This window comes from Artemia franciscana, chromosome 5, assembly GCF_032884065.1.
Source record: "Artemia franciscana chromosome 5, ASM3288406v1, whole genome shotgun sequence".
Classification (NCBI taxonomy): Eukaryota; Metazoa; Arthropoda; class Branchiopoda; order Anostraca; family Artemiidae; genus Artemia; species Artemia franciscana.
The window spans coordinates 6,364,250-6,508,428 of NC_088867.1; the positions used below are offsets into that span (position 1 = coordinate 6,364,250).

At 36.5% G+C, this 144,179-nt stretch overlaps 4 protein-coding genes and 1 non-coding gene across 6 annotated transcripts; 2 read left to right on the top strand and 3 right to left on the bottom strand.

The window, feature by feature from the left end:
* Positions 1–240: 240 nt before the first annotated feature.
* On the bottom strand, positions 241–48,690 carry LOC136026817 (uncharacterized). Its single transcript, XM_065703519.1, has 8 exons — positions 48,661–48,690; positions 41,642–41,800; positions 40,035–40,427; positions 29,790–30,016; positions 28,079–28,182; positions 25,020–25,435; positions 14,758–14,984; positions 241–5,050 (listed from the first exon to the last, which is right to left on the bottom strand). The coding sequence occupies exons 1-8, from the start codon at positions 48,688–48,690 to the stop codon at positions 2,635–2,637; spliced, it is 3,972 nt and encodes a 1,323-aa protein (XP_065559591.1). The 3' UTR covers positions 241–2,634.
* Positions 48,691–56,270: 7,580 nt separating this feature from the next.
* LOC136026928 (uncharacterized) lies at positions 56,271–101,189 on the bottom strand. Its single transcript, XM_065703774.1, has 4 exons — positions 101,069–101,189; positions 83,681–84,230; positions 70,108–70,334; positions 56,271–60,969 (listed from the first exon to the last, which is right to left on the bottom strand). The coding sequence occupies exons 1-4, from the start codon at positions 101,098–101,100 to the stop codon at positions 58,122–58,124; spliced, it is 3,657 nt and encodes a 1,218-aa protein (XP_065559846.1). The 5' UTR covers positions 101,101–101,189; the 3' UTR covers positions 56,271–58,121.
* Positions 101,190–111,487: 10,298 nt separating this feature from the next.
* On the top strand, positions 111,488–111,560 carry Trnak-uuu (transfer RNA lysine (anticodon UUU)). The gene has a single exon. It is a non-coding gene; the product is annotated as a tRNA-Lys (tRNA).
* Positions 111,561–113,314: 1,754 nt separating this feature from the next.
* On the bottom strand, positions 113,315–113,713 carry LOC136026818 (histone H1-delta-like). Its single transcript, XM_065703520.1, has one exon. The coding sequence runs from the start codon at positions 113,711–113,713 to the stop codon at positions 113,315–113,317; it is 399 nt and encodes a 132-aa protein (XP_065559592.1).
* An 18,312-nt stretch (positions 113,714–132,025) lies between these two features.
* On the top strand, positions 132,026–139,805 carry LOC136026757 (uncharacterized). Of its 2 annotated transcripts, none has more exons than XM_065703469.1 (2): positions 132,026–132,098; positions 138,971–139,805. In XM_065703469.1, the coding sequence occupies exon 2, from the start codon at positions 138,974–138,976 to the stop codon at positions 139,670–139,672; it is 699 nt and encodes a 232-aa protein (XP_065559541.1). In that variant the 5' UTR covers positions 132,026–132,098; positions 138,971–138,973; the 3' UTR covers positions 139,673–139,805. The 2 variants fall into 2 exon arrangements, with proteins under 2 accessions (XP_065559541.1, XP_065559540.1); XM_065703468.1 differs by lacking the exon at positions 132,026–132,098 and adding an exon at positions 135,616–135,671.
* The last annotated feature ends 4,374 nt before the right edge of the window (positions 139,806–144,179 follow it).

Below are 144,179 nucleotides of genomic sequence, written 5' to 3' on the forward strand. Positions count from 1 at the left end.
AAATTTAAAGAAAATTTTTTTGGATACAGTCTTAAGTTGTCTGAAAGCTCGTTTCCATTTTTAGTCTTAAGCTTAAGTTTTTTTTTTATTCTGTATTGGATAATCAGATTATTTGGCTTTTATAAGCTATACTATGAGCCATTTTCTCACGGAAAAAGCCTTCCACCCTTTAACTGTCAGTACAATATATAGATCCTAATAACGAAAAGACTCATACCCTCCAGAATAAGAGCTTAAAACTTTAAAACTTGAACATTTTTTATTTCATCAAAGAATCACATCACAGATCGCTATTTAACACTCAGCGATACCTATTAATCTAAAAAAAGGTACGGACCACTTGCAGCTTAAAAAAATCAAACAAATTCACTAAACACAAATTTTGACTCAAAGATGGCCCCAAAGTTCCAGAAATACTGTTCTGAGTGGGGAGGATATAGGCAGAGGCGTAGGTGGGTTTTCTAGTGCTTGGAGACGATTTCAGTCAGAGGCGTCCCCCCAGTTTATCGTCCATGAAATAAATATAAATAGAATCCCAACAGGAGTTGCACCTGGGGACTGTGCTCCCTAGTACCCATCCTCCGCAGCTGGCTATGCCACTGCCATAGGACCATGCCTTTTATGGCTAAATTTTCATTCACAATGACTAGAAACAAATGATTGTCATTAGACGGTATAAATTAACACTTTGAAGCAGAAATTCTCCACGTAAATTATCAGCTCTTTACCCCCCCCCCTTTTTTAAAGACCAAACAACTTCTATTTGGAATTGATAAAAACAATTACACTGAAACTATAGGGCTCCAATTCGTTTTAAAGTTTATATTCAGGTTACCGATAATTTTTAAAGAAAGCGAAACCTCAATAAGGAATATTCTAAACTAGAAAAATGCTCCCTCTCCAAAAAGAAATAAAACAAACAAAGCCACGAATAATAAATTGACACGCTTCATCTTAGATAATGGCTTCAATATGGTGCGAATAATCATCTGGACTGGCCTAAACTCTAAATTCAGTTTATTGAATAAAATTTCCACTAAATCCACGGTCAAATTCGCAGAAAATAAAATTATATTTTGTAGCGATAATTCAGATAATCACGAAAATACACTAAAAAAAATTCTTAAAAAAAATATCACACCTTAAAAATTAATTCTTGAGCATTCTTACTTTAAATTTCCATTAATTTCTTTAGAACATCACATAACTAAAAATAACGAAACCAAATTTCGCTGTCCAGAGATTTATTCAACTTTAATGAAAATACATATTACCGTGAACAGCGAAATCTAGTAGATGTTGACATTTCAGCGATGAAAATCCTACATATGGGTATTTAACAAAAGGGTTGCACATACATCAAGCGACAATGTGTTTGTTGATCAGTCAGCTTTGTCAGTCTTATGCAAGGTTTGAGGGTGACAGGGTAGGTTATAAATCTCAGCAATGGGTTGGAAATTAGGTTAGAATCTCAGAAATATAAATCTTAGGTGTATATCTGAAATATCTGTTAAATATGTTAATTCAGACTTTCGCCTGTAGATTGCGACATGCATCAGGTTTCAGTCTTTCACCGTAAGGTGAAAAACACATTAGGGCAAAGTAACACAACGAAAAATAAGATACAGTAGAAATAGATGGCGGTATATAGTAACAGGCGCAACAACAATTTTTTTTGTCACCTCATTTTTGTCAATTTTTTTCTCTCATTTTTATCTCACCATTTGGAGTTACTACTAATTAGTTTTAGGGAATAATATACGCCAAACAAAGTCTGATTCTGAAAAAGGTTTTCCGTGGGTCAAATTGGTTTCTCAAAAGTCAGAAGATAATCAAATTTCCTTAAATTGTAGCTATGTTACTTAACTAAATTGCTTAAATATGTTACTTAAACATAATATATAGCATTTTTTTGCAGTTTTAATTTACAATAATCCCCATTACCAAGAAAACGTTATTTTAGTAAGCTATTCCCTTCTTGTACCCATTGCAATTCCAGGTCTTTTCAAGTTATGCAAACAGCAACAAGAATTGACTAAAAGTAAAAAAGTTGAAGACAAGTCGATCCAACTGAAAAAGTGACATAAAAATGAAAATTCACTGATTTGAAGAAACAACTGCCTCAATGCCTCCCTGACATATACATATAAATTCACTGATTTGAAGAATTAACTGCCTCTATGCCTCCCTGACATATACATATAAATTCACTGACTGGAAGAATTAACTACCTCAATGTCTCCCTGGTCCTCAACAACCGACAAATAAGCGGTTTCTTCCTCTATGTTCACCGTTTCTAGGACAGTCTCTTGCATGGGCACTAGTTCAGTAGATGAGTTTTGTATCATTTGATTCTCTACATTCTCATGTCTGTTATTTTCCTCGTCTTCAAGAGGGCAGCCATCAGAGGCACATGGTTCATATCCAACTAGGTTATTTTGCATACGTTGAATGTGATTATGACATAGATGAGAGTTTTCGGTAATGGTTTCACTCACTGAAACAGTCTTTAGAATCATTTTTTCAGTAACTAAATTCCCCCAGCCACTGGGATTTGTAGTATCAATTATAGTTGAAGCACTACTTTGAGTGGATCCAACGTTGCCACTTGAATGCTCGACAACACTTAAAATTTTAGGAAACAATAGAGTCCACATTCACACTGCCTCGGTTTGTGTCTATTTTCACGACAATTTTCTCAGATATAAAACTAATAACTTCGGAAGCAGGTACAGAGTCGTCATAAGGCACTAAAGGCCAGCTGGTCAGATTTACTCGGGCTGGTTTGGGGGGAGGAGGAGATAATTTAGCTTTCGGCTTCTGTAAGTCAGGGGGCGGCACACAAAAAAACTTTTCAGGTTGGCTCACCTCATTGGCAGTCTCATACAGAGATCCATTACTAGATGACTCTTTGCTATTTTTTCCCCAAGTCGGTCTTTGCGGAACTACGCCTGGCTCGTAAAAACTGACACACCGCTTTTTTTCTTCAATAGTAAAAGGTGAGCTTGTTTCTACAATATTTCCCCTTGAAAACTCATAACTTCCAACCAAAGGATCTCTTCTGTTTTTAGATGGGGCTCGACCAAAATCGTGAATAGCATCGACTCTCTGAGGAGTTGATACCATCAGCGGTTGAGACAATTTATATGATCCGCTAGAATTGTCATCAGAATCTGTCTGTAAGTAACGCTTTACCTCATCGCTTGAATTTCCTTGGAAAACATCAGTCTGGGTGCCTTTACTGCAAAAATTCTCAGTTTGAGTACAAACAGCACTTGAATTAGCCCTTGAAAGAATACAGCGCCGTTCAGATCTATCAAATTCTTTTTCTTTTTCTATTACGTGTCTGGGCTGGGCAACAACAGACTTGATATCAGATGGAATGTGTGTGTATCGATTCTCATCTTTTGATGGTACTCTATGCCCATCCTGGTTTACTGGTGGAACATAAACTGTCGGAGAGCTGAAGTGACTTGCTGGTTTTCGGAGCTCTTGGGTAATTTTTGGCATCGGAGGGGGAGGTGGGATAACTTTTGATGATTCATTTTTCGAGAGACATTTTTCGCCCTTTTGAACCTTGGCGCAAATTGGCTCAGGTCGTCTGTCCACTGTATCTAGCGATTGCTGGATAGAATAGTAGACGGTATTATTTTTGCTCACGTCTGCCGATTTTAGTTCAGTAGATAACGTCCTCTTTGTAAGTTTTAATATGCCGGCTTTGCTTGAGTTCAATATATTACCCCATGATGAGCCAGACGAATCGTTAACCGATCTGTGTTTTGGCTGCTGTGGGAAAAAGGACACTTTAACTGCCGAATCGAAAGAGCTTGTCTCGTTTTTCTTCGATCGTGACGGAAGTGAAAACCGCCTAGAAAAACTTCTGCTTTGGATGGGACTGCTCGAAACACTTTGATAAACTGTATTATCCCTTGAACTTGTTGGCTTAACAGAATCTCTTTTCGTACTAAATCTTCGGACGAGAGTTTCTACCTTTTGCTGTACATAAGGTTTGAAAGACGACGAGCTTACTGATTCAGCGCATTCATCTGTTACTTCCGGAGTGCCAAAAACACCAGAATCTCTAGCAATCACAAACCTCTCTTGACTTGAACCCGATATTTCTGAGTCCGAATCACTCTCGTTACGTGTGGGCTGTCTAAAAGATATCTTACTGACAGAATGTGACTGGTCAAGACTCGGTCTGATACCTTTTCCTGTTTTAGAAATCGCTATAATTTGCTGCTCGAGCATAAATTCAATTTCCGAAGAGTCACAGCGCATGCGCGGCTGTACATCCAGCCCAGCTCTTAACAGCCTTCGAATAAGAGTGGGAAACTGTCCAACATTGATGACAGGATTCTTTTCATTGTATTTTTCAGATTCTTCCCTTTTTTGACTTATCAATTCAAGCACATGTTTAAAATCTCTCTCCTCCCATGGCAGTTCTCCTGTAAAAACTTCTACTACAACCATACACAGAGAAAAATTATCCGACTCAACCGTAGGCACTTGTCTTTCCATTACTTCCGGGGACATCCATCTCCAATAAATATTCTTAAATACGTCCCAAGGGCGCTGAACATAAACACATTTGTTTAACTCGCCTCGGGCGCGGATGGCAAACTCGAAATTGCCCAGTTTTGCCCGAGTAGGGCTAACAATATGAACTGAATGAGAGGATATTGCTAAATGTAAAAAGCCCATATTATGGACTAATTTCAGGGCAGTGGCAATTTGGCAAAGAAAAGTCAGCTTTTTTTTAAGGCCAAATTCTTGTATAGGCAACTCGTGCATACATCTATGTAATGAGCCAAATTGGACTCTTTCATAAACCAAAGATATTTGATGGTTTTCCTGGGTCGGTATGACCCCAAGTAGATGCAGAATACCTGGTGCACGCAACACCCGTAGGTTTTCCAGTTCGTCCATCAATAGATTCTGAAAAGTGCTGCTCGGCGAACCACGTTTTAAGTCAGCAGCGATGAGTCTTCTAATGGTAACAATTATCCCTTTCCAACTTCGGGGGTAATACTCCGTAACTGTTCCACATCTAGAAGAAAAAAAGGATCATGAACTCTTTCGTTTTCGTGGAAAGGAAAGCCTTAAAAAAGTGTTTTTTGTTGCTTATCTTTGAAAAGAATTAACTCGACTCTTGATTGTAGAGACGGATAAATCGCGGCGAAGCTAAACTGTGGAAAACGATGCCAAAGAGCATCAGAGAATCTTAGGGTTACGGAGGGATTGTAATCTCGATTACAAACAATCTTTGTTTTAATAAAATATTAAATACTGAACGAACAACTAATGCTTTTTATGGCACTGGGTATTAACCATACCCAGGTACCTATATACCAATATGATAACCATACCTATATGAAATATAGCGATCGCAAATTCTGTCGGTCTGTCTGTAGGTCCTGGTTTTGCTAATTTAGGCACTTCCAGGTAAACTAGAACGATGAAATTTGGCAGGCGTATCAGGGACCGGACCAGATAAAATTAGAAATATTTTGTTTCTTGACTCGACTATCCGGGGGGGGGGAGTTGGGGTCCCGTTAATTCTGAAAAACTAGAAAATGAAGTACCGTATTTTTTACTTATAAACTGGTGATGGGATCTTAATTAAATTTGATGTTTGGAAGGATATCGTGTCTCCTAGCTCTTATTTTAAATCCCGACCAGATCAAGTTACATTGGGAGGGGTTGGAGGGGGGAACCTAAAATCTTGGAAAACGCTTAGAGTGGAGGGATCAGGATGAAACTTGGTGGTGAAAATAATCGTAAGTCCTAGATATGTGATTGACATAACCGGAACAGATCCACTCTCTTTGGGGAAGTTGGGGGGGGGGGGGTTAATTCTGAAAAATTAGAAAAAGTAAGGTATTTTTGACATACGAAGGAGTGATCGGGTCTTAATAAAATTTGATGTTTGGAAGGATATCGTGTCTCAGAGCTCTTATTTTAAATCCTGACCAGATCTGGTGACATTGGGGAGAGCTGGGGGTGGACCTAAAATCTTGGAAAACGCTTGGAGTGGAGGGATCGGGATGAAACTTGGTGGTGAAAATAATCATAAGTCCTAAATATGTGATTGACATAACCGAAACAGAACCGCTTTTTACGGGAGATTTGGGGGAGGAGGGTTAATTCTGAAAAATTAAAAAAGAGGTATTTTTAACTTACGAAGGAGTGATCGGATCTTACTGAAATTTGATGTTTAGAAGGATGTTGTGTCTCAGAGCTCTTATGTTAAATCCCGACCGGATCCAGTGACATTGGGGGGAGTTTGGGGAAGACCCAAAATCTTGGATAACGCTTAGAGTGGAGGGATCGGGATGAAACTTGATGGGAAATATAATCATAAGTCCTCGATACATGATTGACATAACCGGAACGGATCCACTCTCTTTGGGGGGGTGGGGGGGTGGGGGGGGGGGGGGTAGTGCTGAAAAATTAGAAAAATGAGGTATTTTTAAATTACGAAGGAGTGATCGGATCTTAATGAAATATGATGTTTGGAAGGATATCATGTCCCAGAGCTCTTATTTTAAATCCCGACCAGATCCAGTGAAGGGGAATTTGGGGGGCGGAACCTAAAATCTTGGAAAACGCTTAGAGTGGAGAGATCGGATGAAACTTGGTGGGAAAAATAAGCGCAAGTAGTAGATATGGAATTGACATAACCGGAACAGATCTGCTCTCTTTGGGGGAGTTGGAAGGAGGGTTAATTCTAAGAAATTAGAAAAAATGAGGTATTTTTTAACTTACGAAAGATTGATCGTATCTTAATGAAATTTCATATTTAGAAGAACCTCGAAACTCAGATCTCTTATTTTGAATCCCAACCGGATCCAGTGTCATTAGGGGGGAGGGGCCGGAAATCTTGGAAAACGCTTAAAGTGGAGAGATCAGGATGAAACTTGGTGGAATGAATAAGCACAAATCCAAGATAGGTAACTGACATAACCAGACCAGATCCACTCTCTTTGGTGGAGTTGAGGGGGGGGGGAATTCGGAAAAGTTAGAAAATGAGGTATTTGTAACTTAAGAACAGGTGATCAGATCTTAATGAAATTTGATATCTAGAAGGATATTGTACTTTAGAACTCTCATTTTAAATTCCGACCAGATCCGGTGACATTGAAGGGAGTTGGAGGGGGAAACCGGAATTCTTGGAAAACGTGAAAATCGAGGTATCTTACGAATGGGTGATCGGATCTTAATGAAACTTGACATATAGAAGAATCTTATGTTTCAGATGCTCCATTTTCAATTCAAATTGGATCCGGGGACATAGAGGGTGGGAGGGGGAAAACAGAAATCTTGGCAACCGGAAATCTTGGAAAACGCTAAGAGTGGAGAGATTGGGATGAAACTTGATGGAAAGAATAAGCACAAGTTATAGATACGAGATTGACATAATTGGCACGGATCCGTTCTCTTTGAGGGAGCTTGGGGTTGTTAATTTGGAAAAATTAGAAAAATTGAGGTATTTTTAACTTAAGAACGGGTGACCGGATCTTAATGAAATTTGATATTTAGAAGGAACTCATGTCTCAGAGCATTTGTTTCAAATCCTGACACGATCTGTTGACATTGGAGGGAGTTGGAGGGGGAAACCGGAAATCTTGGAAAACGCTTATAAATGTCGTAGATATGTGATTGACGTAACCGGGATCCGCTCTCTTTGGGGGAGTTAGGAGGTGGGGCTCAATGCTTTGGCGAGTTTGGTGCGTCTGGACGTGCTAGGACGATGAAAATTGGTAGGCGTGTCAAGGAGCTGCACAAATTGAATGATAAAGCTGTTTTCCCCGATTCGGCCATCTGGGGGACTGAAGGGAGAGGAAAAATTAGAAAAATTGAGGTATTTTTAACTTACGAGTGGGTGATCGGATCTTAATAAATTTTGATATTTAGAAGGACCTTGTGACTCAGAGCTCTTATTTTAAATACCGACCAGCATTAAGCCTCTGACTTTCCTTTTAAAGCAATCGATTCTTAGAATTTTGCCAGAAATCATACCATATGGGCTCTTGGCTCTTCCGACCTCGTCATGAGTGCCATATGAGCTCTTAGCTCTTGTTATTAAAACAAACTGGTTATTGAAAAGAGCCTTAGGGCCAATCACACGTTCTTAGCTTTTCTTGTAACTTATAAACAAATTTAAGTGTTTACGAAGATCTTCGCTTTGTACCAGATGGCAATCACAAAATACTAATAAATTGATCATCTGGAAATTTGGGACTATAAAGTAATTATAAGAAAATGTGGATAAACCATGAAACAAAATGTGTGCTACCCCATTGTTGGCTGCCTGCCATTAGATTTTTACCCTTAATAAGGAAAATATATCTTCTAATTTTGCCTGAGTGACCCCTTTCCAGCTTTTCACAAACATTTTTCACATGATTTGCTTGGAGCAAAAAAAAAAATCAAATTTTTGATAGTATTGAATTGTAAGTAAATAACGTTCCTTGTCAACAACAAAAGCGTAAGAGCCTAACTAATCATAATATTTAAGCAAAAAATCAGCTTTTTATGCTGATCCTAAATATACATTTGTTTATAAGTAATTAATGCAGTTATTAGTACACAAGAAAATTCGTATAATTATATAAAACATACGGAAAACAACTTAATAAGGGGTAATTCCGGTAAAAATATGCCGTCAAGTTTTGCTTACATTTTTCACTTTGAAAAAGATTCAATTTTTTACAGGTATGAAGTATAAAGGCGTCAAATATATCTGTCTTTGGTATTCAAAATTAGATTAAAAATACTGAATTAACAGATTTTATTTGATTTGCTTGATTTTAGTTTCAACGTTTGACTTTTACAAAACTGCTTTGATATTACGTTACCTTTTATCAACAATTGAGTTTAAAGGCATTAATTATTTTGATGTTTGATAGCCAAGTTCAAAACTGTCGATATTGTTAAAAAATAATTGTCCGACGCTTCGGCACTGCTCAACAGAACTTAATGCTGAAAGTTTATATCTTAGTTTTTGTAAGTTTTGTAAGGCTATGGTTTTGTGTATTTTTGTAATTAATTACTTTTTTCATTTTTATGTACTTTTACTTTAATTGACCCACTTTTTCATCGCCATTAGAAAAATGTTTGTCTCTAGGCTTCATTAAATAAAAAAAAAAAAAAAAAAAATTCAACTGGAAGCAAGGGCTAACATTAAAACTTAAAACGGACAGAAATTATTACGTGTATGAAAGCGGTTGCTCCCTCCTCAAAAACTCACTCTTCACGCTACAGTTTTTCGGTACTATAAAAAAAAGTTATAAAAAAACTATAAAAAAAAATTAAACAATGGGTAAATTTTACGGCTTTCCCCAGAGGCTGTAGGGGGGGGGGGTCATTTTATCTCTAAAGCCATAGTTATTGGGCTTTCCAACGATGTTGAAGGAAAGAGCCATTTCAAAATTTTGATCGGACGATTTTAGGAAGAAAGTGGCGTGGGAGGGGGCCTAGTTGCCCTCCAACTTCTTTGGTCACTTGAAAAGGGCACTAGTAATTTTCATTTCCGTTAGAATAAGCATTCTCTCGACGTTTTAGGACCGCTGGGTCAAAACGATCAGCCCTAAAAAGAAAAAAAAAGAATCTAATAAACATGCATCCATTATCTTTCTTCTGGCAAAAATTTCAAATTTCAACATGTTTGCAGATACGAGCTTGAAACCTCTACAGTAGAGTTCTTTGATAGACTGAATCCGATGGTGTGATTTCATTAAAATTCTATGATTTCGAGGTCTTTTTCCCTTTTTTCGAAAATCAGACAAATTTTCTCAGGCTCGTAGCTTTTGATAGGTAAACTAAGATTAATGAGACTTCTATATTTAGAATCAGCATATTCTGCCAATTATTTTGATATATCTATGTCTGTTGATATATAAGTTTGTCAATTAAAATGTTCTTTTTTGGAATCTACCCTTCCTTTGATACGTAATTACAATCACCAAACGTAGCCTAATGTCATTACAAATAAAGCGAATCAACTTGGTTGAATCCAGTGCTGCCAACGGGTGGCATTACTTCTTTTGCAACCGAGAAGCCTAAACTATAGTTATTGATACTTATAAATCAAATAGCTTCACAGAATTTTAAATTGATTGCAAATTCGTCCTCTTTAGGATAAAGTCGTAGTTTGGTGCCCTAAAATAGCAGAAAACAAGACTTCCCCCTGACCTAATATGAATGGTCCTCAAAATAATTGGAGGGCATCTGGGCCTCCTCCCCCTCCCTTTTTCTCAAAACTAGCCAAATAAGTAAATATGCAAATTTCGCTTTAATTATTCATCTGCGGAGAGCCGAAACCAAAACATGGATTAACTAAAAAACGTTCAGAAATTACATAAAAAAATCAAGTTTTTTTTTAACTGAAAGTAAGGAGCGACATTAAAACTTAAAACGAACAGAAATTACCACGTATATGAAAGGGGCTACTCCCTCTTCAACTCCATGCTCTTTACGCTAAAGTTTTTACTGTTTTAAAAAGTAGAGTTGAGAGAAAGAGTCAAACTTTAGCGCAAAGAGCAAGGCGTTGAACAGGGAGCAGCCTCTTTCATATACGGGGTAATTTCTGTTCGTTTTAAGTTTTAATGTCGCTCCTTACTTTCAGTTTTAAAAAAAACTTGATTTTTTATTTAATTATATATAAGCAACATAGTCTACTATGTTATTAACACCTGTAACATAATTTCTCGAGAATCGAATACAAATTATTCTTTAGGCTGATCACTTGAATTCTTGCGCCATGTCTCGGTAGTTAAACCTAATTCAAAGTTATTAATTCAAACGTCGCATTACAAAAAATCAATAATGCTTCTGCTGACAACAAAATTTGCATATTCAACGGACAAATCTTCAAAGTGGCAGTTGCCAAGCGCCTTTTCTGGTTATCCACAAAAATCAGATCATTCTGGAACGGCGAAATAAAACAAGAAAACAAGAAAACAAGATTGCTATTCGTTACATGAAAATCAAAACGATGAATCGGAAAATGATTATTGACTTTGCAAAGAATCAGATTTAAGTACCTTACCGGGTATTTTCACTAATTGACAAGAAGATAGGCTATTTAAGAAAATGCAATAAACAGTACCCAACTACCCATGAAATAGAATTAAATACGCTGATGAAATACCCACATAAGGAAGTGGGGGGATACACAAATGCAATTCTGGCCTCCATCCTTTCAATTCCATCCTTTTAATTTCAACAGATTTATTAGAACTTTAACCCTCAGCAGATTTTATATTAAATCTACGACCATTTCCACAACCTACTTACGGCGTATAATCACTAAGGTTCCCTTTAAATTGCTGGCATTTCTTTGTTTGCAAGTTTATCGGCGTAAAATCTTTTGCGCCCCCTGTTAAAACAATCCAGGATCCGCCCCTGGGGGCGTGTTTCCCTTTAGATTTTAAAATAAAGTTTTTTGAGGATGACTTTTATTGAAAGATGTCTTTTTAAAGAAAAGACAAATTTGCACCTCCCTACAGATTGGAAAGTACATTTTGCCAACCCCCCATCCCTAAATTATCGTGAATTGTTTCCATTGGATGCTACCAACGAACAGTTAATTTTAATCAATAGTTGAATTTGACGGTTCTAAATATAAACTTTTTAATTGTAAGTTAATTTTATGAGTTTTACAGCGTTTAGTCTTATCTATTAATCAAGGTTGTCAACTGGACACATTTTATGTCCAAAGGACACATTCTCATGTGCCGGGACACAATGGCAAAAATATGGTAAGAAGTGACACATTTTGTGAACCTATGACATAAAACAAAATATTTCCCAACTGAATATATATCTTATCTAAAAAAATGTCACTTATCACCAAAATAGTGCTTTTTATCGTTTTTTACTAGCATCCAAGTTTTGCCAGAGATGTCGTAAGTAAAGGATTTTCACCAAAGTAAGAGATTTAAATGTTTATATGAGCTTTGTGCTTTCAAACTATTTTTCATGAATGTCTTTTATGGATTTTTTTTTTCGTTTTCATTATATTTGATGCTAACTGGTTGCTTTGAAAAAGATTTTATAAGCGTCTTTTGGTTATAATACAACAGGTAAAAAATATAGCCTCTAGTTTTTGATATTTCAAGATGGACACATATTTGGATGGTGAGGGGACACAATCACGAACCAAAAAGTTGGGAACCCCGACGATATTTGCATAGCCGAAACATTAGTACATTTTTTATATTACGCCAGAAGGTTGTATCTGACATTTTCACCCTTCTGATACAATTGAGAGAAATCACTTGCTATGTTGTTCTCAAAGGGAGAATTAGCCGGCGATTTAAATTAGGATCAAAGATTGATCAAGCAAATATTATCCCGTAAACCACCCCTCTGAGCAGGCTTAGCAATTAGTTTTGGCAGTTAACTTAGAAAGTATGAACAATACTAGATACAACCTTTACACATGACAGAGAGGATATATTAGTTTTCTTGTCACCGTCTTGAAAAAGTCCTCATTTATTAAAATGGTTTTGTAGGAGGGAAGGAATCAGAAGTCTTTGTCGCTACTTAAAGTACCAAGGACATCAAAACAAAAACATTTTTCACCCCTCGATCCAGCTTGGATCTATTCCAGAAAACCGACATTTCTGGTCAAGATCAATTACCAACTTCATAATGTATTTTGCTGTAACAATTTCTGCAGCATTGCCAGGTCTCATTACTCACTTTACAGGATTAGTATATTTCCAAAGTTATTTTTCTCGCAGGTGCTAACGCATTTAGTTCAAGTTCAAGTTCTTTTTATTTTCATAAAATAACAATAACAAAAACAATACCCCAAGGGGCTCAATGGCCCGTTATTTGGGGAACGGCATACAATAAATAAAGAATCATAAAAACTTGTCATAAACATACTAAACAACATTTAAATATAAATATGTATCATGTACCATTTAGGTAGGATGTACCATTGGAAGACGCTTTGATCATTGAGATGAATGACTTGAAGAAAACCCGATAAATATTATGAAAACCACTTTGGGACAATCATCAACACTTACTTTCCTCCTTAAAGGCACTTCGCTTCAATTTCTCCCCGCCCTCCCGAATGGAGGAGAATGCATCCGGCTTGAATGCTGCCATTATATTCCACAATAGTCCTACTCTTAAAATAATAGCGTTAAAATAATAAGTAAGAAAAGAATAGCGCTATTGTAGATTATAACGGGAATATGCAAGGCAGGCTACATATAACTCCAATATAGAAAAGTAGGAGGTAAATTGAAACTTTAGAAAGGAGATTTTAGTATTTATGACTCTTTTTAAAGGTTTTTTTTCAGGGATTCCTTGAAATTGCCCTATCTCCTTACGTATTAGCCAGTTTTCGTTCCTTATTTTAGCCTTTATACTGGCTTTTAAGAGCTTTGTGGTTACAATTTTGTTGTACGTTTTGCTCCGTAGTTCTTTTGTTGTTGAATAAGTTGAGTCGAAATCGGCACCCACCAATTCAAGTACTAGCACTTGAAGAAGGATAAACAGGCAAAATATTATGAAGGGACACAATTTCTATGCAAACACGGAGGGGGGGATGATGCTGAGAAAAATGGGTTTTTGGTCCTTATATCTACAGTTTCAAGACTTTACACCATTTTCCACAGGAGGTCCTAGCTGAATTACCCTCTACTGAACTGGTATTTTAAGAGTAGAATAGCCATGCATCATGTACATACACAGTGAATACATTCAGAGACCACAGTAACAATATATGACATAGAATAGCACAACAGAAGAGAAATATTTAATAAACCAAAAACCAAACAAGGATGTTTTTTGGCCAGTGAATAAAACAAAACAATAGGGAAAAGATATTTAATTTTAAAAGTTTTTTTTGGGGGGGGGATAAGTTTTATCGAAAAATGTCTTTTTAGGTATTTTTATTGAAGAAACGTCAAATCTGAAGCTCCCCGCATATTGAAAAATAACCTTTACCAACCCCCAACCCTACATTCTCGTGAATTGTTTCACGTTAACCAAACTGGACACTAGTTAACTAAAGAAAAATTAGTTTTTAATCAATAGTTAAATTTAACTGTTATAGATGTAAACTTTTTTTAAGTTACTTTTATGATGGTAGTCAAGGTCGCCAACTGGACACTTTTTTGTCAAAATGCACATTCTCATGTGCCGGGACACAATAATATAAAACGGCAAAAAAGTGACATATTGTAAATTTCTTGTCATAAAACAAAACAGGTTCCAACTGGAAATATATTCTATTAAAAAATGTCACTTTTAACCAAAGTAGCTTTTTTACCATCCAGCTTTTGCCAGAGATGTAAGTAAAAGATTTTCCCCAAAGCAGGGGATTTACATGTTTATATGGGTTTCGTGCTACCACCCGAAGTCATTTTGTATGAATTTTTTATATGGATTTTTTTCGTTTTCATTATATTTCATGGTAACTGGCCGCTTTGAAAGAGGTTTACAAAGCGTGTTTTGGTCAATAATATAACAGGTACAAAAAATAGCCTCTAGTTTCTGAGATTTCAAGATGGACACAATTTTAGATGCGAAAGGGGCACATTCAGGGGCCAAAAAGTTGGTTACCCCGATAATAGCTGTATAGCCGAAATATAAGTACATTTAGCAATTAGCAATTAGGCTTAACAATTAGTTTTGACAATTAACTTGGAAAGTATTAAAAATGTCAGACAACAGCGCTGTAAAGCAGGTCAAGAATTAGAAAGGAAAGGACAAAACCAAAGTTCTAACCTATAGGGAAGAGCTTTCTTGGCAGCCACTCTATAAATGTCCTTGTTCGATTCTAGGTCGTTTTTGCTAATGATGTCTGTATACTCATTTTCTTGGATCCTCCTAACTGGGATGCAGCCCATGGTTGCAGTTGAGCCAAAAAGGATATTGCCGAATCCAGTGGCTTGTACATGGCCCAAAGGTCCAGGGATATTTCCTTCCTGTTGGACGTATGGCAGACGTAAAATCTGAAAAAAATTCGATGAAGATCAGATGAAAGAAGATGAAGTAATACTAGAGATAAACAGAGTGTTTACATGTAGAAAATATTGTAACTAAAAAAGTCTTCTTTTTTTGTTCAAGTTTCATGCAAAATGAAAAATAATAATAATAAAAATCGGGTTTTGTGTTCTTCTTACTGGCTCCAAATGCGAACATTTGCTTCTCCTTCTGATAAACCCTCAATATGAATATTTAACAAAACTCGTCACAAAAATTAGCCAATCAAATTAAAGCACACTTTTTAACATGGAAGTATAATGCCTTAAACTCTCTTTTTCACTTTAGACACACCATAAAACCACTTATAAGAGGAAATTTTGATAGAACAAATTTAGAAAAGGCTAGGCTTAAAACTAACAAAATAAATCCAATTTTTTTCCCACAGATATGAAAACCACATATATGAAGCTAGTTAGATTAAGCTAGTTATTAATGGGTAATATATTTGGTAACAAAATACTAACAAATACTCTATCTGTCTCAACCATGTCATTTTACTATCAAAAATTAGGCCTAGGTAGCAAGAGTCATCCAGCCTAATAGCCTGACTTGCAACATTTACTTGTGGTACTGCAGAATTATTATTTTTTGAGAATAGCATACCAACTGTTTTCTCAGATGATAATGTCATATTATTCTCGCTTCACCATTGTTGAACATTATTTAATGCTTTTTGTATCCATGACTGTAAAAGAAGAGGTGTTTTCCCAGTTGTTACCAGGGCAATGTCATCAGCAGGCATTGCAGCCAACGACAGTGGACATGTCCAAGTCACTGCAATAAATTACAATCAAAATAGGACTTAAAATTCCCCCTTGGGGTAGGACCACATCATTTTTAACCTGAAAATTTGTACTATACCCACCAGTGCTGCAACAAGTACTCCAAATTTTTACTTAAGTATCAAGTATTAAGTACTCATTTTTTTTTACATAAATATCAAGTAATAAGTACTTTCCAAATTCTTACTTAAGTATCAAATATCAAGTACTTGCCAAAATTGTACTTAAGTATTACTTCAAGTACTACTTCAAGTATTTATTCTATGTGTATATATTTATTATATGTGTATATAGTCGTTACGCGCCATATTAGTTACGTGCCATTGTAGTAGTGTCCCTGTGTCCCACCTGTGAATATAGGTAGATATATATATGTTACCAAGATTACCAAGGTTACCAAGATATATGTTACCTACAAACCAAGATTAGAATATTGGAAGCTACAGTGATGACAGTGGTCAAATATGGCTCTGAAGCATGGACACTCCGAAAAGCAGATGAAAATTTACTAGATGTTTTCCAGAGAAATTGCCTACGGATTGTTCTGGGTACCCGGCTGACTGACCGTATTTCAAACAGTAGGTTGTACGAAAAGTGTGGTTCAATCCCGCTTTCTGGGGCTATAATGAAAGAAAGGTTGAGATGGCTAGGCCACGTTCTACGGATGAAGGATGACAGATTACCGAAGATTGTCCTTTTTGGCCAACCGTCTGGGGCTACACGGAAAGCAGGTCGTCCTTGTCTGGGTTGGGAGGATGTCATAAATAAGGATTTAAAGGAAATGGGAACTTCCTGGGAGGGTGTAAAGAGGGAGGCTTTAAATAGATTAGGTTGGAGGAGGAGCGTGCGTAGCTGTGTTGGCCTCAGGCGGCTTGGTGCTGCAGTGAGTTATTAGTAGTAGTAGTAGTAGTAGTATATATGTTTTTAACTACGCAAAACTTGCAAATATACAACATTCTTCGCTGTCCCATTGTCGGTACATATAAAAAGATTGTCGGGTTTACTGACTCTTGAACATGCAATATATAATTGTCCATGGGAAAAACAATCCGTATTCAGATCTATACCTCATTATTCTAATGATTGCCCTTGAGCTTTGTTGATGGTGATTGCTAATCAAACATTCCCTGTGTACCCGTCGTCATTTATATATCCCCCTGTGTCCCCCGGCGTCCCCGTTGTTGTTGTGTCCCTGTGTCCCGTTCGTCAGCATACCAACTGTTTTCTCAGATGATAATGTCATATTATTCTCGCTTCACCATTGTTGAACATTATTTAATGCTTTTTGTATCCATGACTGTAAAAGAAGAGGTGTTTTCCCAGTTGCTACCAGGGCAATGTCATCAGCAGGCATTGCAGCCAAGGACAGTGGACATGTCCAAGTCACTGCAATAAATTACAATCAAAATAGGACTTAAAATTCCCCCTTGGGGTAGGACCACATCATTTTTAACCTGAAAATTTGTACTATTCCCACTAACAACTACCCTAACCTCACGATTTCTCAAAAACCTAGAAATCAAATTTATGCAATTGGCAGCTATGCCTAGTTCCCCTGTTTTCTTTGAAAATTTATCCAGGTCAACTCGGTCAAATGCAGACTTCATGTGGAGGAACACTACAAATATATCCTTCTTGCATCAGAAGCCCTGTTTTATTTGGTCCTCAAGTCTAACTAAGCAGTCAGTTGTGCTCCGATTTGGGAGGAAACAAAACTATTCTTTCTGTGCAATTTTTATTATAAGCCCAAGGATTCTGTTTTTAACCAGATGTTCCATAAGTTTACAGAGGCAAGATGTTGGTGAAATGGGCCTGTATGAATCTGAATTAGAGGGATACTTTCCTGTTTTAGGTATTGGTATTATGGATGTCTTTCTCCATTCTTTGGGATTGTAACCTTCTTTGATGGACTTATTAAACAGAATCAGAAGAATATTTTTGGCTTCCTCTGGTAAATTTTTAAGCATTAAGTTATGTATTTGATCAGGGCCATGTGCTCCTGGCCTTATTTTCTTTATACCAGTTTCTATTTCTTCAATAGTGAACGGTTCCATTTGGAGTTGGTTATTATTATCTGTAGTTATATCAGTTGGTGCTTGATACTGATACTCTTGGTCATTTTTTATAAAATTATCTAGGAGGATTTTCATTTTATCTTCTGGAGCTGTGAACTCCATGCCATCCTTTTTGAGGAGAATAGGAACTTTTGGGGTATTTTTTGTTTTCTTTCCCATTTAATCTGTTTCTCTTTGCTATTCGTTAATCTACTTTTTCCTGTCTTTCATCGTGTTTTTTAAAAGATTATTGATGCAGTACAAGTGAAAAGTTTGGGAAAAAACTAATATATTCAAAAAATATGTTAGAGCAAAACTACAAAAAGCTTCAAGGGTTGAGATTTACATAATAAACATCTTTTCTGCAAAATCATTAAAACTATTGATTCTTTTTTAAGCTTTAATCACTACATCTCTACCTAAGATTTAATTAGTAATCCCAGCCAATTTGTCTTAAATAGATATTTATTAGTAGTAGCTTATTTTCAAACACAGAAGTCGTGACACAGACAATGCCATACCACTTCTTTGCCCCTTTATCTATTAGTAACTACCCCATAACCAAATTAGCAAATAGAGGGGGATGCAGGTTTCCCAGAAAAACTACGACCCCACTGTATCTGTGTTTGTGTTTTTGACCAATCCTTAGGAAAATGCTCTGGTCCCTGGGACTGTACCACTGTACAAAGTTGTACACTGTACACTGTACACCAATGTACAAGTTGATAACCGATATTTTGCTAGCTTCCTTGAAGTCTATTCCATCGATCTAAATTTCCGGTTGTTGAGCCTGAGACAAGGAACTATGCAATATAGGGAACTGGCTTATATTCCTTACCCTTAAAACACCTTGGGACGTTTGCCCTTTGCTTACATTCCTCAAACAATTAAAATTAGAAAAGTAAATACAAATGAATGTGAAATCCGAAAAAAAACGTACAGAGCTATACAAGTGGCAGACATTAATGTTAGGAACGGACGTCGACAACAACTTCTATGGACGGGGAATAATATTTAAAAGCCACACAGGGATGTCAGTTTACGAAAATGTTTGGGGAGGGTAATTTGGATTTTTTCAATAGAAACACAAATAAAATTATTTTACAATCCTATCGGAGAGGGCGGAAAATAAATTGAGGGTAAGGTCACCCCCCTTGCCACTGCCAATAGAGACACATTAAGAAAAAACATAATAAAGGGCAGATTTTGTCAAAAATATGGAAAACCCACAACATTCCGAAGATTTCGGACACGTATCTACAACCACCTTCCCCCTCCCTGTATGTATTAGGATAATAGTTTTACTCATACAGAGTTGAAAAAAAGCAAAAGCATGTTTGAAACTTTGCTGAGTTTCGTTAAATAATCGACAACATCGTTAGTTTTTTCTCTCTGAAACCTGCATGAGTTTCTACTTCCACTCTTATCAGGAATACATTCGCCGAAGCTGGAAATAATTTTAAAACATAACAATCATGATTGATTGGTTTTAAAAATGCGATTTCTCACCCCTTCGGCCGAATTAACAAGTCGACTCAATTTAGCCGTGTAATATATGATTCGATGAAGCCTGTCTCATTTAATAATCTACCTGATAAAATATGAATAGGTGTCGAAATACATAATGAAGTTGGAAAGTATCTAGTCAAATTTCAAAACACGGGCGTCATTTTGTACCTTAAAGACCTTTTGCTAGGGGCTGTAGGAGGGTCAGGATATCCCCAAAGGCACAGTTATTCGGCCTTTCCACTATGCTGAACAAAACGGCTGTCTCAAAATTTTGATCAGATGAATTTGAGAAACAAGGGTGTGGGAGGGGGCCTAGTTGTCCTCAAATTTTTGGTCACTTAAAAAGGGCACTAGAAGTTCTGATTTCCGTTCGAGTAAGCCCTTTCACGATATTCTAGGACAACTGGGTCGGTAAGATCACCCCTGGGAAAAAAACAATAAAAAAACAACAATAAATAAACACGCATTCGTGATCGTCCTTTTGGCAAAAAATATAAAATCCCACATTTTTTTTCAGATAGGCGTTTGAAACCTCTATATTTGAAATCAGCATAAAACTCCTATTCTTTTGATATAGCCTCTCTATTGATATCAAAATTCAGTTTTTTTAGAGTTTCGATTACTATTGAGTAGTCACTCCTTATTTACAGTTCGTTCCCACAAACTGTTAGATACGGTCACACTACATTTCCCACCCAAATTCAAGAAGGGCAAAGCTTCTTTGTTTCTACTAGTATCTTATGATGATGAGAAAATATTGTGTCCATGCCTTTTTAATTTTCCACCAAGTTGGGACAATGGCTATCGAAACTAACAATGGTTGACATTTGAGATTTGCCCCTTGAGCTGACCTTAAAGACGTTTTCTGGACTGGTGATCAAGTGGAAACGGTCTTTAGATGAGTTTGATTTTGATGAACATATTAAAAAGTGCTTCTTCTAAGATCCATGAAAAACAAATTTGTGACGCAAATTATTCAATTAACTAGAGACAGTCACATGAGCTCAAAATGTTTGAAATGGGGAGGGAGGAGGGTAACCTAAAACAGAATCACATTATTAATGTGCATTACAGGAAACCTTGGGAATATCGCAAATATCATGAGATTTTAGGGTTCTTAGGCCCTTGCGTACGTTTTAACTAGCATTCCATCCTTTAGAATATCGTCCTATTACAATACTGTTATCAACGGATCACAATATTCAAACCCCATGGTAATTTCTGTGCATGGTTACAATCCAAATGCTACAATCCCTATGTCCCGCTAACCTATATGCAACTACAACCTATAGCCTTATGTCAGGAAAAATATGATATATTTAAGGCTATGAAATCTGAGCCAATGACAGCATCGCGGTTTTAATGTGGTCACGCTGCGGCCAGATTTTTTTTTCAAAACCATGTCTCAGAGGTGGTCGGCGTTTACCCCTACCCCCTCCCGCGGAAAATAACACCCAGTGGAAAATGCCCTCCCCCATGGAAAATAAGGCTTTCCAAATTTGACAATTTTATTGGAGTTTTTTTCCGTAGGGGAAGGAACTTTGGTACTTGTGTAGGCTATTATATTGTGTAGGCTAAAACTCGAGAACAATCTGGTTTCTTCATTAGTTTCTTTCAGCTTATTACAAGACAAGACAAAGACAAGTGACAGAATAGATGAAAATATATGATTTGGTCTATATATTTGCACATAAGGGGGGGGGCTTGAGTATTTGAACAGTTTGAGACAGAAAACAATTCTTACTTCATAATATGAAGAATAATTGTACCTAATATGTTTTAGATACAGACCCTATACTTTACCCACCCTCCTAATGTGGAAATGTATAAACCAACTTTGTTTCTAAACTAACGAAGGTTCTCGAATTTCACATAGCGTAAACTTGAGTGAGCGGCGTATAATACACAAGTAACGGAATTTTTCATGGAGAGAGAGCCAGGTTTCCCGGTATTATTTACAGATGATCAGAAATTAAATTTAAAAAAAAAGTTTTTTTTCAACTGACAGTAAAGAGCAGCATCAAAAATGAAAAAAGAACAGATATTATTATATATATGAAGAGAGTTGCCCCTTTCACAAGATCTTGCTCTTTACGCTAAAGTTTTGACTTTTTCCCCAATTCTTTAAGAACGATTCCTGAAACACATTGGCCGTTTAATTAGAACAATAAGCTTTGTTTTAAAATTCTATAAAAGGGACACAATAGGGGCAGGGTGAATACCAATGGAACAAAAAAACGTCGGTATGCTTGAAAATCATGGTTTAAACTTGAAACTGGATTTAACTTGAGAGGCACTCACGAGGATCTAGCCTTGACACCGTATCAACTGAAGTGACTTAACAAAAAAAAATTATATCGCTAATGATTTTCCGGATTCGACCGATAAGAACAGGTATTAAAAATTCTTGGAAGTCCGAACAGAAAATCAGAATAATGACAGCAGTAAACAACGATTTATCGAATATAAAGCAGAATTATTTAGCACACATACAGGTAACTAGAAGGGTGGAGAGTATGATTTTTCTCTAATTTGTCTTTTTTCACATGATTCACGTTTTTGTGGCTTTAAAGTATCCCAAGAATGTTACGATGTTAAAAAATGACTATCGCATCGACATTTTGACTGACGAATTCAGACGGTTTGAACTGGATTTATTAGGAGTTTCAGAAACTCATATCCCAGGGGTAGGAAGCATGAAATTAGGTGACATAGAATTTGTTTATTCAGGAAGGAAGGATCGGGTACATAGACAGGGAGTAGGGCTCATGATGAATAAGGAAGCTGCTAAGTCTTGTTTAGGCTGGGAAGGTATTAATAATAGAATACTAATTGCTCATTTTATGACTAAAAAGTTTAGGGTATCAGTTATAGTAGTATATGCCCCCATTGAACCAACTGATGGAGATACTAGTGACTCAGATGAGTTTTACTTACAGTTACAGGAGCAAATAGACAGGGTACCAGGTAGAAATATGGTGTTTTTTCTAGGAGATTTTAATGCCCAGGTTGGTAGAAATAGAAATAGATGGTATCCTAGCCTAGGTAATTTTGGTGTAGGAAAAGAAAACAGTAATGGCTATAGGCTTTTGCAATTTTGTAGGTATAACAACCTAGTTATAACCAATACGGTGTTTGGTCACAAAATGGCCCATAAGTTGACATGGTATTCACGTGATGGTAAGACAGCAAACCTTATTGATTATATTATTGTAAACAGAAGACTAGCAGGATCAATACAGGATACTAGGGTGTATAGGAGTGCCGTTATTGATGTTAAAAGTAAAGATCACCATCTAGTAGTGTCTAAGGTTAATTTAAAGCTGAAATTTCGGAAGAGTAACTCCCTCCCGGAAAGTTATGATGTTGGTAGACTTCAGGATAAAAATTTGAGAAAAAAATTCCAGGAGCAGTTGAGTACTAAACTTGAGGGTTTAAAATTTGACAATGTGGAAGATGGATGGAATAATTTCAGAAAAACAATTTGTGAAGTTGCTGATAATGTCCTAGGGAAGAGTGCTAAGACAGCAACTAGGAATATTAGTGAAAAAGCTTTAGGTTTAATAGAGAGTAGAAGGGGTTTGTATAAGAATTATCTGAGCGATAGGTCGTATGAAAACAAAAGGAATGTAAAGAAAGTGGAGAAAGCATTAAAATATGAACTAAGGAGATGTGAAATGGAGGCGATGGATAAAATTGCTGAGGATCTGGAAGATGCGGCTAGACGGCATAATAGTAAAATATTATACTGGCATGTTAATAAATTGAAAGGGAGTAGCCGATCCGGACTAGTACCAGTTAAAGATAGAAATGGGGCCACAATTAGTGATAAGGAAAAAGTTAAAGAAAGATGGGTGGAACATTTTGAGAATGTGCTAAACCGAGATACAGTTGCAGGAAAAGATATAGATGAAAATGAAAAAGTTTGTGATACCTTGGATGTGAAGGAAGATTTGTTTAGTGAGGAAGAATTAGCGACAGTACTAGAAGGATTAAAAAATAATAAGGCCCCAGGTGCTGATAGTATGATTAATGAGTTCCTTAAATATGGTGGCTCTGAGGTTAGGAATAAGCTACTGAAGATTATGAACATGATTTTTGAAAAAGAGGAAGTACCCAATGATTTTAGGAAAACCTTAATTAAACCACTGTATAAGAAAGGTGACAAGAGTGAATGTCGTAATTATCGAGGCATTAGTCTGGTCTCTGTAGGTAGCAAATTACTGAGTAATATGATACTTTTTAGACTGAGACATGCTGTAGACAAAGTTTTAAGGGAAGAACAATGCGGTTTTAGAAAAGGTAGAGGATGTGTCGACCATGTTTTCACTCTTAGGTTAATAATTGAGAAGTCCCTTCGTTGTCAAACACCTTTGGTCCTTAGTTTTATCGATTATGAGCAAGCTTTCGATTCTGTTGACAGAACAGCGTTAACAAAGGTCTTATCGTTATATGGTATACCAGAAAAATACATTAAGGTGATTTGCGCTATGTACGAGAATAATACTGCTGCGGTTAAGGTAGGAAATGAGGTTAGCAACTGGTTTTGTATTAAATCAGGAGTTAAGCAAGGTTGTGTTCTATCCCCCTTTATATGGATCATTTTGATGGACTTCGTCTAAAGGAGCACAGTAAAGGCAATTGGAGACCATGGAATCAAATGGGGAGGAAGAACGCTCCTGGACTTAGATTATGCTGATGATTTAAGCATATTAGATGAAAGTGTGAGCAAAATGAATGAATTTTTAGAGGTTTTACGAGTTCAGGGTGCTAAAATAGGCTTGAAAATTAATGTTAAGAAGACTAAGTCACTAAGGCTAGGAATAAGTGAAGATGAACAGGTGACCTTAGGTAACGAAAAGATTGATCAGGTTGGGAGCTTCAGTTACCTTGGTAGTATTATTAGTAAAGATGGTGGGAGCAGTGAAGATGTCAAAAGTAGAATAGCTAAAGCTCAGGGTGTTTTTTCACAGTTAAAAAAAGTTTGGAAGAATAGAAAGATAAGCCTACAAACCAAGATTAGAATATTGGAAGCTACAGTGATGACAGTGGTCAAATATGGCTCTGAAGCATGGACACTCCGAAAAGCAGATGAAAATTTACTAGATGTTTTCCAGAGAAATTGCCTACGGATTGTTCTGGGTACCCGGCTGACTGACCGTATTTCAAACAGTAGGTTGTACGAAAAGTGTGGTTCAATCCCGCTTTCTGGGGCTATAATGAAAGAAAGGTTGAGATGGCTAGGCCACGTTCTACGGATGAAGGATGACAGATTACCGAAGATTGTCCTTTTTGGCCAACCGTCTGGGGCTACACGGAAAGCAGGTCGTCCTTGTCTGGTTGGGAGGATGTCATAAATAAGGATTTAAAGGAAATGGGAACTTCCTGGGAGGGTGTAAAGAGGGAGGCTTTAAATAGATTAGGTTGGAGGAGGAGCGTGCGTAGCTGTGTTGGCCTCAGGCGGCTTGGTGCTGCAGTGAGTAATTAGTAGTAGTAGTAATGAAGTAAATTTCAGCTTATAAGTAGGAGGTGCTGATTGGGCATCTGTCAACTAAATTTTGAATTAATGCTTTTTTGGTGTTTTTGTAAAAAAAAAAAAAAAAAAATGGAAGAAACAAATCTGGTGGCCACATCTATAAACTAAAAAACAACTTACTTGTGCCATAGATCTCAGGGTCATCGATTTGGGCTTTTTGAAGGCATCAACTGCCTTTGACGATTCCATGGATGTTTCTAGTGGATAAATGGATCTAGTGGATAATTCCCTGTATGATTCAATCACAGCAAGGATTTCCATACGCTGAGCTGGTCTACTGAGGTACCCAACAGCCCAATCACGAGGAGTTCTTCCAAACTCATCCCTTCGCCTTAGATCACCACCAGCTTCCACAAGATACGTGAGCACACGAGGGGAGCCACCGAAACATGCTCCGTGCACTGGGGTGTATCTATAGAACTGTCCACAGCCTTTATTAGGGTCTGCACCAAGCTGTAGTAATTTTATCAGTGTCTTTTCACTGCCCGAGAAAGCAGCTACAAATAGTGCAGTCTGGTTAAGCTTATTTATTATATCTATTATATTATTATAATATTATTTATTATTATTTATTATTATATCTATTTATTATATCTTCAACTCCATGCTCTTTACGCTAAAGTTTTTACTGTTTTAAAAAGTAGAGTTGAGAGAAAGAGTCAAACTTTAGCGCAAAGAGCAAGGCGTTGAACAGGGAGCAGCCTCTTTCATATACGGGGTAATTTCTGTTCGTTTTAAGTTTTAATGTCGCTCCTTACTTTCAGTTTTAAAAAAAACTTGATTTTTTATTTAATTATATATAAGCAACATAGTCTACTATGTTATTAACACCTGTAACATAATTTCTCGAGAATCGAATACAAATTATTCTTTAGGCTGATCACTTGAATTCTTGCGCCATGTCTCGGTAGTTAAACCTAATTCAAAGTTATTAATTCAAACGTCGCATTACAAAAAATCAATAATGCTTCTGCTGACAACAAAATTTGCATATTCAACGGACAAATCTTCAAAGTGGCAGTTGCCAAGCGCCTTTTCTGGTTATCCACAAAAATCAGATCATTCTGGAACGGCGAAATAAAACAAGAAAACAAGAAAACAAGATTGCTATTCGTTACATGAAAATCAAAACGATGAATCGGAAAATGATTATTGACTTTGCAAAGAATCAGATTTAAGTACCTTACCGGGTATTTTCACTAATTGACAAGAAGATAGGCTATTTAAGAAAATGCAATAAACAGTACCCAACTACCCATGAAATAGAATTAAATACGCTGATGAAATACCCACATAAGGAAGTGGGGGGATACACAAATGCAATTCTGGCCTCCATCCTTTCAATTCCATCCTTTTAATTTCAACAGATTTATTAGAACTTTAACCCTCAGCAGATTTTATATTAAATCTACGACCATTTCCACAACCTACTTACGGCGTATAATCACTAAGATTCCCTTTAAATTGCTGGCATTTCTTTGTTTGCAAGTTTATCGGCGTAAAATCTTTTGCGCCCCCTGTTAAAACAATCCAGGATCCGCCCCTGGGGGCGTGTTTCCCTTTAGATTTTAAAATAAAGTTTTTTGAGGATGACTTTTATTGAAAGATGTCTTTTTAAAGAAAAGACAAATTTGCACCTCCCTACAGATTGGAAAGTACATTTTGCCAACCCCCCATCCCTAAATTATCGTGAATTGTTTCCATTGGATGCTACCAACGAACAGTTAATTTTAATCAATAGTTGAATTTGACGGTTCTAAATATAAACTTTTTAATTGTAAGTTAATTTTATGAGTTTTACAGCGTTTAGTCTTATCTATTAATCAAGGTTGTCAACTGGACACATTTTATGTCCAAAGGACACATTCTCATGTGCCGGGACACAATGGCAAAAATATGGTAAGAAGTGACACATTTTGTGAACCTATGACATAAAACAAAATATTTCCCAACTGAATATATATCTTACTAAAAAAATGTCACTTATCACCAAAATAGTGCTTTTTATCGTTTTTTACTAGCATCCAAGTTTTGCCAGAGATGTCGTAAGTAAAGGATTTTCACCAAAGTAAGAGATTTAAATGTTTATATGAGCTTTGTGCTTTCAAACTATTTTTCATGAATGTCTTTTATGGATTTTTTTTTTCGTTTTCATTATATTTGATGCTAACTGGTTGCTTTGAAAAAGATTTTATAAGCGTCTTTTGGTTATAATACAACAGGTAAAAAATATAGCCTCTAGTTTTTGATATTTCAAGATGGACACATATTTGGATGGTGAGGGGACACAATCACGAACCAAAAAGTTGGGAACCCCGACGATATTTGCATAGCCGAAACATTAGTACATTTTTTATGTTACGCCAGAAGGTTGTATCTGACATTTTCACCCTTCTGATACAATTAAGAGAAATCACTTGCTATGTTGTTCTCAAAGGGAGAATTAGCCGGCGATTTAAATTAGGATCAAAGATTGATCAAGCAAATATTATCCCGTAAGCCACCCCTCTGAGCAGGCTTAGCAATTAGTTTTGGCAGTTAACTTAGAAAGTATGAAAAATACTAGATACAACCTTTACACATGACAGAGAGGATATATTAGTTTTCTTGTCACCGTCTTGAAAAAGTCCTCATTCATTAAAATGGTTTTGTAGGAGGGAAGGAATCAGAAGTCTTTGTCGCTACTTAAGGTACCAAGGACATCAAAACAAAAACATTTTTCACCCCTCGATCCAGCTTGGATCTATTCCAGAAAACCGACATTTCTGGTCAAGATCAATTACCAACTTCATAATGTATTTTGCTGTAACAATTTCTGCAGCATTGCCAGGTCTCATTACTCACTTTACAGGATTAGTATATTTCCAAAGTTATTTTTCTCGCAGGTGCTAACGCATTTAGTTCAAGTTCAAGTTCTTTTTATTTTCATAAAATAACAATAACAAAAACAATACCCCAAGGGGCTCAATGGCCCGTTATTTGGGGAACGGCATACAATAAATAAAGAATCATAAAAACTTGTCATAAACATACTAAACAACATTTAAATATAAATATGTATCATGTACCATTTAGGTAGGATGTACCATTGGAAGACGCTTTGATCATTGAGATGAATGACTTGAAGAAAACCCGATAAATATTATGAAAACCACTTTGGGACAATCATCAACACTTACTTTCCTCCTTAAAGGCACTTCGCTTCAATTTCTCCCCGCCCTCCCGAATGGAGGAGAATGCATCCGGCTTGAATGCTGCCATTATATTCCACAATAGTCCTACTCTTAAAATAATAGCGTTAAAATAATAAGTAAGAAAAGAATAGCGCTTTTGTAGATTATAACGGGAATATGCAAGGCAGGCTACATATTACTCCAATATAGAAAAGTAGGAGGTAAATTGAAACTTTAGAAAGGAGATTTTAGTATTTATGACTCTTTTTAAAGGTTTTTTTTCAGGGATTCCTTGAAATTGCCCTATCTCCTTACGTATTAGCCAGTTTTCGTTCCTTATTTTAGCCTTTATACTGGCTTTTAAGAGCTTTGTGGTTACAATTTTGTTGTACGTTTTGCTCCGTAGTTCTTTTGTTGTTGAATAAGTTGAGTCGAAATCGGCACCCACCAATTCAAGTACTAGCACTTGAAGAAGGATAAACAGGCAAAATATTATGGAGGGACACAATTTTTATGCAAACACGGAGGGGGAAATGATGCTGATAAAAATGGGTTTTTGGTCCTTATATCTACAGTTTCAAGACTTTACACCATTTTCCACAGGAGGTCCTAGCTGAATTACCCTCTACTGAACTGGTGTTTTAAGAGTAGAATAGCCACGCATCATGTACATACACAGTGAATACATTCAGAGACCCCAGTAACAATATATGACATAGAATAGCACAACAGAAGAGAAATATTTAATAAACCAAAAACCAAACAAGGATGTTTTTTGGCCAGTGAATAAAACAAAACAATAGGGAAAAGATATTTAATTTTAAAAGTTTTTTTTGGGGGGGGGATAAGTTTTATCGAAAAATGTCTTTTTAGGTATTTTTATTGAAGAAACGTCAAATCTGAAGCTCCCCGCATATTGAAAAATAACCTTTACCAACCCCCAACCCTACATTCTCGTGAATTGTTTCACGTTAACCAAACTGGACACTAGTTAACTAAAGAAAAATTAGTTTTTAATCAATAGTTAAATTTAACTGTTATAGATGTAAACTTTTTTTAAGTTACTTTTATGATGGTAGTCAAGGTCGCCAACTGGACACTTTTTTGTCAAAATGCACATTCTCATGTGCCGGGACACAATAATATAAAACGGCAAAAAAGTGACATATTGTAAATTTCTTGTCATAAAACAAAACAGGTTCCAACTGGAAATATATTCTATTAAAAAATGTCACTTTTAACCAAAGTAGCTTTTTTACCATCCAGCTTTTGCCAGAGATGTAAGTAAAAGATTTTCCCCAAAGCAGGGGATTTACATGTTTATATGGGTTTCGTGCTACCACCCGAAGTCATTTTGTATGAATTTTTATATGGATTTTTTTCGTTTTCATTATATTTCATGGTAACTGGCCGCTTTGAAAGAGGTTTACAAAGCGTGTTTTGGTCAATAATATAACAGGTACAAAATAATAGCCTCTAGTTTCTGAGATTTCAAGATGAGCACGATTTTGGATGCGAAAAGGGCACATTCAGGGGCCAAAAAGCTGGTTACCCCGATAATAGCTGTATAGCCGAAATATAAGTACATTTAGCAATTAGCAATTAGGCTTAGCAATTAGTTTTGACAATTAACTTGGAAAGTATTAAAAATGTCAGACAACAGCGCTGTAAAGCAGGTCAAGAATTAGAAAGGAAAGGACAAAACCAAAGTTCTAACCTATAGGGAAGAGCTTTCTTGGCAGCCACTCTATAAATGTCCTTGTTCGATTCTAGGTCGTTTTTGCTAATGATGTCTGTATACTCATTTTCTTGGATCCTCCTAACTGGGATGCAGCCCATGGTTGCAGTTGAGCCAAAAAGGATATTGCCGAATCCAGTGGCTTGTACATGGCCCAAAGGTCCAGGGATATTTCCTTCCTGTTGGACGTATGGCAGACGTAAAATCTGAAAAAAATTCGATGAAGATCAGATGAAAGAAGATGAAGTAATACTAGAGATAAACAGAGTGTTTACATGTAGAAAATATTGTAACTGAAAAAGTCTTCTTTTTTTGTCCAAGTTTCATGCAAAATGAAAAAAAATAATAATAAACATCGGGTTTTGTGTTCTTCTTACTGGCTCCAAATGCGAACATTTGCTTCTCCTTCTGATAAACCCTCAATATGAATATTTAACAAAACTCGTCACAAAAATTAGCCAATCGAATTAAAGCACACTTTTTAACATGGAAGTATAATGCCTTAAACTCTCTTTTTCGCTTTAGACACACCATAAAACCACTTATAAGAGGAAATTTTGATAGAACAAATTTAGAAAAGGCTAGGCTTATAACTAAACAAAATAAATCCAATTTTTTTCCCACAGATATGAAAACCACATATATGAAGCTAGTTAGATTAAGCTAGTTATTAATGGGTAATATATTTGGTAACAAAATACTAACAAATACTCTATCTGTCTCAACCATGTCATTTTACTATCAAAAATTAGGCCTAGGTAGCAAGAGTCATCCAGCCTAATAGCCTGACTTGCAACATTTACTTGTGGTACTGCAGAATTATTATTTTTTGAGAATAGCATACCAACTGTTTTCTCAGATGATAATGTCATATTATTCTCGCTTCACCATTGTTGAACATTATTTAATGCTTTTTGTATCCATGACTGTAAAAGAAGAGGTGTTTTCCCAGTTGTTACCAGGGCAATGTCATCAGCAGGCATTGCAGCCAACGACAGTGGACATGTCCAAGTCACTGCAATAAATTACAATCAAAATAGGACTTAAAATTCCCCCTTGGGGTAGGACCACATCATTTTTAACCTGAAAATTTGTACTATACCCACCAGTGCTGCAACAAGTACTCCAAATTTTTACTTAAGTATCAAGTATTAAGTACTCATTTTTTTTTACATAAATATCAAGTAATAAGTACTTTCCAAATTCTTACTTAAGTATCAAATATCAAGTACTTGCCAAAATTGTACTTAAGTATTACTTCAAGTACTACTTCAAGTATTTATTCTATGTGTATATATTTATTATATGTGTATATAGTCGTTACGCGCCATATTAGTTACGTGCCATTGTAGTAGTGTCCCTGTGTCCCACCTGTGAATATAGGTAGATATATATATGTTACCAAGATTACCAAGGTTACCAAGATATATGTTACCTACAAACCAAGATTAGAATATTGGAAGCTACAGTGATGACAGTGGTCAAATATGGCTCTGAAGCATGGACACTCCGAAAAGCAGATGAAAATTTACTAGATGTTTTCCAGAGAAATTGCCTACGGATTGTTCTGGGTACCCGGCTGACTGACCGTATTTCAAACAGTAGGTTGTACGAAAAGTGTGGTTCAATCCCGCTTTCTGGGGCTATAATGAAAGAAAGGTTGAGATGGCTAGGCCACGTTCTACGGATGAAGGATGACAGATTACCGAAGATTGTCCTTTTTGGCCAACCGTCTGGGGCTACACGGAAAGCAGGTCGTCCTTGTCTGGGTTGGGAGGATGTCATAAATAAGGATTTAAAGGAAATGGGAACTTCCTGGGAGGGTGTAAAGAGGGAGGCTTTAAATAGATTAGGTTGGAGGAGGAGCGTGCGTAGCTGTGTTGGCCTCAGGCGGCTTGGTGCTGCAGTGAGTTATTAGTAGTAGTAGTAGTAGTAGTATATATGTTTTTAACTACGCAAAACTTGCAAATATACAACATTCTTCGCTGTCCCATTGTCGGTACATATAAAAAGATTGTCGGGTTTACTGACTCTTGAACATGCAATATATAATTGTCCATGGGAAAAACAATCCGTATTCAGATCTATACCTCATTATTCTAATGATTGCCCTTGAGCTTTGTTGATGGTGATTGCTAATCAAACATTCCCTGTGTACCCGTCGTCATTTATATATCCCCCTGTGTCCCCCGGCGTCCCCGTTGTTGTTGTGTCCCTGTGTCCCGTTCGTCAGCATACCAACTGTTTTCTCAGATGATAATGTCATATTATTCTCGCTTCACCATTGTTGAACATTATTTAATGCTTTTTGTATCCATGACTGTAAAAGAAGAGGTGTTTTCCCAGTTGTTACCAGGGCAATGTCATCAGCAGGCATTGCAGCCAACGACAGTGGACATGTCCAAGTCACTGCAATAAATTACAATCAAAATAGGACTTAAAATTCCCCCTTGGGGTAGGACCACATCATTTTTAACCTGAAAATTTGTACTATTCCCACTAACAACTACCCTAACCTCACGATTTCTCAAAAACCTAGAAATCAAATTTATGCAATTGGCAGCTATGCCTAGTTCCCCTGTTTTCTTTGAAAATTTATCCAGGTCAACTCGGTCAAATGCAGACTTCATGTGGAGGAACACTACAAATATATCCTTCTTGCATCAGAAGCCCTGTTTTATTTGGTCCTCAAGTCTAACTAAGCAGTCAGTTGTGCTCCGATTTGGGAGGAAACAAAACTATTCTTTCTGTGCAATTTTTATTTTAAGCCCAAGGATTCTGTTTTTAACCAGATGTTCCATAAGTTTACAGAGGCAAGATGTTAGTGAAATGGGCCTGTATGAATCTGAATTAGAGGGATACTTTCCTGTTTTAGGTATTGGTATTATGGATGTCTTTCTCCATTCTTTGGGATTGTAACCTTCTTTGATGGACTTATTAAACAGAATCAGAAGAATATTTTTGGCTTCCTCTGGTAAATTTTTAAGCATTAAGTTATGTATTTGATCAGGGCCATGTGCTCCTGGCCTTATTTTCTTTATACCAGTTTCTATTTCTTCAATAGTGAACGGTTCCATTTGGAGTTGGTTATTATTATCTGTAGTTATATTAGTTGGTGCTTGATACTGATACTCTTGGTCATTTTTTATAAAATTACCTAGGAGGATTTTCATTTTATCTTCTGGAGCTGTGAACTCCATGCCATCCTTTTTGAGGAGAATAGGAACTTTTGGGGTATTTTTTGTTTTCTTTCCCATTTAATCTGTTTCTCTTTGCTATTCGTTAATCTACTTTTTCCTGTCTTTCATCGTGTTTTTTAAAAGATTATTGATGCAGTACAAGTGAAAAGTTTGGGAAAAAACTAATATATTCAAAAAATATGTTAGAGCAAAACTACAAAAAGCTTCAAGGGTTGAGATTTACATAATAAACATCTTTTCTGCAAAATCATTAAAACTATTGATTCTTTTTTAAGCTTTAATCACTACATCTCTACCTAAGATTTAATTAGTAATCCCAGCCAATTTGTCTTAAATAGATATTTATTAGTAGTAGCTTATTTTCAAACACAGAAGTCGTGACACAGACAATGCCATACCACTTCTTTGCCCCTTTATCTATTAGTAACTACCCCATAACCAAATTAGCAAATAGAGGGGGATGCAGGTTTCCCAGAAAAACTACGACCCCACTGTATCTGTGTTTGTGTTTTTGACCAATCCTTAGGAAAATGCTCTGGTCCCTGGGACTGTACCACTGTACAAAGTTGTACACTGTACACTGTACACCAATGTACAAGTTGATAACCGATATTTTGCTAGCTTCCTTGAAGTCTATTCCATCGATCTAAATTTCCGGTTGTTGAGCCTGAGACAAGGAACTATGCAATATAGGGAACTGGCTTATATTCCTTACCCTTAAAACACCTTGGGACGTTTGCCCTTTGCTTACATTCCTCAAACAATTAAAATTAGAAAAGTAAATACAAATGAATGTGAAATCCGAAAAAAAACGTACAGAGCTATACAAGTGGCAGACATTAATGTTAGGAACGGACGTCGACAACAACTTCTATGGATGGGGAATAACATTTAAAAGCCACACAGGGATGTCAGTTTACGAAAATGTTTGGGGAGGGTAATTTGGATTTTTTCAATAGAAACACAAATAAAATTATTTTACAATCCTATCGGAGAGGGCGGAAAATAAATTGAGGGTAAGGTCACCCCCCTTGCCACTGCCAATAGAGACACATTAAGAAAAAACATAATAAAGGGCAGATTTTGTCAAAAATATGGAAAACCCACAACATTCCGAAGATTTCGGACACGTATCTACAACCACCTTCCCCCTCCCTGTATGTATTAGGATAATAGTTTTACTCATACAGAGTTGAAAAAAAGCAAAAGCATGTTTGAAACTTTGCTGAGTTTCGTTAAATAATCGACAACATCGTTAGTTTTTTCTCTCTGAAACCTGCATGAGTTTCTACTTCCACTCTTATCAGGAATACATTCGCCGAAGCTGGAAATAATTTTAAAACATAACAATCATGATTGATTGGTTTTAAAAATGCGATTTCTCACCCCTTCGGCCGAATTAACAAGTCGACTCAATTTAGCCGTGTAATATATGATTCGATGAAGCCTGTCTCATTTAATAATCTACCTGATAAAATATGAATAGGTGTCGAAATACATAATGAAGTTGGAAAGTATCTAGTCAAATTTCAAAACACGGGCGTCATTTTGTACCTTAAAGACCTTTTGCTAGGGGCTGTAGGAGGGTCAGGATATCCCCAAAGGCACAGTTATTCGGCCTTTCCACTATGCTGAACAAAACGGCTGTCTCAAAATTTTGATCAGATGAATTTGAGAAACAAGGGTGTGGGAGGGGGCCTAGTTGTCCTCAAATTTTTGGTCACTTAAAAAGGGCACTAGAAGTTCTGATTTCCGTTCGAGTAAGCCCTTTCACGATATTCTAGGACAACTGGGCCGGTAAGATCACCCCTGGGAAAAAACAATAAAAAAACAACAACAAATAAACACGCATTCGTGATCGTCCTTTTGGCAAAAAATATAAAATCCCACATTTTTTTTCAGATAGGCGTTTGAAACCTCTATATTTGAAATCAGCATAAAACTCCTATTCTTTTGATATAGCCTCTCTATTGATATCAAAATTCAGTTTTTTTAGAGTTTCGATTACTATTGAGTAGTCACTCCTTATTTACAGTTCGTTCCCACAAACTGTTAGATACGGTCACACTACATTTCCCACCCAAATTCAAGAAGGGCAAAGCTTCTTTGTTTCTACTAGTATCTTATGATGATGAGAAAATATTGTGTCCATGCCTTTTTAATTTTCCACCAAGTTGGGACAATGGCTATCGAAACTAACAATGGTTGACATTTGAGATTTGCCCCTTGAGCTGACCTTAAAGACGTTTTCTGGACTGGTGATCAAGTGGAAACGGTCTTTAGATGAGTTTGATTTTGATGAACATATTAAAAAGTGCTTCTTCTAAGATCCATGAAAAACAAATTTGTGACGCAAATTATTCAATTAACTAGAGACAGTCACATGAGCTCAAAATGTTTGAAATGGGGAGGGAGGAGGGTAACCTAAAACAGAATCACATTATTAATGTGCATTACAGGAAACCTTGGGAATATCGCAAATATCATGAGATTTTAGGGTTCTTAGGCCCTTGCGTACGTTTTAACTAGCATTCCATCCTTTAGAATATCGTCCTATTACAATACTGTTATCAACGGATCACAATATTCAAACCCCATGGTAATTTCTGTGCATGGTTACAATCCAAATGCTACAATCCCTATGTCCCGCTAACCTATATGCAACTACAACCTATAGCCTTATGTCAGGAAAAATATGATATATTTAAGGCTATGAAATCTGAGCCAATGACAGCATCGCGGTTTTAATGTGGTCACGCTGCGGCCAGATTTTTTTTTTTTTCAAAACCATGTCTCAGAGGTGGTCGGCGTTTACCCCTACCCCCTCCCGCGGAAAATAACACCCAGTGGAAAATGCCCTCCCCCATGGAAAATAAGGCTTTCCAAATTTGACAATTTTATTGGAGTTTTTTTCCGTAGGGGAAGGAACTTTGGTACTTGTGTAGGCTATTATATTGTGTAGGCTAAAACTCGAGAACAATCTGGTTTCTTCATTAGTTTCTTTCAGCTTATTACAAGACAAGACAAAGACAAGTGACAGAATAGATGAAAATATATGATTTGGTCTATATATTTGCACATAAGGGGGGGGGCTTGAGTATTTGAACAGTTTGAGACAGAAAACAATTCTTACTTCATAATATGAAGAATAATTGTACCTAATATGTTTTAGATACAGACCCTATACTTTACCCACCCTCCTAATGTGGAAATGTATAAACCAACTTTGTTTCTAAACTAACGAAGGTTCTCGAATTTCACATAGCGTAAACTTGAGTGAGCGGCGTATAATACACAAGTACCGGAATTTTTCATGGAGAGAGAGCCGGGTTTCCCGGTATTATTTACAGATGATCAGAAATTAAATTTAAAAAGAAGTTTTTTCAACTGACAGTAAAGAGCAGCATCAAAAATGAAAAAAGAACAGATATTATTATATATATGAAGAGAGTTGCCCCTTTCACAAGATCTTGCTCTTTACGCTAAAGTTTTGACTTTTTCCCCAATTCTTTAAGAACGATTCCTGAAACACATTGGCCGTTTAATTAGAACAATAAGCTTTGTTTTAAAATTCTATAAAAGGGACACAATAGGGGCAGGGTGAATACCAATGGAACAAAAAAACGTCGGTATGCTTGAAAATCATGGTTTAAACTTGAAACTGGATTTAACTTGAGAGGCACTCACGAGGATCTAGCCTTGACACCGTATCAACTGAAGTGACTTAACAAAAAAAAAATTATATCGCTAATGATTTTCCGGATTCGACCGATAAGAACAGGTATTAAAAATTCTTGGAAGTCCGAACAGAAAATCAGAATAATGACAGCAGTAAACAACGATTTATCGAATATAAAGCAGAATTATTTAGCACACATACAGGTAACTAGAAGGGTGGAGAGTATGATTTTTCTCTAATTTGTCTTTTTTCACATGATTCACGTTTTTGTGGCTTTAAAGTATCCCAAGAATGTTACGATGTTAAAAAATGACTATCGCATCGACATTTTGACTGACGAATTCAGACGGTTTGAACTGGATTTATTAGGAGTTTCAGAAACTCATATCCCAGGGGTAGGAAGCATGAAATTAGGTGACATAGAATTTGTTTATTCAGGAAGGAAGGATCGGGTACATAGACAGGGAGTAGGGCTCATGATGAATAAGGAAGCTGCTAAGTCTTGTTTAGGCTGGGAAGAATACTAATTGCTCATTTTATGACTAAAAAGTTTAGGGTATCAGTTATAGTAGTATATGCCCCCATTGAACCAACTGATGGAGATACTAGTGACTCAGATGAGTTTTACTTACAGTTACAGGAGCAAATAGACAGGGTACCAGGTAGAAATATGGTGTTTTTTCTAGGAGATTTTAATGCCCAGGTTGGTAGAAATAGAAATAGATGGTATCCTAGCCTAGGTAATTTTGGTGTAGGAAAAGAAAACAGTAATGGCTATAGGCTTTTGCAATTTTGTAGGTATAACAACCTAGTTATAACCAATACGGTGTTTGGTCACAAAATGGCCCATAAGTTGACATGGTATTCACGTGATGGTAAGACAGCAAACCTTATTGATTATATTATTGTAAACAGAAGACTAGCAGGATCAATACAGGATACTAGGGTGTATAGGAGTGCCGTTATTGATGTTAAAAGTAAAGATCACCATCTAGTAGTGTCTAAGGTTAATTTAAAGCTGAAATTTCGGAAGAGTAACTCCCTCCCGGAAAGTTATGATGTTGGTAGACTTCAGGATAAAAATTTGAGAAAAAAATTCCAGGAGCAGTTGAGTACTAAACTTGAGGGTTTAAAATTTGACAATGTGGAAGATGGATGGAATAATTTCAGAAAAACAATTTGTGAAGTTGCTGATAATGTCCTAGGGAAGAGTGCTAAGACAGCAACTAGGAATATTAGTGAAAAAGCTTTAGGTTTAATAGAGAGTAGAAGGGGTTTGTATAAGAATTATCTGAGCGATAGGTCGTATGAAAACAAAAGGAATGTAAAGAAAGTGGAGAAAGCATTAAAATATGAACTAAGGAGATGTGAAATGGAGGCGATGGATAAAATTGCTGAGGATCTGGAAGATGCGGCTAGACGGCATAATAGTAAAATATTATACTGGCATGTTAATAAATTGAAAGGGAGTAGCCGATCCGGACTAGTACCAGTTAAAGATAGAAATGGGGCCACAATTAGTGATAAGGAAAAAGTTAAAGAAAGATGGGTGGAACATTTTGAGAATGTGCTAAACCGAGATACAGTTGCAGGAAAAGATATAGATGAAAATGAAAAAGTTTGTGATACCTTGGATGTGAAGGAAGATTTGTTTAGTGAGGAAGAATTAGCGACAGTACTAGAAGGATTAAAAAATAATAAGGCCCCAGGTGCTGATAGTATGATTAATGAGTTCCTTAAATATGGTGGCTCTGAGGTTAGGAATAAGCTACTGAAGATTATGAACATGATTTTTGAAAAAGAGGAAGTACCCAATGATTTTAGGAAAACCTTAATTAAACCACTGTATAAGAAAGGTGACAAGAGTGAATGTCGTAATTATCGAGGCATTAGTCTGGTCTCTGTAGGTAGCAAATTACTGAGTAATATGATACTTTTTAGACTGAGACATGCTGTAGACAAAGTTTTAAGGGAAGAACAATGCGGTTTTAGAAAAGGTAGAGGATGTGTCGACCATGTTTTCACTCTTAGGTTAATAATTGAGAAGTCCCTTCGTTGTCAAACACCTTTGGTCCTTAGTTTTATCGATTATGAGCAAGCTTTCGATTCTGTTGACAGAACAGCGTTAACAAAGGTCTTATCGTTATATGGTATACCAGAAAAATACATTAAGGTGATTTGCGCTATGTACGAGAATAATACTGCTGCGGTTAAGGTAGGAAATGAGGTTAGCAACTGGTTTTGTATTAAATCAGGAGTTAAGCAAGGTTGTGTTCTATCCCCCTTTATATGGATCATTTTGATGGACTTCGTCTAAAGGAGCACAGTAAAGGCAATTGGAGACCATGGAATCAAATGGGGAGGAAGAACGCTCCTGGACTTAGATTATGCTGATGATTTAAGCATATTAGATGAAAGTGTGAGCAAAATGAATGAATTTTTAGAGGTTTTACGAGTTCAGGGTGCTAAAATAGGCTTGAAAATTAATGTTAAGAAGACTAAGTCACTAAGGCTAGGAATAAGTGAAGATGAACAGGTGACCTTAGGTAACGAAAAGATTGATCAGGTTGGGAGCTTCAGTTACCTTGGTAGTATTATTAGTAAAGATGGTGGGAGCAGTGAAGATGTCAAAAGTAGAATAGCTAAGCTCAGGGTGTTTTTTCACAGTTAAAAAAAGTTTGGAAGAATAGAAAGATAAGCCTGCAAACCAAGATTAGAATATTGGAAGCTACAGTGATGACAGTGGTCAAATATGGCTCTGAAGCATGGACACTCCGAAAAGCAGATGAAAATTTACTAGATGTTTTCCAGAGAAATTGCCTACGGATTGTTCTGGGTACCCGGCTGACTGACCGTATTTCAAACAGTAGGTTGTACGAAAAGTGTGGTTCAATCCCGCTTTCTGGGGCTATAATGAAAGAAAGGTTGAGATGGCTGGGCCACGTTCTACGGATGAAGGATGACAGATTACCGAAGATTGTCCTTTTTGGCCAACCGTCTGGGGCTACACGGAAAGCAGGTCGTCCTTGTCTGGGTTGGGAGGATGTCATAAATAAGGATTTAAAGGAAATGGGAACTTCCTGGGAGGGTGTAAAGAGGGAGGCTTTAAATAGATTAGGTTGGAGGAGGAGCGTGCGTAGCTGTGTTGGCCTCAGGCGGCTTGGTGCTGCAGTGAGTAATTAGTAGTAGTAGTAATGAAGTAAATTTCAGCTTATAAGTAGGAGGTGCTGATTGGGCATCTGTCAACTAAATTTTGAATTAATGCTTTTTTGGTGTTTTTGTAAAAAAAAAAAAATGGAAGAAACAAATCTGGTTGCCACATATATAAACTAAAAAACAACTTACTTGTGCCATAGATCTTAGGGTTATCGATTTGGGCTTTTTGAAGGCATCAACTGCCTTTGACGATTCCATGGATGTTTCTAGTGGATAAATGGATCTAGTGGATAATTCCCTGTATGATTCAATCACAGCAAGGATTTCCATACGCTTAGCTGGTCTACTGAGGTACCCAACAGCCCAATCACGAGGAGTTCTTCCAAACTCATCCCTTCGCCTTAGATCACCACCAGCTTCCACAAGATATGTGAGCACACGAGGGGAGCCACCGAAACATGCTCCGTGCACTGGGGTGTATCTATAGAACTGTCCACAACCTTTATTGGGGTCTGCACCAAGCTGTAGCAATTTTAACAGTGTCTTTTCACTGCCCGAGAAAGCAGCTACAAATAATGCAGTCTAGTTAAGCTTATTTTTTATATCTACTGGTACCCCCTTCTTCACTATAAACTCTTCGACCTTTTCCGCTTTGTCATGTATGACGTGGACGTGGAGAACTTCTGAGTCATTAGCCGTCTCCAGATTGGAAACTCGAGTGGGTATTATGCAAGGAGGTGATGAAGAGTTGTACATCTTTCTTCCACTAAAACAGAGAAAAAACTTAGCTTCTGCTAAAAAAAAGCAAAACCAAAAGATCGACAGCAACTTTTCTAAGAATTCTAAGTATGATCTAAGTTGTAATATATACAGTTTACAGTATAGCCAGTCCGTCGTTTAAAGAAGGTCGGGAAGAACAATAGAATTGCTTTAAATTCTGAAAAATGAAAAATTCCCAAGAATAGAGAGACATTAAACTTAGAAGTATTAAAACCTAAGCGTGTAAGAGCCATAGGTAATTAAAACCGAAAACAAGCAGAAAGAAATTCAGCTGGTAGATCAAACTAAAGACAAAGCGAAATTAATATGAATTAACAGATGAAACCAAAAACAAACAGAATTATAATGAATTATAAGTCAAGCTTATAAGTCTAAGGGGGTTTTACAACCCCCTTAGAGGGGGTTGTAAAACAAGGAATATCAGGGTCAAACCCATTTTTTCAAAGTCAAAACCCATTTTAATTAGAAAATGTTACGTCAACTAGTCCTTCTGTCGCATTATATTACTTTATTTACAATTATTGACTTCTTCAGTGTGGATGGAGTTAAACATTATTTGTAGGTTCAACATTATTTCTAAGTTCCACATCTGGTATTGAACCATACAAAACATTTATCACATAAGATACATCATGAAATAACATTATGAGGTAAAATGCAGGATTGCAAAAATCCTTTTTAGTATGAGTAACTAATAATTTTCAAAGAATTTCAAATACTTTTGCTATCTCTCAGTAGAATGAGCCTTTATTGAACTCGAGGGTAAAGGACCAATCATTGGATTGTAGACTGTTTTGATAAGGCTTCAAACCACGCCAAAAGATATTACGTATACGCAAATATACATGTACACACGCAACACATAAATACATACAAATATGCAACTATAGTCCATGTTTCCATCATTATCCCCAGTGGAGGGAGAAGGCTTCCTCGCCTTCTCTTTAAAATCACTCCTTCTAAAATATAACAGAGAGCTTTCCCTGGATTAAAGGCTCGGTGCTTCTCTGTCTAACATAAGCACTTGTGCCAGCACCCCAAAGTTGAATCTCTTGATCTTCTAGCTTAGTCCTTAAATCTCTAAGCAAAACATCCTTACTTTCTTCGGGGCCTTGACCATTATTCCATTTATAGGAGAAACCATTTTCATCTAGTAATTTTTTAATCTGGAATGGCTGCAAAGATTTTATATTCACTTTAGCAATGTGTCATATGCAGCTCTGGCTATCCTGTGTTCAAGATAATGCAATAACCTTTTTCAGAGTTTTACCATCTGTATTAACCTATCTTTTCTCGTTGAAAATAGTCTTAAGTTCCCTTTAATGACAATATTATGGATTATTTTCTTCAGTCAAAAAAGTTGTTTATAATAGTGGACCTGAAACAGTTCAATTTGTTTAGCTGGGTCTCTCTCCAAGATCTCAGCAGCATAGCGAAGGATTGACATTATTTTGGCTTTGAATACCTGTTTTAAAATCTTTTGGCTATTAGCTTCCTTTAAACTACTTTTTTATATAGTGCAAACATGGCTGCTCTATCATTTGCAAAATTTGCTGTGGTATGTTTTGTTCCAGGCGCCATTAGCAGAAAAATGAAATCTCAAATAACATGCTTCTTTTACTATATGCATTTTTTCCCCATTAAAATAAAATTTGCAAAATTGTTCAATATTGCTTCTTTGTTTACAAAGAACCCTAGCTTCTGTTTTATCAACATTGAATTGTGATCTTTTGAGATCCAGGTAATCCAAGGCAAGATTTAAAAGTTTCTTAATCTCATCTTGAGATTTTGCCGAGACAACAGGTGGGAAGATTTTGACTATTTTTTAGTCCTATTCCAGAAACAAAAGAAAAAATGTAACCCTAGGTTACCATCCCTTAAATTTCACATTGACGAGAGACTTGAATTTTGTATCTTACTCCTTTTCTTTACCAAGTCAATGTAAACTAGACCTACGTTGCCTGAGCAACATGAGGTGCTGCGGCAACCTTTGTCCGGCTTCGCCGGATAAAGTGTTGCGAGAGCAACACTTTGGTTTTGTTTCTTTGCTATCGGTTAAACGCTGAAGTTATCAGCCTATCGAAGCTTTTAAAACGTTATGTCCAAAGAAGAACGCGATCAGTAATCACATGATCAAAGGCTATTCCTCAGCGTTGAAAAAACAACAATAACAAAAGAATATCGAAAGAAGGGACTAAATTGACTTTGCAGCCAGTTGAACTTTATCCTTTTCAATCGTAGACATCGTGACGGATCAAGACTTGGAACAATATCTTATCTTATCTAGTTGGTATTATAAAGCTATCCATAACTTTTCAGGATCAAAATACCATAGATGACACTATTAATTACTACGAAACTGCCTCGTTATTTTACGTTATCGTTTGTACCCGTTGCGTAAACACATAATTCTAACTAACTTTCAAACTAGTATATCTCATGAAGGAATTTCTGTACCAAAAAATGGATGACATATACTTTGATCAGCTCATCAAGAGCTATCGATTGCCGTCGAAAAAAAATTCTATCTGTCTTAGTTCAAAAGTTGATTTTTTTTTTTTTTTGCTGTAGGCCAACTTTCTAAGCAAAAACCATCCTTTTTGGCCCCAGGCAAGAGTTCTGCGGAGCTTTCCAAAATGTATTGCCATATTCATCAATCCGGCCTGAGGTCCACACTTTCCGTAAAAACCGCACAGGTAAGACCCTTACCAGTTTCCAGGAATAAGCCGACATCGGCGGCATAAAAAAAAAAAAAAAAAAAAAAAAAAAAAAAAAAAAAAAAAAAAAAAAAAAGGACAAAACCAAAGTGTTGCTCTCGCAACACAATAAGAATACTGTTTTAAATGTTAACAGCCTTCAACTCCAATATTCCAGTTAACAACCTATTAACTCCAATATTCTAAAGGACCAGAAAACACTAATTAAGCTGTTCTGAGGATCCAGGGAGGGATTAACTGATGTGTATTTGGTTACTTAATCCAATGCTTGCATGACAACGCAAACATTTTGCCATTATCTATAATGTAATGGTCAGGATAAAATATTTTTACTAAGGAAATTGCTATTATACACCCAACTAATGTAGATGTTAACGTAAAACGGAGATATTGGAAGTCGCATTCAGCTATCACAGGTGCTGAAGCCGGATTTTTTTATGCCAATTATGTTACCTTTCGTCTAAGATCATAGAGGCAATTATTACCTGTCTCTGAGGGGAAATGATAAGCTTGAGACTTCATATGAAAAATTGCACTTAAAAGAAATCTTTGACGACTGCTCCCAAACCTAAAGAGTTAATTTTCTAGGTTCGGATGAAAAAGCTCTTTTGGCTGATCATACCTGGTATTTTCGTTAAAATTATAGGGTAGTGTAAATAGAGGAGACCAGGTTGGGAAACCAAGATTGCTGAGGCTAATTCAGGGATGTCAAAATTATTGTAGGTGTATAGGTTTCTAATTTCCTCAGGACTGACCGAAGAAGTACAATAGGGGAGTAAACATTCAAATACTTTTTATGACGTTGACACGGGATCTACTGCTATGACTTGGCTGTCTGGTATAGGGGAATTCTTATCCAATTTAATTTAGTATCCAGTATTAGGAAAAATATCAAACAGTTCGTGGTAAAGATATGTAAGTAAGGAGCGACCCGGCTAAATAGTACCCGAAACTCCAAAAAACGGAATTCTCATACCAATAGGTATATCAAAGAATTGGATTCTTACGCTGATTTTAAATATATAGGTTTTGTCAAGTTTAGTCCAACTCATCAAAAATTACGAGCCTGAGGAAATTTGCCTTATTTTCGAAAAAAAGGGGAGAAACCCCTAAAAGTCATAAAATCTCAATGAAAATCACACCATCAGATTCAGCGTATTCGAGAACCCTAACGTAGAAGTTTCAAGCTTTCGTTTGCAAAAAAGTGGAATTTTGTATTTTTAGCCAGAAGAAAGATCACGGATGCGTGTTTATTTGTTTGTTTGTTTTGTTGTTTTTTTGTATGTTTTCCCTAGGGGTGATAGTATCGACACAATGGTCCTAGAATTTCGCGAGAGGGCTCATTCGAACGGAAGTTAAAAGTTCTACTGCCCATTTTAAGCGACCAAAAAAACTGGAGGACAACTAGGACCCCTTCGACGCTCATTTTTTCCCAAAGCCACCGAATCAAAATTTTGAGATAGTCGAAATATCTAAAAACTATGTCTTTGAGGACGACTTAATCCCCCACAGTCTCCAGGGGAAGGGCTGCAAGTTAAGAACTTGGCCCATTCCTTACATACAGTATTGGTTATTTGTAAGTATACAGACGTTTTCAGGGAGATTTTGTCTGGTATGGGGTCTGGGGGGATTAGGTTACGTTGCAGAATTTTTCCAAGGAGGAATTTTCCGTGGGGAAGAGGTGTTCCCAGTATTATTTAAAAAACAATCAGAAATTAAATAAAAAACAAGTTCTTTCTTTTGAAAGTAAGGAGTTACACCAAAACTTAAAACAGACAGAAATTATTAAGTATATGCGGAAGTTCGCCCTCTCGTCAATACCTCGCTCTTTACGCTGAAGTTTGAATTTTGTTAAACAATGGCCGATAAAAGCAATAATTTGTCTGTGTTATTTTCTAGCCAATCTTAGCATTTAATTTTATCTTAAGCAGCTTCATAACTATGATTTTTATGTGACAGTAAACCAAAGATATTGTATGTCTTCGGCTTGCAGTTGTTATTAAATAGAAAAAACAAGCTTTTTCCCAACTGAAAGTAAGGAAAACATTAAAACTTAAAACGAACATAAATTATTACGTATATGTTTAAAAGGTCTTTCTTTCATTCATTTCAGTCATTTGAGAATTGCTCAACTTGTGAGTTTTATTTTCATAAAAATAGTTTCGACCTCTTTGACCGTTCTGTTACTATGCCTTACAAAATTAGTTTCGCAAATATCGCTAATTTAAGTCACGTGGGAGAATCTTTCCATGGAAAAATTTCTCGTGGGGGAAAGAATTTTCCATAGAGGGGGAGCTGGGTCACTCAACATTATTTAGAAATGATCACCAAATAAATAAAAACTAGTTTTTTTCAACTGAAAGTAAGAAGCAACATTAAAACTTAAAACGAACAGAAAATATTACGTATATGAGATGGGTTGCCTCTCCTCAGTAGCTCGCTATAACGCTAAAGTTTCTTTTTTAACTTTTAAAAGAGTTTATTATTCTAATTAAATAGTCTTTGTGATTCACGAGTCATTCTTAAAGAACTGAAACAAAAATCAAACTTAGGTTGTTATAAGATTATTATTAGTTAAAAAAAAGTAAAATTAATATGCAAATTTTGTTTTAATTATTCATATACGGTGAGCCAAATTCAAAACCTGCATTAATTCAAAAACGTTCAGAAATTAGATAAAAAAAACAAGTTTTTTTAATTGAAAGTAAGGAGCGACATTAAAACTTAAAACGAACAGAAATTATTCCGTATATGAAAGGGGCTGTCCCCTCCTCTACGCCCCTCTCTTTGCGCTAAAGTTTTTTATTGTTTAAAAAAAATAGAGTTGTGAGAAAGAGTCGAACTCCACTCAGATAATAGCACGAAACAGAGTGTTTCCAGAATGTAAGCGCCGAAGATGGCAAGAAAACCAGAGTCTCCATGGTTCGACCGAATCTTTTTAGTACCGTAAAGAGAAAAACGGAGGGTTGGTAAACATTACTAGATTTGTCTACACTCAAAAACGATGTTGAGAATTGAGATGAGCCATGTATATGTGAAGGCTGTAAAATCATTCAGATCAGTTATAAATTGAACTGGGCATATTTCTTGGACTAGAAGGAAACGTGTATAAACATACCGACCTATTCAACTTCCAGGAAGTGATTGAGGTTCAAAACAGAAGGGGTAATATACTAAACCTCAGTTTTACAATTTGACCTTGTACAGTTCTATCTATTTCAAGATTAGATTATTACACAATATTAGATCACGAAATGGTGGCACAGAAGACACCTTTGGTACCAAACCCATGCGATTTAATAAAGTTTACTGACGCCTCAGTTATTCTTGCAGCAGGACCAGGAGTTTTCCGCCTCACCAGGCATCTGAGTTTTAGATATTACTTGGGAATCTGTTCCCTAGATTCAGGGTGGCTGAGTTTGCAGTCACACCACTGACCCCACCCCAAACCAAAGGATCTGCTACGCCAAGACTTATAGCCTTGTCCAAAAAGGACACAGGCTCCTAAGTCCAGCATGCCATCCACTCGGCTAGAATGGATTCCAGCAGGCCGGGGATGATATGGATTTCACTAATTCTTTTTTTAATCTTTCTAGGAGGGATTCTGGTAATGTTTATTTATGTATCTTCGCTGAGAGCTAATGAAAAATTTGCTGTTGATTTAACCGATGATATTGTTATCGTATTAAAGTTATCATCTTTCATATGATGGTAGCATTTCCATGAGGAAATGCTACATGGAAGGGTTGCAAAGATCAGCTTGCTGCTGATGATTCTGTAAGGTGTGAACAAAGAGTACCAGTTACAGATGTTCCAACTTCTGCCTTTAAAGAAAATCCTACAAGGAAGACTGCGAAATTCTGATTGCTGCCATTTATATTATTTTGAAAAAAGCGTTCATATAGCATCAGGAAGCTTATTTTAAAGGTAATAAAAACCTTGAATGCTCTTTCAAGTATTAACTTTAATCAAACTAAAGTGTGTATATTTAATATGTTGGGCTGTATCACAACAATATTGGCAAGAAAAAGGGCCAAATACGATCGAGAGAACATTTTGAGATAACTATTTGACTTAAAATTATCCCAGAGCTATTTACAAGGTATCCCAGTCTCAGAGGTCATGCTATATCCTAGTGACACATTAGTCCTTGCAGTCCCTAAAAATATATCCTTATATGTTTTGAGTTCGTAGAGGAGAAACGGTTATTGTACACCATTTATACATTATTACTGCTATTTGATCTTGAATAGTTATATACCAGCTCATAGGAAAGAGGCCAGAACAAAGAACCAACTCAGATACCTCTAGCATGTAAAAAAGAATGCCGGCCTATGATTAATTCCAATTTCCGGCTATAAGGAATATGCTACAAGGGAGGACTCTATTCAAACATGGACATTGCCTTAAGAATGGTTCTTAGTGTGCCTGCCAAAAACTACACAAGAGAAAGTGCCTAAGATCCCCAATCAGCCATGGCAGATTGACATCATTATCCCTGCTCATTACTGAGGAAGGCCTGACTCAAGAGATGGCGTACTATGAAATCATTGACACCTTTAAACAAAAGAAAAATCAATGAGAAAAACTTTATGAATTGCCTTTGAAGATAAATGGTCCTACTTAGAAAACAATGTATAAAACATACATGTATTTATGCGTTGCTACCTACAAATGGATTAAACTTATATCCAATAACTTGTTATTTTATTGAATTTACCTAATAACCCCAACGCACAAATACGTGATTCTCAAATTATTATCATAAGTGGCGTTGTTTTGCGATAAAATAAATCATAAGGATTATTTTCTCAAGCAAAATTGACCTTCCCTCCAATGGTAAAAATACGGAGCGACAAAAACGCTTGGGCCTAGAAACGCTAAAGCTTTAAATCCAAGCTTTATCCCTGCTGACATCCCGCTAAAACCTCTTTTAATCTCTAAAGTATGGGCTAAAATAATGGCTTACAGATATTTGCAATAATGGTTAGTCCATTTTTGATAAATCTGCAAGGTGTGGTCTAGACTGCCTGCTAGAGACAGATTCCGCCTTTGACTGTAAAGAAATAGATCTTTCATAAAGAAAAATTTAAAAGAAATAGCAACTTCCTGGGAGGGTGTAAAGAGGGATTCTTTGAATAGATTGGGCTGGAGGAGGAGCGTGCGAAGCTAGGTTAGCTTGAGGCGGCTTGATGCTGCGGTGAGTTGTTAGTAGTAGTAGCAGTAAACCTTTGACTATAAAGAAAAACCACAAGTTTTCTCATAGTCTTTTTTTCTTGTTTGGATCTCAGGAAGGATAACAAATGACTGATTCAAACCTCCTTAATATCCGGGAGTGGGCCAACCATACCAGTTTACAAATAACTTAGAGCTTTAACTGCCAGGAGAAAATTTAATTTCTCTTACAGTCATACAACTGGGATCTGATGGTCAAACGTATATCCAGTTCAAACCACTCTAATCTTAGATATATATCATTTCCTGTTCATTTCCTGTTAATCTCACGATAAAACTGTAAATTCTAACTATAGTTCATCAAAAGACTCGATCATAACAGCAGACGGTTGGAATCTTGGAATTTGCCAGTATTTTTGCTCTTCTTTTAACAAAATATTAGCCTTTTTGTATAAAGATATCTCAAAACTAAGACAACAAGATGAAGCAAAACATAAATCAAGATCCTATCTTACAACAAGAGTAATAAAAGAAAGTCGACCAACAATTTAATGGTGTACATTCTTATGTAGGGAGTCGACCGACAATTTGATGGTGTACATTAAGTTCTAGGTTAAATGAAGTCCACACAGTCCTCTTACTGACCAAATAAAAGACCTTGAGTAAAAACACAAACGATTTCCATAGTGATATTAACCAGTTCAGATCTTTTTAAATTTGTATAGGTTAGGCTGCAATGCTGCCCTACAGATAATTTATAGACTTAGTCTACTCTTGTGTATAATATCGCCTAGGAGAAAGTACATGGTTTGTAATATTATAAACCTTATAAATCTCTTCACAAACATAAAGCTTTGACCTATTTTTTAGGTTATTTCCGAGTTTCCTAGGCTACCTTTTTTTAAGAAATCTATAGTCCTATTTGGCCTTTACCCTACCATATTCAACATCAAATATCCATGTCCCCCTGCCACACCTAACAAACAAAAGGGTGGTAGCCAACCATTGAATTTCTCATAAAAGACTCTTTCCAAATTCAACCTTTCCTAGCCTCCTGTAACAAGTGCACCCCCCCTCTCTCAATGGAACCAGATATAGCCTAGTCCTAGGCTAAATACAAAACTTGGGAAAACCTATTAAAATGGAAGAAATCCTGTGTAGTCTACACAAGGTTGTAAAAATGTCGGAGTCTACTACGACACTTTCTGTGCAGCCTAGTTCAGCCCAGTGGTTCTCAAACTTATTTAGACACTGCACTCTTTTTTACCCACAAAACAGTTTGGGCACCCCTTCTCAGTTACTGGTACAAGTAAACTGCAGCTAAAATGTAAATAAAATTACTAAGGACTGTTTAATTTTTTGTTGGCTGGCCGTGTATCCCCTCAAAATTTTGCGTACCTCCAAGCAGAACACGTACCAAAGTTTGAGAACCACTGGTCTAGCCTATTAACTTATAAGGCAAGAAATTGATTAGCTATTAATTTTCAAGTTTCATACATAGCCTATGTTTATATATGGCCCCAGAAGGGGATAAAATTGTAATTTTAGGAAAGATCATAGGCTATTTGGAAAAGATAATAAACGGGGTGGGCTAGTCTACTCTTTTTTCATTAGCCTAGTGTTCATTCAGGATTACCTATAAGGCCTTTATACACAAAAAGAAACAATTAAATTTCTTACCTATATTCCTCGCTATTTGAACTTATAGGCATTTTTACATAAATCTGTGTCCTTTCTTCATTAAACTTGACCTTACGACCACGGCGGCTAAAACGCAATTAAAGAACACGTGGACTTGACGTCAGAAGATTTTGACCATATGCGCCTCCCACCAGTTGGAGTCACCTAAGAAGTAGCCAGGGTGGATCACCGCGTAAAGATGCAGATACGATAGCCTGATAGCCTAATTGTCATTGATTCTTTCTTTAATTAGGAAAACAATTAGGGTGAAATCCTAGACAATGGGCTTTTCAATATCTTCGGAAGAAACTTTGGTAAATATTGAATAACCATAGACAGCGGAAGTATGCTGCCTAAGTAAAGAACGAAGATGGCTCAATTTTTTTTTTTTTTTTTTTTTTTTTTTTTTTTCGTAGACCCCTGGTAATGAAGGATTTGTCGTAGAAATTTCGAAAATGGCTCATTCGGTTGGAAATTGAAAGGGCTAATGCTGTTTTTAATAGTTGAAAGTGAGCGGAGCCACCAGCTCTCCTCCACGGCCATCATTGCCCGAAACACATGCAATCTAAATCTTCAGATAGTCATTTTGTTCAACGTAGTTAAGAGATTCGGAAATCATGTTTTTGAGGGTGACAACCCTCCTCCCCACAGATGTCACGGCGGGAGTTGTAAATTATGTCCTGAGGGCATATAAGGTTTTTGTAGAAAGTGTGGTCGTAAAAACAATAGAGGAAGCTCGCCGGATTGTTAATATGAAGTTCTAGTGCCCTTTTTAAGAGTCAATGTGATCAGAGGTCAGTTACCCTTACCTATACGTCGTGTTTTCCTGAAATGCATCCAATATATAAATTTTGAGATAGCCATTTGTTCCAAAAATAGAAAAAGATCATATAAGAAGGCTTTTGGGGTTAATAAAGAAAAATCCAACGCCTGGGGGCAAGGGCTGTAAGCTATGCCTCGGGGGAAGTTAAGGTTCTTATGGAAGGGATATTCGTATAGGCTTTAGAGGAGGATCAATTGGTTGAAAACTGGAAGTTCTAGTTCTAGTTTAAAAGTCAAAAGTGATGGAGGGCCTCTAGTCCCACCCCTTCCTGACTATCACTCTTTGTGTCAAACACATTTGTTTGAAATTGTGAGATAGCCATTTTGTTCAAAATAGTCCAAAGAACATATAAACATGTCTCCAGTGTTGACACAATCCCCCTTCAGAGCCCTAGGGAACAGGTTTTAAGTTATGCCCTGTGCAAAGTTTTTGTAGAACGGGTGGTCGTAAAAAATTCAGATGGGACTCATTTGATTTGAAATTGGAACATATAGTGCCCTTATTAAGAGCCAAAATTGATTTGTGAGCAACAAGCCCCCCTTCTACGCCCATCATTTCCCAAACCAAACTTCAAAATCAAATTTTGAGACATTTATTTTTTTCAACATTGTTGAAAGGCTCACAAATTATGCGTTTTGGGATGTTAACCCCCCCCCCCCTACAGCCCCTGGGCAAGGGCTGTATGTTATTCGTTAGGCAATTCGTTCATTCATTGCTTACATATAGTATTTGTTTTTGAAAAAGGTTTGCTTGTTTAACTTCCACTATCCCAAAATACGAGGGGCATTCAGGTGAGTATTTCAGGGAATGTTGAAGGGAGTTTTGAACTAAATCAAAACATGTTATGTGTATGTGGGTTGTCAAAAGGACTTAACTCAGGAATGACTGAATATATTAAATTGGAACTTTCAGGAAGTGACAAGGGAGATGATAAATCGACCAAAAAGGCAATATTTGCATGCTGCTACTACTACAACTACCACTACTTCTACTGCTACCACAGAAACTACAACTACAAACACTGCTATCAGTAAAACTGCTACTTCTGTAGCGGGTACTACTGAGGCTGAGAATACTGAAATAAACATCCGAGGAAACATTGAAGGGAAAGGTGAACAAAATCAAAAAATACTATGTGTACACAAATTGCTGATATCCAGCATTATTTTTGGAACGGATTACCGTATCAAGAGGAAACTTCTAGGGCGTCATGAGTGGGATATTCAGCTGACCAGAAGACAAAATGTACCTGCTACTACTGCTATTAATACTGCTGCTTATACTAATGATAATAAAACCCTGTTACTGCCACTACTGTTACTACTGCTACCACCCCTTCTGTGATACTGGTACAATTAAGGCTACGCGTGTGAAGGTGAAAATTGGACAGAATGTTGAGGGGGAGTTTGAACCAAGTCAAAATACAGTAGGTGCATGCTGATTGCCAAAAGGGTGTATCTCAAGGACGAATTTGGGTATAAAGTTGGAATTTTCAGAGAATACTTAAAGGGGAAGACCAAATGACAAAAAGGTAATATATGCAAGTCACTACCAATAGTACTACCACTGCTACTTTTACTGCTACTGCTACTCGACTACTCCAACTACTACTTCAATTGCAACGAGTTGTAAGGCTTAGAGTATTAAGATAAATATTATCAGTAATGTTTTTGGAATGGCTTACTGTGTCAAAGTGAAACTTCCCGGGTATCATAAAATGCAACTGATCAAAAGGCAACATATACATGCTACTACCGCTATTAATGCTGCTGCTACTGATACAACCACTACAAATACAACATTAGCACTTAAACTACTTCTCCTACTACCACCGAAACTACTGTAATACAAGTGCTATTAAGGCTAAGTCTTTGAAGGTAAAATTTGACAGAACATTGATGGCAAATTCGAACTAACAAAAACACTGCGTACATTTAGATTGTCAAAAGAGCGTATAGGGAAAGACCAATTGACCAAAAGGTAATATGTGCATGCTACTACTAATACTACTACTGCATATTATAGTTCTACTACTACTATTACTATTTTTCCAACTACTACTTCTTCTGCAGCTACTTGTAAGGCTAAGAACATTACGATGAAAACTTCAAGAAGTATATGGATATACAGGTTATCAAAAAGACATATCGACAATGTCAGAGCAATGGGTTAATTGTTTTAAGTTGAGCACTAATACTAACTACTGCGACTACTATTACAATTATGCCTAAGGGTATGGAGGTGAAATTTTCAGGGTATTTTGGGGGAAAGTAAACTCATTCACAACACGCCACCCGTACGCAGGTTGTCAAGTGGGCACATCAGCAATATCGTAGAAACATTTTTGTATATGAAGTTAAAATTTACAAGGCTTGTTGTGCGGGATTTTAAACCAACCAAAAGAAAATATTTGCATCATAATACTACTGCTTCTACTCTTTCAACTAATACTACTGCTACTAAAGCTACGAATATTTAATGTAAAAATTGTGGGCAACATTGAAACTGCATTGAACTGAATCAAAACATTCTACGCCCACGTGGGTTGTCAAGAGGACATACCAGCAGTGCCTTAAAAGTGGTTAATGTTGTTAAGTTGAAACTTTCATCTTGTGTTTTAGGGAATATTAAAGATAACCAAAGGTGCTGTGTGCATTCTGTTAAAAATGCTACTACTGCTACTACACATGCTAAGGGTATTAAGGTGAAGCTTCCAAAGAATATTTTTGCAGATGTTAAACTAAATCAAAACGAACTATGATCATGTGAATTGTCAAAAGGGTGATATTTCAACAAATGGCTCACATAATTAAGTTAGACCTTTCAGGATAAGTTGTGAACTGGAAGATCCATGGAGCAGGGGTGGGGCTCAATATTTTCTGGTGCCCTCTTTCCCTGCTTTTTTCTCTCTTTTTTAGATTAAATTCGTCAAACTGTTCAATTATTGGCACCTTTGTCATATCCCCCCGCATGATTTTTCTCATTGGTGTCCTTGTCACATTGCCCCCCCCCCTAAGATTTAGCTCTGGATCCGCCCATGAAGTTGTGGTGGATTTTGAAATAGCCAGAAGACACTCTGTGCTTACTTTTAATGCTTTACTTTAATTACTTTTAATGCTGCTTCTATTGTCACTGTATCTACTGACAAAAAGGGCATTAAGTTAAAACTCTTAGGGAAGGTTTAGAGGGAGTTTCAATGAAACGAAAAGACTAAATGCGTGCAGGTATTGAAAGGGTGTATATCATAAACAGCGCTGCTGTATCCTAGCTAGTAAAATCATTGCAATTTTTAAAGGAGCTGATTCGATTGGAAATTAAAAAATTCCATTGCCCTTTGTAAGAGTCAAAAGTGACTGGAGGGCAATCAGCCCTCCCCTTTTGCCCATAATTTTCCAAAAAATTTCCAATGGAAATCTTGAGATAGCCATTTTGTTCAACGGGTCCAGTAACTACCTCTCTAGGGTTATTGGGTAGGTCAAACCCCGCAGTCATGCAATTTGCCCATTATGCTAGAAAACTAAATGTTGTTTTAAAATTAGATCAAAGTACACTGTGTGTATGCTGGTTGACAATAAGACATGTCAGCAATATCCTAAGAACGACTGAGGGTATTAGATTCAAACTTTCGGAGCTACTTTTATTACTACTTCTACTCTTACAATTTAATTAAATCAAAATAGTTTAAGTGTATCCAGGCTGTCAAAGAGCAAGTACAGAATTTTTTGGAAATGGCATTAAGTTTTATTTTTACGGTCAACTAGAAGAGGTATAAAACCAAATTAAACAATACTATTTGCTTCAAGATTTTCAAAAGGATGTATGTTGTTAAAAATTTTTGACAAAGTTCCTCCAGCATACAAATAAAAGACCAATCTATAAGTTTTTAAAGAAAACTGAATAGATTTAACCTGCTTTCTTTTTCCATGAGAAAGTCTATGTCAATGTAAAATGAATAGAAATTAATTTAAAGAACTTTTTCGCAAAAGAAATTAAATAACTCCATTAAACGAAAAATGGACAAAAACAAAATCGAGTAATCTACCCAGAGAACATAAATTACATTAGATAAAAGGGTCAAACGCAAAACAAACATAAATTAACATGAGTAAGGCTCAAAACCCCTATGCCTTCTCAAGACCAGTACATAACTTGCTCTTTACTGAAAAGAAATATACTAATGAATGTGTATTGCAAGTTGAATATACGTATATTAATGATATTTATTCCTCAAAATCTTAATAATTTTTGATTTATTGAAGTTGAAAAAGTTAAAACATTTAAAATGATTTTTTTCAGAAAAGTGCAAATTAGCCTATGTAGTGGCATTAAGAAGGTATAGGGGTTGTGAGCCCTACTCATGTTCATTTCTGATCGGTTTGAGTTTGGCTCGTTGATTTAATGTAATTTCAATTCGCTTCGGGCTCTTTTATTTATTGAAGCTGATTTGTGATAGTTTTACGCTTGATAAATTATTCGATTTTATTTTTGCTAATTTCTAGTCGCTTCAGGGTTCATTTATTTATTGAAGCTGGTTTGTGAGTTTTATGCTTGATAACCATATAAGCTAAAACCGACCTATTAAACGCTCGAATTAAAGACTCGACAAAAGATTTCCGAATCCCAATTTGCAGACCCCCTGTGAAGAGGTCATCATGAATACAATCAGATCAAAGGTAAATAATAGACAACATTAAATAACAGCATTGGAAACGTGTTGAAAAGTTAAGCGCAAATTATGCTTCTTACTGAAGATGATCCTTCTTTACATCGGGTAGGGTTGAGCATACCGAAGTGGTATTTGATGAAGTGGCTTTCAAATCATAGGCAGGTGGCTAAACAAAGTGGGCATAATGAATTATATTTAATGATGAAATGAAGAAATTTTCGTTTCCAATTATTAAGATGAAAAAGGATTTGCAAGAAGTTGGGATTTGTAACAAAGAAACACAGGCACCCATAGAAAAGGGCTAAAGAGGGAGGGGAGGGAGGTGACCCCAGGGTTAACAGGATTTTGAGGCTTGAAATCGATATTAAAAAAAAAATAGACAAATTAGCAGGCAAATGATTCTAAATTCGCCAAAGATAATTCACAGGTCTAAACCCCTCCCCACCCGACCTGGCTTATAGAGGGTTAAGACGCAACCGCTATTTAGCACCTTTGAATACCATCATAAGTACATGCCCTTGGAAGACCGATAATCTACAGCTAGTGTTAATTATTTTGGATAGCTCCAGAAAAATATCTTAAACTTTAAAACTTAAACATTTTTTATTTTCATCAAAGAATCACATTACAGATCGCTATTTAACACTCAGCGATACCAATTAATCAAAAAAAAAGAGAACGTAACACTAACAGCTTTAAAAATAAAATAAATTTATTAAACACAAATTTTGACACAAATATGGCGCCGATGTTCCAGGAATGCTATTCAGAGGGAGAGAGAGAGGGTATAGGCAGAGGTGTAGATGGATTTGTTAGTGCCCAGGGGCGATATCAGTCAGAGGTGCAGACCCCCGATCTATCGTCCACGAGATATATCTAAATACCACCCCAACACGTGTTGTGCTTGGGGACGTTCTGCCTAACCCCCCTCCCCGCAGAACTAGCTAGGCCATTGCCATAAAACCATGCCTCTCATGTACAATGACTAGAAAACACAGATTGTCATTAGATGGCATAAAATTAAGAATATTCGGAGCACTAATTCTCCAAGTAAATCGACAGCCTCATTACCACCTCCCCCCCCTCTAAAACAACAACAGCTTCTATTTAGGATTGATATAAAACAATTACACTGAAACTATCAGGTTCCAATTTCGCTTTGAAGTTTGTATTCAGGTTACTAATAATAAAAAAAAATGAAATCTAAATACGCAATATAACAAACTAGCGGAAATGTCCCCCTTCCACCATATAAAAACAAAAATAAAGGCACTATCTTAAATAATGGCTACAATATGGTGTGAAAAATCACCTGGACTGGATGTAGTTCCAAATTAATTTTATTGAATGAAATTTCCACAAAATTTGCAGGAAAAAAAAATACATTTTGTAACCATAATTCAGATAGTCAATAAAATATAGTCTAAAAATAATTCTTAGGAATATCACATCTTAAAGATTAATTCTTGAGCACTCTTACTCTATACATTCGTTATTTCTTAAGAATATCACATAGTTGAAAATAAGGAAACCAAACACTGGCCAAGACAGGCGAATATCTTTACAAGTTGTATTAACAGAAACAGAGACCATTTTTTTATAGACATTTCTCAGTTATGTATAAATTGTCACTTCAAAAAAAATACTATTTCTCTGAAAAAAATACCACGCTGTCTTAGCATCTGTTCAACTTAAATGAATATATACATAAGGACAAAATAACTCAACGAAAAATAAACATAAAAGTAGAAATAGTTGGCGCTATACAGAAACAGGGGCACTACTTCTGTCGGCTATGTTAATGAGCTAAATTTAAAATTATTTAAACAAACATTTTGTTTATGATAGCTTTTGTGCATGAGCATTTAAGAAGGTCAAATGAATTTAACAATTTTAGAATAGATTTGTTCAAATTTCTTTGGAAAATACTTCATTATAAAAAAAATGATTTATCATTTGTAAGTAAGACGGCACTAGACCCTTAAGGTCCAAACCGGCGGTGCTGATCTCCGTTTCATGGCCCATTTATCATTTGGGTTACTACTGATTAGTTTTAGGATATAATATGAGTGAATCAAAGACTTCGGTGTTAAAATATTTGATTCCAAAAAACTTGATTTCTCATGGGTCTAATTGGTTTCTCAAAAAGTCAGAAGTTAATCAAATTTGTCTATATTACTTTATGTTGTACCTATTTTACTTAACTAAATTGCTTAAATATGTTAGTTAAACATAATATTCAGCATTATTTCAAGCAGATATTCTTTTACACTCATCTTCATTACCCAGGAAACTTTATTCTAGCAGCCTATCCACTTTTCCCCTCCCATTCAAGGTCTTTCCAAGTTTTGCAAATGGAAACTAGAAACAATTAAAAGTAAAAAAAAAAAAGATAAAGACCAGTCAATCACAAAAAGGGATAAATACATATGAATTCACTGATTGGCAGAATTAACTGCCTCATTGCCTCCCTGGTCCTCAACAACAGACAAATAAGCGGTTTCTTCCTTAATGTTCACTGTTTCCAGAACACTCTCTACAACGGACACTAGGTCAGTAGACGGGTTTTGTATCATCTGATTTTCTACATTCTCATTTCTGTTATTTTCCTCGTCTTCAACGGGGCAGCCATCAGAAGCACATGGTTCAAATCCAACTAGGTTATTTTGCACATGTTGAATGTGATTATGACATAGATGAGAATTTTCAGTAATGGCTTCACTCACTAAAACAGTCTTTGGAATCATTTCTTCAATAGCTAAATTCTCCCAGCCAATGGGATTTGTGGTATCAATTATGGTTGAAGCACTACTTGGAGTGGATGCAGTGTTGCCACTTGAATGCTCGATTACACTTTCAAAATTTTCGGAAACAACAGGGTCCACATTCGCACTGCCTCGGTTTGTGTCTTTTTTCACTTCAATTTTCTCAGATATAAAACTAGTATCTTTGGACGCAGGTACAGAGTCGTCATAAGGCACCAAAGGCCAGCTGGTCAGATTTACTCGGGCTGGTTTGGGGGGAGGAGGAGATAATTTAGCTTTCGGCTTCTGTAAGTCAGGGGGCGGCACACAAAAAAACTTTTCAGGTTGGCTCACCTCATTGGCAGTCTCATACAGAGATCCATTACTAGATGACTCTTTGCTATTTTTCCCCCGACTCGGTCTTTGCGGAACTATTCCTGGCTCGTAAAAACTGACACACCGCTTTTTTTCTTCAATAGTAAAAGGTGAGCTTGTCTCTACAATATTTCCCCTGGAAAACTCGTCATAACTCCCAACCAAAGCATCTTTGGCGTTTTTAGATGGGGCTCGACCAAGATTGTGAATAGCACCGACTCTCTGAGGAGTTGACACCATCAGCGGTTGAGACAATTTATAAGATCCGCTAGAATTGTCATCAGAATCTGTCTGTAAGTAACGCTTAACCTCATCGCTTGAATTTTCTTGGAAAACATCAGTCTGCGTGCCTTTACTGCAAAAATTCTCAGTTCGAGTACAAACAGCACTTGAATTAGCCCTTGAAAGAATACAGCGCCATTCAGATCTATCGAATTCTTCTTGTTTTTCTATTACGTGTCTGGGCTGGGCAACAACAGACTTGATATCAGATGGAATGTGTGTGTATCGATTCTCATCTCTTGAGTGTACTCTATGCTCATCCTTTTTTGTTGGTGGAACAAAAACTGTCGGGGAGCTAAAGTGGCTTGCTGGTTTTCGGGGCTCTAGGGTAATTTTTGGCATCGGAGGGGGAGGTGGGATAACTTTTGATGATCCATTTTTCGAGAGAGATTTTTTGCCCTTTTGAACCTTGGCGTAAATTGGCTCAGGTGGGCTGTCCACTGTATCTAGCGATTGCTGGATAGAATAGTAGTCGGTATTATTTTTGCTCACGTCTGCCGATTTTAGTTCAGTAGACAACGTCCTCTTTGTAAGTTTTAATATGCCGGCTTTGCTTGAGCTCAATATATTACCCCAGGATGAGCCAGACGAATCGTTTCCCGATCTGTGTTTTGGCTGCTGTGGGAAAAAGGACACTTTAACTGCCGAATCGAAAGAGCTTGTCTCGTTTTTCTTCGATCGTGACGGAAGCGAAAACCGCCTTGAAAAACTTTTGCTTTGGATGGGACTGCTGGAAACACTCTGATAAACTGTATTGTCCCCTGAACTTGTTGGCTTGACAAAATCTCTTTTTGTACTAAATCTTCGGACGAGAGTTTCTACCTTTTGCTGTACATAGGGTTTGGAAGATGAAGAGCTCACTGATTCTGCGCATTCATCAGTTACTTCTGGAGTGCCAAAAACACCAGAATCTCTAGCAGTCACAAACCTCTCTTGACTTGAACACGATATCTCTGAGTCCGAATCACTCTCGTTTCGAAGGGGCTTTCTAAAAGATATCTTACCGACTGAATGTGACTGATCAAGGCTCGGTCTGATGCCTTCTTCTGTTTTAGAAATCGCTATAATTTGCTGCTCGAGCATAAATTCGACTTCCGAAGAGTCACAGCGCATTTGCGGCTGTACATCCAGCCCAGCTCTTAACAGTCTTCGGATAAGTGTTGGAAATTGTCCAACATTGGTGACAGGATTCTTTTTATTGTACTTTTTAGATTCTTCCATTTTTTGACTTATCAATTCAAGCACATCTTTAAAATCTTTGTCCTCCCATGGCAGTTTTCCTGTAAAAACTTCTACTATCACCATACACAGAGAAAAAATATCCGACTCTTTTGTAGGCACTTTTCTTTTCATTACTTCCGGTGACATCCATCTCCAGTAAATGTTCTTAAACACATCCCAAGGGCGCTGAACATAAACGCAATTTTCCAACTCGCCTCGGGCGCGGATGGCAAACTCGAAATTGCCCAGTTTTGCCTGAGTAGGGCTAATAATATGAACGGAATGAGAGGATATTGCTAGATGTAAAAAGCCCATATTATGGACTAATTTCAGGGCAGTGGCAATTTGGCAAAGAAAGGTCAGCTTTTTTTTAAGGCCAAATTCTTGTACAGGCAACTCGTGCATACATCTATGTAATGAGCCAAATTGGACTCTTTCATAAACCAAAGATATTTGATGGTGTTCCTGGGTTGGTATGACCCCAAAAAAATGCAGAATACCTGGTGCATTCAACACCCGTAGATTTTCCAGTTCAACCATCAATAAATTTTGAGATGCGCTGTTCGGCGAACCAAGTTTTAAGTCGACATCGATGAGCCGTCGTATGGTAACAATAATCCCTTTCCAAGTTCGGGGGTAATACTCCGTAACTGCTCCACATCTAGAAGAAAAAAATGATGATAAACTCTTTCGTCTTCGTTGAATGGAAAGCCTTATAGGTGTTTTTTGTTGCTGTCCTTTGAAAAGAATTAAATGAAAAAAACTGAATTTTTTAAACTGAAAGTAAGGAGCGACATTAAAACTAAAAACGAACAGATATTACTCCGTGTGTGAAAGGGGCTGTTCCCGTCTCAACGCCCCGCTCTTTACGCTAAAGTTTGACTCTTTCTTTCAATTCTTAATTCTTTATTAAACATTAAAAACTTTAGCGCAAAGAGCGGGGCGTTGAGAAGGGAACAGCCCCTTTCATACACAGAGTAATTTCTGTTCGTTTTAAGTTTTAATGTCGCTCCTTACTTACACGCATTCGTGATCGGTCTTCTGGCAAACAATACGAAGTTCCACATTTTTGTAGACAGGAGCTTGAAACTTTTGCAGTAGGGTTCTCTGATACGCTGAATGTGATGGTGTGATTTTTGTTAAGATTCTATGACTTTTAGGGGGTGCTTATCCCTATTTTCCAAAATAAGGCAAATTTTATCAGGCTCGTAACTTTTGATGACAAATACTAAATTTGATGAAGACTTATATATTTAAAATCAGCATGAAAATCTGATTACTTTTTTTATGTATCTTTTAGTATCAAAATTCCGTTTTTTAGAGTTTCGTTTACTATTGAGCCGGGTCGCTCCTCGTTACCACGAACTGTTTGATTACCTCGATTCTTGATTATAGAGATGGATGAATTACAACGAAACTAAACTGTGGAGAAAGATGCCAAAGAGCATCAGAGAATCTTAGGGTTACGGAGGGAAGGAGAAGGGCCCAAATCTTACCTCCGTCGATACTACCTGATTTTGAACCTCTCGGTTAGTCATACAACGAAATTAAATCTTTAAACGTTTAATCACAATAAAATACATTTTATTTATACTTAGTCTAGTTTCTTTGCTAGGTCCAGCATGAAAGGGGCTGCCCCCCCCCCCTCAACGCCCCGCTCTCTACGCTAAAGTTTGACTCTTTCTCTCAACTCTACTTTTTAAAACAATAAAAACTTTAGCGTAAAGAGCTGGGCGTTGAGTGGGGAACAGCCTCTTTCATATACGGAGTAATTTCTGTTCATTTTAAGTTTTAATACCGCTCCTTACTTTCAGTTGAAAAAAACTTGTTTTTTTTATTTAATTTCTGAACGTTTTTGAATTAATACATGTTTTGATTTTGGCTCTCCGCACATGAATAATTAAAACGAAATTTGCATATTAATTTATTTTTACGGCTAAATGGCTTTTTCATAGTTTTGGTCGGACTATTTTGAGAAAAAAGGAGCAGGGGAGTAGGCCTAGTTACCCTCCAATTTTTTGGTTATTTAAAAAGGCAACTAGAACTTTTAATTTTTTACGAACGTTTTTATTAGTAAAAATATATGTAACTTACGAATTAACTTACGTAACGAACTTCTAAATTCTTATGTTTGTATTACGTATATGAGGAGGTTCACCTTCTCGTTAATACCTCGCTCTTTAAACTAAAGCTTAAATTTTGTCCTAATTCCTTAAGAATGACCCCTGAATCACAAAGGCCGTAGAATAAATAGTTGAAATTAATAAAATTAGTTTAGCGTAAAGAGCGAGGTATTAGGAGGACGAGAACCCCTCATATGTTAATGCAATTATAATTTCTGTTCGTTTTAAGTTTTAATACTGCTCCTTACTTTTAGTTGAAAAAACTTTTCATATTTACTTTTTCATTGTTCTTTGAGAAGAATGCTAAAAAATCCTGCGCCCTTTTCATGGAAATTTTCTTTCTCCATTACAAATTTCTCCACGGAAAGTTCCTCCCACATAACCAAAAAAAATCTCCCTGAAAGCGTCTGTAAACTTCTCAATAACCATTACTATATGTAAACACTTGTCAAAGTTTGTAACTTGCAGCCCCTCCCATGGGTACTGTGGGGGAGTAAGTCGTCCTCAAAGACATAGTTATTAGGTTTTTCGACTATGCTGAATGAAATGGCTATCTCCAAATTTTGATCCGGTGACTTTGGGAAAAAAGACTTTTCCCAAAAGTAACTATTGGGTGACTTTGGGACTCCAATTTTTTGGTCACTTAAAAAGGGCACTAGAATTTTTAATTTCCGTTAGAATGAGAAAAACATTCTAGGACCAATGGGTCAATACGATCACCTCTGAAAAAAAAAAAAAAAAAAAAAAAAAAAAAAAAAAAAAAAAAAAAAAAAAACGCATCCGTGATCTGTCTTTTGGCAAAAAATAAAAACTTCCACATTTTTGTAGATAGGAGCTTGAAACATCTACTACAGGGTTCTCTGATACCCTGAATCTGGTGGTGTGATTTTTTCGTTAAGATTCTATGACTTTTAAGGGGTGTTTCCCCCTATTTTCTAAAATAATGCAAATTTTCTCAGGCTCGTAAATTTTGATGGGTAATTCTAAACTTAATGAAACTTGTATATTTACAATCAACTTTAAAATACGATTCTTTTGATGTAACTATTGTTGTAAAAATTCCGTTATTTAGAGTTTCGGTTACTATTGACCCGGGTCGCTCAATTACCTGTTTGATATCCAACGCTTCGGCATTGCTCAACAGAACTGAATACTGAAAGTAATATATCTTAGTTTTTGTAAGTAGGCTATGGTTTTGTGTATTTTTTGTAATTAATTACTTTTTTTCATTTTTATATACCTTTAATTTAATTTAAATACTTTTCCATTGCCATCAGAAAAATGTTTGTCTCTAGGCTTCATTAAATTAAAAAAAAAAAAAAAAAAAAAAAAAAAAAAAAAAACCGGTTGCCTCTTCCTAAACAACTCGCTCTTCACGCTACAATTTTTCGGCACTATAAAAAAAAGCTACTTATTGTTCTAATTCAACAAACCTTGCGTTTCAGGAGTTATTTGTTCAAAATTGGGACACAACTTAAACTTTAGCACAAAGAGCGAGGTGTTGAGGGGAGACAAACCCGCCTCATATACGTAATAATTTTGTTTGTTATAAGTTTTAATGTTGCTCCTTACTTTCAATTGAAAAAACTTGTTTTTTTATATTTAATTTCTGATCATTTTTTAAATAACACCAAGATAACTAGCTCCACCTCCACGGAAAAATCTCTATTCCCAATAAAATATCCTCTGGGCAATTCAATCCAGGTGGAAATTTACCCCAGATAATTACCCTTAACATCTCTACGCCTAAAATTGAATCGGTAAGGAGAAAGCGAGACATATAAAGAAATTTCGTATAGGAATTCTGGTAAATTCGCCTAGTGTAAAACTTCCCTTGAAAAGCTCATCCCTTGGAAATTTCCCTCTCCATGGAAAATTCTCCCCGTGCAAAATCCTCCCATCAGAAAATTCATCTTCTTCCTCCCCAACCGAAAAATACATGTATACTTCCCAATAGCAAATAAAACAGTGGATAATTTTTACAACTTATTCCCCCAGGACTGTAGGGGGGGAGGGTCATTTTATCTCTAAAGACATAGTTACTGGGCTTTTCAACGATGCTGAAGAAAAGATCTATCTCAAAATTTTGATCGGATAATTTTGGGAAAAAAGTGGCGTGGGAGGGGGCCTAGCTGCCCTCCAATTTTTTGGTCACTTGAAGAGGGCACCAAGTACTTTTCATTTCCGTTACAATGAGCCCTCTCTCGACGTTTTAGGCCCACTGGGTCAATACGATCGCCCCTAAAAAAAATAATAAAGAAACAAATTAACACTCATCCATTATCTTTCTTCTGGCAAAAATTACAAAATTCCACATTTTTGCAGATATGAGCTTGAAACCCCTATAGTAGGGTTCTTTGATACACTAAATCTGATGGTATGATTATCATTAAAATTCTAAGACTTCTAGGGGGGTCTTTCCCCTTTTTTAAAAATCAAACAAATTTTCTCAGGCTCGTAGCTTTTGATGGGTAAAACTAAGCTTAATGAAACTCATATATTTGGAATCAGCATATTCAGCCAATTCCCTTATATATTAATTGGTGTCAAAATTCCGTTTTTAAAAGTTTCGGTAACTATTGATCCGGGTCGTTCCTTACAGTTCGTTGCCACGAACTGGATCAAACAGTTCGTGGTAACAAACTGTAGTAAGGAGCGACCTTGCTCAATAGTAAAGGAAACTCTAAAAACGGAATTTCGATGCTAAAAGATACATAAAAAGAACCGGATTTTTATGCCGATTTTAAATATATAAGTTTCATCAAATTTAGTCTTTGTCATCAAAAGTTGCGAGCCTGAGAAAATTTGCCTTATTTTGGAAAATAGGGGGAAACACCCACTAATTCATAGGATCTTAACGAAAATCACACCATCGCATTCAGCGTATCAGAGAACCCATTAGAAAAAATTTCAAGGTCAAATCTACAAAAATGTGGAATTTCGTATTTTTTTGCCGGAAGACAGATCACGGGTGCGTGTTTATTTTTTTATTTCTTTTTATTTATTTATTTATTTCTTTTTATTTATTTATTTCTTTTTATTTCTTTTTTTTTATTATTTTTTTATTATTTTTTATTTATTTTTTTATTTATTTATTTTTTTTATTTATTTTTTTTAATTTTTTTTTATTTTTTTTATTTTTTTATTTTTTTTTTATTTTTTTTATTATTTATTTATTTTTATTTATTTTATTTTATTTTTTTTAATTATTATTTATTCATTTATTTTTATCTTATTTTTTATTATCATTTTTTTCAGGGGTCATCGTATCAACTAAGTGGTCCTAGAGTGTTGCAAGAGGGCTCATTCTAACGGAAATGAAAAGTTTTAGTACCCTTTTTAAGTGACCAACAAAATTGGAGGGCACCTAGGCCCCCTCTCAAGCTGATTTTTTCCCAAAGTCAACGGATCAAAATTTTGAGATAGCCATTTTTTTCCGCATAGTCGAATACCATAATAACTATGTCTTTGGGGATGACTTACTCCCCCACAGTCCCTGGGGGAGGGGCTGCAAGTTACAAACTTTGACCAATGTTTATATACAGTAATGGCTATTGGGAAGCGTATCGACGTTTTTAGGGGGATTTTTTTGATTTGGGTGTGGGGTTGATGTGAGGGGGCTATGTGGGAGGATCTTTCCTTGGAGGAATATTTCATGGGGGAAGAGAAATCCAATGAAAAGGGCCTAGGATTTTCTAGCATTACTATTAAAGAAACAAAGAAAATATAAACATGAAATTTTTTTTCAATTGACAGTGAGCAGTAGCATTAAAACTTAAAACGAACAGAGATTTTTACGCATATGAGGGGTTCTAATTACGCATATGAGGGGCTCAAAAATGCTTTAGCATAAAGAGCGAGGTATTTAGGAGGAGATAAATACTTCGCTCTTTACGCTAAAGCATTTTTAGTAATTTCAACTATTTATTCTACGGCCTCTCTGATTCAGGGGTCCTTCTTAAAGAATTAGGACAAAACTTAAAATTTAGTGTCAAGAGCGAGGTATTAACGAGGGGACAAACTCCCTCATACATGTAATTAAAAATATAAGAATATAAAAGTTTGTTACGTAAGTTACGTATATTTTTTTTACTAATAAAAAAGTTCGTTAAAAATATTCTAGTTGCCTTTTTAAGTAACCAAAAAATTGGAGGGCAACTAGGCCTTCTTCCCCACCCCTTATTTCTCAAAATCGTCTGATCAAAACTAAGAGAAAGCCATTAAGCCAAAAAAAAAAAAAATTAATATGCAAATTTTATTTTAATAATTTATGTACGGAGAGCCAAAATCAAACATGCATTAATTCAAAAACACCAAACAGTAGGCAAGTTTCCAGTCAATTTGGAAATTAAAATCATTCCAATGTTGTCCCAGTATTATGTGGCTTAGACGAACTAAACCAATAGAAATTTTTGCGGAGTATATTTGTATGTATAGTATTTATTGCAATGTAAGGTACTTCCGTATTGTATGATACACACTCGAGAAATGAAGTTTGGTTCTTTAGTAACAAAACTATGAAAACTACGACAAAGAATTATGGTGGGTGGGATCTTACGACACATTATATTAAATATTTAACCTAACCCAATCAAAATATCATCTCCATATATTCATTTAATAAAAAATATACCTATAACGAAGATTTTAACTGAGCCTAAGCTAGTTTTCTTTTAATACCCAATGTGTTACTACTATTACGCGCCACCTTGTGTATGTGATTATTGAAAGAGGACGGCCCCTATGTTTTCGCTATATTTCCCTCTGATGTAGGTAGCTTTCCAATTTAAGAGGTTCAATTCGGCCAAGACGACGCAACGTTTGCAGATTAACTATATCCAATATCCAAGTTTATTTGGAATTTTCTGCATTTTAATGAAGTCGCCAGACGCCTGTTTGTGGTACTAGGAGATTTTAATCCTTATCTTCAATCAAGTCGCTGAAGATTCAAATCCTATTTCAAATTTCCCATTCTCTTTGGTACTTCCAGAATTGATAAGCGAAATGGCTTAGTAATCACGAATTCATCCTATATAAAGTCCTTTGAAGCAAGGTCATATTCAAGGAGGAGTTACCAGGTTCACCCCAACCCCCAAAAACTGGCCGACTTGTGAAAATGTAACAAAGAAGCATATAAAAAAAAAACTTGACGCTTTTTCTGTAAACCTACTCCAAATATACCAACCCCCGAACAAAATCCTGGATACGCTCATGCTCTCACACTTGAAGCAACATAACTTACTATGTTATTAAAACCTATAACATAATTCCCCGACAATCGCATGGCTTTATTCTGTTGAAATACAGATTATTATTTGGGTTGATCACTTGAATTCTTGCGCCATGTCTAGGTACCTAATTCGAAGTTCTTCGTTCAAACTTGGCATTACAAAAAAAAATCAATACATGCTTCTGCTGACAACAAAATTTGCATATTCAACGGACAAATCTTAAAAGTGGCAGTTGCCAAGCGCCTTTTCTGGTTATCCACAAAATATCAGATCATTCTGGAACGGCGAAATAAAACAAGAAAACAAGATTGCTATTCGTTCCATGAAAATCAAAACGATGGATCGCAAAATGATTATTGACTTTGCAAAGAATTGGATTTAAGTACCTTACCAGGTATTTTCACTAATTGACAAGAAGATTGGCTATTTAAGAAAATGCAATAAACAGTACCCATAAAATGGAATTAAGTAGGCTGATGAAATACCCATATAAGGAAGGGGGGGATAAACAAATAGAATTCTGGCCTCTCCTGCGCCAGGGGCAAATTCTTCATTAGTGCCACCCCTCCCAAACGTTTTCAGGTCACATTTTAACAAAATTTTCGTTAATTAACAAAATTTGAATGCACAAATCTACCATTTCTTGCTACAGATTCTTGTCATAGTAGTATTCTTGTATATGGTTTAATAGTTTTTAAATGCAGCTATTATCATTGAGTAAAATAGAATAACTCTTCAAAACATATAATTAAATTTATTTAAAAAAAATATAAATGTATTAATAAAATTGAATAAAAAAAACAAGTTTTTTAACTAAAAGTAAGGATCGACATTAAAACTTAAAACGAACAGAAATTACTTCGTATATGAAACTTCCTCATCAACGTCCTACTCTTTACGCTAAGGTTTGGCACTTTCTCTCAACTCTACTTTTTAAAACAGTAAAAAACTTTCATATACGAAGTAATTTCTGTTCGTTTTAAGTTTTAATGTCGCTCCTTACTTTCAGTTAAAAAAACTTGTTTTTTTATTTAATTTCTGAACGTTTTTGAATCAATGCATGTTTTGATTTTGGCTCTCCGCAGAGGAATAATTAAAACCAAATTTGCATTTTTTTTTTGCCTAAATGGCTTTCTTATTTAAAATCTTTCTTATTTTCTTTTTCTTATTTTTTTTTGGCTATTAAATGGCTTTCATTAAAATGCGATTCTTTTGATGTAGCTATTGATATCAAAATTCCATTTTTTAGAGTTTTGGTTACTATTGAGCCGGGTCGCTCCTTACTAAAGTTCGTTACCACGAACTGTTTGATACATAGCTTCGAAAAATATATCCCTGGGCTATACACTGACTCCCACAAAAATTCAAGTGATGACCAATGACCTAGTTTTTACTTGAATAACTTGTCTTTTCCTGTTTAGACAAGTTTCTATACCCCTTGGAATTAATGCCAAAATGTTAAACGACCGGAAATGATTAAATTGGGTTTATTTATTCATAAAAATAGGCTTAGATTCAGGATAATATTGTGGCAAATTTGACTTATAAGACAGAAACGAAATCTTCTTAAATTTTCATAGAATAAAAAAGACTTTCTAAGCAATCAATTCCTTAGCATCTTTCAGTTATACTATCGATACTGATAATAACATCATTGGGGAGAGGGTCGTGTGTCCCTTTAGATTTTGAAATGCAGTTTCCTGGGGATAATTTTATCGAAAAATGTCTTTTAGATTTAGCATACTATTGTGGCAAATTTGACTTATAAGACAGAAACAAAATCTTCTTAAATTTTCATACAATAAAAAAAAGTTTCTTAGCAATCAAGACCTTAGCCTCTTCCAGTTATGCTATCGATAGAGATGTCGTAAGTAAAGGATTTTCCCAAAAGTAAGAGTTTTGTGCTTTCAAATTAAGTCATTTTTTATGAGTGTCTTGTATGGCTTTTTTTTTCGTTTTCATTACATTTGATACTAATTGGACGCTTTGAAAAAGGTTTACAAAGCATCTTTTGGTCAATAATAAAACAGGTAAAAATATAACCTCTAGTTTTTGATATTTCAAGATGGACATATTTTTGGATGAACAATCGTGGAACAAAAAGTTGAAAACCCCGATGATATTTGCATAGCCGAAACATTTTTTATCCTACACTTTCTTATCACTTTTTTTTTATCTTACGCCAGAAGGTTGTATCTGACATTTTCACCCTTTTGATACAGTTGAGAAAATCACTTGCTATGTTGTTCCCAAAGGGAGTATCAGCAGCCAATTTAAAGCTGGAACGAAGATTGATCAAGCAAATATTACTCCGTTATTCACCCCTCTGAGCAAGCTTAGCAATTAGTTTTGGCAATTAACTTGGAAAGTATTAAGAATGTTAGACGACAGAGCTGTAAAGCAAGTCAAACATCAGAAAGGAAAGGAAAAAACCATAGTTCTAACCTATAAGGAACAGCTTTCTTGGCCGCAACTCTATAAATGTCCTTGTTTGATTCTAGGTCATTTTTGCTAATGATGTCTGTACACTCATTTTCTTGGATCTTCCTAACTGGGATGCAGCCCATGGTTGCAGTTGAGCCAAATAAGATGGTGCCGAACCCGGTGGCTTGTATATGGCCCAAAGGTCCAGGGATGTTTTCTTCCTGTTGCGCATATGGCAGATGTAAAATCTGGAAAAAGCATACGATGAATACGAGATGAAAGAACATCAGTTATACTAAAGATAAACAGAATGTTTGTACAAGCGTGGAAAAATGTTGAGTGTCGACTGGATCCATTGGAGTATGGCTAGATTGTGCGGAAATGATAATTACGACCTGTGCATTCAGATAGATCACTAGGACCGCCTTCCCTTTTCTCCGCGTTTTACTGTAATTGCAAGGGCAAGTGTTCGACGCTTGTGGCTTATGGCAATTGAAAAGCAACAAGCTGTTCTAAACTGCGAAACAGTTGGTGCCGGAAACCTTGGAAGACGATGGTCTTCAGAGGTGGAATGGTCTTCCAAGGATGGTCTCCTTGAAGAACAAATTTTTAAATAGCTTTGCCAAGCTTTAAGCACAAAACAATTCTTTTGACTTTTAAAATTCTTTTAAACATTTAGTTTCATGTACATCAGCAAAAAAAGAGCGTAGAAATGACATATCTAATCATATTTGCTGGTAATTACTCAATCAATATTCTTTGCTTCAACCTCAAAAAACTTAGATTAGTGAAATATCTAGAGCAGATATGATTTCGGAATCAGAATCGGAAGCACATATTTTTAGGGGTGAGGTTGAATTTGTTTGAAATTCAATCTGTTTGAGGTTGACCCTTTTTTCTTAATTTTCCTAGAACCTCTCCCCCAACTCATTCTCCCTCAAAGCTTTAAGCCCCAAACAATTCTTTTGTTTTAGTTTCATGCTCATCAACAACAAAAAAGCGTAGAGACGACATATCTAATTACATTTGCTGGTATTTACTCAACGCTTTTACCTCAAATTCAACCTAAAAAAAAAAACTCAGATTGTGAAAGAGCTAGAGCGGTAAACTTTTTGGGTTTGGAATCAGCACATAGTTTTGGGTCGGGCACTGAAATAATCATTTGTATAGCAATTTGTTTGAGATTGACCCCATCTTTTCACAATTTTCCTAGACTAATTATGAAAAGCGTAAAAAGAGCAAATTGTATGGACAGTATCGTAGGGGAAATTCACTATATTCCGAAGATTTAAGGCATATATCCACAGCCACCTTCTTCCTCTCTATACATGTTAAGGGTGACAGTACCACAGATACACAAAAAAAGAAAAAAAGAAGCAAAAACCAGTCTGAAATTTTCCCGAATATCATTTAATACCGTTTTTCCTCCGAAAATAATACGAATTTCTACTTCCACTTTTATCAATACCTATCAGAACCACTCTTCGTCGAAGTTGGAAATAATTTTTAAATTTGATTTGTATGTTTTATTGGTTTTAAAAGTATGAGTCCTCAGCTAAATTAATAATTTGACTCCTTCTAGTCATGTAAAATAGATTCGATGAAGCCTGCCTTATTCAATAATCTACTTGATTAAATATGAACAGGTGTCGAAACACATAACGAGGTTTCATGTATCTTGTCAAATTTCAAATCACGACCGTCCGTTAAGATGTCTACTAAACGCAGCAAGAATACGTGCAGTGGATGCTAAACATACACCACGTTAATTGCTTTTAAGGAGCAAAAAACTAACTATCGCAGGTGGATTCTATCATAAAAATCTGTTCTGGAGACCGGTTGTACAAGAAAATGACCACGCAGAAAGTGTATCGAGGGGTAACCGACTCATGTATACCAGGTTGCGTGGGGCAAGAGTGATAAAAGGGTGCCAAGAGCTGCGGGGATTGTGCTAAGAATGGCGGAGCTTTGCGGTGCACATAGCGCTCTGGGATATACACCAGGTGGTGGAACGCAGGCAACTTCTCGAAGTATATGAAGTCGCAGTCAAATCAGTCACATTTAATGTGATTACTCCATAGGAATTTCAGACACCTGTTTATCGCTAAGAAATTTAAAGACAGAAGCAGTTTATAACAACGCCATCAACCCCTATGGTTATAACCCCTCTCCTTTTTTCAGAGCTGATAATGCATAACCAGTGTGATACATAAGCGTACAAAATTATGTTTTGGTAGGGAGGGGGAAGGAATTGCCATCATATATTCTAAACGAAAAAGTTTCAAATTGTCCAAGGGAGTCAACCTGCCCTATCAGAGGAGATTTCACCCTCCCTGCTATGGGCAATCATAAGCACCATGATTATATGAGTGCAATGGTATTTCTGTGAGAAATACCATTGACCAATACCAATGAGACACGTACAGTTTCTACGGTTAAATATATTTTGAACATGTAAGACATGAGGAGGGGGCTTGAGAAAATGAAGAATTATGCATTAATAACCGAGGAACACATGACAATTGACAACGGTGGACTGTGTTTTTGGTGCAAAGAAGCTTAAAAGTGCCATAAGTGAAAAGTAATATCATATACAACAATACATATTTTTCGCTATATCTGCCAACATTCATCTACATTAAAAAGAGAAATTTTTATTTGAACTAAGCCCCATAAAGAGGCTTCACCTCGGGGGAGAGGCATACCCTCAATCAAAAATATATACTGAGAGAGAAAATTCCCATGAAAAAAAATTCGAGCTCACCATGGCAAAGTTCCAAGACTCTCTCCCTGCCCCCCTTGAATAAGCATGAAGAATCACGTTTCCTATACTTTGGCTCTTAATGCCAAAATACCCCAGCTAAATCGTTTTTGGAGTGAGAGAGCCTGTATAAACTTGGTCTCGCAAATCAATTACTTGACCCATCTATTCCTTTAGCTTTCATCTCCCAGTCTTTTCGCCTCCCCACAAAATAAATTCCTGTGCACATGCTTGAACTAGGATCACATACTCCACCAAAACCATCCTGTCAGAGTCCCTCTTCAAAACAACCCGGGCAGCAATATTTCAGAAATTTATGATAAATTCAAGCGGAATAAGTTCTATTACCAAAGCTTTAGAATCCCTCTTATACTTTCTGTCGGGGTCGTATCAGTTTCGCGGTTAGCAGGTTCTTAATATGCACATCCCCAAGATGTGTTTTCCATTCAGTTACTAGGAAGAACAAAACAAGACTTTTTTGTATCTTGACAATGAAAATTATTGTTTCCATGTCTTAATTGGAATAATGCTGATATGATAACATTAGCTTGTTCGAGACTTTCTGTCCGAGCTGAGAAGAAAATCTGTAAACCATTGGTCATAACTAAATAAAAATTATATCATGCTAAATCTAGCCTCTCCACTGTCACGCAATACGTTGACCACTATGAAATTTTGATAGGGTGAATAGAATGCTAATGTTTGGAAGAGTACCAAAAAAACTGGGCTCTTCACATAAAATCGCCCCCTGGATCTGCTCCTCTTTTTTGAAACGTCCGGATATTCAACATGTCCAAAACGTCTCTCTAGTTCTAAAGAATTTTGAGTTCGGATGCCATGTTTTTCAAAATTCCAGTGTGATAATCTTCAGCAACAGATAAATACTTGAGAAATTAAAGAAAATTCATTAACAGCCTTAATTTTGGAAAATATATATTTATACTAGTGACATCATTTTTATATACATCAGTATTGCAATGACGTTGTCAAACTTGTCACACCTGTGTGAGAAAATTGAAGAGTTCTACCTAAGGATAAGTTCATATTAAATAATTTAAAGGGCAAAAAAAATTAATTGCAAAAAAATTTTCCCATATTTTGACAAGGGATTGCAACAATTTTAAAACCTTAAAAAAAGAAAACCTAAAGCTTGAAGCTTAGCAGAAATCGTTGTTAGAAATCAGACTTGCTGTAATAATCAATTATCTTTGAACAGACTTCAGTATGAAAAAACATTAAATTACGTAATGAGCAAAATACTGGTAATTGCAAAACTATTTGTATATATTTACACGGATATATTTACAAGGGATTACAAGAATTCAAATACCTTAAAAAGAAACCGTAAAATTAGAAGCTTGGAAGAAATCACTGTTAGAAAAGCACCATTACCGAATTTCTTTTCTTAGAAGTATAAGCAATGTCTTTTTAAGACATGAAAAAAAATGAAGATTTTGTAAGTTCAGTTCAGAATTGCTAAGGTTATTATATAAACTGCAAAAATATTTACGGTGCCTGAGCAATAATTTTAATGTTTCAATTCAAACTAAAATATAACTAAAAATTTAAAAATTAGTTGTTTTTTTGTTAGATAAAATCCACTCGCTACGTGATTAAGCTTACAGGTTCGAACGCAACGAGTTATATAACGTTAGTAGGAAGGCCCGAAAAACGAAACTTTGCAGTTATTGCAAATAATGATTCGATATTTCCACAAGATATTACCTATCAAACAATTCGTAGTAACGAACTATTGTAAGGAGCGATCCGGCTCAATAGTAACCGAAACTCTAAAAAATGGAATTTTGATACCAATAGTTACATCAAAAGAATCGCATTTTAATGCTGATTTTAGATATATAAGTTTCATCAAGATTATTTACCCATAAAAAGTTACGAGCCTGAGAAAATTTGCCTCATTTTTCGAAAATAGGGGGAAACACCCCCTAAAGGTCATACAATCTTAATCAGAGAACCTTATTGTGGAAGTTTCAAGCTCCTATCTATAAAAATGTGGAATTTCGCATTTTTTGCCAGAATACAGATCACGGATGCGTGTTTATTTGTTTTATTTTTGTGTTTTCCAGGGGTAATCCTATCGACCAAGTGGTAGAATCTTGCGAGAGGGCTCATTCTAACAGAAATGAAAAGTTCTAGTGCCCTTTTTAAGTGACCAAAAAATCTCCAAGCCAATTAATTTCCCAAAACCACCGGATCCAAATTCTGAGATAGCCATTTTATTCACCGTACTCGAAAAACCTTATAACTATGTCTTTGGGGACGACTTACTCCCCCACAGTCCCCGTGGGAGTGGCTACAATTTACAAACTTTGACCAGTGCTTAAATATAGTAATGGTTATTTAGAAGTGTACAGACGTTTTCAGGGGAATTTTTAGGTTGGGGGGGGGGTTGAGAAGAGGGAGATATGTTGGGGAACTTTCCTTGGAGGAATTTATCATGGGAGAAGAAAATTTGCATGAACGGAGCGCAGGATTTTCTAACATTATTTAAAAAAAAACAATGAAAAAATAAATATGAAAAAGTTTTTTCAACTGAAAGTAAGGAGAAGCATTTAAACTTAAAACGAACAGAAATTATTACGCATATGATGGGCTCACCTCCTCCTAATACCCCGCTCTTTACGCTAAAGTATTTTTAGTAATTTCAGCTATTTATTCTACGGCATTTGTGATTCAGGGGTCATTCTTAAGAAATTGGGACAAAATTTAAGCTTTAGTGTAAAGAGCGAGGTACTGACGAGGGCGTGAACCCTCTCATATCTTCTATATATATAAAAATAAGTTGTCTGTGTGTCTGTCGAGTGACGTCATGTTTGTGTGTCGACTGACGTCATGTTTTCGACTGACAAATTACAGACCGGGACATCGGGACACAAATGACGACCGGGACACCGGGACATAGGGAATATAAATGACGACCGGGACACTCAAAGAGAAAGCGACCGGGACACAAGGAATGTTCGATTAGCAATCACCATCAACAAAGCACCGGGACACAAATGACGACCGGGACACAGGGAATATAAATGACGACCGCGACGCTCAAAGAGAAATTACAGACTGGGACACCGGGACACAGGGAATATAAATGACGACCGGGAAACAGGGACACAACTACAACGGGGACGCCGGTGGGCACGGGGGGATATATAAATGACGACGGGGACACAGGGAATGTTCGATTAGCAATCACCATCAACAAAGCTCAAGGGTAATCATTAGAATAATGAGGTATAGATCTGAATACAGATTGTTTTTCCCATGGACAAGTATATGTTGCATGTTCAAGAGGCGGTAAACCTGACAATATATTTATATACACAGACAATGGGACAGCCAAGAATGTTGTATATTCGCAAGTTTTCCGTAGTTAAAAACATATATCTATATATATAAAAATAAGTTGTCTGTCTGTGTGTCTGTCTGTGGATCAGGTGACGTCATGTTTCTGTGTTGACTGACGTCATGAAATTAGTTGTCGTCATTTTTGCTTTGACGGTGACGTCATTCAAGATATTTAAGACATATGTTCACGTAGAAATCTATTAATGTTTAAGTTTACAATGACTGATGAACTTACCATGGCAAAAGCCAATGAAGATGCTCAAAGAGTCTATGCCAAAAAACTTGCTGCTGATAGAGAAAGTCAGAAAAGAAAGCGTGCCGAGGAATCAAAAGAACAGCAAGGAAACAGGCTTGAGGCTGACAGAGAAAGAAAGAACAGAAAGCGTGCCGAGGAATAAAAAGAACAGCAAGGAAACAGGCTTGAGGCTGATAGAGAAAGAAAGAACAGAAAGCGTGCCGAGGAATCAAAAGAACAGCAAGGAAACAGGCTTGAGGCTGATAGAGAAAAAAGGAACAGAAAGCGTGCCGAGGAACTACCAGAGCAACGCGGAAGCAGACTTGCTGCTAAAAGAGAAAGTGAAAAAAGAAGGCGTGCCGAGGAATTACAAGAACAGCAAGAAATCAGGCTTGCTGCTGATAGAGAAAGTAAGAAAAGAAAGCGTGCCGACGAATCACAAGAACAGCAAGAAATCAGGCTTGCTGCTGATAGAGAAAGTAAGAAAAGAAAGCGTGCCGAGGAATCAGAGCAACCTGAAAGTTATCGCCTGGCATTCAGGTACAACCCACTCGATGATTATAGCTTGAGTAGATGTGTTCAAATCGGGACAATGTCTAAAATTTGTCCCTATTGCAAGGCCTTGAAATTCAATGGTGAAACAATGGGAATGTGTTGCGCCTCAGGAAAAGTTAAACTTCCTCTATTGGCTGCAACACCAGAGCCATTGAAGACGAATGAATGCTTGCCTGAAAAATTCTAATTTATGGGCACACGTAAAAATATTAAAATTAACTACAAATATGCTTGTCCGATTGCAAAACGATGACTCTGGTCAAACATTTTCAGATCAATTGCTGACAATTGGAAACGGAAAGCTCCCAGTAGACTCAATTTCAGGACGTATACAACTACCTGCTGATTTCTGTAATTTAGTGACGTCCAAAAATGAATTGATTGAAAAAGTATTTCCGAATATTCTAAAAAATTATAAAAATAATAAATGGCTAAGTGAAAGAACGATTCTCGCACCCAAAAACATAGACGTCCACGAAATCAACAATATTGTTTTGACCAAGATTCGAGACCAGGCAGTCCTTTACAAGTCAGTCGACACAGTTTTGGAGCCAAATGAAGCGGTTAATTATCCATCTGAATTTTTAAATTCCATAGATCTTTCAGGGTTTCCACCACACGTGCTACAACTAAAAATAGGCGTACCAATAATACTTTTAAGAAATATAAACCCACCAAAGCTTTGCAATGGCACTCGACTTGCCGTAAAAAAAACAATGGAAAACCTAATAGAGGCCACAATCTTGACAGGGCCTTTTGAGGGTGAGGCTGTACTTATTCCTCGTATTCCCATGATTCCAACGGATCTGCCTTTTCAATTTAAAAGATTGCAATTCCCAAATCGATTAGCATTTGCAATCACCATCAACAAAGCTCAAGGTCAATCATTAGAAAAATGTGGTATAGATCTTAATACTGATTGTTTTTTCCATGGACAATTGTACGTTGCATGTTCGAGGGTCGGTAAACCTGACAATCTATTTATATGCAGCGACAATTGGACAGCGAAGAATGTTGTATATTCGCAAGTTTTACGCAGTTAATTTGTATTGTATCTATCTATCAATCTATCTATTTAAAAACGAGTTGTGTGGATGCATGTTTGTTTGTTTGTAAAAAGAGCGTTTGCGTATGACGTCATTATTAGTACATACGGCTTTGTATATGCACAGACAATGGGAAAGCCAAGAATGTTGTTTATTCGCAATTTTTACGTAGTTTGAAACACATATATAAATCTATCTATATTCACAGGTGGGACACAGGGACACAACTACAATGGCGCATAACTAATATGGCGCGTAACGACTTACGCGCGCGGGGGGGCTTGGGGGGGCGCGAAGCGCCCCACCAACTAGGTGTTGGGGTGGCGCGAAGCGCCACCCCAACAGCTAGTATATATATATATATATATATCTATCTATATTCACAGGTGGGACACAGGGACACAACTACAATGGCGCGTAACTAATATGGCGGATAACTAATATGGCGCGTAACGACTTACGCGCGGGGGGGGGCTTGGGGGGCGCGAAGCGCCCCCACCAAGTAGGTGTTGAGGTGGCGCGAAGCGCCACCCCAACAGCTAGTGCATAATAAAAACATGAGAATACAGAAGTTCGTTACGTAAGCTAATTTGTCAGTTACGTATATCTTTTACTAATAAAAACATTCGTAAAATATTAAAAGTTCTAATTGCCTTTTTAAGTAACCAAAAAGTCGGAGGGCAACTAGGCCTCCTTCCCCACTCTAATAAATATGCAAATTTCGTTTTAATTATTCCTCTGCGGGGAGCCAAAATCAAAACATGGCTCCAACAAACAAACAAATCCAACAATCAAAATTCAAAAACGTTCAGAAATTAAATATAAAAAAAAAAGTTTTTTTAACGGAAAGTAAGGAGCGGCATTAAAACTTAAACTGAACAAAAATTACTTCGTATATGAAAGGGGCTGCTTCCTCATCAACGCCCCGCTCTCTACGCTCAAGTTTTTACAGAGTTAAGAGAAAGAGTCAAACTTGAGTGTAAAGAGCGGGGCGTTGATGAGGAAGCAGCCTAAGCCTAATCCTAGCTAAGTTCAAAAAAGAAGAAAAATAAAACAGAAATACTTCTAAGAAATAACTCTCAGACACAAGATATCGCTAGATTTATTAGGACTTGACATATACTTCGGATTTTCAAAGGCTAGTAAATTCACGCTGCGTATTCTCACTCGCTTTTCACTCGCTCTGTCTACAGATTAATGTGCTCCTGAATATTAAAACAAATCGAAAAAATAAGGCCCTACCCATTGTTACAGACGAAGATCCCCAATAAAACTTTATTACCCATACTTCATTCGCAACCCTGTTCCCTCAATCTAAAAAGATAATAAAATTGAATTGTCAGAAGTTTGTGAATATGCCCCTTAGAGCAAGCATAATATGCATAATCCTCTGCCATTTATCGAACTACAATAGGGGAGAAGGTGACAACATCCACAGATCCAAACCTTATTTTTTAAATAAATAAAATAAAAACTTTACAAAATGACAAATTCAGGTGCCCTATGGATAATTAAAATATTCCCTGCGGTTTAAAAATACGACTCGTCACTAAACACTCAGTACCTTTTCAGAATGGCAGAAGATGGAGTTGACTAGAGTCACATTAACAGGCTGGTGAAAGCAGAGACCGCAAAACACCTTAGGGGGGACTGATGGAACTTGACTAGCGAGTGAACTAAATATATCAGGTCAGGTGCAAAAGTCAGCACCGGAGTGATTGGGCCACTTAGTATATGTGATTGTTTACTTAGTATTAGTGATTGGGCCATTTAGTATAGTATATATATATATATATATATCTATCTATATTCACAGGTGGGACACAGGGACACAACTACAATGGCGCGTAACTAATATGACGGATAACTAATATGGCTCGTAACGACTTACGCGCGGGGGGGGGCTTGGGGGGCGCGAAGCGCCCCCACCAAGTAGGTGTTGGGGTGGCGCGAAGCGCCACCCCAACAGCTAGTGCATAATAAAAACATGAGAATACAGAAGTTCGTTACGTAAGCTAATTTGTCAGTTACGTATATCTTCTACTAATAAAAACATTCGTAAAATATTAAAAGTTCTAATTGCCTTTTTAAGTAACCAAAAAGTCGGAGGGCAACTAGGCCTCCTTCCCCACTCTAATAAATATGCAAATTTCGTTTTAATTATTCCTCTGCAGGGAGCCAAAATCAAAACATGGCTCCAAACAAACAAACTAATCCAACAATCAAAATTCAAAAACGTTCAGAAATTAAATATAAAAAAAAAAGTTTTTTTAACAGAAAGTAAGGAGCGGCATTAAAACTTAAAACGAACAAAAATTACTTCGTATATGAAAGGGGCTGCTTCCTCATCAACGCCCCGCTCTCTACGCTCAAGTTTTTACTACTTTAAAAAGTAGAGTTAAGAGAAAGAGTCAAACTTGAGTGTAAAGAGCGGGGCGTTGATGAGGAAGCAGCCCCTTATAGATAATTTACATAATTAACATATAGGTAATTAACATATAATAGATAATTTACTTATACTACAACACATATAGATAATTTATAATGTAAGTTGCTCTGTTGTAGTCAAGTATAAAGCAATAAAAGACATCATAATTTCTATTGTTTGTTCTCCTTTCTGGTTTTACTTTTTTTGGGGTTAGTCGACTTTTAATATGCGCGGTCACACTATACATTCCCCATTCAATTTCAAGCAGGGACAGAATTTCTTTGTTTCCAATGGTATCTTACGACGATGAAAAATTGTTTCCACATCTTTTTATTTTCCCACCAAGTTGGGACAAGGGTGAACGACATTAACAATGGTCGACATTCGAGACTTGTCGCTTGAGCTGGTTTCAAAGATGGTTTCCAGACTGGTGGTCAAGTTGAAATTTTCTTAAAATAACTTTGGATGAAAATTTATTTTAAATTAATTTTTGAAGAAAAAAAACGAAAAGTAGGGCTTTTTCTAAGGTCCAGGAAATGCAGCTTTGTGACGTAGACTATTAAAATAATTGGTGACAGTCACAAATGTAAGAATGTTTTGCAGAGGGTATACGGTAGTCTAGAATAGAAAAACCTTACAAAATAAATGCATATCATTCCAAATAAACAGGAAATCTTGAAAAAATCGTAAATATCATGAGGTTTTGGAGGGATTAGGATCCTCAGGCTCTTGCGTAAGTGCCTGATTTGAATCCATTTGAAGTTTTTTTTTGTTTTTTTTTCTAGCGTTATGTCTTTTATGAGGAATTTTCGTTAAGATTATATGACTTTTAGAGGATGTTTCCCCTATTTTCTAAAATAAGGTAAATTTTCTCATGCTCATAACTTTTGATGGGTAAGACTAACCTTGATGAAACTTGTATATTTAAAATCAGCATTAAAATGTGATTCTTTTGATGTAGCTATTGATATTAAAACTCCGTTCTTTGGATTTTCAGTTACTATTGAGCCGGGTCGCTCCTTATTACAGTTCGTTACCACGAACTGTTTGAAACCCAAATGTTATCTCTGTGCGTGTCTGCAATCCACATGTGGAGTCGCTATAACCTATTTGTAACTGCAAACGGTGATGTGGGGGTGATGTTAATTAATCTGAGTGGTGCCATATAGCAATAGATACACTAGCAAACTTTGAATTTCACTTATTTGGGTTTTGATTTAGAAGCTTACTTTGGTCTTAATTTCGTTTTATTAAATATCTACCCTACTTTTATAAAATTGCTTATGCAAAATCTAAGCTAAGTTCAAAAAAGAAGAAAAATAAAACAGAAATACTTCTAAGAAATAACTCTCAGACACAAAATATCGCTAGATTTATTAGGACTTGACATATACTTCGGATTTTCAAAGGCTAGTAAATTCACGCTGCGTATTCTCACTCGCTTTTCACTCGCTCTGTCTACAGATTAATGTGCTCCTGAATATTAAAACAAATCGAAAAAATAAGGCCCTACCCATTGTTACAGACGAAGATCCCCAATAAAACTTTATTACCCATACTTCATTCGCAACCCTGTTCCCTCAATCTAAAAAGATAATAAAATTGAATTGTCAGAAGTTTGTGAATATGTCCCTTAGAGCAAGCATAATATGCATAATCCTCTGCCATTTATCGAACTACAATAGGGGAGAAGGTGACAACATCCACAGATCCAAACCTTATTTTTTAAATAAATAAAATAAAAACTTTACAAAATGACAAATTCAGGTGCTCTATGGATAATTAAAATATTCCCTGCGGTTTAAAAATACGACTCGTCACTAAACACTCAGTACTTTTTCAGAATGGCAGAAGATGGAGTTGACTAGAGTCACATTAACAGGCTGGTGAAAGCAGAGACCGCAAAACACCTTAGGGGGGACTGATGGAACTTGACTAGCGAGTGAACTAAATATATCAGGTCAGGTGCAAAAGTCAGCACCGGAGTGCTTGGGCCACTTCCATCTTCTTGAATCTCAAAACTTGTAAGATTTGCACTACATTTTTTTGTAAACACAATTCCTCTTGTTTTTTGGGGATCTTTAAATTGTGCCCCCTCCCCATTGAAACCAAATTAAGTATACGTACTGGCACATATAAATGCTTGGAAAGTTCCTTTCTTCTTGAATCTCAAATCTTGTAGGGTTTGAATAATTTCTTGTAAACACAATCCCCCTTGTTCTTTTGCGTTTTAAATACCCCCCCCCCCTCTTGAAACAAGATTACGCATACTGACTGGCACAAACTTTTTTTTGCCAAAATATTGTAATTTTACACTTTGTTCTGCATTTTTACAATAATATAGTTGATAATGTATTCAATTCAAAAGATCTAAGAGATGAAGTTTTAACACGGACAGAATTCGTATTTTTTCTATTTTTCGTTTACTGATTTAATAAATACCCATAAGACCTTATACACAGAGGTTAACTCTCTTAGACAAAGACACAATTTCAGGAGGGAAAGTATAACCCCAAAAATGTTCTTTTAATCTCAAAACGTAATATTTCCATTTTTCCCTTAATCTCCAATTACCTAGAAATGTGATTCAAAGTAAGGTTCTCCTTTAAAAAAATACGAAAGGTCGAAATTAAGTAGGTAAATATTAAGAAAAAAGTGTGATGACTAGAAAAATGTTTCTATGACCAAAAATCATGGCCGTCCGTCAAGAATTACTTCGAAAAGGACGCTAAGATGGTCTAGAATCGATACCATATCTACTGAAGTAATTTGAAATTAATAGAAGAATAGGTCCCAAAAATTATCTTAAATATTCAAATAGAAAATCAGAATACGGTAATGATAATAATAAATAACGGTTTGCGGAATTCAATGCAGAATTACATAGAAAACATTAAGGCACCTAAAAGGGAGTACAATTTCACCCTATTTTTTTTTCACGATTCGCCTTTTTGTAGTTTTAAGCTGTCCATCTATGATAAGAATTTCAGATTGTATGCAATGGTGCTGATTTGGGTGAGGGCAGTGGGATACAGCCAACTAGATTTTGAACTAATGCTTTTTTTGTGTTTTACTGAAAAAACTAAAAAACAAATATTTCATAATCTAAAATAATCAATATAAATGGTTCTCCATTCTTCTCATGAAAATAAGCGAATGCCCACCCCTTGCCACTTAAGTTATAAACTAAAAAGTTAACTTACTTGTGCCATAGATCTCAACATCTTTGATTTAGGCTTTTTGAAAGCGTCGACTGCCTTGGAAGATCCGGAAGTGGCCAATTCTCGGTAGGATTCAATCACAGCAAGTATCTCCATACGCTGAGCTGGTCTATTGAGGTACCCAACAGCCCAATCACGAGGAGTTCTTCCAAACTCGTCCCTTCGCCTTAGATCACCACCAGCCTCCACAAGATACGTCAGTACACGAGGGGAGCCACTGAAACATGCTCCATGCACTGGGGTGTATCTAAAGAACTGTCCACAGCCTTTATTAGGGTCTGCACCAAGCTGCAGTAATTTTATTAATGTCTTTTCACTGCCCGAGAAAGCGGCTACAAATAGTGCAGTCTGGTTAAGCTTATTTTTGATATCCACTGGTACCCCCTTCTTCACTATAAATTCTTCGATTTTTTCTGCTTTGTCATCCATGATGTAGACATGGAGAATTTCTGAGGTATTAGCGGTCTCTAAGTTGGATACTCGTGTGGGTATTATGCAGGGCGGTGAGGAAGAATTGTACATCTTTCTACCACTAAAACAGAAAAAAAGCTTAGCTTCTGCTAAAAAAGACAAAAAAGATCGACAGAAACCTTTCTTAGAATTATAAGTAAGGAAATATTTTACAAAATCTGTAAAACTCTAAAGAAAAACAATTCTTGATAGTATACACAATACAGTAGAGCAAGTCTGTCATTTCAGAAAGAATCGGTAAGAGAGAGAAAGATGAACTTTACAAGAGAATTGATAGAAATTCTCTAAAAAAGGAGTTTCTAAGAAAAAAGTGATACTAAACTTAAAAGGGCTAAATCTGACTCGTAAAAACGTTACAAAAATGAATAAAACTTTTCTGATGTGTTATTTAAGGGTTATTTGCAAATCCCCCCGAAATTGCTTTTGTAATACCCCCCCTCCTTCAAAAAATATTCTAAATACGACCCTGGCTTCAACTATACGAAAATCAGAAGAAAGTTCATAGACCCAAAAATTTTTAGTAAACGAGTTCGAAAAGAAGTCTCTCCTTTGCGTATCTGCCTATTTTAGGCAGAGTTGTCGCTGTCGACTACACGACAACAACATAAATATTAAATCATGCATAAATCCACTCCCGAAGACCGTTACAGAGGATTTACTCTTGACGAATTATATATTTAAGTCTAAAAAGACTTTTCAGATATGTCGAATTATCCTGTCCTAATCATGTTTATTCTGTCCTAATTCCTAATCATATACATATATTCTCCTAATCATATTTTCGACATTCTTAACGTAAATTTTGTTTTTCTACTGAAAACTTATTTATCAATTTATTTATAGTCATCGTAAAATTTATAATTTTGTATTTTATATTTATATTTAGATATTTAGATTTGAGGTAATGAAAAATCTAAACCGTATCCAGATTTCGATTTCAGTCTAAAATGTGTCAGAATTATCTATAAGAAAATATTCCGTAGCCTACTAATCATATTTTCGACACTCTTAGCGTAAATTTTGATTTTCATAATTTTGATTTCATAACTTTTCATAATGGAGATTATTTACTAATATATTTATAACGATCAAAAAATTTGGTATTTCATAGATTTGCAATTTCCTATTTTATTTCCACCTTTTTGAAAGAAGACGAAAAAAATATAATATTTAAATCTAGGGGGATATTTCTGTTGACACCTAGAGAAAACACCAAAAACTCATTAATTCAAAATCTACAGGACGGTTGCCCCCCCCCCCCCATTAGCGCCCTTGCATATAAGCTGATTCTTTTCAGGAGAGGGCAGCTTAGACTCACAACAGACGTATCATATGAAAAACACAAATTAGAGAAAAGTCGTCCATCTTCATATTTTAGAGAACAGAACCAAAAGCCCTCCCTTCCTCTGTGTTCGTTCCTGGTCCAGGCCAGACACTAATTTAAAGTCAAGCCTATCGTGTGGAAACTAGCCAAGGAAAAGCGAAGAATCTCAAGTTTTGTCGTGGTTAAAATAATAATAATTATAAAACAATTGTCCAACAAGCATAATTATAAATTGTGATCAGAACTCTTAATTACACTAATTAGGATAAGCCAGCCAAATTTTTTTTTCCAGTTTGCCCGCCAGTTTCTTTTTACGCCAGAGTATAAATTATAAAAAACCTCATCCCAGTTTTGGTGGATTTGAAGCGCTTGTAACGAACGAATCCATTACAAGATACCTGGGTAGAAAGGCCTACCAAATTATACTACCTGACTGGGGTGGGGACTTCGTGTCCCTTTTTTTGACAGTTCGGAGAACGGAATTCCAAGCCATTAGCCCCGAGGTGGCACTAAAATTTAAAGCTAAAGGTTATTCTACCAAAGAAAATACGGATTTCAGTTTTGAATTGAACTGAGGGGTCACCCACTTTCCGCCGCCTGGTGTACACGAGTTGAAAGTCGGTGCCTCGGGTTGACCCGGAAGAAACGCATTTTATGTAAAAAATTTCGATGTATGCTAAAAGGCATGCAAAAACCCGTGGAGTATTGGAGGTATACCACGCATGGAAGAAGAAGTTATATGTATACCATGTCGCCGAGCGGGCAAACCCTCGAGATTTATTCAAACAAGTAAATTCAAGCCGTATATCTAAGCAACCATCTTAATTGTCTAGTTGAGGTTATTTAAATAGGCCTACTGTAAATTTCTTATGCACTTACCGCGATAATTTAGTAAACCAAAATTCTAAATAGGTTGCATGTTAAGGACGCCCCTTTAAAACTTTCGGACCTTCGGAGAGTTACTTTGAAGGCGGTAACCCTCATTCTTAATTCTACTTAGCCTGTGTACCGGTTTTTCTAGGTTCATAGTTGTTTTGCTGCTGTTGACTTATTCTTGTCTTATGTCATTTTTTTCCTTGCTATGACGTTGTATTTTCTTTGCTGAAATTTTCTAGATTTATTTTTCCAATGGTGTGGGGGTTGTATATTTGTTATTTTTCACAATATTCTCTACGAAAATACCGAAAGTGCATTTTTTCCAATTAATAAACAAAAGTGTATTTTTCAAAAATTCGGGAAAAAGCATAATTTCTGGGGAGGAACAAGATCCTCCTTGCTTACCTCCTCGTGAAGGACCTCAATACACATCGACATGAACGACGCATATATTCACCAATAATGGATTATTTAGGAGCTATTTGGCTTTAAGTGAAGGTTTGGATTCATTCCAATTCAATCCATAAAACTCCAGCATTCTCACAGAGCGGATAGCATTTGTATTAATTGACTTTTTGTCAAAATGTTACTCGTATAAGATATTACGTCATCATTTCAAGTTAAACCCTTCTGAGCCAACGAAATGCGGTATTGAATTATTCTTACTTTTTTTAAAAGTTCAGCTGGGAATTCAGAAAAACAGCTCGAAAATTAATTGGTGAATATTTCTTTAATTCTTAAAAAAACTATCATACTGTAGAATTAATTACATAACAAAATAAATTACGCAAATTAAAATGATGGCGGCCAGGGAGTGCCAATTCACTAAAAGTGGGGACACATTTTTTTAAATTATTTTTGGTACTTTTCTGTTACACCGACCACACTCAAGAATTGAAGTTAGGTTAATCACAATGAAATATACCAAAATATGATGAAAATATAATAATTCAGTAAAAAAAAATCATGGAAACTACAACAAAGAATTATGGCAAGCAGGACACCCAGAACGCATTATATTAAATGCCTAACCAACTCCTCGAGGTGTCTTTTGGATTAGGATAAATTATGTTATACATTCGAAATAATATTGGTTTTATATATGCTACTCCTGGTTATGATTGCTGGATGCGGGGTATCGGGTCTTTATATGTTGGTATATCCCCTTTTGTTGCCAATTATTTTCTGTATTAATTGTATTTCATGTTCTGACCTTGTGTACATTAGCGTGTTCATGAAAATACTCTAAGGAAGAGATCCCTAAGATTCCTTGAACATTCTTGGTATATTAACTTCGAATATAAATTATTTCTTTTGTAAAACACATATTTCATATTTATTCATGTGCAAATACATCACCTTTGGTGAATATGCCGTGCAGGGCCGTTCATAGGGGATGGGGGACGAGCCCCCCCCCCTCGAAGAACTGGAGTCATCAATGTATCAATAATAAGGCTGATATATTCCTTTGATACCTATGCCCGTGATTGACTCGCCTCTTATTACCCTTCGAATTCGAGTTCCCCCTTTTGTAACAGACAATGAATGTTTTCTAGTTTGCGCGAGCGGGGGGGGGGTCCATTTTTAGAAATTACGTGCGCCAGGTGGCGCCTACCGAGCATGGCAGAATTGTACGGCACACGTAGTGTTCAGGGAGATGTACACCAGGTCACGGAAAGTGGCCTCCCATCGAATTTGTGTTTAGAAGTTTTGCACCCATTCTTTTGGGTGCAAAACTTCTGAAAGGCACATACGCAGGGCGTTTTCAGGGGAAAGTGTATCCAATAATAGAAAAAATTGAGAGCTTTCGAATGAGGGTGTATGGCATTAGGTATGTACAAAAGGGGTGATAGGATAACCCTAATCAAGACCTTCAAGGAGCCCCTTGGGAATGTGATATTGCTTGTGTGTGTTTTCTTCATCCCCAAAATCTGCAGACAAAATGAAACGATTTCGAAACGTTGGATATATTTGTGCAATATTTTTGAGCAGGTTTTTGAATCATATCAAACAATTCGTGATAGCGAACTGTAACGACGCGACTCAATAGTAACCGAAATTTTACAAAAAATGATTTTAATATCAATCGATACATCAAAGGAACTGGCTTTTTGAACTGACTCTGATATTTATAATATTTATTAAGTTTAGTGTTGCACATCAAAAGCTACGAGAAAAATTGCCTGATTTTCAAAAAAGCGGGAAAACACCCCCAAAAAGTCATAGAATCTTAGAAAATTACACCATCAGATTCAGCGTATTAGAAAACTTTACTGTAGAAATTTCAAGCTCCCATCAACAAAATTTTAAGATAGCTATTTTGTTGAGCATAGTCGAAAGATACAATGATTATGTTTTTGGTGGTGACAAGACCAACCACAGCCCTTGTGATAGGGCTGTAAGTTATAAAATTGTTACTGGGAAATATTCAGACATTTTTCAAAAGAGGGGAAATTTCCTGCTGGGGGTAGGTTTCCACGGGGAGAATTTTTCATGGGGAGGGAAGTTATCGGGGGGGGGGGAATGAGCTTTCCAGGGGGAATTTAAACCGGGGGACTTCCAACACAATTCATATACGAAATATGTCTTACTTTCTCTTTGTCGACTCAATTTTGCATATGAAGACATTGGAATTGGAATAGTCTAGGAGAAATTTTCAGTAGGATTGAAATTATCTGGAGGTTTTTTCGTGAGAGAAATTTTCCACAGGACAAATTCTCCAAGGTGAATTTTCAGCGGGACAAATTCTCCAAGGAGAATTTTCCGCGGGAGCTATTTCCTACTGGGGGGGGGGATATTTCTAGGAAAAATTAAAAATTTCTATAGAGGGGATTTCCGACATGATTTGAAAAACGATTGGAAATTGAAGTCTTTTTCAAATCAAAGTATACTATGGAGAATTTTTCAGATGGAACCGTCCGCAAGAAATTTCAAGGGGAAATTTTCAGAATGGATGGAACTGTCGAGAGAATTTTAGGGGGGGAGGTATTTTACGTGGAAGAAACTTTCCATGGAGGAATTTACTGTGAGGGGAGGGATTTTAAGCACGGAAGGAGCCCGATTTCCTGACATTATTTGATAAAACGATCAGAAAAAAAAAAAAAAAAAAGGTTTTTTCATCTTAAGGAGTAACATTAAAACTAAAAACGAACAGAAATTATTCCGTATCTGAGGGGGTATCTTCTCCTTAATTCCTCGCTCTTTACGCTAAATTTTGATTGATTGTCCCGATTTTTAAGAACGACTACTGAAACACGTTTAATTAGAATAAGAAGCTTGTTTTGCAAAAGTACAGAAAAACTTAAGCGTGAAGAGCGAGGTATTGAGGGAGGGCCTTTCACATACGGAATGATTTCTGTTCGTTTCAAGTTTTAATGTTGTACATTACTTTCAGTTGAAAAACTATTTTTTTAAGTTAATTTTTAATTCAAACATCATCCGTTTGCTGTCATAGCTTAGGCTAACATTTACATCATGCATCATATTTTTACATCATATTTTACATATTTATCATATTTGCATCATAGCAACCCATTTGCAGCTTTCTTAGGATTTTGCAAATCACCCATCAAGTCTTGCCATGTCAATACGACGCCTCTAGTTTTATGACGAAGTTGTAGTAGGTGGTTTTATATCATAATGTTTTCTCCTCGCCTTTTGTCAATAAGGTTTTGCTCTGTTCTGTCTTGTTGACACGGCAACGATAATTTCATATGCTAAACCTTCGTGGTCCGTGTTTCCTGATAAGAGGTTTGAAAAGGGTTAATTCTCGTCGAACTTCAACTGACAAAAATGGACACACATGTCAATAAGCGAAAATGGTCTAGCTAAAATTTAGGACAAGAAAGTGAGGGTTTTGACTAGAAAGCGAAAGTAAAGTTATCTGTAAGAATATTTTTTTCTTATTCCAATTCGACCAATAAATTTCAGCTTCTTCACTTAACCGATAGCTCCTGGGATGTACTTTGAAAAGCTAGTAATCAACTATCCATAATTATTATTATTATCATACTATCATTTTATAATTTGCATAAAAGCGCCCAGGAATTCAGGAAGATATTATTATTTTTGGGTAGGTCCTTGCCCCCTTGCGTACGTTCCGGCTTTAGGTTGTGCCTCAGAGCAAAAAAAGATTAAAATTTTTGGTGCTTACTTGTTATCCCGACCGCACTCAAGAAGTGAAGTTAGGTTAATCATAATGAAATTTACCAAAATATGATGAAAATATAATGCTTTATATTTTATTATTAGATATTATTAGACAGCAGGCCGCCCAGAACGCATTATATTAAATACTTTACCTAACTTAACATGACCAACTCTATATGTTAAAAACTTAGTTAAAATATACCTAGGCTGCATAGGCTAGTAGTTTATTTCACTTAGGCTAAGCTGATTATCTGAAGACACAGAAAAACCGGTTTTAAACAAATCAAGCTTTTCGAGTGGGGTAGGGATAACACGTCAATACCCGAATAATAATGTATTTGTCTTTATTACTGCCCTCCCCCTTAAAAAAAATACCGCGTACCCGCCTACCATCAGGCTCTGATATTTGTTTTTAATGTGCTGAGTAAGGACCCAACAAAAACCTTAAGAATGTTTCTGTAGCCTTTATACTTTTCTTAATTCGGGCTCCCCACAAAAATTAATTAAAGCGCATGGGCCTCTCCTGAGATGTTTCTTACGGACATCTATACTCTCTAACCCCTGCAAAAGAAGCAATTAGTATTTGGTTAAGAGCATCAGTCAAATTTTGCAGTGACTATCTAAGAGAATATCCAATGAATTCACATCTGGACTCGCTTCTTTATCCGAGTTTTAAAACGATAAAACGAGCATGACTTTCAAATCATGAAAATTTATGGCCAATAGACATTTAAAGGGACTCAAAAAGTCTAACTGACAGACTAGGCATTTAAATGCTCGAACGCATTATATTATATACTTTACCTAACCCAAACTAACCAACTTAATTTGTCAAAAATTTAGTTAAAATATACCTAGGCTACATTTTTAAACAAATAAAACTTCTCAAGTGTGGTAGCGATAACATGTAAGTATCCGAATAAAATGTATACGTCTTTATTATTGCCCTCCCCCTAAAAAAAATACAATGTGCGCGCCTGGCTGCAGGCTATGATATTTCTTAATGTGCTGTGTAAGGACTTTGGATCTCAACAAAAATCTTAAGAATATTTTTGTAGCCTTTATACTTTTCTTCTCTTATTTCGGCTCCCCATAAAAATTAATCAAAGCGTATGGCCCTTTTCTGAGATGTTTCTTACGAATATCTATACTCTCTAACCCCTGCAAAAGAAGCAATTAGGATTTGGTTAAGAGCATCAGTCAAATTTTTCAACGACTATCTAAGAAAATATCTAATGAATTCACATCTGGACTCGCTTACTTAAACCGAGAAAACGAGCATGACTTTCAAATCATGGAAAATTTATGGCCAATAGACATTTAAAGGGACTCGACAAGTCTAACTGACAGACTAGGCATTTAAATGCTCGACTAAAATGGAATTTCATCACACCTAACAAGCTAATCGAAGAAGTTAAGGGGGGAGTAGGGAAGAGCTCCAACATGAGCGTCGCCATGCAGGGGCTCTAAGATACAAGAAAACATTTAATAATTGTAAAAAAAAATGGAGAAATGCTCCCATTGTACAGTAGAACTTCTAGTAGCTTTCCCCTCTAGGAAAGTTTTCTTACTGACCTCTTGGGCTCCAGTCCTTCCCCTGGAAGAACAAAAATGCATAAAAACGTGCATTTCAAGTATATTTACAAAAAACGTGTGGCTTTTCTGGAGAAAAATCCTTTCTTTCACGAGGATATTCGACAGATAAATTGTCTATATACACTTATTCATTCTCCACATGTGTTCGAGTCACACCCCACCCCCCCTCCCCAGAAACAAATCCTGCCCACATACTTGTGGGCTTTATTAACACTGGATAGGAAACAGGAGATGCACATCAGAACAAGAGCTAAGAGCTCATATGGCACTTGTGACGAGGCGAGAAGAGCTAAGAGCCAAGAGATCATATGGTATGAGCTCTAACTAAATTCTATGAATCAATAGATTGATTTAAAAGGGGAAATAAAATGCTTAATGCCGGTCAGGATCTAAAATAAGAGTCACGATGTCCTTCTAAATATCAAAATTCATTAAGATCCGATCACCCACTCGTAAGTTAAAAATACCTAATTTTTTCTAATTTTTCCTCTCCCTTTAGCCCCCCAGATGGTCGAATCTGGGAAAACGACTTTATCAAGTCAAATTGTGCAGCTCCCTGACACGCCTACCAATTTTCATCGTCCTAGCACGTCCAGAAGCACCAAACTCGCCAAATCACTGAATCCCTCCCCCCAACTCCCCCAAAGAGAGCAGATCCGGTCCAGATATGTCACTCACGTATCTTAGACAGGTTTCTATTCTTCCCATCCATTTTCATCCTGATCTCACCGCTTTAAGTATTTTCTAAGATTTCCGGTCCCCTCCAACTGCCCTCCCCAATTACGCTTGATCCGGTTGAGGTTTAAAATAAGAGATCTGAGTTACGAGGTCCTTCTAAATATGAAGTTTCATGAAGATCCGATCACTCCTTCGTAAGTTAAAAATACGTCATTTTTTCTTATTTTTCAGAATTAACCCCCCCCCCCCCCCAATAGAGCGGATCCGTTCCATTTATGTAAATCACGTATGTTTATTTTTCCCAACAAGTTTCATCCCGATCCCTCCAATCTAAGCGTTTTCCATGATTTTAGGTTCCCCCACCCCAAACTTCCCCCAATGTTACCAGATCCGGTCAGGATTTAAATCAGAGCTTTGAGACACGATATTCTTCTAAATATTAAATTTCATTGAGATCCGATCACCCGTTCGTAAGTTAAAACTACCTCATTTTTTCTAATTTTTCAGAAATAACCTCCCCCCCCCAACTACCCCAAAGATAGCGGATCCGTTCCGTTTATGTCAATCATGTATCTATGACTTGTGTTTTATTTTTACCACCAAGTTTCATCCCGATCCCCCCACTCTAAGTGTTTTCCAAGTTTTAGGTTTCCCCCTCCCAACTCCCCCTCCCCAATGTCACCAGATCTGGTCGGGATTTAAAATAAGAGCTCTAAGACACGATATCCTTCTAAACATCAAATTTCATTGAGATCCGATAACCTGTTCGTAAGTTAAAAATACCTTATTTTTTCTAATTTTTTAGAATTACCCCCCCCCCCCAACTACCCCAAAGAGAGCGGATCCGTTCCGATTATGTCAATCATGTATCTGGGACTTGTGCTTATTTTTTCCATCAAGTTTCATCCCGATCCCTCCACTCTAAGTGTTTTCCAAGATTTTAGGTTTCCCCCCTCCAACTCCCCCCAATGTCATCAGATCCGGTCGGGATTTAAAATAATAGCTCTGAGACGCAACATCATTCCAAACATCAAATTTCATTAAGATCCCATCACCCGCTCATAAGTTAAAAATACTTCATTTTTTCTATTTTTTCCGAATTAACCGGCCCCCCACTCCCCCCCCCCCAGATGGTCAAATCGGGAAAACGACTATTTTTAATTTAATCTGGTCCGGTCCCTGACACGCTTGCCAAATTTCATCGTCCTAGCTTACCTGGAAGTGCCTAAAGTAGCAAAACCAGGACCGACAGACAGACAGACAGACCGACAGAATTTGTGATTGCTATATGTCACTTGGTTAATACCAAGTGCCATAAAAAGGAAACAAACGAGAGAAAATATATAAAGCCACAAACAAAGTAATAAATAATTGCAGGATACTGCGGAGAAAACATAGGAAACATGTCGGAGTGTAGAACTCCAAGGGCCACCCTTCGGACATACCCGAAGTAAATATGCATATAATAATCCACGTTTATATCAAACATTTTTCAAGTCTCGCTGATGGCATTTTGGGTCTTAGCATAGCGAGATGCTATTTGAACCCATATTTCTTGAACTTTGGTAAATAAAAAATGACAGTTATTAAATTTTTGGCGAAAATGTTCTCTGCATGGGCAATGTCATTTTAAAGTAACCACGTGTCACATATCAAGACTGGCACGTACGCAGGGGGGGCCTTCGGGCCCACTTCCCCTTAAATTTTGTGAAATGTTTAATTTCCCCGTGGTTTCTTGGGATTTCTGGCAAAAGTAGGACATTTATTAAGAATCTAGATACATGTGTGAAGCCTTTTTTTTATTTTACAGCATGCAAGTATCTGGTCAAGTCATTGCCCATTATTAACTCATTTGCTATCTAACTTTTTACCCTCTTTGAAATAATTAGCGATTTTTTTTTTCGTAAAGAGGATTTGCTTTCCACAGCAAAATAGAACTATCCTTGATATTAGGGTGTTTACCCCCCCCCCCCTTTTCAGGATAAAGTACAGCTTTCAATGGATCAATTTTGGAAACTATCATTTTTCATTAAAATCGACGTTTTCGCAATAGAAGTACTACCCCCCACAGCACCCATATTGCACTGTTAACCCTAAAATTTCCATTTCAGTGGGATATTATAGATTAATCACTGGTTTTAAATCGCTATGAACATAACCCGAGCCTAAAACGTACTTGAGGCCCCAGTCTTCTTCCCCCCATCCGCTACAATACTACATATTAAAGTTAATCTGTATTTTCTGATGTACGTGCTTTTTGCATTTATTTAGCTACTAAATTAACAAAAAATTGCTACTTTATATCTGCTGTTTCGAAGGTTTTGGGTCCCCCGAAAAAAATTCCTGCGTACGTGCCTGTGTCTGGATATAACCTACTAGTAACAAAGTAGCAAAAATGCGCATGATTTCTAACAATGAAACGCTTCCGCGATAAAACACAAAATTTGGTATTTTCTTATTGAAAAAATAAAAAAAAGTTACGCCCCCCCTAGGCCTTTTAATTATTTTTTGTATCAGCATTAAAAAAGATTGAAAAGAATTTCTTGCCCCTCCTCTACATTTTCAGGAAATGGCGCTTTTCTATAGACCCAAAATAAATTAGTTATAAGCCTATATATGCAAAATTATATCCAAGTAATTACATGCTTGTCAGAAAACTTGGTAAGAGTCATACACGCTACTAGTGTTACCAGACGGCTAGTTTAAGGTATTGTAGCTATCAAAGCAAACTATGCTGAAGGCACCATTTTTGTAGCGAAAATACGTCAGAAATGTAAATTAATAAACTACAAACAGAAATTGTCCCTTACGTGAAGGAAACTATTATCCGTCTCGGCCCCCGCCCTCTACACTAAAATTTAAATCTTTATTTGTTCTTTACACCGTATAAAAAGTTATTGTAAGAATGAAGAGGGGAGGTCTACCTCCACTCTCAACCTCCCACTCTTTACTCTCGAATATAATTTTTAGGATATTTCTAAATATAAGGAGGAATTCTACCCCCTCCCACCAAAGGCGTTTCAAGAATTTTGTTCAGGAGGGAGGAGGAAGTATATAAAAAAGCCTATCAAGAATTGGTTTAAATGCATTTTTGTTGCGTTTTTATAAGTCACGTAAAAACGTCATGGCGGTGGTCGAATCCGAGAAACCCCCCCCCCTTGATATGGCCTCGCCTCCTACTTAAACCTCATTCTTTGCTCTAAAGCTCAATCTTTTTTCGGATTGCTTCGACATTTACAGAACTGCTGTTTTTCGGTAGAAAAGAAGCGTTTTCATAGTGTTTCATAGTGAAAGAGGAGCCATGGCCCCCTTCCGTATGTGGGGTAAATATCAATCTAACCTTCATATCATCTGAAGTATTTCTTGGTAAGGAAGTTGGGCATAGAAATGCATTTTCAAGGCTTTAGGTACCCCGCCCCCCAGGAAAACATCCACTGGTTTTCCGCTAATAGTTAGTGCATCACTGTTCAATTAGGTACAACTATTTGGGTGTAAACAACCGTTCACTTTGTAAGGACTACATCTGTCGTATTTTGACAGAAATTCAGCAACTGTGAAAATTTTGCACAAAAGTATTTCGGAGCTCTTTTAAATATTTACCGCTGTCAAGAAATACAGACCTGGCTACACCATACTAAACAAGTTAGGAACCCACGGTCACAAAGCGTTTGTTATACCTTTGTTAAAATATGAAACCTTTTTTCCCTTAAATTAAAAGCCACGTCAGTAGATACGGAGAACAGTCCAGCCTCCATCTCCCATCTGCTGTCGGTATATTTGGGTTTAATGGGCAATATGTTATAAAATGGTAGCAAAGGTAGTTCCTCTTATAATGGCATTTTTTTCTTCTTTACGATGAAAATGTTGGTTCTCAAGACTAGACTTACACGAACATTTTCAACTGGTTAATCCACATGTTTTTCATTCTTGGACAAATCCGAAACTTGCAAAATTCATAGTATAGAATCCTTTATATTTTTTGGGAAGGTTCCTTCTGAGACCCGTATTTTGTGACATGTAATTTGTGATAGTCTATTCATTCTCTTGGTTAGTGTTACTTGTAGGAAAGAAATCAGATAGGAAAAAATATATATCATTCGATTATTTGTTTAAATATATTCATTTAATAAAACTCGTTTGAGGTTTTTCTTTAATCTTATCACTCTTTGTTGAATAAATTAGAATCCAGACCTCGCCCCGCTGCCTGCGGGGCTCATGTACTAATACGCTTCGCTCTATAGGTAATGTTACCTTAAGCAAGTCCAATTTATGAATTTTTAGTCTCGTTAGAGGGAGATTTTTAGAAACCTAAAAAATGAATGCGCTTCTCTAATAATGATAAAGAAACACTATGCGAATCATCAGAATCTTGCTATATGCAGCAATACGCACTTCAGAGCACTTGGAACGAAACTAAACATTTACCCCAACCTTTCACGGGGAATAAGCACAAAACACAATGAAGAACCCACAAAATGAGCAACATCTTATTTAGGCTATAGCCTAAAAAATATCTGGCCCATTAGGGCCCTTCTCCATGCCTTGCATTATTTCTAAACCAATTAGTTCATAATGTCAATTTGAAACTAAGCAAATTTGGGATAAAGCCGAAGACTAGATACAGGCAGGGTCGTAAATTGAAGTGGGGCAGGAGGGGCAACTGCCACCCTAAACCTGTGTTTGCCCACCAGCTGAAATTTAGCGCCTTCAAAAATCTTGTCAAAACTAAGATATGCCTAGTCTACATAGCCTAGTTCAAACGTTCTGAGGAACTGATCAGTTTTTTTCAGCATACCTTTGCCTTTATGGTACTAGGCTAGCCTATATGGCTCATTTTTAAATTTTCACTGTCATTTTCACTTGACTTGGGAAAATCGGCTCTAACTTTGCCCCCCCCCCCGAGGGATTTTGACGAAATTATGCCAGTGGATCCAGGCTTCATCGGAAGGGGAGGGGCTAGACGCATTTAAACTGGAAGTAACCCAATAAATAGAGCATTTCAACTGAAATTAATTCTTCACAGAAATTAAGACATAACAAGAGCTAAGAGCTCATATGGCAATTGTGACAAGGCAAGAAGAGCTACGAGTCAAGAGCTCATATGGTATGAGCTCTAACAGAATTATAAAATCAATAGATTGATTTAAAAGGAAAATCAGATGCTTAATGCCGGTGAGGATTTAAAATAAGAGCTCTGAGTTACGAGGTCCTTCTAAATATCAAAATTCATTAAAATCCGATCACCCACTCGTAAGTTATAAATACCTCATTTTGGTAAAATTCTAGTTAATTGACTTCTTGCTATTACGGAAAGGGTTTAGGTTAGGAAAATGAAACTTTCAGGGATGGGTATACAGGCTAAACTATGTCCCGGGAAGGTATTTTAAAGTACTCATCTCCACACCTTCTCCCTCAAGAGGGCTCTGAAATTTGCCTACATGATAGGTCTATTACCTATCAAAATTTTGACAAAACATCATTTTACCTTAATTTTCAGTTACTAGTTGCTTTTTCTCTGCCTTTAGTTCTGAAAATGCAATTCCTGTTATGAGTAGAATTTTGAGCCATATCAATGTTTTTTTCCAAATTTAGGAAATGTACTTGCATATCTTTAAAACCTTATAAATGGAATTGATCAAAGTTGTGAAGCTGAAAACAATTTTGTTGTACTTCAATTAAGCAGAAGATCTATCCTGCGAGGTTTCACTTTTATAACATACATATTTTCAAAGGTCAGGGCCCTCTAGAGGGAGTAGGAGTGGAGGCAGTTGCTTCAAAATACCTTCCCGGGACATACTTTAGTCTGTAGATTCATCTCTGAAAGTTTCATTTTCCTAATCTAAACCTTTTCTGAGATAGCAAGAAGTCAATTAACTAGAATTTTACCCTCATTTTTTCTAATTGTTCCTCTCCTTTTAGCCCCATAGACAGTTAAATCTGGGAAAACGAATTTATCAAGTCAATTTGTGCAGCTCTCTGACACGCCTACCAATTTTCATCGTCCTAGCACGTCCAGAAGCTCCAAACTCGCCAAATCATTGAACCCCTCCCCTCAACTCCCCCAAAGAGAGCGAATCAAGTACACTTACGTCAATCACGTATCAAGGACATTTGCTTATTCTATCCACCAAGCTTCATCCCGATTCCTCCACTCCAAGCGTTTTCCAAGATTTCCCCCTCCAACTCCCCCCAATGTCAAAAGATCTGGTCGGAATTTGAGATAAGAGCTCTGAGACATGAATTCCTTCTAAATATCAAATTTCATTAAGATCCGGTCACCCGTTCTTAAGTTCAAGATACCTCAATTTTTCTAATTGTTCCAAATTAACACCCCCCCCCCCCAGCTCCTCCAAAGAGAACGGATCCGTTCCAATTCTGTCAATCACGTATCTAGAACTTGTACTTATTCTTCCCATCAAGTTTGATCCCGATCTCAACACTCCAAGCCTTTTCCAAGATAACTGTTTCCCTCCTCCAAACCCCCCGGATCCAATTCGAGTCGAAAATGGAGCATCTGAAACATAAGATCCTTCTATATATATCAAGTTTCATTAAGATCCGATCACTTATTCGTAAGATAAAAATACCCCAATTTTCACATTTTCCAAGAATTCCGGTTTCCCCCTCCAAATCCCCCCAATGTCACAGGATCTGGTCGGAATTTAAAATTACAGCTTTAAAGCAAAAGATCCTTCTATATATCAAATTTCATTAAGATCTCGTCACTTGTTCGTAAGTTAGAAATGCTTCATTTTTCCGAATTACCCCCCCCCCCCCAACTCCACCAAAGAGAGCAGATACGGTCCGGTTATGTCAGTCACGTATCTTAGACAGGTTTTTTACTCTTCCCATCCAGTTTCATCCTGATCTCATCGCTTTAAGTATTTTTTAAGATTTCCACCCCCCAACTACTCCCCCCTCCAATGACGCTGGATCCGGTTGAGATTTAAAATATGAGATCTGAGTTACGAGATCCTTCTAAACATGAAGTTTCATGAAGATCCGATCACTCTTTCGTAAGTTAAAAATACGTCATTTTTCTAATTTTTCAGAATTAACCCTCCCCCCCCCAATAGAGCAGACCCGTTCCAATTATGTCAATCACGTATCTAAGACTTCTGCTTATTTTCCCCACCAAGTTTCATCCCGATCCCTCCAATCTAAGCGTTTTCCATTATTTTAGGTTCCCCCCCAAACTCCCTCCCCAATGTCAACAGATCCGGTCGGGATTTAAAATAGGAGCTTCGAGACACGATATCCTTCTAAATATCAAATATCATTGAGATCCGATCACCCGTTCGTAATTTAAAATACCTCATTTTTTCTAATTTTTCAAAATCAACCCCCCCCCCCCGTCCCCAACTAACCCAAAGAGAGCGGATCCGTTTCGGTAATGTCAATCATGTATCTAGGACTTGAAATATTAATCATTCGACTCCTCATTCAACAGTCTTTCCATAGCCAAGCCTAATCAATGAAGTAAGAATTTTGAAAATTACCTTTTTGATAAATTCGTTATAAAATAAATAGCTAAAATGTCAGTATAGATTTTGAAATGAAACTTTCATGGATGGGTCCACAGGCTGAAGTATGTCCCGAGAAGGTATTTTGAAGTACCTACCTCCACTCTCTCTCCCTCTGGAAGGTCCTGACCTTTAAAAATGTGTGTGTTATAAAAGTGAAACCTTGCAAAATCAATCTTCTGCTTAATTGAAGTACAACAAAATTGTTTTCAGCTTCATAATTTTGCTCAATTCCATTTTATTAGGTTCTGAAGATATGCAAATACATTTCCTAAAATTTGAAAGAAAAAAACATTGATATGGATCAAAATTCTACTCAAATAACAGGAATTGCATTTTTCAGAACTAAAGGCAGAGAAAAGGCAACTAATAACTGAAAATTAAGGTAAAAAGTTGTTTGGTCAAAATTTCAATAGGTATAGACCTGTCATGTAGGCAAATTTCAGGGCCTCTATAAGGAGGAGTGGAGGTGGGTACTTTAAAATACATTCCCGGGACATAATTTAGCCTGTAGACCATCCCTGTAAGTTTCATTTTCCTAACCTAAACTCTTTCCGAGATAGCAAGAAGTCAATTAACTAGAATTTCACCCTAAAACGTAATAAAATTCGCTTGAGTTTTTTTTTAGTTTTATTAGTTGAATAAATGTAGAGTACAGACCCTCCTACGGAGTAAGTAAGTCTTCATACAGGATTACCGTTTACTCAATAGAAAGTTCATTAGGGTTATATGCCCAAACGTTAAATTTCTTACCTATATTCATCACCATTAGAACTTATAGGCATTTTTCACATCAATCCGTATCCTTTTAACATTTAAATTGACCTTACGATCACGGCGTCTAAAGCGCAATTAAAGAACAAGTGGATTTCGCCACATGTTGACCATCTACGCCTCCCCGCCAGAGAGAGTCGCCTAAGAAGTAGCCAAGGCGGAATATAATTAATCACCACATAAGATGGGGATTTGATAACCTGGTAGGCTGATTGTCACTGATCGTTCCTTGATTAGGAAATATTTTAGGAACAAAATAATTTTGGGTGAAATCCTAGAAAATAAACTTTTATCATGATAAGCTTAGATAATGCCTCGCAAAGGTATTTTCGTGCTCCTATCCTTACAGCGTCTCTATTTCTAAGGTTTACAAACAGAGTTGCCGCTTTGGGAGGGGGGGATTTGAAAAAAAACTTTTGGATGGTCTCCAGAAAAAACAGAAACAAATTTGCCTTTTCCATAGGTTTTGAAAACATTTGTTTTTTTATCTTCATTTTAAAAATGCAAAAATAAATCCTTGCCCCTTCCCTGCATTTTTTTGAATTAGCAATCCTGCTAACAACACTAGTCAGGTGATGGATTTTAACTTTTATTCAGATATTCAGCTTTTTGTCTTTATTTTGTTTTTATTCTGGTTTGAATCTAAATTTCTTTGATTTTAGGTTTAAAGTACAACGTCACTGATATGGTTACGATTTTAAATCATATAGTATTTTTTTTTAACTTAATGTAAAATATATTTTTTCCAAATTTCTTAAAATCGTGCAAATCAGGACAAAAACTATGAGACTTGATATACTTTCCTTTAGTTACTGTTGTGCCGAGATGTATATTTAGCTCACTGTTATGAAACATTTTGCCCATGGCCATCAAGGGTCAATTCCCTTTGAAGCTGTGGTAGGCTACCCATTGCTGGTGAGGGATTAACCCCTGTAGATTTAGAAAATTCACTCTTTTGTATAATATTTTAAAAAGCAGCCAAAAGAAACAACCACGCTATTTTTATAACTAACGTTTTTTCGAATTTTCATTATCATAACTAAAAATCTTCTTTGCCCCCCACCCACCCGCTTTCGCCTATATTATATTGAATTGGTGCTATAGCTTCAGAGAGGAAGCCACATAAATACAAACTTCGAACGACCTTTTTGAGATACATTTTAGTCTCTGGATCCATTATTCAAAATTCTATTCACCAACCAAAATGTCATTCATATGTATAGGTCAACATTTTTTATCCTTGTGGAATATCGCGAGAAAAAGACAGACCTAGAAATCCCAAATTAGCGGGACAATTATTTTAAGTCCAATGAGATTATAGTGGACCTTTAAGGTGTTCACTTCCGATTTTAAGCGGCCAAAAACTATGGGTTTTTGGCTATCTTGGATTGTGGTTGAGCTAGACAAATAAACTTTTAGGAATATAGCCAAAGCTTAAATTGTGGAAGAGCAAGGGTGGATTTACAGAAAGATCTTGGGGGGGTAATATGGCAAGAGGGCTCCCTGACACGCTCCCCCGCTCCCTGACACGCCTACCAATTTTCATCGTCCTAGCACGTCTAGAAGCACCAAACTCGCCAAAGCACTGAACCCCACCCCCTAACTCCCCCAAAGAGAGCGGATTCAGTACGATTGAGCCAATCACGTATCTACGACGTTTGTTTATTCTACCCACCAACTTTTATCCCGATTTCTCCACTCTAAGCGTTTTCTAAGATTTTCGGTTTCCCCCTCCAACCCCCCCCCCCAATGTCAACAGATCTGGTCGGGATTTGAAATAAGTGCTATGAGACATAAGTTCCTTCTAAATTTCAAATTTCATTAAGATCTGGTCACCCTTTCTTAGGTTAAAAATACCTCAATTTTTCTAATTTTTCCAAATTAACACCCCCAGCTCCCCCAAAGAGAACGGATCCTTTCCAATTTTGTCAATCACGTATCTATAACTTTTGCGTATTCTTCCCATTAAGATTCATCCCGATCTCATCACTCTAAGTGTTTTCCAAGATTCCGATCCCCAAGATTTCTGCTTCCCCCCTCCAACCCCCGATGTCCCCGGATCCAATTCGAATTTAAGATGGAGCATCTGAGACATAAGATCCTTCTATATATAAAGTTTCATTAAGATCCGATCACCCATTCGTAAGATAAAGATACCTCAATTTTCACGTTTTCCAAGAATTCCGGTTTCCCCCTGCAGCTCCCCCCAACGTCACCAGATCTGGTCGGGATTTAAAATGAGAGCTCTAAAGAACAAGATCCTTCTAAATATCAAATTTCATTAAGATCTGATCACCCGATCGTAAGTTACAAACACCTCATTTTATCTAACTTTTCCGAATTACTCCCCTCCACCCAACTCCACCAAAGAGAGCGGATGCGTTCCGGTTACGTCAGTCACGTATCTTGAACTTTTACTTATTCTTCCCACCAAGTTTCATCCTGATCTCTCCATTTTAAGCGTTTTCCCAGATTTCCGGCTCCCCCCAACTCCCCCCCCACATGACGCTGGATCCGGTCGGGATTTGAAATAAGAGATCTGAGTTACGAGGTCCTTCTAAATATGAAATTTCTTTAAGATCCGATCGCTCCTTCGTAAGTTAAAAATATTTAATTTTTTCTAATTTTTCTGATTTAACCGTCCCCCCACCCCCCAGATGGTCGAATTAGGGAAAAGACAATTTCTAATTTAATTTGGTCTGGTTTCTGATACGCCTGCCAAATTTCATCGTCCTAGCTTACCTGGAAGTACCTAAACTAGCAAAAACCGGAACAGACAGACCGACAGAATTTGCGATCGCTCTCTGTCACTTGGTAGATACCAAGTGCGATAAAAACAGAGAAAGAGGGCGTCAGAAAAAAACTCGGGGGCAGGGCCCCTCCCTGGCTTCTCCTCTAATCTGCTGGTGTGGCCTAGGAATGTCTTTCGAGGTTGCTAGGTCCAACATTTTCACCTCCACGTGGCACTAAACGCTAGGTCACATCGGGTCACTGAAATGGTCCAGAACGTAATTTTTGTGCCAAGAAGGAAGGCATGTTTGCCCTATACCTATTCCCTTTCTATTCCCAGGGTTTACAAACAGAGTTGCTAATTAGGGTCGGCGGTTCTGAAAAACTCCTTTTTGGAGGTTCTCAACATCTCCCTGAATTGTGCGAATACCAAAGCTTAAATTGTGGCCTAGCTGGGGCGGATCTAGAATAACAAACAACAAAGAGAGATAAAACTCCGCAAAATAAACACTCAAACGAGACTGCGACGCTAAAGTTTTTTACTGTTTTAAAAAGAAGAACTCTATTTCTAAAAGAGTAAGAAAGTTGAAGTTTAAAAACTCGCTTTAAGTTTTAATCTCGCTCCTTATTTTCAGTTAAAAAAAATAGTTCTCAATTGTTTATTTGAAAACTTTAGCGTAAAGAGCGGGGCGTTGAGGAGGAAAAGCCCCTTTCATATACGGAGTAATTTCTTTTCGTTTTAAGTTTTAATGTTGCTCCTTACTTTCATTAAAAAAAAACTTGTTTTTTTATTTAATTGCTGGACGTTTTTGAATTAATGCAGGTTTTGATCTTGGCTCACACATTTGGCTACAAAAATGTGGAATTTCGCATTTTTTGCGTGAAGACAGATATGGATGCGTGTTTATTTATTTATTTTTTTTTCCCAGGGGTGATCGTATCGACTGAATAGTCCTAGAATGTCGCGAGAAGGCTCATTCTAACGGAAATTAAAAGTTCAAGTGCCCTTTTTAAGTGACCAAAAAATTGGAGGGCACCTAGGCCCCCTCCCACGCTCATTTTTTTCCAAAAGTCAGCGGATCAAAATTCTGAGATAGCCATTTTATTCACATTTTGCTGTTCCCTCCTCAACACCCCACCCTTTACGCTGAAGTTTTTACTGTTTCAAAAATTAGAGTTGCAAGAAAGAGTAAAACTTTAGCGTAAAGAGCGGGGCATTGAGGAGGGAACAGCCCCTTTTATATACGGAGTAATTTCTGTTCGTTTTAAGTTTTAATATGGCTCCTTACTTTCAGTTAAAAAAACTTGTTTTTTTTTTTTAATTTAATTTCTGAACGTTTTTAAATTAAGTTACTGAAATAAGACCAATTTCTAACACCGATTTCCTACCAAGCTTAATACTTTTATTTTCCTTTTTTAATGTTTTTGAACTATTTCAATTCCTTGTTATAATATATATCGAAATAATTTCTTTCTTTTAAATTTATTCATTTCTTAATTTTTTTTCTATTGTCTCTTCTTGTTTTTGGTTTTTGGTGTTTGCTATTCATTTCTGACTACAAAAAAATGAATTGTTAACCACAAATCATTACAAATGATAATATACTTTTGAAGGGCCTGAGGATGGCAAAAATCTTTTATTTTGGTAATTTATCGTCGCTGTTATTTTTTTAAGTTTGTCATCGTTGTTCATTGTATTGTCTCTCGCTTTAGAATTTATATAAGATAATGTTTCAGCAAGCCTTTGCTTTGAATGAACTTTATGGATAGTTTTTTCCATTAAAATGCACCCTTTCCCATGTAGGCCTATCTACAACAATCTACTAAGTAAAAAAAAAACTCTTTACTTAGCTCTTTACTAAGCCAACCCTGTTGTACTAACTGTGAAATGTATAAGTTAAATCTATGTTTTATATGGTCAATTTGCATAACACAAAACCCTTGTCCATAGGATTACGATTACCAAACCATTCTGTACCGAAGGAATATTAATGAACCTTTCAACCATTATGACTAATTTGTCTGACTTGAAATTGTGATCCAACACCATTTGGAGCTACTGGGTGCTGAAGGGGCGTTGGGTTGCCTCCCGAAGAATTTTGGCCCTTAAATAGGGCAGTAAAAGTTAAAATTTGCAGTTGAGTGAGCTCTATCTTAATTGAGGGGTGGAGGGTGGGTATAAAAGGAGCGTGCGCAATGGTGCTGCCCTTAGGTGACTTTTTGCTGTAGTGAGTTGTCGGTAGTAGCAGTAATCTATCTAGGGATGCCTATTCCGCATTATCAGGCGAGGGAAAAACATCAGACATGGGAGCCCTCTTCACTCTCGAAGTCACCAAAGATTCAATAAGCTTTAAAGGTTATCTATGTTAACCTGATAGGACAAACTACCCCTTTTAAAGATAATAGCTTAAAGGGAGTAATTTAAAATGGTTTAACTTGTGACATGGCACCACTTAATAGCTGTACGCTTAACCCTTTATCGTGAGAAACACTACTTTTCTTATCAGTCCTAAAGATAACAGGTGGGTAGTTTGTCTATTAATGTTTGGGATTGAATTTTCTTGTGTCAATCAGTCTGAAGAACATATGTGTTCATTTATGCACGCTAAGCAAAATCAAAACAAATTAATGCCAATAAGAAATTTTGGGCGATAGCAGCTAGAAAGAGATGAATAAATGAATCCTAAAACAAATAGAAATTTAGGTAATAATCAAATAAAAAACAAAAGAAAGAAAAACGAACAGAACATAGAACAAACTGGAGTAGGACTACCACCCCCTGGAGGCCTGAGGATCATTTGCAATTTACTGAAAAAAAAAATTATAAAACAATTTTATTCAATTCAAATTAAGGAGCAACAATAAAACTTAACAAGCTCATTTAACAATGCATCTATGTCCAAATCCTCTTCATATGTTTTTGTGATCAACTCTATTGCATAGTTCAACTGTCTTGGCCTTTCAGTTGGATCTACAGCAAAAATCGGATTGTTCCAAACAACTGAATTAAATCAAAGACTAACTTTATAGTTAGTCTTTGGTTTAAGTCAGTTGTAAAATCTGATGACATTTTGTAGGCACTTAATTATAAAAACTTATCAGCTCCCACGATTTGGAGGCACTTCTCTATCTATTCTGCTGATCCTGGTTATTCTTCAACTTTTTAATGTGACCACTTTATTAGTGAGGTTGAACTTTACGAGCAAACCGTAAAAACTAATCTTTAAGATGTTTTTTTTTAGACTGCAACAACGTTGGAGTACAAAACTAAATATTGCAGAATGTGTTTGGGGTTTGAACAGTAGCTGAATTATAGTTTAAAGGGATAGGAAGAAAGTCTAGTTAAAAATTAATATTATATTAAAATCTAAATAATTTTTTTAATAAATTAAGAATATCATTATAGTTTTCTTCGAAGTTTTCTCTTTTCTGTGTACATGGTGTTTTTGTACGAGACAGTTATATTGACAGATTTTCTGGTACTTGTTAATTGTTCAGAACACACTGAAGCTCTACATCTGAATGTAAGATCTGAGAAAACCGGTTTCATAGCCACGAAAACAAGTGATGGGTGACAGAATGCATTTGACTTGAAAATGAACATATTTGTACATTGGCTGGAGAGTAAGGCGAGTCTGCATACAAAATGTGTTGACTACAATTACTCTGCATATTATGAAAAAAGAATTGTTTTTCTAACTTCACGTTGTTCAAATACTTTACCCCCAGCCCCCCTAATATGCAAATATATAGCCCAGAATTATTGAGTGTTTTCTGAATAATTTACAAATGCTCATTTTCTTTTTAGACACGACGGGCTATATACTAAGCAATATTCAGATGCAAGTCGAGCTAGATTTGGAGGTATATTTGAAGTTGTATTGTAGAAAGAACAGTTATTTTTCATAGAATTTGCTATGTAACTACATATACTTCGACTTTTCCTCCAAATTAGTTTATCGGCACAAGGAATTTTAGCAATTATAGTCGGTCATTTTCGATATTCTGTTTTAGTAAGATTTCCACATCTTGAAATCTAAATTTTTCATACGGTTTCATTTTTTTTTTCAACCTTGAAACAAGAGCCTTTATAAAATACAAAATCAGCGTGCTTTTTCGTAGACCTAGGCTTAGACTTGACTTTATTAAACAAGAAACAATATACATAAATCTTATACAAAGGAGACAGGGAGTCAACTCGTTTTGTCACCTTTTACAATAGAGAGAGCAAAGAAGAAGGAATTACACCTCAATAACTCACGCGGAGTACATAGAGAAAGAGAGAGAGAGAGAGAGAGAGAGAGAGAGAGAGAGAGAGAGAGACAGATAGACAGAGAGATAGAGAGAAAAATCGGAAAAAAAGAAAAAAAACGATTCATGGAGACACAGATGGGACTTAAAAACTAATTTATAAATAAATCACTTTACATTCAGTCCCCGCTACTATAGGCAGAAAGAACTATCTCTTTCAATTTTTTTTATATGTATAGAGAAATGGTGAATCACTTATTAAATCAAATAGTTTATATTTATTGACAATCTCAGGAAGTTGATTTTAAACTTAGTCTTGATTTCTCATTTTTAATAAAAGGAAAAAGAAACTTATTCCTTGCTCTTGATAAATGGCTATGTTTATTTTCGACCAAGAGTTTCATGTTATTGAAAAAATGATTCCTAAGTTGGATTTCTAAAAACCATATGCCTATATTAAGGTGAAAAATGTGTTGTAAATGAAGAATATCAAGAAATAAAAAAGACGTTTTAATGTCAGATAATTCTTTTGTCTTCCTAGGGTGTGTTAAAAAAAAGGTCCAGGATTCTTATTGCCTTGTTTTGAACAAATTAGAGTCTTCGTAAATGTTAATGGAATGTCAACGTCCAAACGGTCGGGAAATATTGAAAATAGCATTCCACTAAGGAAAAATATAATTTTCTCATTATTTGGTAAGGAAACAGGAACTTCACTCTATTTGCAAACAACTGAGCCTCCTGGATACTGTTGCCTCGAATTTATTAATATAAGCCTTAAAACACAGAGTTGAGTCAATCTAGATACCTAAATATCTAAATACATATCGTATTTAGATATTTAGATACATATCCCCGCTACTATAGGCAGAAAGAACTACCTCTTTCAATTTTTTTTTATATGTATAGTATACATATTAAAATATCCAGTTAAATATCCAAATACCACTCTTTTTATGGAAAAAGTTCCAATACTAATCAAGGAGGCACACTCGTGCCTCTTTAAAGAGGCGAACCACGACAATGTTAAGCGATCTTCAGCTCGATCCGATAACTCCTTCCCTGTTTTCCAGAAACCACGCATAGCCACTTAATGTTCATTTTCTTTTTTTTCTCGACGCCTACAGGTCACAGCCGACATCGGATCTGGGTTTACGAAGACTCATTCGACGCGGAATTCTCCGAGTAAGTGCCCTGGAAAGTTTCGTCGGAAAATCTTAACCCCCCGATTTTCTAGCTTAGAAAAACCCATTTCCCCATTGAAGGTAAAATTTTCTCTTGTAATAACATCACTTGTTTGAAAAATTCTTACACTAACAGCGGCTTGGCGCAGCGGAAGCGTGCTGGGCCCATAACCCAGAGTTCGGTGGATCAAAACCGCTAGCTGCTAACTTTTTAAAATTTGTAAAATTAGGTAATTTTGTCAGTTTGAATTTATTGATACAGAAAGGGAGAAAATAAACATGGAAACATGTGATCAGAATTACATAATAGAATGTTCACAAGAATTTATACTGAAGCGGGGGTAAGGCTTGATGGAAACAAGTTAAAAGAACCATTTAAATTGATTTCCTAATTGAAGCTGTTGGTGAAATTTTCTACTGTAATAACTTGTTTGATAACAAGTATAAAGCTTGGCGCAGCGGAAGCGCGCTGGGCCCATAAACCAGAGGCGGGTGGGTAAAAACCACTAGCTGCTAAATTTTTAATTAAGCTGCTAAACTATTAAAATTCTCAAAATTAGATAATTTTGTCAGTTTGAATTTATTGATACAGAAAGCGAGAAAATAAACATGGAAAATTATTATTAAATTACATCCACCATGGATTGTAGAAAAACGTACAGAAATAATATGAAAAAAACTTCGTTTTCTTAAAGAGTTAAAGAGGCTGCGTCCCAAAGTCGAACCATAAAACGTACAGGAATTAGGAGAGGCAGTTGGGGGGCTGCCGCCCTCCAAACCCCCCGCTTTTAAAGACTCTTTTGTACAGGTTTTTTGTTGTGGGGGGCTGCCGTCCCCCTAACCCCCGCTCTTGGCTTCAGAAAGGCCTTCTTTTAATTAACAAAAAATTGAAATAAATGAATAATGGAATAACTTCGAAAAATGTTAAACACAAGAGGACAGGAGAACCTTTGCGCCGAAACTAGTAATTAGTAACAATGAAGTCCCCCCACAACAAAAAACCTGTACGAAAGAGTCTTCAAAAGCGGGGGGTTTGGGGGGCGGCAGCCTCCCAACTGCCTCCCCTAATTCCTGTACATTTTAAGGTTCGACTTTGGAACGCAGCCTCTTTAACTCTCTAAGAAAACGAAGTTTTTTTCATATTATAGCTTTAAATGACGCACGCTTCACTGCTCTTAAACTTCTCCCGAAAGCCACAAATTCCGACTTCTATAGGTTAGGTGTTAGTCGATTAGCATGAAACCGGGAATTTACATTAAAAGCAACAGTTTTGAGGGCCATTCGTTGCCAGCCTTCAAACTAATTGCTGTGTCGTCTGCAAACAATATTGGTAATTCATCGTCCGGAGGCATGCATTTTGGAAGGTCATTTATGTATATAAAAAAAATAACGGCTCCAATACAGACCCTTGTGGATCCCCTATATTTTCTAAAGGAAAAATATGAGATGATTCCTCACCAAATTGGACTCTAAAACTTGGACTCTAATAAATAAGACCTCACTAACTCAAGAACTATTCCTATATACGAATTCCTATGTTTTCCAGCTTATCAAAAAGAATTGCATGTTCTAATGTATCAAAAGCTTTTTAATGACAAAAAATATAGTTGCCGCTAAATAACATCATCCATAGCATCTGATAGGAAATCAAGGAAGCACACTCGTGCCTGCTTAAAGAGGCGAACCACGACAATGTTAAGCGATCTTCGGTTCCAGTGGTCGCAGAGGGATGGAGAGGGATGCATTTCGTAGCCCGAGCTCCAACTAAGAAACCTGCCAAATTTCATCCCCCTCCGACTTTTCCTTCATGGGGAAAATCTGGCCGAAAGTTTCGACCCACCAACCCCCCCCCCCCCCCTTTAACGTTGTCCGATCGGGCTGAAATTCACAAGTTAAGGTCCCCTAGGGCCCAGGAGCTTATCCGCGAAATTTCGGCTACATCCGATAACTCCTTCCCTGTTTTCCAGAAACCACGCATAGCCACTTAATGTTCATGTTCTCCTTTTGTTTCTTTTTCGCCACGCCTACAGGTCACAGCCGACATCGGATCTGGGTGTACGAAGACTCATTCGACGCGGAATTCTCCGAGTAATTTTCCTGGAAAGTTTCATCGGAAAATCTTAACCCCCCGATTTCCTAGCTTAGAAAAACCCATTTCCCCATAACAGCCCATGTTAATTTTTGAAATTCTTAAAAGTTATATTTATACACATGCAGGTATTTCGACTTCAAACATGCCCGGTTGGCTCAGTCGGTAGAGCGTGGGACTTTTAATCCTAAGGTCAAGGGTTCAAGTCCCTTATCGGGCGGTTTTTTTTCACAAAATATGGAAAAAACTTCGTTTTCTTAAAGAGTTAAAGAGGATGCGTCCCAAAGTCGAACCTTAAAACGTATAGGAATTAGGAGAGGCAGTCCTAATTCCTGTACGAGGAGTACAGGAATTATTAAATTACATCCACCATGGATTGTAGAAAAACGTACAGAAATAATATGAAAAAAACTTCGTTTTCTTAAAGAGTTAAAAAGGCTGCGTCCCAAAGTCGAACCTTAAAACGTACAGAATTAGAGAGGCAGTTGGGGGGCTGCCGCCCCCCAAACCCCCCGCTTTTAAAGACTCTTTTGTACAGGCTTTTTTGTTTTGTTAATTAAAAGAGGGCCTTTCCGAAGCCAAGAGCGGGGGTTTAGGGGGGCAGCATCCCCCCACAACAAAAAACCTGTACAAAAGAGTCTTTAAAAGCGGGGGGTTTGGGGGGCGGCAGCCTCCCAACTGCCTCTCCTAATTCCTGCACGTTTTAAGGTTCGACTTTGGGACGCAGCCTCTTTAACTCTTTAAGAAAACGAAGTTTTTTTCATATTATTATGTAAAGCAGCTACTGCTTGCTTGATTGGGAGAAAAAAACGTTCTTTACTAGAAATGAAATAAATCTACTTTTTTTTCAACACTTTAGAAACAGGTGATAAAATAGCAATAGGCCTGTAATTATTTGGATTCTCTTTATCGCCTTTTTTAAACAAAGGTAAAAACTTTGCTACTTTAAGATAAACTGGAAAAAAAACATTTTTCATGCAAGAATTAAAAATAAATAAAAGTGGCTGACTAAGTACTTCAGCTAATTCTTTAAACAGAGAAGTCGACATATTGTCACATCCTATCGAAATTCCGTTTTTAAAACTAGTAACAGCTTTGTGAAATTCCAAGAACTGGATAGGGTACATAAAAATAGTCTTATCTGATTTATTTGGAATATATTTTCTACGATTATGTGTCCCAGCAGAAATTTGATCCACCAGATCACGTCCAATTTTCCTAAAATGGTTAGTAAATGCTTCTGCCATTACTCTCTCACCCGTTATTTTAACTCCTTCATTAGTTGTAATGTGGGGTGGAATATTTCTTGTTTGACATTATTTATTCTTTCATTTATTATTTTCCATGTCTTCCGCGGTGAATCGCATTCAGGAAATCTCTTTTGATAATATTTTGCTTCATATATATAATAATCTCCAAAATTAAAAGATAAAAGTGGAGTTGAAAAGCTGAGGGTACGAACTTATTCAGCACAATTCCAAGATAGCCAATCCCCGTTATCTAGAAAATTACGTCTTCTTAACTAATGTTTCAACTGAAAAGAATAATTCGAGGTTCAAGGGCATGGGATTTTTGCTTAAAAATGAAGAATAGAAATTTTGAAAAAAATTCCGACACACTAAATTTTTTTACATTTCTATAAATAAGTAAGTAAAGCATGACTGCTTACGCTTTACCCTTTCTTAATTCTATTCAATTGAACAGAAAGTTTAAAACGTCGAGTATTTGTTTGGTAGTATGGCATAACCTATTATGGAAAATACTTTTTTGCTACTTTCTTAACTACTGGCTTTTTAGATGCTACTTTCTTGGCGGGAGCCTTTTTGACAAATGACTCATTCACGCTTCTGCTATAGGTTTCTTGCAACCAGCCATAGCCTTGGTAGCCCTTTTTTGGCTGAAGTTGACTTTCTAACTGCAGTAGGTTTGGTTGTTTTGTTGACTGAGGTTTTCTTAGCTGTGGGGAGTGTGGGCTTAGCAGGCTTTGCAGTCTTGTTTTTTTGTTTTTTTGTTTTTTTTGGCCTTGGCAGACTTTGCATGCTCGAGATATCCAGTTACGCCAGTACCTTTTGGATTTATAACAATTTCATTTGCAAAGCAACACTTCAGAGCTTGCTTAAGATGCATATTCACAACTTTTGCGTCATTGACGACCTTAAAATTGACCATTATGTATTCGAGAATGGCCTGACAGCTTGATCCTTCGCGTTCTTTCAGGTCAGCAATAGATTTGGCGATCACTTCTTTGCATTTTGAGAGGTTTGCTGGGGCCTTGCCCTTTTTATCTCCTTTAGGTTTTACAACCTTAGCTGGTTTTAGACCCTTTGCATTATTTTCCTTCTTGGCTGGTGAAGCCGTGCTCTGGGATTTCATAGATGTTGATGATACCACTTCAGCTTCAACGTCAGATATTTCAAATTCCTCTCAGCTAAAGCATAGGAATTTATTGAAGGAGAGGGAGCTTATTTCCCCCAAAAACCAACGAGGAGCTCAAATCGAGGAGCTCTTTGAGAAATAACCGAAACGCAAGAGCCAACTAAAAGACTATTGTTCGTTTTTAAACACAACTCAAAAATTCACTGTAGAAAGGGACAACTCTCAGGTTTCAAACAATGCTGTTTAAGTGGCATGTATATTTAGTTTTTAAATAGCCTCTAATAAAAAAATGCAAGCAATTTGCTCTCACTTAGCCCCCCAGCCACCCATCTTGTAAACATTAATATACTTGCCTTGTCGCTAAGATTGATGAGTTGTATTATCTAACGCTAAAGTTACGAAAATGCATCTTAATCAAGCTTTGAAGCGTCGTCTTACAAACGGAATTATTATAAATGCAAAAGGCACTGACGTAACTGATTTTTTTCGAACTTGCAAAGCCTGTCAAGGCCGAAACATTCAAGGTTGCAAATTCTGCCAAGCCCGCAACCAAGAAAACCTTAGTCAAGAAACCAGCCAAATATGCTGCAGGTACAAAGGCAACTTCAGCCAAAAACGCTCCAAATCTATGGCTGGTAGCAAGAAACCTGTAAGGTTTTCAAGAAAGCCACTGCTATTGCAATTTATGTTGGTTATCGGTTTTATTTGTTTATTGATGCTGACTTGTTGCAGTTGATTCTATTTATAGAATCAACTATAGTTGATTTATATATAACTATATACAGATATAACTATAGTTGATTTATGTTGATTCTTGTTGCAGTTGATTCTATTAATTGATTCTATTTATGCTCATTATTGGTTTAATGGAGTTCTTTACTTTTCCTTGAAAAACTCATTTTGTGGGAAAAGTTTTTTTTTATGTTAATATATGTTCGGTTTATACTGATATATTACTTTTAATGGAAACAGAATTTTGAAGTTGATTGCCCTCCAATCACTTTCGACTCTTAAAAAGGGCACTATAGCTTTTAATTTTCAATCAAACTAGCCCCTTTAAAATATCAGTGATATTACTAGTTATGATAAAACAGCGCTGCCTATGATATTGTTTATACAACAATTAAATACCAGCATGCATACAGTTTTTTCGGTTAATTGAAACTCTCCCTAAACGTTCGCTAAGAGTTTCAACTTAATTGCCCTTAGTGTCATTAGTTACATTATTAACTAATAGCTAATTAATTAATAACTAATTAGTAACTAATTAGTTACATTAGTGTCATTAGTAACCGTAGAAATAGCATTAAAAGCATCCATATAGTGTCTTCTGGTTATTTCAAAATCCTCAACAACTTACCCTGAAAGGTCTAACTTAATAATGTAAACTGTTATTATGATATTCCTTTGTCACCCTTTTGACAATCTACATAATCATAGTTCGTTTTGATTTAGCTCAACATCTGCCTAAATATTCTTTGAAAGCTTCACCTTAATACAATTAACCTTAATACAATGTGTAGTAGCAGCAGCAGTAGCATTAGAAGCAATATGCGCATATCGCCATTTTTTTTTTCAACATTCCCCTTCAATACCCTATGTTCCAACTTAATACACAAATCAGTTATACTACTATTATTACTAACAAATCATCGCAGCACCAAGCCACCCTAGGCCAACATAGCTACGCACGCTCCTCCTCCATCCCAATCTGTTCAAAGCATTCCTCTTTAAACCCTCCCAGGAGGCTCTCATTTCCTTTAAATCTTTTTTTATGACATTCTCCCACCCCAGACGAGGACGACCTACTTTCAGTACTACTAACAACTCATCATATCATTAAGCCGCCTGAGGCCAACACAACTATGTACGCTCCTCCTCCATACCAATCTATTCAAAGTCTCTCTCATTAAACCCTCCCAGGAAGTTTCCATTTCCTTTAAATCTTTCTTTATGACATCCTCTCACCCCAGACGAGGACTACCTGCTTTCCGTTTAGCCCAAGACGGTTGGCCGAAAAGGACGATCTTTGGCAATTGGCAAGTTTGACTCTTTCTCTCGATTCTACTTTATTAAACAGTGAAAAACTTTAGCGTAAAGAGTGGGGCGTTGAGAAGGGACACCCAGTAATTTCTGTTCGTTTTAAGCTTTAATGTCGCTCCTTACTTTCAGTTAAAAAAACTATTTTTTTTTTTATTTAATTTCTGAACGTTTTTGAATTTATGCATGTTTGATTATGGCTCTTCGCAAATAAACTATTAAAATTAAATTTGCATATTAATTCTTTTTTTGGCTCAATGGCTTTCTCCTAGTTTTGATCAGACGATTTTGAGAAAAAAGGGGTGGGGGAGGAGGCCTAGTTGCCCTCCAATTTTTCGGTTACTTAAAAAGGCAACTAGAACTTTTAATTTTTAACGAACCTTTTTATTAGTTAAAAATATACGTAACTTAAGAATCAACTTACGTAACAAACTTCTGTGTTCTTGTATTTTTATTACATATATGAGGGGGTTTGTCCCCTCGTTAGTACCTCGCTCTTTATCACTTTGCTTAAATTTTGCCCCAATTCTTTAAGAATGACCGCTGAATCAGAAAGGCCGTAGAATAAATAATTGAAATTGCTAAAAGTACTTTAGCATAAAGAGCGAGGTATTTAGGAGGAAAAGAGCCCCTGATATGCGTAATAATCTCTGCTCGTTTTAAGTTTTAATGCTGTTCCTTACTTTCAGTTGAAAAAACTTTTTCATGTTTATTTTTTCATTGTTTTTTTACAATAATACTAGAAAATCATGCGCCCCCTTCATCGAATTTCTCTTCCCCCATGAGATATTCCTCCAAGGAAAGATCCTACAACATAGCCCCCTCCTCTCAACCCCCCAAAACCCCAAAAATCCCCCTGAAAACGTCTATACACTTTCAGGTATAGACGATACCCAATAACCATTACTGTATGTAAACACTGGTCAAAGTTTATAACTTGCAGCCCCTCCCCTGGATCTGTGGGGGAGTAAGTCATCCCCAAAGACATAGTTATTCTGTGATTTTTAGGGGGTGTTTTCCCCTATTTTCTAAAATGAGGCAAATTTTCTCAGGCTCATAACTTTTGATGAAAAAGAATAAATTTGGAGAGACTTATATATTTAAAATCAACATAAAATCTGATTCTTTTGATGTATCTCTTAGTATCAAAATTCCTTTTTTTAGAGTTTTGTTTACTATTGAGCCGGGTCGCTCCTTACTACAGTTCGTTACCACGAACTGTTTGATAGCCTATACTATATGTAAATAATGAAGAAATCGCCTAGCTTACAGCCCTTGCCCCGAGGCCTCGTAAGGGGGGAGGTCGACATCCCCAAACACATAATTACTTAACATTTCAACAATACTGAAAAAACAGGTGCCTCGAAACTTTTCTGGAATGTTCGCTTTCAGAAAATGATGGGTGTGGGGGGGGGGCTGAATGCTCTCAAACCACTTTTGGCTCTTAAAAGAGAACTAGAACTTCGATTTTCAAACAAATTAGCCACCTCTAAAGTTTATACCATCCTCTCCATAAAAGCTTTAAACGCCCATGGGACATAAGTTGCAACCTTACCCCCAGGCTGTATTGATTTGTAACAATTCCAAAAGCCTTGGGGGAGATAACGTTTGGGGATAGCTACCCTCTGATCACTTTGGCTCTAAAAAAGGACGTTAAAACAGCTGATTACCTTTCTATTGATACCCGTCTAAAGTATGTACGACAACCCTTTCTATAAAAACCTTATATGCCCCCATGGAAGAACTTACAACCCCTATCCTGAGGGCTGTGGGAGGGTTGTTATCCTCAAATACATAATTTCCAGACCCTTTAACAACATTGAACAAAAATTTTATCTCAAAATTTAGATTGGATATGTTTTGGGAAATGATAAGGGGGAGGCTTTTTGTGTGATAAATCACTTTTGAATCTTAAAGATGGCACTATAACTTCTGATTTCAAATTAAATGAACCCTAGCTGAAGTTTATAAGACCAGCCATATCATAAGAACCGTATGTGCCCTTAGCGCACAACTTACAATCCTTGCTCTAGGGCTCTAGGGGGTTGAGCCAGCCCTATTGATATTGTTATAGGTTCTTTGGACTATTTTGAACAAAATCGCTATCTCACAATTTCAATCAGATGTGTTTGGTGAAAGGATCGTTCTTACTTAGAAAGCACTATTGCGCTGCCTATGATTAGTATTATAAAAGTTCACAGTATAAATTATTCAAAAAAAAGGAGACATACCCATTGTCACCAAGTACTGTAGTTGGCATGTACATAAATTCAAATTTTGAGCTTAAAGTAATAAACTACTTAGAATATTTATGAGTCTTACTAAGTTTATTAAAGTGTTAATTCATGACTGACGATTTCATAATTTATAAGTAGTATTTTTTCCATAATCAAGATAATAGCCTTGATTAAATTAGGATGGCTATAATTGAAGCACTTGAATGGCGTGGGTCAGTAACTGTATTTAGTCAATACTTATTTTTTGAAGAGAAAGGAATCTATTGTACGCCTCAATACGTTGATAAGGTATTTCTCACTGACACACTATTTGTGATTATACTGATGCAAACTTTTGTTGAATGGTTTAGGAGAGTTGGGAGATTTCCAGTAAGTTTTTAGAAAGTTTTTCGGTGGTGTGAGTTCCTTTAAAGCAATAACAAATTAATTGTAAATGTTGTAAAACTTTAGTTTATTTATAAAACTATGAAATTTTAATTAAAGCTTAAAATTTAATTGGTAGAAAACGAGGAATTACCTATCTTTATTCCTAAAATTCATAAAAACTACATTTCTCATAAAAATCGTTCAAAATCTGATTTGAAGTTTTATGCACGTTTGAAGTTTTAGGGTAAAACCATTCAAGTTTGGAATACATATTGGAGGGGGGTATTGATCGTATAAGAAATTATATTGTAAATATCTACCATTTTATATACCACTTTTTTCCGAATACTTTAAAAGGAAAAATGATTTTTGAAAATCTAGGAGATAACTACTTCCTATGCCTCCAATTTGCACCATTTCATTTGATGGAACTAAAATAAATTTTTCATTTAATGGGAGTACTGTAGGTGGGAGAGGGCAATTGTTTTTTTTTTTTTTTCTTCAATAAAAATACTGAAAAATATTAAAAAAACACATTATTTCAGTAAAAATAAAAAATTCAAAACCCTTGGTGGTTGAGGACCTGCCACGCTCCATCTCCTAATTAGAACCACTATCACCTATAGGGCTTTGGGTTTGGTATTTTTTTTTCAAATATAGTACCTCATCAACTAGAGAGCAGAAATTTTGAGCGCCTGCAAAATGGCCCAAATAGACTTTAAATACCTGTGAAATTTACTTTTTTCGTTTTTTATATAAGCAACGGACTGGTGAACTTATTCTGTCAAACTGTTCGCAGCAACAAACTGTAAGTAAAGAGCGATGTGGCTCAATAGTAACCGAAACTCTAAGAAAAAAAGGAATTTTTGATACCGATATATCAAATTTCCCAATATATATATATATATATATATATATATATATATATATATATATATATATATATATATATATATATATATATATATATATATATATATATATATATATATATATATATATATCACAAAAATCACCTTATTATGCTGGTTACAAATATGTATACATGCTGGTTACAAATATATGTATAAATATGTAAGTTTAGTGGTACGTGTCAAAAGCTGCAAGCCTGAAAAAATTGACCTGATTCTCGAAAAATGGGGGAAACACCCCCTAAAAGTCAAGGAATCTTAATGGAAACCACACCATCAGATCTAGTGTATTCGAGAATCCTGGTTTCAATCATCCATCTGAAAAAAGTGGAATTTTGTATTTTTTACCAGAAGAAAGGTGCAGGATGAGTGTTTAATTGTTTGTTTGTTTTCCCCAGGGGTGATCGCATCGAAACAATAGTCCTAGAATATCGAAAAAGGACTCATTTGAATGGATATTAAAAGCTCTAGTGCCCTTTTAAGTGACCAAAAGCATTGGGGGCAATTGCCCCCTCACACCCACTTTTTCCTCAAAATTCCTGAAATCAAAATTCTGAGATGGCTATTTTGTTCAACATAGTTGAGAAGTCCAATAACTATGGTTTTCACGGTAAAATACCCCCCCTTCCTCCCACAGGCCCTGGGGTAAGGTTTGTAAATCAGAAGATTTGCCCAGTTCTACGTATAGTATTTTTTATTGGGAAGTATACAGACATTTTTTGGGGATGGGGGAGTATTCACTACGGGGATTTTTCATGGGGAGGGAAGTTCTCCATGGGATGAAATTTCCAAGGGTAATCTTACACTGGGGGAATTTGCCAAGATCAATGTATAAAATTTGCGCGTTATACAGCCATTTTTGATGCTACAGTCGACAATTTTTTGCGCGTCGCGCTGCAACACGTGCATGGTGCGTTTAAGTGTACTTGGATTGGTTTTTTAGGTCAATTTTTAATCTCTTTTGTTGTAAAACAGTAAAAATGTATCCTGAGCTGATCAAAGCGATAAATTGGAAAATGTACGCTCACACAAACATCCCGTATTTAAGTTTATTTAGGATATTGTCATGCATAAAACATGTTCTGACTTATATATTTGGTGAGATACATCATGTAATTGCATTTTATGTCTATTTTTCAGTTTGCTACATTCAATATATATCTTTTACTACAGCCCTAATAAGCAGGATGGAACACCATTATTCCTGGACCTGATTTTCCTATTTACGGTCATTGAAACCGGTATTAAAACTAATTTTAGAAAGTTCTGGAAAACATCAAGCATATCTTCCACAATTCTTTGAAGTACCTTCATCTTGGAATCATATTTAACAATAATTAAAATGATCCCCACTGGTTCTAGAAAATTCTCCATCCACCCTAAAACAAACTTTGTCATAAGAAACTGGCTCCTGAGAACATCTGGAATTGAAAGTTAACCCCCGTAAGATTTACCTCCAAAAGTTTGTATGAAATCACCTTATATGGACACATTATTTGAAGTTTTATACGGATAGAACAATTCACGATAGCATTTTTTTTTACAAATTTAGAATTGTATTGCATCAGCGGTTTTTTGGATGCAACCGCCATTATGGCCGATTTACAATGATCTGTACCAAATGTTCCGAGACCAAACCTTTGGCTAATGGTGTGCAGCATTGCTCTTATGAGTTTTTATGAGACGGGCAGTGTTTTTATGATATAGGGCGATTTTGCTCCAAATTATAAGACTAAATACTCAATGGAGGTAAAAGGATTGTAGTATAGCTTCAGAGTTCCAGACTAGACGGACTTGTGTTGATTTAGTTTAAAGTTAAATATTTCAGATTTTTTGTCCTCCTGTAACTTCATATGGAAAGTGTGGTTGTACATACTTGGGAGGCGGCTCATTTGAGGCATATGGAAAGCATGGTTTTACATACATGGGAGGCGGCTCGTTCGAGGCATTCCCAAGCAAAAGCATGTACAAATCTTTATCAAGAGGCAAATTCCAATAGACAATTTTAAGGGCCAATTGTGGGGCGAATTGAACTTGAATTCTTTGAGTGGAAGTTTTCTCGTTGTTACATCTCGTAAATCTTGAAAATAAGATTTCTAACAGCAAGTTTTCTTGGATAATTCTTCAAATGGAAGGTTTTTGTTGGTGCATGTTTTCCAAAGTCGCTTAATGGTACGAATTTTTCATTGGGGTAAGGTTTGCCCGGGGCAAGTTTTCATGGTGTAGTTTTTCAGGGGTGAGCTTTCCTATTATTTATCTCATAGACTATTTGCAGGTCTCAATGAATGGGCCCATATCCTTAATGATCACTTGTAAATGTGTTTTGAAATACCTTCATCCACTCCTTCCTCCTCCAATGAGCGCTTGCCTTTAATGAAGTTCCACAATCCTTGTGGCATGAAAGGTATGCTCATTGTTGGTTGAGGAAGGACACTACTGATAGACAATATCTTCGATAAAGCCTGATTTATAAGGTTTTAAATATTTGTAAATTTATTCCTTAATTAAAAAAAATTCCTTGGTATGGCTGAAGTTTCTACTGAAATAATAAGAATTTGCTTTTTGAAAGTCAATGAAAAGGAAACTGAAAACTCAGATTCTTGTTTTGTTTTTTTCTAATGTTTGGGAAATGTTTTTCTAACATTTAGATAGGTATAGAATATCATGGCAATCTTCTAAACTATAGAAAAAATAATTGGGCAGATATTGCATTGGTAATATTTTCCAATGGTAGATTTTAGCCCTGAATTCATTCCTGAAAGTGTCATTCAGTTTACTCAGCTACTCTCCAAGATCAACAAAAGACCGTAATCCTGAATTTTTGCATTCAAATCATATTGATCAATTTCAAAGAACAAACCATTTGGTTTTTACAACTAGAAAGGATCAATGGTTGCAAATTACACAAAACTTCATCTAAACCCATGAAATGTCAAAAACTGATTTGACACTGAAGGGCTATACTTATACATTAGCTTTTACACTTATCTTGTTTACATAATACTTGATTTTACTGATTTAAAATTAGAATTTTTTATTGCAGCGACCATGTCAATGATATATCAGCCACCAGCAATGATGTCACCTTCTCTGGCGGGCAGTTCAAATGTCCTAGCCAACACAGCACCGAATCCAGAGTCTGTCCTTAATTATGTCCCCATCGTTACCTATGGTGTAAACAAACTCCCAGAAGAGGACAATAGTGAAAAGGGGCCAATATTCATGCCTTTCCCAAAAGAAGGAAAACCACTAGCTCCCATCATTCTACCAACTTTTGTCGTGGTCGTAGTTGTCGTCATTGTCATTGCGATTATTATTATTGTTGTCGTGTCCTTAATTCTAGGTGTGATGAATAAAAAATCTTGCGGAATCAAAGATGTGGAGCTGTCTGATTTTTATGTCCCTAGACCTGAGATGTCTTATGGAAAAAACAATAATGACAGAAAAGAATACCCAGATAACACTTACAAACGTCAGATTGATGAAAGTGAAGCTATTGGAGGAATTTTGGATGGATTTTTGGAATTAGTTTTGACTAGACCCTGCATTGGTTATGTTGGATGTCGCCTGGAGCATGCTACAGAACTGCGTACCACAAATCCATCTGTTGGTGCACGTTCACTTGAAATGTGCTCAAATTTTAATTGCCCAATTTTAAATTTTTTTTAGGAATAAAATATCTTTTTTAATTATGAGTTTGGACCTGATAATAGCTTTATGGGTAGAAACCAAATAAGATGCTTGTAATTCCAAAGTGCTCCCATTTCGTCACTTAGCAAGAGGGAAGTGTCTTCCGTGTGATTCCGTGGAGATGTTTAACAAAATCAAAATACACTATTTGCACGCTGGTAGTCAAAAGGGCTAATCAGCAGTAGCTAAGTAACCGCTGAGGGTTCTAAGTCAAAACTACCAGGGCATGTTGAAAGTTGAGGTTGTTGAGAGTTATCGCGGGGTAACCAGCCACTTCTCCCCTCTCACAAAGACCGCGTACGAGAATTTTTTGTGGGAGGGGATTGTATTTACAAAAAGAAATTTCATAAAAAATCTCAGTTTGTTATATGCATTTTTGTTACTTTTTTAAGAGCCGGGAGAGGGCCGGAAATTCCGGGAGAGGGGTTTAAACACGATAACCCTCCGTCTGGCTAAGGTCTTTCTCGTCACCCTTTTTTAGATGCACCTCCTCAACACTGATTGGAAAGCTATTTTGCTGGAAATAATCGAAAAAACTAATAACTAGGATGCTATTCCTCAATAGTCTCTGGAACAAGGGTTTTAAATTATGCAATTTTGCCCATTGCTTACATGCAGGATTTATCATTGGGAAAGGGGGATGTTTGATCCTGAGTGTCTCCAAAAAGGCTTTGGGCATTAAGGGTAAAAAGGCTATGGGAATTTTGAGGGGGATTTTGAACTAAATTAAAATTACCATATGCATGCAGGTTTTCAAAAGACTGCATTTGTAATGTCTTATGAACGGATGAGGGTATTAACTTGAAAGTTTCAGGGCCAATACTACTACTACCGTGACTACTTGCGATAGAAACTGTGACTAGTGTTCGTGTAAGTGAACCATGTTTAATAGGGCAACTGAGCCCTCGTTCAACTTCGTTAAGCATCTCCGTTTAACTCAATCCCCATTCAAATCAAGCCCTGTTGGGCTCAACTCAAGCCAAGGCATAAAAATAAGTTTGAACTAGCGCTGATTATAAGGTCGAAATTTGCTACTCGCTTCGCTCGCCGTTTCTAACTTATATTACCAATCTGGCTAACCCCGGAACTTTCAAACAGTTCGTGTTAACGAACTGTAGTAAGGAGCGACCCGGCTCAATAGTAACCAAAACTCTAAAAAATGGAATTTTGATACCAATAGCTACATCAAAAGAATCGCATTTTAATGCTGGTTTTAAATATATAAGTTTCATCAAGTTTAGTCTTACCCATCAAAAGTTACGAGCCTGAGAAAATTTGCGTTATTTTAGAAAATAGGGGGAAACGCCCCCTAAAAGTCATAGAATCTTAACGAAAATCACACCATTTTTTGTTTTTTGTTTTTTTTTTTACCAGGGGTGATCGTATCGACCCAGTTGCCCTAGAATGTTGCAAGAGGTCTCATTCTAACGGAAATGAAAAGTTCTAGTGCCCTTTTTAAGTGACCAAAAAAATTGGAGGGCACCTAGGCCCCCTCCCACGCTAATTATTTTCCCAAAGTCAACGGATCAAAATTCTGAGATAGCCATTTTATTCAGCGTAGTCGAAAAACCTTATAACTATGTCTTTGGGGACGACTTACTCCCCCACAGTCTCCGTGGGAGGGGCAACAAGTTACAAACTTTGACCTGTGCTTACATATAGTAATGGTTATTGGGAAGTATACAGGCGTTTTCAGGAGGATTTTTTTGGTTTGGGGGAGGGGTTGAGATGAGGGGGATATGCTGGGAGAACTTTCCTTCGAGAATTTGTAATGGGAGAAGAAAATTTCCATGAAGGGAGAGCAGGATTTACTAGCATTATTTAAAAAAAAACAATTAAAAAATAAAACTGAAAAAGCTTTTTCAGCTGGAAGTAAGGAACAGCAATAAAACTTAAAACAAACAGAAATTATTACCCATATGAGGGGCTCACCTCCTTCTAATACCTCGCTCTTTACGCTAAAGTATTTTCGGTAATTTCAACTACTTATTCTACGGCTTTTGTGATTCAGGGGGTCATTCTTAATGAATTGGGATAAAATTTAAGCTTTAGTGTAAAGAGCGAGGGACTGACGTTGGGGCGAATCCCCTCATATATGTAATAAAAACATGAAAATACAAAAGTTCTTTTCGTAAGCTAATTTATAAGTTACGTAAATCTTTTACCAATAAAAAGATTCGTAAAAAATTAAAAGTTCTAGTTGCCTTTTTAATTAACCAAAAAATCGGGGGGCAACTAGGCTTCGTCCCCCGCTCTTTTTTTCTCAAAATCATTCGATCAAAATTATGAGAAAGCCATTGAGCCAAAAAAAAAAAAAAATATGCAAATTTCGTTTTGATTATTCCTCTGCGGAGAGCCAAACTCAAAACATGCATTGATTCAAAAACGTTCAGAAATTAAATAAAAAAAACAAGTTTTTTCAACTGAAAGTAAGGAGTGACATCAAAACTTAAAACGCACAGAAATTACTTCGTATATGAAAGAGGCTGCTTCCTCATCAACGCCCCGCTCTTTACGCTAAAGTTTTTTACTGTTTTAGAAAGAAGAATTGAGAGAAAGAGTCAAACTTTAGCGTAAAGAGCGGGGTGTTGATGAGGAAGCAGCCTCTTTCATATACGAAGTAATTTCTGTGCGTTTTAAGTTTTGATGTCACTCCTTACTTTCAGTTGAAAAAACTTGTTTTTTTTATTTAATTCCACTTAAAAGAGACTTTAAGGAATGGGCCTACCTCTAAAATCCTGGCCCGATAAACTTTTTTTCTTTTTTCCATTTATTACAAGCTGTGAGCATTCACGGTAGATCTATCTTTGGCTTTGTTTATGCTTAGATTTATCGGCAATTTTTTTGACACTTATTTTAACTCTTTACCAACTTTCTAAGCGGTCGTGTGCTTTCAAGTTTTTATTCTCGTTATTGAATCCTAAGTAAGGCACATGATGTAATTTTCAGTCCACCTCCATCAAAGAGGATTTGATAGAAGCCACCATAAAAGTAAAACCAATGGTTTGCGTCGTAGCTCACACTTTTAGGGCGCATTACCGAGAGGAATTACACCCAGCCTAGTGAAAAACATTGCCAACTGACACTGACTCAGGAATGGTAACTACTATTTCGGTTCGTCTTGAAGGTCAAAGTTTATTGCGAAAAGAAATTTATAGTAATTTCGAAGAAATCCATAAACCCCTCGAAAATGGCCCCAGATCAGAATGGAAAGTGTACCATTGTAATCAGCACGGTCAAAAACCTAATACACGGAAATTACAGGATCGGTGGCACTGATCTGTCTCCCTTTTTTGTTTTCAGCAGTCCTAGAGGGCTATCAGAACATCATAGAGAGATGCTTAATGCCAAATGTGAAAGCTATTTCTCATATCTACGTGCTTTTTATAAATTCCACCATCTGCAAGGGCCAAATGGCACTATTTGTGTCTTTTCTCAGGGAATGGCACTAGCAGGCTGTTAGAACACTGTAGACCAATTTTTTTTTATTGCTCATAAAGAAGATATTGCTCATATCTGTGTTCTTCCTATAAATTCCACCATCTGCAAGCTCCAAAGAGCACTAAAAACGGTACCTTTGGTGCAATGTCTCAAATGGAAAAGCTGGGGTATTTAGGCTAGCAGAACTTATAAGAGTCATGTTTAATGGCTCATTTGACAGCTATTACTCATATCTACATGCTTTTTTTTATTATTATTAATTCTAACATCCGTAAGTGTGATATAGTACTGAAAATAACACTTTCGGTGCAACTTGTTAAGTGGGAAATCTTGGAAGTATAAAACGGTATCATTGTAATAATTACCTTTGGTGCCACTTCTTAAGTGGAAAAGCTTTGAAGTACAAAACAAATACTATTGTAATAATTATGTTCCAGTAAATTTATAAATTTAAAATTAAATAAAATTTAAAAGAACCCCTCTCGTACACTTCCCCTCCCAGCCCCCTTAGTAAGTTTCATAAATCGTCTGCTCATCAATAAGCTACTGAAACATCAGCAGGCCACCACACCATTGTATATAGATGACAATGGCTCAATTAAAAGCTAAGGCTTATATTTACTAAGCTAATACGAATTCTACCATCTATTAGATTTCAATATTAACTAGTCTCTGGGGAGAATTTGCAATGAACTCTTTGTGATGGTTAAGCATTAGCTGCAATCTAGTAAAGAGTGAACCACGGCTCATAGTAACTAAAATAAAAAAAAAAACGGTAAAGCGGTCTTTTTTCTTCTTTCTTCTAGGCCTAGCGGGTTACTAGAACATCATAGAGAGAAACTTAAGAGCAAAATTAAAAGCTATTTCTCATATGTACGTGGTTTATATAAATTCCGCCATCTATAAGGGCCATCTGACACGAAAAGGGCAAGTTTTATGCTGTTTTTTAATGTTTGGGGCTAGTGGGCTGCTTAGATAGATTTTTGATAGCTGGTATAAAAAATGTTGCTCATAACTACGTTCTTCCTATAAATTCCACCATCTACAAGTTTCAAATAGCACTAAAACGGCACTTTTGGTGTCATGTCTCAATTGGAAAAGCTGGGGCTAGTGGGCTACCAGAACGTTTTAGAGTGAAGTTTAATGGCTCATTTGAAAGCTTTTGCTCATATCTACGTGCTTTTTATGAATTCTACCATTCGTAAGTGAGATATAGCACAGAAAACAACACTTTTGGTGCCAATTCTTAAGTAGAAATTTTTTGAAGTATAAAACGGTATCACTGTAATAATTATGGTCCAAAACCCTTAACTGGAGGTTTGTAAGATCACCTCCCTTTTGTCCCTCCCCCAGGCCCCCTTAATAAGCTACGCAATTAAAGTCCTACAAACAAAAATATATTTAATTACATTATTAGAGGTGTGGTTCTGTTAGTACAATGGTGAAATTTACATTAGATTTGCGTTCGACTCCAGCTTGGATTTTTTTTTAAATCATGATTTGTCCCTCTTTATGATTACTTTTCAGATAATCCACCATTTTTGCAAATGTCATGCAATAACTTGTTAAAGCATATCCCGGAAGAATCATCTCAAACCTATTGCTCATATCTACGTGCTATGTCAATTTTACCATCCATAACTGCCCTGCAGCACTAAAAATGGCGCTTTTGGTTCTACTTCTTAAGTGGAAGAGTTTGGAAGCATAAAACCGTATCATTGCAATAATTATGGTCAAAAGTCCTTAGCTGGAGGTTTATAAGAACCCTTCACATAAACTCCCCCTCCAGACCCTCTTAGTAAGTTTTATAAATCACCAACTCATTTTGAAAGTAAAAAATTATTGCGAAAACAAATTAACTAAAGCTAAAACTTTTCAATAAAAATCTACCAAAAATTAAACTTGAATGATCAACAGTTTTGAATTGAACCTTCAAACTTCACTCTGCGACGAAGCCTGTGTGCTAGTTCTAATGGCGGTAATTGAAGGGAAAGGACATCCTTGTCCTCTTAATTTTTTGCTGAGGTTGCAACTTGCTGTTGCTAAAAAAGGTGCTTTTGAAAAGCACCTTTTTTTGGTCGTTTATTTAGAAAGGCACTTTTTTCATTTGAAAAAACAGAAGGAAACAACCGAAAGTGCAATTTGTGGGAATGTGCTACCAAGTCAAATTTATAAAAAGCGATTAGGTATAAATATAAGCTTTTATATTAGCCCTTAAACAGCTGTCTTTGTTACAGTAGCCTCCTAGTTTCTGCTAGTCAGTAGGCGATTTATAAAGCCCTGTCTTCATTATGGCTCTTTCCGGCAAAGTCGGCCGATTTAAAAACAGCTTTTTATTCATCGAAAAACAAACGTTCGTGAAAAAAAAATGTATTGTTTTGAGAAGTATGGACAATAAACTTTATTTTATAACCAATATTTTTTCATAGCTGCCAAGGTTGTCTGCAGTATTTTCTAGAGGTGTCTTATCTCCCCTAGATCGGTGATAACTAGAAATTATAGTAAAAGTAAGTTTTCAACTGAAACTAAGGAGTGGCACTAAAACTCACAACAAACATACATTATTCTGTATTAAAAAAAATAATGGCAGTGTTGTTTCTATATTAAATTTTAATCAAAAATAAACAAAGATTAATTTAAAAAAACAAAGCTCTCGAAGGGGAGTAAAGAGCGAAGTTGAAACTTTAAACGGACAAAAATTATTACTTCACAGCCTACCTAATTTATATTAATAAAACTAGCACAAATAAAACAACTAGCCATGTTTTTATGTGTTTCTATAATTATAGAAACTAGCACTTTACTGAAAACACAAAATAATAAAGGAGTTTTGGTACAATAAAAGCAAGCCAATTAAGGGCTCTTTTTACTGAATAAAAATATTATCAATCCCTTTTAGGATCATTCCTTCTCTTTAGGATAAAGCAACAATCCGTTTTAGGATTGTTGCTTTATTTTTTTTTCGTTTAGTTTTGTATCAGTTCTGCACATAGACTCAGTTCAATGACTGGCTCAGTTCAATGTCATGATTAGTTTTTGACTGGCTCAGTTCAATGTCATGATTAGTTTGTAGAAAAGTTCAAAGCAAATCCATTTTGATAGTATTAGGACTATAGACTAGCTTTAGAATCTATAGATTAGAATGTAGCTATTAAAACTATAGACTAGCTGTGTAGTAAAAAGCGACCTGGCTCTATAGTACCGGTAACTTCGGTAAATCCGGCTCTCTCCCCATGGACAAATACGGTAGTTATATAATGTAAAAGTCATCCTGGCTAAGTGATGGTGCGCTGGTTTGAGAATTCTTTGTCCAAGGGGCACGGGTTCGATCCCTAGTATAGCCAGTTAATGGTTTGGGACGGGGGTTGGTGGCACGACTCTGTAAGCTCAGCCAGAGTTGACCCAGCTTTAAATGGGTACCTGGATAATTCTGGGGAGGGTAAGCAGGAAGGGTGTGCGAAAGCACAGGATGGCTGGCCCCCAGCCGCCCATTATACTTTCTGGATGAAGAGCCACGAAACAGAGTTCAGCATCACCGGTTTGTACCTTAATGGTCTAGTGCCGTCATACTTACTTACTTTATTTATATATTATACGCCACTTACTCAAGTTTACGATATGTAAAACTTGCAAACAAACCGGTTTCTTCGTTACTTTAGAAACAAATTCGGATTTTCCCAGGGGTGATCGTATCGACCTAGTGGTCCTAGAATTTCGCGAGAGGGTTAATTATAGCCGAAGTTAAAAGTTCTGCTGTCCTTTTTAAATGACAAAAAAATTTGAGAGCAACAAGGCCCCCTCCCACGCCCTTTTTCTCAAAATCGTCCGATCGAAATTTTGAGATAACCATTTTGTTCAGCATAATTAAAGGTCTGAATAACTATCCATTTGGATATATCATAACCCTCCCACAACCCCTCGGGAGAGGTCTTTAAGTTACAAAATTTGTTCATTGTTTACGTATGTATCTAGCAGTCAATTTTACTGGGGGCCCTACGGTCAGTACCAACAGGAGGCCATAGCGACCAATTCCATCAAAACCCCGGCATCCAACTCCAACGGGAGGACCTAGCAACCCATTTCACCGACAAGAGGTTTTTAAGACGTTTCAAGATTTCATTAGATTGTTATGCTTTGGTCTCCTACCATGCCTTGTTTACTTGATTAATTTATCACTAAAATCGAGAGAATTCCCGCAAAAAATTAAAGAGGCGCGAGTGATTCCTCTACACAAAAGTGGCTCAAAGACTGATCTGACTAACTGGAGACGGATTTCTCTTCTGTCGGTTTTCTAGCATTACTTAAAAAATGATCAGAAATGAAACAAAAAACGAGTTTTTGGACTGAAAGTAAGGAGCAATATGAAAGCTTAAAACGAAAAGAAATTATTACATTTATGAGGGGGTTTGCCCCATCGTCAATAAAGCAACCAAAAAATTTGAGGGCAGCTAAACCCCCTCCACCGTTCCTTTTTTCTCAAAATTGTCCGATTAAATTTTAAGAAAGCCATTTAGCCAAAAAAAGTAAAATCAGTATGCAAATTTCGTTTTAATTATTCGTTTATAATGAGCCAAGTTCAAAACCTGAATTAATTCAAAAACGTTCAAAAATTAACGTTTCTTTTAACTGAAAGTTAGTAGCAAAATTAAAACTTAAAACAAGCAGACATTATTCCGTATATGAAAGGGGCTGTCCCTTCCTCAGCGCCTCGCTCTTTACGCTAAAGTTTGACTTTTTCTCACAACTTTACGTTTTAAAACAATAAAAATCTTTAGCGTAAAGAGCGAGGCGTTTAGGAGGGGACAGCTTCTTTCATATACGGAATAATTTCTGTTCGTTTTAAGTTTTAATCTCGCTCCATACTAACACTTGATTTTTTTTTATTTAATCCTTCCAAAATACGACCTGAAAGTTTTAACTGGCTCACCATAGCCACCCTCGAGATGCTAAAGATATACTGTTTTGATACCCTCATAAGTGCACTTCTTTTTCATTTACCTCATTACCTCACCGCGAAGATATCCCTATCTACACTTAGAATAATAGTTCAAAAACTTTTAGACGGATTCAAAACATAATTTTCTTAACCCGCATACCTACTCCCCTAAAAAAGAAACAAGAGGGTTGTTAGTCACCCCCCCCCGTAAAATACTTCGAAAATCTTAGCTCAATCACTGCTGGTCTCTTTCATCGGTTCACCTTCACTCCCTCCCTTAAGTAAAAATTCATAGCTCATTTGGCCTCCCAACACCCCCTGAAAATTTCAGCTTAGTGCCCAAAGATGTTCCTCAGAAAATGCGGTTACGCTACTTTGATAACCTGGGCACATATGGCCTCTTTCATTCTGCATAGCTACTTCCCCAGGAATAGACTCTATTCAATCAGAGGCTCATTGTGCTAAATATCTTAAACCGATTGAATACCAAGTCCTTAGACGCTTTTCCTCTGTGCCTTTTCTTCCGCGTCAAGATTTGATGCACCTTTGGCCCCCTCTAAGTTCTTTGGAAGTTTCAGCTTGATCCTAGAAGTCGTTACTGGAATACTGTAAACATTGTTGTTTACCTTGATACTTCACCGAGTATTGATCATAAGACATTCATAGGTCGGGTAAGGCATCAAAACGGTCCTTACTTTTGCCCACTTATGTGGCGATGTTGAGGAAAACCTTTTGCATATGTAGGGGACTGCAAAGTATTGGTAAGTTTAGGATAATAATTTTTTTCGGGAATACTTTTTTTGATAAAAATAACTCAACAAGACTAATGATAAAAATGTCATTAGAGGAATTCGACATCTTTTTTGTAGGTTTGTGATGGATTATATTTGCATAGTCATGTTTTACGCTGTTGCTTATTGGGTGGAATCTTGTCCATTTTGTCACGGTCCTTGTTGGCTTTGGAAAAATAAATTATTACTATTATATTATTATAGGCACCATAGAGCATTATATTGCAAAAATACCTAGGTGAATCACAAATGAAAGTTGTAGGACATTCTCAACCCTGCTGCCTCGTCCGCCGAGCCAAAATCGAGCTCCTCCTACCACTCCCTGAGAGTTTAAACTCTAAATTTAAGATTGCATAAGGGGTTTTGTTTGGGGGGGCAGTTGCATCCCAATGATGTGGAGAGACATTATTATATATTCCATGCAACTGGACTATCAGAATTTGGATCCCTCTTGCCTCCCCCCAATTAAAAATACTTGAGATTCACCCCTGGATGCCATGTGACAGAACTCATCCATAGGTGCTGGGTTACCTCCTCACTCAACCTCGCACTTCTCCTGCTAAATTTTAACTATTCTTTACTGGAACTGATACACCTTTTCAATTTTTTATGGCACTTGGTATTAACCAAGTGACATATAGCAATCGCCAATTCTGTTGGTCTGTCGGTCCCGGTTTTGCTACTTTAGGCACTTCCAGGTAAGCTAGGACGATGAAATTTGGCAGGTGTATCAGGGACATGACCAGCTTAAATTAGAAATAGTCGTTTTCCCAATTTGACCATCTGGGGGGGAGTGGGGGCCCGGTCAATTCGTAAAAAATAGAAAAAATGAAGTGTTTTTAACTTATGAGCGGGTGATGGGATCTTAATGAAATTTGATGTTTGGAATGATATTGTGTCTCAGAGCTCTTATTTTAAATCCCGACCGGATCTGATGACATTGGGGGGAGTTGGAGGGGGGAAACCTAAAATCTTGGAAAACATTTAGAGTGGAGGGATCAGGATGAAACTTGATGCGAAAAATAAGTAAAAGTCCCAGATACATGACTGACATAATCGGAACGGATCCGCTCTCTTTGCGGTAGTTGGGGGGGGGGGGGGTAATTCTGAAAAATTAGGAAAAATGAGGTATTTTTAACTTACGAACGGGGGATCGGATCTCAATGAAATTTGACGTTTAGAAGGATATCGCGTCTTAGAGCTCTTATTATAAAGCTTGACCGGATCTGGGGAAAATGGGGGGGTGGGGGGTGGGAGGGGGAAATCTAAAACTTGGAAAACACTTAGAGTGGAGGGATCGGGATGAAACTTGGTGGGAAAAATAAACACAAGTCCTAGATACATGATTGACATAAACGGAACCGCTCCCTTTGGGGTAGTTGGGGGGGGGGTGTTTATGAAAAATTAGAAAAAATGAGGTATTTTTAACTTACGAACGAGTGATCGAATCTCAATGAAAATAGATATTTAGAAGGATATCGTGGCTCAGAGCTCTTTTTTTAAACCCAACCGGATCTGGTGACATTGGAGGGGAGTTGGGCGGGGGGAACCTAAAATCTTGGAAAACACTTAGAGTGGAGGGATCGGGATGAAACTTAGTGGGAAAAAATAAGCACAAGTCCTGGATACATGATTGACATAAATGGAACGGATCCATTCTCTTTGGGGTAGTTGGGGGAGGGGTTAATTCTGAAAAATTAGAAAAAATGAGGTATTTTTAACTTACGAACGGGTCATCGGATCTCAATGAAATTTGATATTTAGAAGGATATCGTGTCTCAAAGCAATTATTTTAAATCCTGACCGGATCTGGTGACATTGGGGGAAGTTTGGGGTGGGGGAACCTAAAATCATGGAAAACGCTTAGATTGGAGGGATCGGGATGAAATTTGGTGGGGAAAATAATCAGAAGTCTTACATTCGTGATATACATAATTGGAACGGATCCGCTCTATTGGTTAATTCTGAAAAATAAGAAAAAATGACGTATTTTTAACTTACGAAGGAGTGATCGGATCTTCATGAAACTTCATATTTAGAAGGACCTCGTAACTCAGATCTCTTATTTTAAATCTTAACCGGATCAAGCGTAATTGGGGGAGAGTTGGGGGGGGGACCGGAAATCTTAGAAAATACTTAAAGCGGTGAGATCAGGATGAAACTGGATGGGAAGAATAGAGACCTGTCTAAGATACGTGACTGACATAACTGGACCGGATCTGCTCTCTTTGATGGGATTGGGGGGGGGGGGTAATTTTGAAAATTGAGGTATTTGTAACTTACGAAAGGGTGACCAGATCTTAATGAAATTTGATATTTAGAAGGATCTTGTGCTTTAAAGTTCTAATTTTAAATTCCAACCAGATCCTGTGACATTGGGGGGAGTTGGAGGGGGAAACCGGAATTTTTGGAAAACGTGAAAATTGGGGTATTTTTATCTTACGAATAGATGATCGGATCTTAATGAAATTTGATTTTTAGAAGGAATTCATGTCTCAGAGCTCTTATTTCAAATCCTGACCAGATCTTTTGACATTGGGGGGAGTTGGAGGGGGAAATCTTGGAAAAACACTTGGAGTAGAGGAATCGGGATGAAGCTTGATGGATAGAATAAGCAAATTTCCTTGATACGTGATTGACAGAATCGTACTGGATTCGCTCTCTTTGGGGGAGTTGGGAGGAGGGGTTCAGTTATTTGGCGAGTTTGGTGCTTCTGGACGTGCTAGGACGATGAAAATTGGTAGGCGTGTCAGGGAGCTGCACAATTTGACTTGATAAAGTCGTTTTCCCAGATTCAACCATCTGGGGGGGGGGCTAAAGGGAGAGGAAAATTAGAAAAAAATAGGGATTTATAAGTTACTAGTGGGTGTTCGGATCTTAATGAATTTTGATATTTAGAAGGACATCGTGACTCAGAGCTCTTATTTTAAATCCTGACCGGCATTAAGCCTCTTATTTTCCTTTATAAATCAATCTATTGATTCATAGAATTTTGTTAGAGCTCATACCATATGACCTCTTGGCTCTTCTCGCCTCGTCACAAGTGCCATATGAGCTCTTAGCTCTTGTTTTCTCTTTGAATACATAGAGAATAAGTGTTTCTAATCATACCTCAATTAGCCTACTGAGTTCTACTAAGATATAGTTTTTGAAAGCTTAATTCTATTTCTAACTGGTGAACCTCCCCCCCTCCACAAGTCTTTCATCTACCAAAAGCAAATTCCTGCGTACGTGACGATTTACATGATACTGTTTAGTAATTGTTACTTCCTTTAGCAGATAACAATTCATTGTCCTGAAATATGCTAAAATCAATATTGAAATAACCTCTGATGGTAGTCTATTGTGTCAGGTTAATTTATACTTGGTTGTCATATTTAACCTGGCGACGCATGAATATTCAGGGGAAGCAGTTTGAAATCTAGGTTAATTAATTGAAATCCTATAAAAATAGAATAATCTGTTGTTTCTTTTTTTACAATTTTTAGTTTTTGTATATCAGTTGAAGTTCAACGAAGCTTCATGTTATACCTATAAATATAAGTAAGTGACTTTGATTAGTTATTATACCAATGATTACTTAGGTTTCTTCGTTGCTTGATTAGTATTATAGTTAAAAAATATTAAAAAGAAATAACAGGGGTGTATATTCGTAGGTATTGCACGTTAAATAAGGTAGGCATTTACTTTGAAAACCAATCTCCCAAAAATTAGTGAATTTCATGCAACATAATGAGAGTGTGAGATGTTAATTTTTTTTTAGATAGTTGGGAGGAAATAAGCCAGCCCCCCCCAATAAAATTTGTTAAGCTTATCTTAGACCCTAAGTCCTCCCTCATCTTTCCCAATTTCTGTACTTGCCTATGTGTATTATATTAACATTGGTTTTTACTATATTTAGGGAATTCCAAATCCTCCGTTTTCTGGAAAATTATTTATTGCCCTCCCAGAAGCCAAATTGATCAAATTCATTCCTTATGTTCCAACCTAGGCGTTTTAAGAACTGAGAAAAAATATTGAATACCAACAATAAAAAAGAATGATAAAAGTTTTAACTAACAATAAAACCTGTAACTAATTTAACATTTAACCTTTAAAAACAATTTTATCTCAATTAATAACAACAAATTTAACATTAACAAAAATTTAACAACATTTAAACAATCAACATTTAACAATTTAAACATTTAACTAACAATAAAAGTTTTAACAATAAAAATTGAATACTAATAATAAGAAGATGGAGTACTAACAATAAAAAATACTAATAAAAATAATTGCGCAAAAAAAGTATCCATAAAGAGCAAATTACTCTTTAGAAGTAAATTTAGTTACAAACTTGGAAATAATTGACAAGCAATGGCACAGGTGGTCGGAGGAGCTTTGAATATGGAACATCTCGTGCTTTCTTGTTAAATCTGGAAATATGTGCATTTGTTGTGGCAGATATATCACGAATACCCTTTTTTTATGTTAAAAGCTCCTAATTTTGTTTTAATGTTGTTTTAAGTCCATCCTAGAATTTGAAACAAATTTGTGAGTTTTCATTAATAAGATAGAAAAGTAACCATAATTTTAGAAAATTAACTTATTTGTATCTTCATTAAAGAAACTACACAAAATATTTGTTCCTCCTATGTTTTCTTGAATAGGCGCCATCCCATTCACGACCCCAAAGCGCTAACAGTTCTAGCGTAAAGAGCAAGGTATTGAGGAGGGGGTAACCCTTCATACACGGAATAAATCTGCCAAAATTATTCCGTATATGAAAGGGATTGTCCCTTCCTCAACGCCTCGCTCTTAGCGCTAAAGTTTTTATTGTTTTATACACGGAGTAATTTCTGTTCGTTTTAAGTTTTAATGTCACTCCTTACTTTCAGTTAAAAAAAACTTATTCTTTTATTTAATTTCTGAACGTTCTCGAATTAATGCATGTTTGATTTTGGCTCTCCGCACATGAATAATTAAAAAGAAATTTGAACATTAATTTTTTTTATGGCTGAATAACTTTTTTATTGTTTTATTGGACGATTTTGAGAAAAGAGGGTGGTGGAGCCTAAAGCCTAGCTAACCTAGGTAAAGCCTAGCTAACCTCCGATTTTTTGGTTACTTAAAAAGACAACCAGAGCTTTTAATTTTTTACGAATGTTTTTATTAGTAAAAAATATACGTAACTTAAGAATTAACTTACGTAACGAACTTCTACATTCGTGTATTTTTATTACGTATACGAGGGGTTTTGCCCCCTCGTTAATACCTCTCTCTTTACACTAAAGCTTAAATTTTGTGCCCATTCTTTAAGAATGAACCCTGAATCACAAAAGCCGTAGAATAAATAGTTGAAATTACTAAAAATACTTTAGCGTGAAGAGCGAGGTATTTATAAGGAGATGAGCCTCTCATAAAATGAGCTCAGGAGGGGGCCTAGATGCTCTCCAATTTTTTGGTCACTTAAAAGGGCACTAGAACTTTTAATTTCCGTTTTTAAGTTGTGCCAGGAAATCCAGTCGTACCCCGGAGAAATCCCTTTCCCACAGAAATATTCTCTGAACAATTCAATTCAGGTTAAAATTTACCTTGGACTATTATACCACGCGTAAAATTGAGACTGAAAAGAGAAAGCTAGACATAAAAAGAATTTTATATAGGAATTCTGGGAAATCTACCCAGTATATAGTTTCCCCTGACAAGTTCACCCCCTGGAAACTTTCCTTCCTATGAGAAAACTCCGAGAAGAAAATCCGTCTCCACCCAAAATGTATACGTACTTCCCAGTAATAGATACTATGCGTAAACATTGGACAAAATTTATAGCTTAAAGACCTTTCTCCTGGGGCTGTGAGGGGGAGCATATTATTTCCAAAGGCATAGTTGTTGGGTCTTTCAACTAAAATAAAAAAATGACTATCCCTAAATTTTATCGAACAATTTCGGGAGGAAGGGGTGGTAGAGGGCCTAGAACAAAAACAAACACGCCTCTGTGATTCTTCTAGGAAAAATGCAAGATTCCACATTTTCACAAATAGGAGTTTGAAACCTGCAGTAGGGTTTTACCATACGCTGAATCCGATGGTGTGATAGTCATTAAGATTTCTTGACTTTTAAGGTGTTTCCCCCTTTTTTTGAAAATCAGGCAAGTTTTCTCAGGCTCGTAATCTTTACCGGGTTTTGCTTTAAAAACCAAATTCTCTACTGCCTGGGCTCTGGTATGATTCTTCAACCTTGGCGAAACCATAACATAATTATATTTTTAAGTCGACAAAACTAAAAATCAGATTTTGGAAAATCAAGTCTATATTTTTTTCCCAAAAACGTACGGCTTTTTACAGTCCCTCCCCCACTCTGTGAACTTGCCTAACCTCGTGGTAGCCCATTATTTATGTGTGTGGTAACTGTAGCTGTTGGCTTAACATAAACACTATCTGAAGTGCAAATCCTATTACGTTAAATTACGCATAGCCAAATATGTATATATTGTCTTGTATTTATGATATATCATATGCTCAAAGATTTTCGTCTAAAATGTTATCTCCTTGTTTTGTTTTATTCGCTGTATTCGTTACTGTTTTTGTTTTCTGTTAATTTGCTTTCATTTTTATTCTTCACGAGTGGTGAAAATATTTTGCTGATTATGGATACTGGGTATCTTTTATTTCTTTGTTCAATGTATTCTAACCACCAAAGACCTTTGCTCTTAGCTCTTATTATTAATTTCTTTGGAATCTGGTTATACCCTGTCAGTTGGGCCTCTTATTATCATATTATGCATGGTAGCCATACTCTAGGCTTAAAATAGTGGAGCTTCGTTCTTTAAAATTGACTAACAAGTTTTTTTATTTCAGGAAATGGCCGCTCTTGATGCTTACCAGCCTCCAGTAGCTCTTCCTTCAGGCACAGCAATGAGTAATTTAGAAATGACTGCTGCAGCACCAGTTCCAGATACAGCTATCAATTACGTTCCAGTAATTACATTTCCTAGTCCATCTCCCCCCGAAGAAGATGAAGAGCTCCCAGGATTTCTACCAAAATTCATTCCTCTACCTGCCGGTTTGAAGAAACCATTAAAACCGATCATAAAACCTATTGTTGTAGTCGTGGTTGTTGTAGTGGTCGTTGTTGCAGTTATTGTGTCAGTTGTTGTTGCTGTTATTGTGGGATTGATGAATAAGAAGATTTGCAAAAGCAAGAAAAAGTATTATCCTCCTCGCTACTACGGACGGTATGGACACAAACATGAAGGATATAAGCACAAAGAAGCATATGATAAAATGGAAAAATATGATGGGAAAGATTACCGTCGCAAACGAGGAATGTCTGTTCCAGAAGAGGACGATTTAGGCTCAATTATATCGTCTTTTTTCGGAAACTTAGCTTTGAATGGTTGTTCAAGACGTTTCGGATGTGAAATGGCAAACGTTTTGGGAATGGTTCCTGGAGCTCGGGACGTTTTTATGCAAGTGACTGACCTTTTACCGAATACCATGGGATCAGCAATTGAACATGGCTTCAATGGCAACTGTAATCAATTTGATTGCCAATTATAGTTTTATTCAAATATTTTTAATTTAATAAAAAAAAGTTACGATAATTCTTCATTCTGTAGCTTTAATAAAGCAGCTAGGATTAAACCTTGTCGCGTAAGTTTACGGGAAGGAGGTAGGGAGGGTACTTATCTATTCTGCCTTTGCTGCCACCAGCCATATATACTCTACTAATTATGATGGCGGGATGTACCCCGGTGTCGTTTGTTCCTCCGCTTTGCGGAACCCCAGATTCTCTGCTTTTTTGGTAGAGGTGCCGGTTTTTGGGTCGACAAAATTATTTTATTGACTCACTTTCAAATGAGTGAAACCTGCTTGTTCCGGCTCAGTTGTATTGTAGCCCTTCCAACAATCCGAAATGATCGTTGATCCTGGCTCAATCTGAAGCTTTTTTCGGACATATCTTTGACGATATTTAAAAATCTAGCAAAATGATTTTTTGTTTTTTTTTTGCACAGAAGGAGGCTACTACCTGTAATACGTTCCAAAGACTTGTTTTTATCAATAGAGCTAGAAAAGGAAACGATATTGGTTAGCTAGGGGAATATTTATGGTGATAATTTTCCCTCCTCAACAATGTGCATCATGGGCCAATGGTAGATTCGAGAAAAAAATTGTCACGACATAAATTAACTATGCAAAAAAATGCTAGAAACCTTGACACTTTGGAAGAAAGCCTTTAGATGTGCTATTACATGCGTCCCAGAACCTCACTTAAATCAGTAGGGGAAAATAAATGCTAATTTAGATCCAGACGTAGAACAAGCTGTTCTTGAGGGTTCTGAGTTATTTTACCTTAAACACGTGTGCTGTTCTTCAGAATTTAAATCTCGTTTTTGCTAGAATGCAGCTATGATGAAGGGAAAAAAAATGACCATCAGTTTTTATTTAAATAGAATTTCAGATTTTGACTTTCATTCTTTAATGGAAAAAATTAAGAAAAAAATGAAAATCTCTTACAGCACCCTTTAAATACTTTGTACAGTAAAAATGGCATCCGATTATTTTAATTGGCTCAACAAATCTTGCACAGTCGAATGAGCGACCCAATTTCTGGGTCACTCGAACTCCAATTTTTATAAAAGATGCTCCATATGCAGCTATGCGGTATTTGGTAACAGTAGACACCACCAGTGTTGTAAAATTGCCGTAAAATAAAAAATGGTAAGAAAAATTGGTTAAATAAAGTAAAATTATGGTACTCCCTTGGAAATATAGGGTAAAATTGGTGTTTTATAAATAAGTTAAAATAAGCCACTCCCTAGGAAATAAAGGGTAGAATTGGTGTTTCAAAGGTGCCCTGTAGCTACAAGACCAGTTGAGCATTTCTTTGAAGCATCACTTTCAGCTTTTAATGAGATATTTTGATGATTCTCATTTTCCGGGGCTTAAAAAAGGTAATGCCCCTTCATCTAGAGATACAAATTTTGAAATGGCTTTTTTTTAAATAGTTCAAAAATTAAAGAACAACATTCCAGTGTCGACACAATACCCCAAGATCCAGGGGGAGATGTTGTAAGCTCTGTCCTGGGAGTGTATATGGTTCTTATGAAAGGGATGTTCGTATAAACTTTGGAGAGGGCTCATTTGAACGGAAATTGAAAGCTCTAGTTCACTTTTTCAGAGTCAAAAGAGATCGGGGGGTAACTAACCCCCCCTGCCCTTTTTCCCAAACCCACCCGATATAAATTTTGAAATAGCCGCCTTTTGTATAGTTCAAAATTAGAGAGCGAAACTCCAGTGTCGACACAACCCCCTAGGGTCCAGGGGGGTGTTGTAAGTTCTGTCCTGGGATTGTACAGGGTTCTTATGAAAGAGATGGTCGTATAAACTTTAGGGAGGGCTCATTTGATTTGAAATTGAAAGCTCTGGTTCAATTTTTAATAGCCAAAAGATGTCCGAGGATAACTAGCCCCCACCCCTTCAAGTCATATTTTCCTCAAACCCATCTTATGAGAACTTCGTGAAAGCCATTTATGTAAAAATAGATCAAAGATCGTATAATGAAAACACCGGGGGCGACACAATCCCTCAGCACCCGGAAGCAGGCATTGTAAGTTATACCCTTTGGGCATAAATGGTTGTTATGGAAGGGATGCTCGTATAAGCTTCAAAGAGGACTCATTTGATTGGAAATTGAAATTTCTGGTTTAGTTTTTAAGAATAAAAAATATCCTATGGTACCTAGCCCGCTCACGCCCTTTTTTCACAAACCCATCTGATAAAAATTTTGAGATTACTATTTTGTTAAAAATAGTTCAAAGGCCGGATAAGAAAGTCTACACTGTCAATAAAACCCCCTAGGGCCCTGGGGGAAGGTGTTGTAAATTATACCCTGTGGGCATATATAGTTTGTGTGAAAGGGATGCTCTTATAAACTTCAGAAAAGATTCATATGAACGGAATTTAAAAGTTCTAGTTCGCTTTCTGAGAGTAAAAAGGGATCTGCGGGCAACTAGTCCCTTTCCCCCAAACCCATATGGTACAAATTTTGAGATAGCCATTTTTTTAGATAGTTCAATGGTCAGATAAAAAAAAACTCGGTTGTCGACACAATCCCCCAGGGCCCGAGGGAGACTTTCAATGGCAACTTTCCATCCTCCCTCCCAACCCTCTTTTCCCCAAATGCGTTCAATCAAATTTTTTATACAGTCATTTTGCTCAGAATAGACCAAAGATAATATAAGAACCGCAGGAATAAACCCCCCCCCCCAGAATTCGAGGGGCATGTGTTGTAAAATGCTCCCTGGGGGCATATAAGGTTTTTATGGAACGGATGGTTTTATAATCTTCGGAGGGGACTTATTCGATTATAAATCGAATGTATGATGCACTTCTCAAGAGTCAAAAGCGATTAGAGGGCAACTATCCCCCCAAGGCCCTTTTACTCCACATCCCCCCAATCAAAATTTTCTTTGTAGAGATTTTTGTTCAATTTAAGTTTCACTCGTTTTAAGATTTGTTTACTCATTTATATTTAGTAAATATTTTTTGTTTGGTTTGATTGTTTACTTAATTTCTGTTTTTGAGGTTACATTTATACCTCAATAGGAAAATTTTTTGTTCGTTTTAATCTTTAATTGCATATTCAACTTAAGCTTTACTCGTTTTGAGATTTATTTATTCATTTATTTTAGTACCTGTTTTTTGCTATGATTGCTTATTTAATTTTTGTTCGTTTTGGGTTTCATTTATTCTCTAATTGTAGTTTTTGGTTGTTTTGAGTATGAAGTACTGTAGATTTTTATTTTTTCTGATATTAAGTTAAATATGGTCTTTATTTTTCAGATTTTTTTTTATTTAATTGATTACGTAAAATAGGTAAATTACCAATTGTACAGGGGTTTGTATAATTACAGTAAAATACGTAAAATACCCAATTTTACCAGTTTCAACAATAGGCACCATATTTAAACGAAAGAAACGAGGGTGCTTAGCAAGAAAAGACTAAAGGACAAGATATCAAATAGCTCAAGAATGCTTAGCTTTCTTGAGAAGATGTAGTTGTCCACGGATTGTTAATATTTGAATTTTCGCGGACGAAAAACGTTGTCAAATTTCAGCAATTAGTTTTGCTGATTTTTTTTCATAATCCTGTGTGGCAGCGCTGACGAAAATCTGGCACTGTTTTAGAAAATTCATAACTTCAAAGCCATCAAAAGATTTTGCTTTGAGTCTTCAACACCCTTTTTACCTATAGTGACAAAAACCTCATGGAAATCTAAGTTGTTTGACTCATGAAATAACGACAGGCAGATGGCTAATCACTTCCGTGGGGCACCTTCACCCTGAAAAGCTCTGATAGAATCGAGGTAACGTGCACGTTGGGTAGCCCGTCTAGGAGCGCATCGAATACCAAAGCAATCCAAGGGAAATTCTAGGTAAATCCTTTGTTCAGGTAAGGATAGACCTAAGATGGGCAAGAAATCGATACAAAACAAGTACATAAATAATTGAGTTAATCTTCATCCCAATATACTTTTGGATATGTAATCTAGCTCATTTATATATATTTTTAAGCAGAAAAAATTACCAGAGCAGCAAATACCAAGACACTTGTAAAAGCCCGATTAAAGCTGAATGGATAGACCATATACAAGGCCTTGTTTTTATAAATTCAAAGTCTTTGGGTTTTGGATGATTAAGAACACTTGAAATCAAGTTTTTTAGTATATCTTTGTCTTTATGGTATGACTCATTTTTCACTATCATTTTCAGCTCAGTCCCCACCTATTGCCGATATGTTGCAGATCAGATGTATAATTTTCTTTGGGGCAGGGGTGGCAATTGTCCCCTCCAGACCCCAGGTACAATTGTAAAATTTACCTTTGTACTTCCCCTTCTGCCTCCTTCACCAAGGCAAGGATTGTGGTTTTCTTACCCCCTCTCCATCCATAGCTTTCCCTGGGTATCTCACAAGATATTTTCAGGAAATTGCAGACTATTGGCTACTTAGAGATTTAAAGTGTCAAAAACGATTAGGGTAGAATGGAGAAAAGACATTTCGATA

Bases quoted from the DNA above. Each gene is read 5' to 3' on its own strand.
- LOC136026817 (XM_065703519.1), bottom strand. From the start codon at position 48,690: ATGGTTGGCCCACTCCCGGATATTAAGGAG. The intron at 41,801-48,660 runs GTTTGAATCAGT...AAATCTTTGCAG, and splicing joins CACTCCCGGATATTAAGGAG to CCATTCCAGATTAAAAAATT. The intron at 28,183-29,789 runs GTTAGAACTTTG...TATTATTTTAAG, and splicing joins AAGAAAGCTCTTCCCTATAG to AGTAGGACTATTGTGGAATA.
- LOC136026928 (XM_065703774.1), bottom strand. From the start codon at position 101,100: ATGCCTATAAGTTCTAATGGTGATGAATATAG. The intron at 84,231-101,068 runs GTAAGAAATTTA...TTTCTGTTTTAG, and splicing joins TCTAATGGTGATGAATATAG to TGGTAGAAAGATGTACAATT. The intron at 70,335-83,680 runs GTAAGTTAACTT...TGCTTTTTCCAG, and splicing joins TGTTGAGATCTATGGCACAA to ATTTTACATCTGCCATATGC.
- LOC136026818 (XM_065703520.1), bottom strand. From the start codon at position 113,713: ATGAAATCCCAGAGCACGGCTTCACCAGCCAAGAAGGAAAATAATGCA.
- LOC136026757 (XM_065703469.1), top strand. From the start codon at position 138,974: ATGGCCGCTCTTGATGCTTACCAGCCTCCAGTAGCTCTTCCTTCAGGC.